This window comes from Erigeron canadensis, chromosome 2, assembly GCF_010389155.1.
Source record: "Erigeron canadensis isolate Cc75 chromosome 2, C_canadensis_v1, whole genome shotgun sequence".
In the NCBI taxonomy this organism is placed as follows: domain Eukaryota; kingdom Viridiplantae; phylum Streptophyta; class Magnoliopsida; order Asterales; family Asteraceae; genus Erigeron; species Erigeron canadensis.
The window spans coordinates 32,740,571-32,884,749 of NC_057762.1; the positions used below are offsets into that span (position 1 = coordinate 32,740,571).

Sequence of the window (144,179 nt, forward strand, 5' to 3'; positions counted from 1 at the left end):
ATATCCTTTAGTACCTTGCGGATATCCCATAAATATCCTGGTCTCCCCCTGAATTCGAACTTATCGCCTCCCGTTTCAATACTACTATAATAGACCAAACACCCCAACGTTCTCATATGATCATAGTTTGGTTTTTGTCCAAAGATTATTTCATAGGGAGTTTGATTTTTAATCACTTTGGATGGGAGGCGATTAATGATATAGGTGGCGGTTTCTATACATTCTCCCCAAAAACGTTTCGGAATATTTGCTTGAAACATTAGAGCCCGGGCGGTTTCAAGAAGGTGTCGGTGTTTTCGTTCCACAACCCCATTTTGTTGTGGGGTGTGGGGACAACTAGTTTCAAGCAAAATGCCTTGACTAGCATAAAAGTCTTTCATCCTATTCGAGGTGAATTCTCCCCCATTATCACTTCTAATTCGTTTTATGGATTTTGAAAATTGATTTTTGACCATATTATGAAAATTTATCAAACAACCGCTCGCATCACTTTTATGTTTAATAAGGAAAACCCAAAGAGCTCTACTATAATCATCAACAATGGTCAAGAAAAAATTGGCATTAGTGGTTGACGATTTACGATATTTACCCCAAATGTCACAATGAATTAACTCAAAACAATCATTAGTCTTAATAAAACTTTTAGGAAAGGGGGTTCGTGTGTGTTTAGCTTAACACAAGAATCACAAACATAATCTCCAAAATCAAAAGAAACATCTCTTAAAAAATCTATATGCGACAATTTAGAATGGGAAGCATGACCTAATCTTGAATGCCAAATCTTAGCGTCAACCTTGCTTGCCATGGCTCTCCTTGCTTGTGCTACCATTGCCATCCGATATAGACCATTCACGCATTTGCCCGTGCCAATCAACTTCTTCGATCGTAAGCCCTGCATTACAAAAAAATCGGGAAAGAAACTCACTACACATTGTAATTCTTTCGCTAATTTACTTACAGAAAGTAGATTGCAATTAAAATCTGGAACAAATAAAACATCATTGACTTTGTTTTCTCCATTCAACATGCAAGTTCCTTTAGCATGAACAGGAACATTAACACCATTAGGTATCATAATGGGTGTTTCTTGTGTAATGGAAGAATTACTTTCAAGGGATTCGAGCTCGTGAACCACATGGTCAGTTGAGCCCGAGTCCACGATCCAATCACGAGGTAGTTTATTGATCTTACCAGCCATGTTTGCCTTACGTATGTTATCTGCTTCTGCCCTTTTTTCATTCACATTGAAATGCTTCATAAGCGCTTGATATTGTGCATCAGTGAGTCCAGCCAGCCCAGGTTTGGCCTCTACGTCAGCTGCTTTCGATTTCATCTTCTCATTCTTCCCTTTTCCCGGCCACCAATCAGGATACCCAATAATTCTAAAACAACCTTCTCGTTTATGACCATCTTTCCCGCATTCGCTACAATTCTCAGTTTTCTCTTCCGTGTTTCGTTTGAAATCCCTAGAGTTTCCCTTATAATTACGTCCAAAATTAGAAGGTCCATCACGCCAACCTTGTGTTTTAAATGCGGCTGGCTCCACAGCAGTTCGTTGGTCGACACAATTATTTTTTGTTGTTCTTCTTCAGACGCGAGACGGTAGGCTTCTCCAAGGGTTGGTGATGTTTTCATAGACAGGACATGAGTTCTTATGGTAGAAAACTCAGTGTCCAGTCCCATCAAAAATTCATATAGACGCTCCTTTTCCTTAAAATCAACTAACCTTTTTCCAATCTCACACGTACAGTGACCACACGTGCATTGTGGAATCGGCAACACTGAACTTATTTCATCCCATATACCACGAAGCTTGGTATAGTAGGAAGAAACGGATGATCCATCTTGATGAGAACAAGAAAGCAACTGCTTTAATTCATAGGCTCGAGGTGCATTCTCTTTGCCGAATCTTTCTTTTAAATCTTTCCAAATCGCAGCGGATGTGTTAGCATATCGAATACTCGTCCTAATGTCTTTGTCCATTGCGGTTGTGAACCATCCAATGATCATAGCATCACAACGCATCCAAGGCATGTAGTCTTCAGATGCTTTTTCTGGTTTAGGGATCGTTTCGTCAACGAAGCCCATCTTGTTTTTTGCGAACAGGAAATTGGCCATCTCCTTAGACCAATCGTTGTAATTCGAGTCATTCAGAATTTCGTTTACGTGTAATTGTTTAGGGAGGTCGGATGGGTGTATATAATACGGCGAGCTTGCATCAATGGCGGGGGATTTGCCACTGTTGTTGCTGCTGGACTTTTCTCCAGCCATAAAAAAATTATGATATTCAAAAAGGGTTATGTTGTTTGATTTGTTTTTGACGGCTACAATCTAAAGCAGCCAATGGGATTAGTTTTGATAAAATAATCAACCATTCACTTTAATTAATGAAACAAACAGAATGAATTTTGAGTTGGATTGTGACGTCGTAATATAAGTTGTTTTTTTTTTTTTTTTTTTTTTTTTTTTGTTTACGATTGTGGCTCTGATGCCATGAAAATTGTGATTGGGTTTTAAGTTTTTGGTTCTTGTTATTTTATTCAAAAAAGTCACGATACAATATATAGCCACATATATCTTATGGCCCAAGCAAAAAACTAGAAATCAGGGGACAAACAAGGAAACAAATATTAATCCTATACTAGGAGATATACGATCCTTTACACCCACCTAGTAGTGGTGCACATAAAAACTGGTTTCTTTAAAACCTGGTTGGAAAAAACAAAATTGAACCCGGTCAAACTGAAAACCAGTTCGGATTTTGGAAAACCCGACAGTATGAAAACGGGTTTCAAAATTGGGTAGATACTGGGTTCAAATCGAGTCGGCTTCGGTTATGAGAAAAATATCCGGGAAAAAGCGGTAAAAAACCGGTTTCAAACCGGATCGGGTTTGATCAAACCCGGATTCTAGTATCGGTGACCAAACCCAGGTCGAGTTCGGGCTGGGTCGAGCAAAACCCGACTTTTGTGCACGGCTACCACCTGGTTATTCTAAAAACTTAACAATAAACTTTTAAAAAAAAACTTTGATAAGCTTATTACTAAGATTTTATTAGCTCAAACTTGAATTAGCAAATTTGACAATGCTCAAGGTACAGCTTTTGTACAGATTTGAAACATTTAGCAAGTTTGTTTCTTTATGGTTATTACGGGGGTCTCAGGGGGTTTTCCACAAAGTGGTTTCCTCCTGTGGGTTTCAGGTTCGAATCCTGTCACATGCCAATGTGGTGAGGGGGCCTTAGCAATGTTATACTCATCTAACACATGGGAGCAAATCCTTTAGGGCATTGCCAGGAGATGAACCGGCGTGGGCGCATCCGCGTGGGGGGTGTTAACCATTTATCCGTTACTGCCTTTCAAAAAAAAAAATTACGGGATTAAGAAGCGTGATTATGGTGATGATAGAACTATCAATTTTAACTACTTCACTTTTTGCATCGATGGATATGAGAATGGTAAACGGGTAAACTGGAAGTTTTTCTGTTAGACGTTATATGGGGATGAAGAGTTTTGCAACTTAAATGTATATTGCAACTTATATATATATATATATATATATATATATATATATATATACTTTGAAATGCTATTAGGATCACTTACGGCACCACTTTTTGCAATCAGTAGCAGCCACGCGATCATCCCTAAATACCTTTCAGGAGGAAACCCAAATAATTAGGAAAACCCTTTGTTTGCAAGACTCGAACCCGTAATGTATGCACATTCAGGGGCTCTATCCTACTTCCTGATGACCATTGAGCTAAAGCTCCGATCATTCATTTGGCAACCATCAATGTGTTTACCTAAAAGAAATTTCAAACCGACCCGAAAAATCTTACGATTAAAAAAAAAACGTTAAACTACTAGATCTCCTTGATGACGGTCACAAGTCATAACGCCCAAAAAAATCAATGTGAAGAATGGATTTGCCGATTTGCACATAACATTTGGTTCCATTTTATCCAATACGCTGATACGCAAACATAGATCATAAAAACCACATGATGTAAACCATACTCCAAAATCCAAATCAATAAATGAACTCTTCTGGTAACATTTTTGACATAGACAATGAAACGTATGTTACAACTCACTCTTTGATAAACTCCCTTTCAACCCCCTCTAATTATTTTCAACAACTTTTAAAGTCAAACTTTCATACCAATCAATAACACTTTCAAGTAAAGCCTCCAAACTACCTTAAAATCTCTAATTTTCTACCCAAATAAATGTCAAACGGCAATCTTTTGCCTCTGACCTCATGGCACATTTATAAATAAAGTTCAAAGTATTGGCTTTTCTTTAAGCCAAAATTTGACATTTGGTCAAGATTTGGGAAGTGGTTGGTCTTTTAAGAAGGACACTAATAGTTGCAATGCTGCCCTTGGCTTGAATAATGGTACCTCATGACCTGCTCCTCTCACTGTTGCGAATGTTAGCCCTTCATATACCTCTGTCCATCCTCCAACCTTCACATGAAAACCGATTTTTAGATGGTGTATCGATATACATTATCTGATTTCATTAAACTACACAATATACAAGTAATGAAAGCAGTATGCTTCCACAATTGCATTTTTGTGCCACATAACTAGCATATAGTTAAGCGTTACGCCTATATTTTAATTTATGCATCGTGCTTGTTTAGTCGCGGAGAAAATTAATTTAAAATGAATAACTTTTTGCTATGGGACACATTCAACAGACAAATGTCATATTGTATGTATCAAACTTTCAAATATTCCAGTTTTATGTCTTATAATACCAGTGACATGCATAAAAAGGATATATATGAGATACATACAACAAGAAGTTTAGAAAGTTCAATACATACAAAAAGAAGTTTGTAAGTATGATACATAAGACAATAAAATGAGTAAAGTTGCTACACTGTCAAATAATTTGGCCTTTAGTCATGTGACTTTAAAGTAAGAAAACTTTGGGGGTTGTGGTTCTCATGTTTGTGGGTCTGTAACAATGGCCCAAGGATGATACATAAGCACCATATATATATAAGCATCAATAAGTAGTACATTGATGTCGCCTAATCGGGGCATACATATCAGGTGAATCAGTGAATGCATCGTTTTATGAGCTGTATATGTGTACGTGTTAAATGGAGTCATACTAACCTGTTTCTTGACATACCAAGGGTACCACGCAACCTTTGTTTTCAACTTGAGTTGCGCTAATGCAAACCTAGTAGCCGTGACTGGAACCACTGAATCCACATCCCCACTGTGATGTTTACAAAACAGCAAAATGATCAACTAAACTAAACAGCATCTATTGTTTTGACTATGTGTTCATTTTTTTGTTTAATGACAAAACGACCCACAAAGATAAACAGAACATATATAGCTAGGATACCTGAATACCCAAATTCGCAGTCCAGCAGCCATCAGTTCACGATATATTGGAAGAATCGAGACATCAGTGTCATTCCAATTCCGGTTTAAAGTCTCACTGCAAAATTGATTATACTTTTGTTGAGTTTCAAAATGCTAAAACTTTAGAAAATATTGACCACTATAGAAATGTAAATGCATAAAAACCTGCAGGCTGTCCATTTGTATGGAATTCTTGTGGTATTTGCATGAAACGCCTTTTGGACATCTTCTCTATTGTAATAAACCTCTGCATACCTTTCAGTACACGGGTCATAACCGGTCTGCCTTACCATCTGCAAAAGCACAAATCTTAAAAAGTGACAAAATAAACTAAAAAAAGCCATATTATTCAAATAAAAACGAGAAACTGAAATAATACCCGATGGGGTCGATGGGGCAGCCGCATAGTTTGATGGGTGGCACTCGAATGGCTACCATCAGAGTTGTTACAAGGGGGTGCATAAATGTTGTATTGGTCGATATTACCAAATTCTTGATCCATGGCATAGCTATATAACGATTCGCATTCATTTGAATTCTTTTGGTGTCTAAAATCACATGTGTTGATTAGCTGATGGTACGTTTTATCGGATATCATAGCATGACTCCACCAATATGTTACCGTTCCAAGGTTGTCATAGTAATTATCCGTCACAGCATTTCCAACCTATGATAGAATATTTTTCATAAGCTTGATTTCCTATATGTATTTGGTGTATAGGTTAACACAATGAAACAAGTACCATTATTCCTTTCAAATTGATGGAATGAGAACGAGAAATGGAATTGTGTCTTATAATTTGTCGCGCCAATTGAGGAACATAGTGTCCGGCATAGCTTTCCCCTGCTATATAGACTTCACGATGCTTATAACGTGGGAACCTCTCCATCCACCGTATCACAAACTGAAGTGAATCTTCGGCTATAGTCCATAAATTATAAGGTTAAAAGTGTGCAAGTCATTTTTATTGATTATACAACCTACATTATAAAAATAATAAAACGAACGCGCACTATTTATATTTTGTTTTAGGTAGAGGGTGTGGGCGGGCTTGTACCAGTCCGCCGATCACCAGTGTCAAGTAGGTCCGATGAACGGTTGCTATAAGAGAAACCAACACCAGCCGGAGTTTCAAGGAACAAGATGTTAGCCACATTGTTCCAAGAAAATTTATTCAAGTGCAATCCCGTGGCCCCTTTGTTTATTCTAAAGGGGCCTATTTCTTCGGATGCACCATATGCCACAGAAGAGCATCCAGGACCTGTTAGATTGAACTTGTGAGCAACCTCGAGTATAACATATATTCATAAACATATATAAATGAGAAAATCATGTGATTAGCCAAATTTATTGCGATTATATCAAATTAGCCAAGTTTTTTTGGATTTTCACAAAATAGCCAACAAAATCTCAATAATTTGACAAAATCGCAATGAGATCTTCAAAATCGCAATGAGAACATCAAAATCGCAATCAGATTTTGTAGAAACGCTACGAGATTATCAGAATCGCATAGAGATTCTTAGAATCGCAATAGATTCTAAGAATCTCGTAGCGATTCTACAAAATCTGATTGTGATTTTGAAGTTCTCATTGCGATTTTGTAGATCTCGTTGCGCTTTTGTCAGCTTATTGCGATTTTGTTGGTTATTTTGTAAAAATTCAAAAAATTTTGGCTAATCACAATGAAATTTGGCTAATCATGTGATTATACATAAAAAAAAAATTACTTTATAATGCATTTGAAACTTTTATATATGACATAAGTACAAGATTAATTTATAAAAATACCAATAAATTAAAATGACACATTATATAATAACCATAACTGTCTTATACTTACTTTTACCAGATTGGTCATGTACACAAATAAGTGTATAAAAGATGAAAGGTTATAATGTGAACAAATGCATTTAATCATATGAAAAGATGTATCACGTTGTACAAGTGTGGCATGCATGAAATAGTAGAGAGTACAAGGAACTGTTGCTTATAATATGTAGATATGTAGACAAATAAGTATGCAGAATAGGAATCATTACAATAAATAAGGACTATTCAAGGTTGCTTTGTAGTTTTGCATCATTGATTTTGGTAACAGAACCAGAAAATGGAAGACTGTTAACTCTGGAATCATTTACAAAAATATATATCATTAAAATTGGACTTGTTGAATTTTTGTATTTTTTAGATATAAATAACGAATCAGTTCGATCATCACACTGATGGTGACGTGGGAACGACATTGAATTTAGTAAAATAAATCGATGGTGAAGTGAAAATTGCACTAAAACCCAATGTTACACATTTGATAACTTAATCAAAAAGCAGGTTGCCTAAAACTAAAATGTTTATTTTTAAAATTCAGCAAGTGTAAGTGTGTAACAACAAAGTAGTTACCTTATATTCCAACTTTCACCAAAAATGTGCAACAAATGTGCAACTTTTAGTTAACAAACATCCACATTACTACTTCAAATATTGTTTATTTCAACTCTACAAAATTAAAAAGTTAGTATAGCAATTTACATGCAAGTTCTAAACAACAATCATTGGTCAAAGAAATTAGGTATTATTATTCCATGTTTTCTTACATTACCAACATTATGCAAGTGTTTTAGTAGTTAAAATAGAAAAAGTTAGTATAGCAATTTACATGCAAGTTCTAACTGACAATCATTGGTCAAAGAAATTAGTTTGTTTTCAAACACTACCAACATTATGCAAGTGTTTTGTATCAATGGCCATCAATTGTGGCTAGAACAGTATTGTTTGTTTGAACGGTGGAGATCAAACTACTTAACAATGTTAAAAAATGCAAGTCTTACACATGAATTTATTACCAAAAAGAATATCCACTTATAGATATTGAATTTAAAACAATATTAATTAGTCAAAAAAATATTAGTACTTGCTTCTGATGTCATATATAACCTTGTTTAGAAGTAAAAACAGGGCTGAATTCTATTCTCAGATTTTACAGGCGACCAAACAGAGTAATGATTTTTAACCCTTTAAGGATATATACAAATATATTTTCAAGATTCCCCATCTTTTTTCAAGAAATTATATATATTTATTACATCTAACTACTCATTAAATACGGTAGATACAACTATATTTCACTCTTTTTTCTACATCATCAATTATAATTTATTAAAAAAATTAACTACCTCCAAAAAAATCCATCTAAAAGATGTACATACAAAACTCATTAATAGATAAACAAGCAAAAAAAAAAAAAAAACATTTCATAAAGTTTAATTAACATGTAAACAGTAGAGTTTTAAAATCCTGTAAACAAGCAATGTAACAGTACAGTACAACTTTTTTTTTTTAAAAAAGCATATATAATTATAATATATATAAATATATATACATGCATACATACAAAATATATAAATATTCATTTATGTTTGTTCGTATATATGCTAACCTCCATTAAGCCAAATGACAAGGGGTTTAGAAAGAGGGTGATTAGGGGTTTCAGTAAGCCAGTAAAAAAGGGCTCTGCCGGCGGCTTGGTTGACGGTGACATAGCCGGAAAACTGGTTGAAAGTGACGTTAGGTTGGCCAGGAAGTGATGTAATCCTGTCAGCTTCTTCTTCTTCTTCTTGAAGGTGGTGGGTTTTTTGGTCATTAAATGTTTGGTCACTTTTAGTGAGTTGAAAAAACAAGATGAAAATGATAAGAAATGAGTGAGAATTATGTAACTTTGCCATAGTTAGTATGGAACTAATTGGCTTTGAGGGGGTGGGAGTGCTAATTAGCTTTTGTGACGAAGATGGATTAAATAAGAGAGAAGGGGAGGAAGGGTTGGGGGTGATATAGATTTGAATAAGGAGAAAGAAAAAATATTAATTTTGTTGATAGATTATATATATAAGGAAAAAAAATTGATTGATTTATTAATAAATAATAATAATTTTTTATAGTACCTATTATTTATTAGATGATCTTATGTACAATTCAACTTACTTTAAATTTCAAATTTTATCAGCTTATCGAGTTATTAATTAATTTATTAAATGTTAATATAATATTCTTTTAAAGTTAGAACTTGATAAGTTATTGATTTTATCCAAATATTAATTTATAAATTAAGTATTAATTTATAGAGATTTTTCGTATATAAAAAGAGAAAGCGATCGACACACTACCAGTTTTTGACGATACATCACTAAATGTGTTTTACGAAATTGTACTCTACAACACAATAAGACATATTTGGTGGTATATTGAAAAAAAACATTAGTGTACAAATCACAACCTATATAAAAAAGTGTAAATATTCTTTACGAAGTTTATATCATGTAAATTTATATATACAAATTTATATGTATATATATATACAAATAAATTTGGTGCTGTTCCACATTCAAGTCGAATGAAAGCCTAAACTTTTAATATACCTTTTTTCATATGAATAAATAATTTTTGTTTTTTCAATAGAATCGACCTTAAAATGAAACCTTTGGGGGCAGAATCTAATGCCAACGCCAACGCCAATACCAATGCCAATTTATATTTTTTCAATCCCTACTAAATATGTCCACGTCAAAGTCGCAAAAAAGATATCAGATTTCTCTTGGTTGATCCTTAAGCCTTTCGTCTAAATCTTTTATTCACTTCTCTAATGTATTTGTCTTCAAACGATTATACAAAGAACAACAAATGAAACAAAGATAAACGATGAAAAATATATATGAAGAATCAAACGAAAAAAACGTCGCGGATCTGATCAGAAGGGATTAAAGTTGTCGCGGATCGAAAATATTGAAGTGGAAAATTGGATATTAATGGTGTATAACATTCCTTCCAGTCGAATAGAATCTATTAAAGCAAAGCCAAGAGGCGATAGTGAATCTGTTTGAGGGCATCAGGAATTGTCTGTTTCGGTATTCACTCTTGTAAACGGTCGCAAACGCCCATCAGTCCACGAATAAGGTTCCCTTCTTTTATTCAAGATAGCTTTTATTCAATTAGGGCGAATGGCTCCCCTCTTCTTATGCAATTAGCTCGACTCCAGGTATAGTTCTTAGCTTTCATCGTGAGTGAGGGAGGCTGATTCAACTCAAGCAGCTTGCACATTCTTGTCTTGTGTTGTGTGTTTTATCTTTTCGGAATGTGAAAGTGAAAGACTTATTTCATTGATCTCGAATATAAAATGGATACAAATAATATATCGATCTTAGATATAGGTTAACAACTAACTACAAACTAATTACAAAAATGGTCCCTAATATACACATATATCTATATATCTAAGTTTTTAAGTAAATCAATACAATTTTTAATAAGAAGGCATCAAAAACTAATATTTATACTATCTAATAAAATAAATCACTTTTTTTTCTTAAACTTTCTATCTTTGGAAAATCAAAAATACTCTTCTCTTTTATTCACTAATTTAAAGATCTCCATCTAATATACCTATAATACCTTTAATGTAATAATTTAAGGTATAGATCCCTCAACACTAAAAATAACTGTAATAGCACCTTTAACATCAATTACTTTTATATTCACCATTATCGTCGCCCCGTAACCGCCCCCACCACCACCTCCGCCATCACTACCCACACCGCCGTTGCATTGTACGAGCATTAGTCTATTTGTTCTAAAATCTTAAACATATGATAAAGATATCCAAAAACAAATTTAAACCTAATCTCCATGGCAAAACCATGAGTACGCAATCTAAATGATCGAAGACATGCCTTTCAGAAAAAAATGATCGAACACATGATTGATCATTAGGCAACTTTTAGTTATGTACTTCACACAACACATTACAAACTAAAAGATACCTGAAATGATGAGTCAAAATGAAGCTCGTATTTTGAAGCACTCGCAATGATATTGTCATCGTTTACTAAAGTTAGAAATTGATTTGTAATGTTTCGAAGATAAACAATGAAAAGGCAAATTGTTTGTTGGGCTTGGCAATGAAAAAAAAAGGTAATGGGGAATTAAGTCACGAGCAATTGGCCAACAGCAATATGTTTTTCTTTGTTTCTATTTTTAGATCTTGTGAACCCACATCCATCAAATTTCCCATTTCACTTTCACTTTCTCATATAAAATGCATCTTTTCAACCCACATATGCCTTCCAAAAATAGTACTATTCTTTTTCAATAAACACTAGAGTAAATTACAGTATTCGTTTATTAAGTGGTCAAATCGCAAGTATATACACTTCCATCTAGCTATATAGTATATACTGTTTATGTTTATATACTAATAATACATGTACTAAATTAATATTTAATATAATATAATATTTGTTTATTAAATAATTATACAATCACTAGTCTTTCAGACACTTTATAACATTTATATTCAAATACTCATTTTAAATGTTTATTACTTTTAATCACAACTATTCATTTTACCAACTGTTAATATTTTTATTTTTTTAACCTTCAAGTTCATTTCTTATGGTTGTGTAGTCGTTGTAGGCAATTTGAGCTTTCTTGGCCGCATGATTTGGCTTTTAATTACAGTATTCGTTTATTAAGTGGTCAAATCGCAAGTATATACACTTCCATCTAGCTATATAGTATATACTGTTTATGATTATAGCATTGTACCCGTGCGATGCGGCGGTGGTCGTGACGGCGATGGTGTGGTGGTGGAGGCGAGTGTTGGTGGTGGATGCGACGTCGAGTGCCGTAGATAATTCATATAAAAGTAATTGATTTAAAAGGTTAATGGAGATATTTTAGAAAAATAAAGGATTGATAGTGTAATTTAATTATTAATGTTAAGATAATAGTGTATATGAAAATATTTTAAAGGGTTGTAACCTTGTAGGTGAAAATATTACATAGGAAGAAATTTTAAACATTTTTCCCCATGTAACTTTCAACATAGGGGTATTTTTTTTAATATAGAGTATAGAAGTATAGATATATAATACATGTACTAAATTAATATTTAATATAACATAATATTTATTTATTAAATAATTATACAATCACTAGTCTTTCAGACACTTTATAACATTTAAATTCAAATACTCATTTTTTACATGTTTATTACTTTTAATCACAACTATTCATTTTACCAACTGTTAATATTTTTATTTTTTTAACCTTAAAGTTCATTTCTTATGGTTGTCTAGTCGTTGTAGGCAATTTGAGCTTTCTTGGCCGCATGATTTGGCTTTTTAGTCCTAGTCGCTTATCGTTTCTTTTTCTCCGATGTCTCGCAAGAAGTTCTAACAAGATCATGTTGTACAAATTAAAATAAAAATGTTATAAACTGCTATTTGTCTCGCGAACATATATACATATGTAGGATACACTGGTCGATCGGTTTTGAAAGAAAATTATTTGAGATTGTGATCTGTATCAATAAACCAACTATCTAGGACGCTTTATACAGAATTGAAAGAGTTCATATATATGGCTGTGTTCGTATTAATGAGGCAATAAAAATGTACATGAATTGGAACAGAAGAGTTGTTGCAAGTGTGCCATAATAATTTCAAAAGGGGCTAGATTGCAGTACCAACTGTACAACCACTTACTATATAGAATTGACAAATGAATGATTCAGTGTCTTTACTTCTTTTACGATGTTAATTTTCATTTTATTTACAAAACTTTTAAAAATATACTGTTTTTTCTTTAATAGGTATTCCGGACATATATAATGATATTCCTACAACACAATTTAACAATTTACAATAATATCTACATTATGAAGTTGTACTATGTGTAATAAATTTTGTATGTTTGTTATAGATGGCAAAGTTATGTAATTATGTTGTAACAACCAAAATGTCTTTAGTACAATGGTGTATATAAACATATGTATGAATGTATCACATCATTTCATTTAGGTGTATATATGGAGACTACATCCTATAAATGGTTTGATGCTCTTTACGGAAGGATAATTTTTGTTATGTGTTTTATATTTGGATAGTAAAACAAGAACATATATTCATTTCATTATGAGTTTTATATTTCATTATAGTAGACTGATTTACTAATAAATAATAATGTCTCTATTGAGGTATTAATCTAAAGCTTTTTAGTGACTACGAGCATAGTACCCGTGCGTTGCAGCGGCTAGAAGATGAGGACAATATAAAATGAAGGTGGTGGTGGTGATCGAAGAATGCAAAGGAGAAGGATGTTGTGTGTTTTGTGGGTTTAAATTTTTGATAAGGGTACTTTCGGTAGATACTTGAGGAGGTGTAAAAAACAATAGAAATAAGAAGGGTATTATGGGAATGAAAAAGTTGCTTAATTTCTTAAAACCAATACCTTTTATAAGGGTTTATAGATATTAAAAAGTCAAGAAAAGATACATATCACTATAGGTCAGAATATGTATTTCTATCTATTCATTTATATTTCTATATCTATAATTTTATACTTTATACTATATTATAAAAGAAATAATCTCATATTGAAAGTTACATGAGAAGAAATGTCTAAAATATCTTTAATAATTATATTACACTATCAGTCATTTATCCTTTAAAATAACTTCACTAATCATTTACATCAATTACTTTTACATCAATTATCTACATCACTCGTCGCCGCCTCTACAACCAACAGTCGTCCCACCACCATATTGTCACCGCCACGAACACCGTCGTATTGATCGGGTACCGTGCTATTACTTAAAAAAAAAAAAGTAACAGAGCCATCACTCTGACTTTAGTTATTGGTCACGATATATTCAAAAGATGTGTAAAGAGTATAGAGTGTCCAAAGCAATATTCTAGTAGTGGTGTATTAGTTCTAAATACATAAAAGCTTTAGAATAAAAAGTCTCTTTTTATTTTGAGGTAAAACCGAACCAAACGAGGATCTCATCGGAGTCATCAAGGGTGTGTGGAAATTTGTATTGCTGACCAAATCTCATAATGGAAGTCGGAAAGAATGCGTTGCGTCCAAGTTATATACAAAATTTACTGAACAGCTTTTGTTGACCCATTGTCCCATCACACCAATTACATCATCGTATTCATATCTTGATTAATTGTATTTACACTCCTCCACTTAATCAAGCATTTCTATTATTTAATTTTTAGTACTATTTAATAATGATAAATAAATATTGTTTCAAAGTTATGATATGATATGATTTTGAGATAATTATACGATTTTAGATGTCACAACAAAATAAAAAAGGACCAAAGAGGGAAAGACATGCATATGGGCTCCCATCTAGACAATCAGGCCATAATATTTTGATAGCCCAGCCTGAGTTTTCTATCCAACATCAACTTGTGTTTAAACTTATCTATATCTATACTATCTATACTATATCAATAAACAAACTACTATCTTCCTTCTCAACTCTCTACCTTTAAAATAACTAAAATACCTTTAATTTTCAACACATTCCTAACTCTCACACTAAATCTACCCAATGTATCCTAAAATATTTTACATCCATATCTATCCAAACTATCTATCTTCTTTATTAATAAATTTAAATATTTCCACATAATATCTCTATAATATTCTTAATAAAGTTATTTACAAAAGATACATCCTTTAACCATAAAATAACTACACTATCATTTACGTCAATTATTTTTAAATTAATAACCACATCGTTACCACCGTTGCCACTAGCACCACCCGTTGCCGTCACCGCCGCCGTCGCATTGCGTAGGTACCCATCTCGTGATATACTAATCCATGTTCGGCAATGAGCTTTTCGGACCTTTTCATGCTTTTACACTCAGACAAAGGCAGAAAAGCTCTTATTAGAAACCAAACTTGGGGCCCGTTTGTTTTTTTAACCATTTATTTAAGTGATTGAATTGGTAAAGTAGTTGAATGAATAAGTAATATCGGTACGGAATACGCATTAAGTCAATATAGTTGTTTTTGTTTATTAAGTAAAAAAAATACACTTTTGATGACTTAATGGATTATGTATTTCTTATTAAGTCACGACTTTTTAATTAAGAGACTAAACACTCTCATTTGTTTGGTTTCAAGAGTTTAATGTTTTTAGCTTAAAAATTGTTGACCTAAAAAGTAACATAAATAAGTGTCACTCTTGTCATTTTATAACTTAAAAAAAAAACTGTAGATTGATAGGAACTGTTTGGTCTCATGTACTGAATTGGTAGCCACAAAACCTCAACAGGGATAGTATAAGGTAATTAAACCACTTAAATTCAATTCTGCTTCTGACAAGATTCGAACCCAGGTTGCTTTTAGAAAGTGGCAACTGTGACATTTTATAACTTTTTATATTAATAGTTTTATTTATTATGTCAAACACCTAATTGTATTCGGAAAACACATTAATTATCAATTTTCAAGTACAACCACGAGTTCTTAGCATTGGCTAATTTTATCAAACATACTAAACTTTGTGTGGGGTTCTTTTCAGTATTAACCCACTTATTTTTTAGTTTATATGATCATAAAATTAGAGGAGGAGAAAAGGAATATTCTTTTTATCTTTCCACACAATGATATCTTTCAACGTCGGGATCACAAGTTACCAATGGGAACACGGTGGCATCGTGGCATCTCCATGTGCTCAGGGGAAGTGCTCGGATGGATATATCAAACCAAAAATACTGTCTTTTACTTTTATACGATCATTCGTCTATAGCTAATATCAGTAAATCAAACATGAGAAACATTGCAATTTTTATACTATAATTTTATCTAAATAAGATAAGCTAAAAAAATGTGACAAGTATCTGTTTAATGGAAGTGTCCAAGTACTAAAATGCAACCAATTATTAGGTGGTTGCTTATACTTTTTATTATTTTTAATTAATTTAATGTAATTATTATTCTTATTTAGAGCCTAAAGGGCTTTCATTAGCAAATCCCTTTATTTAATCATAGTATAAATTTATATATACATAACTTGCATATTTTTTTATTCATGATAAATCTTAATTCTTATTAGACCGTGTAACTTTCAAATGGCCAGATTGAGTTGATATCGTTTACGATTTAGTGGATTCATCCAATGATAAAATCCTTATCGTTAAATGGCCTATCTGTACATCGATATACATCTACATTGAGTTTATTCAACATAGTTTAAGCACTTCACAACAAACAACCAGTTTCTATTACACTTTCGGCGATCATAAATTGAAATTGCTCATCTACATAATAAGCACACTATTCATAATAACATATCTCACTTGTAAATGTATCAGGGAATTGTGATTTCATTTCCAAATAGATTTTGTTTTCCCATATAGGATATTTTAAAAATCATGTTCTGATCAGTTTTTAAAAAGTTTTTTATCTTTTTAACTTTAGAAAAATTTAGATAATCATTTTCTAAAAGTGGTGTATCAAACACCTTTTTGTTTCTCTACATTTTGCATTATACAAATTAAGACCCAAAACGCAATTTTTGAACGTATTTAATGTTGGGTTATATAACTATTTATCAAATCAAATCATAAAGCACGCAGCGGAATATAAATCTATGTAGTTAATTAATTAACCAAGAAAGAAAACGTGTACCTTAAATTAAAGAGAATAAAACAAGAAACTTTATAATAAAGTTTAAAATAAAACCTCTCTTCGATCGCACACACAACGTTAGAATGTATGTATGCTAATACCTTGATCACAAACTCACAAACCCGTTGTGTATCTCCCTTAATTCGAAACCCCAACACTTGAATCACCAAAACTCCTTGGTATTTGTTGAATACAAGTTGGAAACAAATAAATTTGTTTCGAAACCCCAACACTTGAATCACCAAAACTCCTTGGTATTTGTTGAATACAAGTTGGAAACAAATAAATTTGTTTCTGCCGAACTAAAGATTCCAAACCAATCACAATTAAAGTTAGCAATTGATTATCTAGTTCCATGTGAGAATTCGAAAGACACAAACCGAATACCCTTAAAGGGTTCGGTCGAATGGAAAAGGGAAAAGAGAAAAAGAAGGTTTTCTTAGGTGAAGGTATATCAAACCCTTAGATTATAATCCTCTATATATAGAGATATATTTAAGGTTTAATAACTTGGTGATCAAGTTTAATCAAAGCCCTAAAAGGCTTCTCAAAACCAGCATCCTTTAGGGAATTAGGGTCCAACACTAATTTTCTAATTTCCCATTTAATCCTCATTCTAATTAATTTAATTACAATTAATCCTTTAACTTATTTAAATTAATTATTTCGTGATCAAACTAATTAATAAATTACATTTAATATATTAATTAATTATAGTTACATTCGTGTTGAACGTGTGACCCCGTAGGCTTAAATACTTTTCGGACATACGTTCATTTTACGTGATCATATACCTACATTTAAGAGGGTGTTTGGGATAGCGTTTTAAAGTGATTATCTGATTATTACGTTTGTAAAACGTAAATTATCTTATTATTTACTATGAAAACACAGTTTTGGATAAACATATACATACATGCTTTTTCAAAACTCAGTTTTAAAAAGTATAATCTATTTTGAAAACACAAAGTTTATTTTTTATTCACAATATTAAAAAACTCTTAAGTAATTTTCCATCCCAGGTTTCCAATCGAAATATTTTAAGTAATTTTATAGATTAACCGTAGACTTATTTCTAGAAATTATATTTATTCACTGATATCAATCTAAGCATATAATAGTTTTTATTTATAGTTAATATTAATCTATCATGACATTAAACTAGTACAAATTTTACTTTTATCAGCCCATTGTAACATAAGATAAATTTTCAAAGTCCAAATGAATCGTCCAATCGAGAAACGATAAAATTGTTTACTTATCAAGTTATCATCTTTTGGTGCTCGTTTGTATTTTAACTTTGTATATTGGCGTTCTTGTATAGCCTCTGGCTTTCAATCTCATTTAATAAAATTTCAGCTGACCGTTAAATTTTTTTTTATCATCACATCATGCAAATAATGCTAGTGATTTTTATTGTGCCTCAAGGCCCTCAAACACCATTCAAGACAAACCAATATAGTCATCTTCAGCCACCGTGGCCCACATAATTGGATGGTTGCTTTCATCCCATAGCCAACCCACCTTCTTATTCAATTCTACTACCTCAATAAAAAGTCGCACATCATTTCTAGTCTATTTTGTTCTTCCAAAAAAAAAAAAAAAAAAACTCGTAAAAAATATAACACTATAAACAATGGATCAAACAACATCTCCGAAATCTTCAGTACCACCATCAACATCGATATCGAACGCCACGGTTTCAACCACCACATCCCCTACTCCTCTTATTGCCCTAAAGGCTTTCAAATACCCAGAAATGTAATCAACGTACTTGATCTTTATATTACTCCTTTTACAAATTTTTATCTATATATATATGAAATTAATTTTTGCAAGTATGTACATGTGTGTTTTTTATTTGTGGTTAATAATTTGTGTCATATGTAGATATACGAGTCCCACAGATTCGATCATGTCCCCAGTTTCCAAGGGTATACTACTTGCAAGAACCAAGTCTAAGAAAACATCATTTCATGTCACAAACTTTTCTACAAGTCAAGAACAGTCCAAGGTACAACCTACGGCATAACCATTATTGTTATTATAATTTATAAGTGTATAACTATATATAGGTTCAAACTTGGGTTTGATATGATTTTGATATGGTGCTGAAAAATAAAATAAAATATTTACTATTTTTCCACATTACTAAATAGTTGTACAAAAGTCGAAGGATATAATAATTAAAGTTTTTTGGTTATGAAGGGCTTAAGCTACAAACCGGCATATAATGTTAACTCTACACACCAAGACATAAATTTACATGTTTGATGATAACTTTATGTAGCTATCAACTGATGTTGCAGATTAGAGATACCAAGTTTGGAGACACGGGTGCTCTGGAAACTTGAAGAACTTTGATGGGTTGTTTACACTTTGATGAACTTTATTTTAAGAAATCCAACAAAGTTGATTAAACTCTTGATACTTACAACTTAATTGTGATTTTTCTTACTTAATTGAACATAAATACTTCCTTTGATCTATGTAATTAATAATAATATTAATAATCACAATTGGGCATATATATAACATAATAGGCTGTCGAAATGATAAATTTAGCAAAATTGATGAAGTAATTGTTGTATGTGTTGTAGTAAAAGGGTTTTGATAAATTGTTTAACTGTTACTTGATCATTCATTTATACCGTGTACAATTTGGCATCTCTCGTCGAAACTTACCAAACAAATATATCTTAGATTCAAATGGATTAAGATTTTTTTAAGCCGAACAACTTGAAAGGTCAGGTTAAAAAGATATTAAACTTTGGAATAATATATGTCATGACTCAAAGATAATTTTTAGATTTTAACCTTTAATTCATGAGCAGGCCCGTGCTATGAATTTTGGGTGTCCAGCTCGATAATATATTAATGGTGCCCATTAAACGTCAAAATTTATCATTAACGGATGAAGTATAGTAAGTATATATAAAAAGTTATCAAAACAAACATAACAATAATGTTGTTCGAAAATATAAAATAACTATAGCAAAGTTTCTAACTTATTTTTAAATGCATCAAAATTTAAGTTTTGATAATCTATATCTATACTATATTAATAAACAAACTATCCATCTCTATTTTTAACTCTCTAACCTTTAAAATACCCAAATTACCTTTAATTTTCAACACATTCCTAACCCACGGTCCCACACATTAAATCTACCAAATATATCTCTAAAATACTTTACACCTATATTTATCAAAACTATCTATCTCCTTATTAATTAATTTAAATATTTCTATCTAATATCTTTATAATATTTTTAATAACATTATATACAAAAAAAATATATTTTAACCATAAAATAACTACACTACCATTTGCGTCAATTACTTTTAGAGTGATAACCACATCGTTACCACCACCACTAGCACTACCCGTTGCCGCCACCGCCACCGCCGTCGCATTGCGCATGTACCCATCTCGTAATACCATAAGTTGTTTAAGTCTCACATAAAAAAGTTAATCAAAGTATGTAAATCAATATATATGTTTGAACAATGAACAATTCCAGTTTGCGTATTTACTCTTTGCGACTATCTGCATATATTAATTTCAAAAAATATAGGATGAGATTATTATGTATGGTATAATAATAAAACAATAATATAATTCATAAGATATTGATGGACTAGTGGACTTTAATATATAAGATAAGAACATCTTTTGCCTATTGATATATCTTTAGCAGCAAAGTTAATTTAATATATCAATATATAGAGTGACTAAGTGACGTATTGTATACAAAATTTGATGCCCTTTACTTTTTGGTGCCCTGCTCAATTGAGCCTTTCGCACTTGCCCAAGATCGGGCTTGTTCATGAGAGTTCAATTAACTAGTTTTTTTAAAAGTTGTAAATTACCTGCAAATATCGAGATGTCTAATATACGTTGTTTTAAGCAGACCCGCGCTAGAGAGTCTCTTGCTGAATAGATCTCCAATTTGAATTCCTCGATGAGAAATTTCTGTCACTTAGAGATATAGAGAGAAACCCACCTTACTTAAAGACAATAATGAATAATGTTTAAACTTTCCTTGATCATTTACAATAGTCTGAAAGTTGGAACTAAAATAATCATTATTGATATAAAAAGTGCCGATTGGTCGGGAGGACTTGGCCCGCGTCTTATCATGGTACCAACCATTGTTTATCGACTTCAAACGTCTCTTTTTTAACACAAGAGGATTGAACTCTTTTTGGGAAATCAACAAGAGTATGCTAGCCAATAATGTTTAGCCTAGCTGGTCAGAAGCATTATCGGTTTTACTAAAGATCTTGAGTTCGATTTTTAGGGTCGGCAAACCTTAGGATTTTTCCATCAGAATACTTGGAACTGTCCATGGTTAATATCTTGTTGTCCAGGTTACATACAACGCTTCGCTATTATACGGTGAGGTTTCCCTGATGTCGTATACCAACCAAATATTCGAAAAATAAGAGTATGATCCTTAACCTATCCCAAAGTAGACTTTTATTTCATGAGAAATAATGATAATAAATTTATATTATGAATAAGGTGTCTAATTTCCCCCTTAACAATTCCCTCACACCCCACCCCAATCAACTTAATTATGCTTCTAAATATGAATGGATACTTTTTTTTTTAAGAGAGAAATTTTTAATATGAAAAAAATACAATAATTTGATGCATGTTAATTACAACTCTTAGTATATAATATTTTTTTAAAAAAATAACACGGTAGACAACAAAAATGAGATGTAAAATATGGGTGAGCTTGGATCGATTTTGACCTAAAATCGAAACTCAAACCGAAAGTTTCGGTTTTGTGAAAATCAGAAACTGTTGGACTTGGTTTGTTTCGGTTCGGTTTCTCAGTATTTTCGTTCGGTTTGGGTCGGTTTTCAGGTTTTTTTACACGATATCATAATACATCTATTTACCTTTCAACTAATCGTGATGAAGTAATAACTGTTGTTACGTTTTTTTTAATGTTTCGGTGCTCTAATGGAAGCATGGAGCAGTTATAATTAGGAATGGGCATGGGATTGGTAGTCCTGTACCCGTATCGGTACCGATGGTACCAATCCCGAAATCGATCAAAAGTCGGCACCGATCCCCATCCTATATGAATCGGTACGGTACCGGTATCAAAAGTCGGCACCGATCCCGATACTACATGTGAACCTACCGATCTTTCAACAACATACCTTGGATATTTTACGTCAGAAACTGTAAGCCCATTGTTGTTTCCGAACAACGTTGGAGATCTTGCAATAACCCATAATTTTGGGGGCAACAATTTCACAGGCCAGTTAGCTTCTGTACCAATTGCAAGAACAAGGGCGAAGACTGCATATGCTTTCCTTGCTGGTGAAAACGAGCTTACTGGTGAGTTTCCTGGACCTCCAACCCTCTCCTCATGAAAAATTTCATTGAGATGAGAACCACAAGACTCGAACTTGAGACTTTAGGTAAATTCACCCCCGGGGCCCACATAGTGGATTTAGAAGATACACCTGACCACTAGGGTTTAAACCAGTGGTTTCTCATCCCAATTATAATAAAAAATTTAACACTTTTGCTCTCGTTATGAATCACTATTAGAGGGTGTTTGGGATTGAGTTATAAAGTGATTATCTGATTATCGCGTTTGTAAAACGCAAATAATATAGAAAAGTGTTTGTATGAAAAAGTGATTATCTGCTATGAAAACGCATAATTTATTTTGAAAACACAGATTTTGTTTTGTAATCGCAATACCAAACACCCCCTTACATAAGATGGTCATAAAGATTTTTAAACAATTATATTTGTTTGTAGGCTATTGAGTTATGTTAGATAATATATCATTATAATAATATAACTAATAACTAGAAAATAGATTTAAATAGATATGAATCACTTAAGGCCAATAAATATAAATGTAAAAAAATATAATTATAAAATAAATTAAATTATATATGGCTTTCTGTTCAATTCAATTTTACCTATCGGTTTTACATTTAAAATTGAAACCCCAACTAATCTGTTGAGTTTTGAAAAAATCAAAACCAAACTAATCGGTTTAATTCGATTTTCAGTTTATTCATTTCGATTTTCTACATCTTTTTGGTTTTACAGTAAAACCATTGTCGATAGCATTGTCATACTTTCCTTTTATGTTAACATCGAAATGCATTAACTTTTGTTTAGATATCATTATCCTTTTTTTCCACCTTTGGAAATAAGCTTTGCCATATCATAAAAACCAAAAATAAATTAATTTGAAAATGAAATAATATTGAATGCTAAAAACAAATTCACAAACGCGTTTTCTCAATGAACTCCCTTTCCTTCACTGTTTCTCTCTCTGTCTCTCTCTCTCTCACCCCATGTTCTCTCTACTCTCTCTGCCAAACACAAATTATTATTATTATTCTAGGGTTAGGGTTTTTAACAACAAAACCCCATTTTCAATATTCATAATTTAATCCACCAAGTTTTGATTTTTTAGATACCCGTTTAGATTTAATATAATGGGTCATTTTCAAAATCAATTATTTTTACTGTTTACTGTGTTTTTTGTCTTTCATTTTTACCATGTTTACAGTCAAGATTCTGATAAATCAGCCCTTTTGGAGTTCAAGGCTTCTTTTTTGGATCCTGATGGAGTTCTGACAAGCTGGAATTTGAGCAACCCAGATCATTGTTCATGGATCGGAGTCACTTGCGGGTCGGGTTCTCGGGTTGTGGCGGTTAATATTACCGGTGGAGGTAATTCTGGTGAGTTTACTTGTAATAAGTATGATATGTTTTCTTTGTATGGGTTTGGAATTAGGAAGAAATGTTTAGAAAATAAGTTTAAGTTAATTGGTAAGTTAACGGATTCAATCTCAAAGCTTTCTGAGCTTAGGATATTGTCTCTTCCATTTAATGATCTAGGTGGTGAAATTCCTGTTGGGATTTGGGGTATGGAGAAGTTAGAAGTTATTGATCTTGAAGGGAATTTGATTAGTGGGAATTTGCAGAGTCGGTTTAGTGGGTTAAGGCGTCTCCGGGTTCTTAATTTGGGGTTTAATCAGATGTCTGGAGAGATACCGGCTTCCTTGGTGGAAGTTAAGACTTTGCAGGTGTTGAATCTTGCTGGGAATCGGATTAATGGGTCGGTTCCAGCGTTTGTTAATGTTTTTGGAGATTTGAGAGGGTTGTATTTGTCGTTTAATCAGTTATCTGGGAATATACCTAGTGAGATTGGGTATAATTGTAGGAATCTTGAACATTTGGAGCTTTCGGGTAATCTTTTGGTTGGTGGGATTCCGACTAGTTTAGGAAATTGTACTAAGTTACAATCACTCTTGTTGTATTCAAATTTGCTTCAAGAAGAAATCCCTGTTGAACTAGGTAGGCTTGAAGCGCTGCAAGTGTTGGATGTATCCAGAAATAGTCTTAGTGGTGCATTACCACGGGAGCTTGGAACCTGTTTTAATTTATCGATCCTAGTGTTATCCAACTTGTTGAATCCTATTCCTATGGTTTTTAATTCTGATGACGATTTGTCAGCATTGGCTCCTGAAGATGAGTTTAATTACTTTGAGGGGACGATACCTTCAGAAATCACTACTCTTCCAAGTCTGAAGTTGTTATGGGCACCAAGAACGACTTTAGAGGGAGTATTTCCAGACGATTGGGGAGCTTGTTCTAGCTTAGAAATGGTGAACCTCGCCCAGAACCTTTTTGTTGGTAAAATCTCCAAAGGGTTTGATAGTTGCAACAAGTTGCATTTTCTGGATTTGAGTTCAAACAAGTTGACTGGTGAGATCAGTGATAAACTTCGTGTTCCTTGTATGACGGTTTTTGATGTCAGTGGTAATCATCTTTCTGGGCCAATTCCGACTTTTCATTACACTACATGTGAACCTACCGATCTTTCAACAACATACCTTGGATATTTTACGTCAGAAACTGTAAGCCCGTTGTTGTTTCCGAACAACGTTGGAGATCTTGCAATAACCCATAATTTTGGGGGCAACAATTTCACAGGCCAGTTAGCTTCTGTACCGATTGCAAGAACAGGGGCGAAGACTGCATATGCTTTCCTTGCTGGTGAAAACGAGCTTACTGGTGAGTTTCCTGGAACTCTATTTGAAAGTTGTGCAAAACTGAAATCGATGGTTGTTAATGTGAGCTCCAACATGTTATCTGGTGAAATCCCGATGAATATTGGTCAAATGTGCCCAAGCTTAACCTTTTTGGATGTATCCACGAATCGTATCTCTGGGACTATTCCTACTAGCTTTGGTGATTTGGGTTCTCTTGTTGCGGTGAATTTGAGTTGGAATATGTTAACAGGAAATATACCTATTGGCTTTAACAAGATTAAGAATCTCAAAAACATTTCACTGTCAGGTAACAATCTTACGGGTCGAATTCCCTCCGGCTTGGGAAAGGTGAGCTCTTTAGAAGTTCTTGAACTTTTTTCAAACTCCTTGTCCGGGGAGATCCCAGACGATCTTGTAGAGCTTAAAAATTTAACGACTCTCTTGCTCAACAACAACAAGCTTTCTGGGCCGATCCCATCTGGTTTGGCAAACGTGAAGACGATGTTGAAATTTAACGTCTCTTTTAATAACCTGTCAGGGCCGTTGCCATCAAATGATAATTTGATGAAATGCAGTAGTGTTCTTGGAAATCCATATTTACAGTCGTGTAAGATCTCCCCAAATTCTTCTCCTGATCAGCCCCCTGGTAGTGGTTTTGCAAATCTGTCTGGTTCGCCAGTGTCTGCACCAGAGGGTCGAGGTGGCTTAAATTCGATTGCAATTGCTTCCATAACATCTGCGTCTGCTATATTTTCGGTTATGCTAGCTCTCATGGTTCTGTTCTTCTGCACGAAATGGCGGCCCAAACCTGGTGCTCAAAATCGTGGGTCTGTTCGTAAGGAAGTTACGGTTTTTACGGACATTGGAGTCCCCTTAACGTTTGAGAATGTTGTTCGGTCCACTGGTAGTTTCAATGCCAGCAACTGTATTGGAAATGGAGGGTTTGGAGCTACTTACAAGGCCGAAATATCTCCAGGTTTTTTGGTTGCTATAAAACGTCTGTCGGTTGGGCGGTTTCAGGGTGTACAACAGTTTGATGCAGAGATTAAAACATTGGGTCGGCTTCGGCACCCAAATCTAGTGACCTTAATTGGGTATCATGCAAGTGAAACCGAAATGTTTTTAATTTACAATTATTTACCCGGTGGCAACTTGGAAAGATTCATCCAAGAAAGATCTGTTCGGGCTGTAGATTGGAGAGTCCTTCACAAGATCGCGCTCGATATTGCTCGTGCACTGGCTTACCTCCATGACCAATGTGTTCCTCGTGTCCTTCATCGTGATGTGAAACCGAGTAATATCTTGCTTGACGATGATTTCAATGCTTATCTGTCTGATTTTGGTTTGGCCCGGCTTTTGGGTACCTCTGAGACTCATGCAACCACCGGGGTTGCTGGAACTTTCGGCTACGTTGCTCCAGAATACGCAATGACATGTCGGGTTTCCGATAAGGCAGATGTTTACAGCTATGGGGTGGTGCTGTTGGAGTTGATATCTGACAAGAAAGCATTGGACCCATCTTTTTCATCTTATGGTAACGGGTTCAACATTGTGGCTTGGGCTTGTATGCTTCTACGACAGGGTCATGCTAAGGAGTTCTTCACAGCAGGGCTATGGGATGCAGGCCCACATGACGACTTAGTGGAGGTGCTTCATTTGGCAGTGGTTTGCACTGTCGATTCTTTGTCAACACGACCGACGATGAAACAAGTTGTACGGAGATTAAAGCAACTGCAACCTCCGTCTTGTTAGGTATAGGAGCAGCCATTTTTGTTTTGTATATTTAGGTTATTAAAGGTTGTAAGGTTGTAAATTGTAGCATAGTTTTTCTTCTTGTTGTATACGTGTAACAGTTCTCGTATCATCTCTATCATTTGTTCAATAAAAGCAAAAAATAGAGAATTTTTCGGGATCTACCATCATTCCATTTTGTTTAGAAATACAAAAAAGGTTTGAAATCTGAATTACAGTTGACCTGACTTGAAAAGACAGGCATCGTTGTTATATAGTTACAAATGTGATACTGCAACCAGTTTAAGGAAGATTGCCTTGACTGGAGTTGCAGGTTCTAACCGACGACGATCTACCATCATTCCATCAAAGACAATCCAATATGATAGTTTTTTAAATTCAAAATTTGCAGGTGGGGAAATAAGTAATAACACAGTTAAGGAGTCCAACAAAGATGGGTTTTTTTTTATGCTTAATGAAGTGGTTTGTGCTCCAGAAAGGTAACTCTAAAGTATGCAGAGAAATGGAGGATCATGATTCATGAACATGAAGTAGGCAGGTAACATAAACCTGAAAAATACAGTTTATACTAAATAGCTGTAATGAGAGGACTTGATATAAGAACAAAAATGAAAGCTATGTTGTTGTTCAGTTTTTTCATTTTGGGATCATTCGTGTGGATAGTAAATTAGTTATTACCCTTGTTGGGCATGTGTATTCATTCTTTCAAGTACATTATTTTGAATACTTTTCTTTTGGTCTCTATTTTATTTTGCGTTGCTAGTTATGAACTAGATACAGATTTGTTTCAATATGATTTCAGAACAAGATCTATTCAAAATTGAATGCAGATTTTCGAGCAAGATTTGTCCATATTTTTTGTTCACCTCTTAATTTTTGTTATAAAAGTAGATGAAGATAGTAGATGGTTATCAAGCAACTTAATTGTGACTGGAAAAAAAATAATGCTCTCTTGTTTTAGTTTAGTTTTAACTTATGCATCAGTTTGTTAAAATCTGTATATAATTATATCATCCATATTCTATAATGGGAAAATTATCTGTCCTGCATTTTACCTAAGTTTGGGTACGAGTATTTTAAAAAAAGTTACAAATTAAACCTTTGAATTTGATAAAAATACATAGTCCCCTGAACTTTACATAACCTCCTCTGAATTTTACAAAATCCTCCTGCTTTACTTAAATTAGGTACTGCATGTTTTACCTAACATTTTTCCTTTTATAATATCTTAATCTTAATCTTATTTTAATATTAATTTATCTATACCATTATGACCACCTTTACCACCGCTATTCACCGTCATCACCAAACCGCTACTGCATCGTGCGAGTGCAATGTTATACTAGATGGAGAGTTGTTAATCTATGAAAAGTTTTGATTTCATTAATCTGCTATACCACACTTCTACTGTTTGTACAAGCCAACTTCCAAATTCCAAAAGCTACCCCTACAGATTCACTTTTTTACACACTTTACACCCCATAACTTTTAAACCCCCTTTTAAATCATTTCCACCTTACCCAAAAAATCCCTGCATCTATCTGCAATGGCATCAACAGCAAAATCCATAGCTCAAACCCTAAGGCGATACATAAAAAAGCCATGGGAAATCACCGGTCCATGCGCCGATCCAGAATACAAATCCGCTCTCCCTCTCGCCGCCGATTACCGGCCGTTCTGTCCGGCGACGGAGCCGGCGAAGGCGATCGTTCCGACTTCCGATCCGGAAACAGTGTTTGATATCAAGTATTTCTCACGCGATCAACGCCGTAACCGTCCGCCAATCAAACGTACGGTATTGAAGAAAAACGACGTCGTTAAGATGATGAAGGAGAAAACATTTGATGTTAGTGATTTTCCGCCTGTTTATTTGACAAAAGCTGTTGAAGAAGATTACAATGCTTGTGGTGGTGGTTATGTTAAGTAATCATTTTTATCTTTTCATCAGGTCAGCTTTAACTTTTTATATTTTATATTGTCAATAAATATATATATATATAGTTTTTGATATAGATGTTTGTATATATAGTTGAGCTTTTGTGAAATGTAGGTATTGTATTTGTGAAATGTTAACATAGATATTTGTTAGGTGTGATAGAGTAAGGTATGTGGTATGAGCAGGATGTATTTATGGTATAGAGGTGGGGATTCGGGGGTCGGTAGTTTTGGGTTTGTTATTGTTGTAGTCTTCGATTAATAGAAGTACAAGTTTATAATGGATTAAGCTATTGTGTTTATGTTGGTACCGGTGAATGATCATTGTCAAATCAGAAAAGATGAAAAATTGGTAATTGTTGTCTTAGCTTTGGTTTTTGTAGTGGGTGGTGTATGTACATGATTTGAGTGATGGGTAAAGTAAAACACTTGTTCCCTGCGTCTGAAAAAAGAATTACTTTTAGACTGGTAAACTGGTCTGTGAAAAAATGCGAAATTTTTTTTAGGGGCAAGATTGGATTCTAAGTTTAATTATTACTTTATGATCAACCTTTAGAAGATTTTTAGTGATACTGAATTTTGGTCACAAGTGTTATTAATAATTTTGGTCAGGACTAAGGGGCGTTTTACTTTGGTATTTTGTTGTTAGTTGGATAGCATTCTTTAAACTTTGTGCCATGTCATGTTATGGGATTATGAAACATTGTTATGCAATGTATAAGAATAGATAAGGAGTGTGCTTTCGGCAACAATTTTGGTGTATTAAATAGAGGCATGACCTACGTGATGGAGCATGGTAACATCAAGTTTTTTGCAAACACAATCTTATGTAGGTGGAACATGATATTTAGTCTTGTGTATGTTTATATATTAAATCTACATATCTTTCGCATCTAAGAGTGATCTGGATATTCCATCAAGTCATTGCCTTTTTTTTTTGTCTATGTTCTTCTATTACTGTATCTTGAAAACTCGTCTATGAACTTTTTTTGCTTTCATTGTTTCTTGTCCGGCGTTCAATTTATGTCGCTGTCACTAGTTGAAGTTCGTTATGACATAGTTGAACACATGATGTAATGAGTTGAAAATGACTGACGACTTTGATTAGATGTAACTGATAGTGGTATGCTATATGGGTATTTCAAGTTCTTTTTGTATAGAAATAGAGATCATCAACATTATAACTTAGAAGCTTGACATAGAATCCTTTGGTAAATTCTGGCTACAAGTGTAGAAAATAGAAAAAAATGTCTTGACATCTGGGTTGGAGCCTCATAAGTTAAAACCATCTCGGCAGAAAAAGACATTGAATTAAAGAAAAGAAAGAAACAAACTGCTCAGTGCCGCCTTCCGCGGGTTTTGAGCCCTAATACCTCGACGGTGTATGGGGGAGGTTAAGATGTAGGCAGACCTTACCTCTACCTAAGTAAAGAGGCTGCTTCCATTGTCTGCCTAAATGGTAGAAAAGGCCCTCTAACCTTTGCATGGGATGAGGATCGAACTCATGACCTCTGTCTCCAAAGGCCAAGATGTTTACCACTGATCCAACCATGCTGCTTAGAAAAAGACATTGAGTTGTTTACCTAATTTACAAGATTGAACTTGATTTTCTCAAGATATTGATCTATCTTTGACATTCTAGTGTTTGTTGCCCCTCACCTTTAGATGAACAATCGGGACCTTTTTTGTCAGCCTGCTGCATCTTGTTATTACTTCTTTTATAGAAGTAAGAAAGAGTATAATTGTAATTTTGATTGATTTATGTTCTAAGTGATTATGAACCCATACAAACTTAAGCACTACTTGAGGTATATACAAGAAGCCTTAACTCTGGTACTAAGCTTCTTTGAATTGTTCCTAGCAGGCCTGAACGACCTTAACTTTCTAGATTTGACAATCATTACCAGAGCCTTGGACCTATCAAGTTTCGGTGTAACTCAGCTTGCATATTTCTTGTACTTCGATTTATATTTGCTGCTTCATAGCTTCATGTTATCACCTTTCAGTTTTCGATATTTTGTGTGTGAGGGTGGTGTTATATATGGTCCATATATCTGAAGCTAATTATATTCTTTGTACCAGGTTATCTGGTGGGACTCTGGGATGACTTGCCTGCCACCAATAAATCCAATGAAGTTGTCTCTTATATTCATCAGTTACAATCCAAGCTGTTGTATTGGGTAGTTTTTGTTGTAATGGTGTGCACAATTATATTCATGTTTCCTTTGTTACTCTATTTGTGTCTGATTTCATATATTCCTATGACTAATGAACTTGGTCTTTTGATGCTGGTTATCAAGGCTTTGTTGAAAAGTTAATAATCATCCCCTGATTTGAAATAACATCCATAATCACATAGGTAGCTCACAACCACCTCCATTATAACATTTAATCCACCTGCAACTCTGCAAGTCAAAAAGCATTATGGGCCAACAAAGTAAAATTTAAATTTGTAGATGTCGTAAAGACATTAGTTCACATATTTACTTGTTTATCATACTTTTATTTAATGCATAAGTTTTGATAACAAAGTTATTTCAATCAAGCTTTTATCTTTCACTTTTGTATGTCAAACTTTGCAGACAAAGAGACATGGTGTTAGAGTGTTACAGATCTATTATGTATGTAACAGGTACTATATGTGTCAATATTGCGCATGTAGATCTCCAGTCGAACACACCATGTTATCTGTATTCGTTTTACTGTTCAACTTTCACTTTCCTTTTCTACTTTTATGAACACGTACTTCTCTTTTTTCTACTAAATGTTGACACACATATATGAGGTGTATATATACATACTCACAAATATAAATATCCCTTCGACAAAAAAAATCAACTTATAATACCCAACGATGTTTGCGTTTACGGCCGTATGGGGTCGCCTTTTGCCGTGTTACCCCGGTAGTAAGGCTTTATTCGTTGGCCGTACAAAAAGTAGACGTTTTGCCGTTACTATGTAATGTTATTATTTCTCCAACTGCTTGCTGCAGAGTTTGTTTCGGTTCCTCGGTTTGAGCCGAATTTCTTTCTCTGTCTCTTTCTTTTCCTTAACTGAGAACGTACAGTTGCTTCTGTTCCTTGGTTGGACTTTTCTCGGTTAAACACATTGGGGCTTAAATACATTTTCTCGGTGAGTCGGTTCATTTTATTTTTTCTTATTGGGCAATATTTTTTGTGTTTAGTTGCTGCTCCGTAATGTTTACTTATTGTACCAACGTCATTCTTGGATTTATGATATCATTATTCATTAAGTTGCATGATGGAGTATATAATTTTGGTAATGGTTGAATAATGGTGGTGTCAATATACAATTGTCGTAGGTTATATAAGAATGTAGGTACCTAAACTTATTAGATTTGTAACACTTACATATTAATTATGAAATTAATCACTGGAAGACCAATGTACTTTTGCTTTGTACATGGTTGCCCAATAAACTTGAATATTGATATGTATCACTCACAAACTTGTAAATTTTGTACATGGTTGACCAAAATGACTTGCTATAGCAGGTTACACTTTATTGAGCTGATATCGCAACTTAGTTGGTCATGACGTGGCAACTTACATGTTAAACGTACTTTTTTTTGTACATGGTTGACCAATTTACTCTTCATATTAATATTATTACCCACAAACTTATAAATTTTGTACATGTTTGACCAAACGCACATGTTATAGCCCTTAAATTAATAATATGGATACTAGGTGTGCATTATACATGATTGACCCAAACTTTTTATTATTATTTAAATTAATAATATGGATATTAGATGCATATTATACTGATGAAATGGATCATAATAAACTAACATGCTTTACTAAATACAGACGTGGTCTCGTGTTTTTTTAAATAAAAAAACTAATAGATGATACAGACATGGCTGGATGTTTTATCACGGCGATGAAACAAACTGGCGGGATGAAACAGCCAACAACGTCTGTTGCACCCTGTGTTTGTTGAATTAATAAAGATGAGACCATCTATGTATTTGTTGAAAATTTTTGGATTTGTTAGAATCTATATCATCAATATAATATAGACTAAATATCCATATTGTTAATGTTAATAATAAAAAAAACATTTTCATCATTTCTATCGACTATAACATGTGTTTTTGGTCAATCATGTACAAAATTTACAAGTTTATGGGTGATATACATCAATGAAAAAAATATATTGAGCAACCACGTACAAAAGAATAATTACATTTAACAGCTAAGCTGTCACGTCATGACCAACTAAGCTGTCATGTCAGCTCAATAGAGTGTGACCTGCTCAGGTCGTTTTGGCCAACTTTGTACAAAACTTACAAGTTTGTGAATGATACACATCAAAATTCTAGTTTATTGGACAACCATGTACAAAAAGAAAAGTACCTTGATCTTCCAGTGATTAATCTCATTAATGATATAACCCATAAATTTCATGAAGCCCAAGCATCTATTTATTTACTAAACAAAAAAATTAAAAATTAGTATGTAATAAGTTTTACACCTAAACTTAGGTATCAGACGATCTTATATTCACTTTTCACTATATACATTGGTTTCACTATATAAAGCATAAGGGGGAAGGGAATATGTGGCTATCTTGTACCTAAGCTTGGGTATAGAACCCTCACATGTCAATTTTTTAAACCATAAAAATCATGGAGGCCATGTGATTTATTTATTTTGCAACAAATATTAAAAAATTAATATGTGAGGAAATTTATACCCAAACTTAGATACATGCATGATAGTCATATATTTACTTTTACAAAAGCATAATCATGATGAATTGTAACAATATCTTATCTGGCACCCAAAAGTTAAATGATAAGACAATTATCGTGAACAAAATGAGCTGCTAACACAAAAGTTCAATTCTGTCAAGTTTTCTAATCGAAAATGTATTTTAAATTAATTTCCAAAGGGGAGCAACATTACCATTAATTAATTAATATTCGAGGCTTTATTTTTGTCAGCTCCCACTGGCAGAAGATCCAAGTTTTTCTCTACAAATTGTTAAGTTTGGGGTTATAGCATTGACATGTGTACTAAATTAGTAAATCTGGCTAATAGCTAGAGAAAGGAAGTAATATGCACTATATATGTTCCATCTGAACTGTTAATCGATCATTGAGTACTTTTAGATTTACTCAACATATATTAATTAATCACTTATATTGATTGCGTTGCTTTCTCGATCAATACCCTTTGACTCAAACTAGTACTTGCACTGATGGCTAGTAAAAGATTTTGTTTCATATCTACCTGCATGCGTTCGATTTCAATGGGTTATTGATAGCGGAGCCACTGATCATATTAGAGATGTTTTTCATGAACAACATGTTCTTTTTCATTACCTACCTAGCTAGCTACTCTTCCCGATCGATCATTCTATTATCTTTCAATATTTAAATTTTCCTCTTGATAATTCTTGTCCCAAGTTTGTTACTGTACGTGAATCACTACTCCATCTGTTTCTTCTGATTCAATCTCTTTTAGCTACTGTTCAAATTGATTCTCAGTTCGTTACAAGGTAAATCTTATGATCGATTCATCCTTCTCATCATTCTTTCGATCAGACCGGCCTAGTTCTTGAGAACCTATTTCTTCTTCTTCTGAATCCTCTGCTACTTCTGTACGTAGTTAATACTTCTAATAAATTTCATTGGTCTCTAATCTACAAATCCCAAAATGTTCAAGGAATCGACACCCTTTATTGCTTCAACCGTTGTTTTTTATAGACATACTGGTCCCGATCTTTGAGATCGAGGAGGTTGACATTCTTTTAGTTGTCAAGTTCAATTGGTGAAGTAATGTGGACATTAGTGGCTTCAATTTTAACTAATCGATCAACTTATTTTATAGCCATTTTGGTGAAAGATAAAAATATATACAAAATCTTACATATATTGTCCATTTCTAAAATGGACATTGCCATGTCACAAGTTGACTTGTCTTTTTGTGTCAGTCAAGTCAACTGACACTTTTGTGTTGGCGATTTTCTCTTTTTTTTTTCCCCCGAGATATCCTTTTGACTAACAAAAATGAATGTCTTTTGTCAAACTTAAATATTTTCACATGTTGGAGAACTATGGTCGATCGTTGATGGCATGTTGAACAACTATGGTCGATCACTGATGGTTGTTGAGTTAACATACTTAATGTTGATTGTGATGGATGATGAAAAAGGATTATTGAAGATGTACTTGATTGCTAATGACTGAAATTAGCACTCAAGTCCTTTCAACTAATCCCTAATCCAATCGTTGGACTAATTGATAGCAATAAAGACTTGCTAATGATTGTGTTATAAGTACTAGGGTTTGTGGGTGATGTTGCATAAGAAGTATAATGAGAGTAAAGATTCAATATAAAATATTAAAAGTTACAGTACAAATATCATTACCCATATTTTTATATTTTATGCTACACATATAGCAAAGACGACTAATTTGCATATATCATTAATTTTGAACCTCCCATATTGTTGTTATAATTTAATTATACCGAAATGATAACTAATTGATATTAAAACCGACCCATGAAGTAAAACCAAAAACAGTTTGGATGGGATCTCGAGTAGTCTGTCTGATCAAAGTGTAAACTAAATCTTGAATTCCTTCCAGTACGTAGTATATTAAAGGTACTGTGTACTATATATATAGCATCTAGCTTTAGTCTTTGCTGCTCCTTCTGTTTCTACTTTTGCAGCTAATTAAGCTAGCTAGCTAGACCAGCTACATGCATGTATTGGATCTGATACCTACCTAATATTATAATACTAGACATGCAGTAGCACTTGTCTCTCTCATTAAACTACTTTTTGGATATCATATTTTATATACAAACACAAATTAACATATTTAGTTGGTCGTCTCTTGACTCTTCCTGTCATATATTACAGTCAAACAATAAGTACCAACTCTTGTTTATTGTATAAAGTTCTTACACTTAATTTTGATCGAGCACTAAAAAGTACTGTTGCAAAATATGGCAATTAAATTGCATATATTAAATACTAAAAAAGTTTTAAAAGTATTTAAATGTATATCAATGTGCTCTAGAAGACAAAACTAGTTACTTTTAGGGTTAAAGGTTTGTAATTGTAATTGTAATTAACCACGCTATTATATGTATAGGTTTATTATGTGTAATAAGCTAAAAGTCGATCTAATTATTATAAGTATCAAGCTTTCAAATTTTTGTTATAAAATGTATGTAACGAATAAAAACTTACATGTTGTCAACAATACACTAGACGTGGTACGTAACTTACATATAATTGTCATATATATCTAAATACATCCACTATCCAATAAACAAAAGCTTGCAATAACTTGAAATTTGGATATATACATACAATAAATTAACATTCGGTAGAGTTGATTACCATTTGAAATATTTAACCGGCCTTATGTTTAAGCATGAAAATTAATGCTAATTCTAAACGCGCGCAATAAACACCTCAAATAAGTAAAAACCACATACCCTCTAACTATATATGGTTCAAGAGTCGAGGGAGATGGCCAATAAATACTACTCCGTACGTGTATGAAATAAGAGATTATATATACGTACGTAAGCACTTGAACAAAAACCATATTACTTCAAAAATTAGCCAAAAAATCAATAATCCTTACAATCAAAAGTACAAGCTAGCTGCAGCCTTTTACATTATCGCAGCTAGCTACAGTTATTCATTTAAATATATCAATGAATATATATATATAGAAACAAAACAAACTGTAAACATACCTGGACCGGTCGTCTTATTTAATTAGCCAAGTACACACATGTTTTATGCAAAACTATAATAAAAGAGTGTTTGAATGATGCACTTTAATCTTCTTCATTTTCTTCAGAAGGAAAATTAGGCACCTTGGGGTTCATATGTAAGTGAAAAGGCCTGATCATCATCCCTTGGTTTATTGAATATAGAGGTGAAGAAGATAACGGGTTATGTGAGCTTGAAGTCGACGAAGTAGAGCTCAACATCTCAAAGTTTAGTTGCTTCGGATCAAATTGGTGTCTCGAGTTATGGTCATCATGAGACGGTGGTGGGTACACGAGAAATTGAGATGACCCCGGCAAGTTAATGTTGAAGTTATGATGACTTGTGTTGTCAAGTGCCATTGATTCATAGCTACCGAATTGTGATAAAGACAAATTTGAAGGGTTCAATTTGAGGAACGAACCATTTGGCTGATCAAAATTGTTGAGCATTTTTGATTGAGCCAAGGAATGTTGTTCTTTCTCTTTCAATTTAATGGCATTCCAATAATTATCCCAATTGATCCCATTCGCGACTGATTTCTCGGCCCCTTCAATATTTTGAGATTGAGAAGCAGCAGTGATCATTGATTGGAAACTTTGAGCAAAATTTCCAGGTGGCATTTGAAGAGGGGGAAGTTCATCAATTTCATTCTTGGCAACATCAAGCAACCAATCAACAACTTTACTAGGTTGGTTAAGTCCTAGCCGGTCTTGAAGATCATATAATTGAATAGCGGTTGGGACAGATAGCCTTACTCGTCTGTCTCTTAATCCTCTCACCGTACAAACTTTACTATGCCGGTCTTTCCCACCAAAAGATCTTGATACTCGCACGATTCTAGGGTCTTTCAGCTTTGTCCAGGATGATGATGTAGTGGAATAATTCAGTTTATTCTTGTTACTACAACTTGTGCCTTCTTCCTTTGGTGCAAGATCGGATGAGTGTCTTATATTTGAATTATTCATCTTAGCTCATCAGTACTCATAGTTGTCGAAAATTTGCAGCTACACTTCTTAAAAGAAGAGATCATCAGATCCAAAATATAAAAAGATCAATATTTATCCGTTCAATCCATCACATATACACTACAAGCGGTACACATAAATAAGAAATATCAGTTTTTTGTATTCTTTCGCCTCTAGCATCTTACTAAACTGTATATAGTTAACATAATTTCTGTCGTTCAAAAAAAAAAAAAAAAAACATCTGCTAGAAAATTCCTCAAAATTCTTATCAAATTAAAAACATAAATCACACAAGTTTTCACTATATGTATACGTAGCTAGATCTGCTAATATGAAGTTATGTAGTAGTCGAAGACAATAACACAAAAATAAGATATATCTAAAAAGCATTGGAATGAAAATTAACAAAAATCAATCGCGTGAACTTACTCGACTATAGATATCTCGTGCTTGAAGCAAGATCGATCAAGTGGAAATTAAAGCAAGAAACTCTTAAATATCACTTGTCATTGCTGGAGAGTAAACCCTAGCTTGCTAGCTGGATATGTAGTTTAATTGATAAAATTGGTCAATGGAGAAAATGAGAAGAGATGGATAAACTTTTGCCTGGCGACATGAAAAGAACATGGCAAATGGAATTAAGTAAAAAAGTAAAGAGATAAAGCAAAGGCTGATAAGGTGCCACGGTGAGTAACATATCAATGGATTTTTTACAATTACTCGTATTAATACGATGGTGTTATGAATAAGTTATTAGGGTTAAGGATTTGGATTTACTTAATTGGCCATGATGAAGAGCATGTAGTATTAATCTAGCTAGGGTTTGGTAAAATGTTGGAATAGAAGTAAAATTAAAAAGGTTAATGATATTTGGGGGACCATTCTGCACTTATTGAAAAGTTGTGGGTCGTGCTTTATCGGAAGTTACAAAAGAATAATGGCCTTTGTGATATTTTGGCATTTAAAGATTTTACGGAGTGTATGTTTAAAGGTGTGGCTCCTTTTGATTATGGATTATCTTTTAACATTTATTTTTTCTCCATGTGACCATGTGCTTTGTTAGAATATATATGATGCTTTGGATTACTCTCGAGTCTCGACCGTGACATTATTTTCAAAGGTTTGGTTAGGGATGTGAACAAATACGAATAGTGTTTGCTTATAAGTAAAAAGGTGTTTTCATTTTCATTTGTATGAATATTTCTTCGGTCCCAATTTAAATTTTTTTCTTTTATAATTTTGAACGTCAATTGTTTCGTGTGTTATATAATATTGATATATTATACAATTTAAATGTATTTTTCGCTAATATAACTTTCATTAGGTATTATATTATACAAAGAAAAATACTTATGTTAAATTTAAAGAAAAAAAAATACTTAATTAGTTAAACTTGGATATTTAAATTGGTATAAAGAGATTTTTTTTTTCCGTAAAGAATATAACATATACGAGTAAACTAAGGAATTATTTGAAGATAGCTAAAAGACAACTTTATACACACGTTTATCTATTTTTGAAGTTTGGCAAAGAAGATGTTAAGAAAAATTAAACAAAATCATACGAATATCTATATATTGAAAAAGTGAAGGTGGTGTTGTTATGTACCCAAATTGGGTGAAATCCCTCTCACAAATTAAATTTTTAATATTTAATGTATAATAAATTAATAATTGTCCCCTATGTTTTTTATGGATTAAAAAAAATCAACAAGTAAGGAATTTCATCCAACTTGGGTTTATAACAACACCACCTTTACTTCCCCTACTTTGTTGGTTGGGAATGGATTCTACGTGTCGCTCAATATGTGTAATTGTACTTAAGTATTCATTGCTTCCATCGTAACTTTCACAAAAACAGACCGTCATGTATAAGGTCCGAAACAACTATTGTTCATGCTACTTTTGTTGTCTTTCATGATGTCATTCATGTAGTATCTTGTAAAAGCCTTTCTCTCACCCGCATTTTACTTCAACCTTTACCGCCCAATATTGTAAGAGGTTGCAAGGGGTCACCGAGTGATTTGTCAACACATGTTGGTCAATCTTGGTTATCTTGTACCAATTCGATCAGTAACATGTTTTCAAGAGCTTTATTTGAACCTCGCTCAACTATTTTATTAATCGATCAATATATAGATAGACATATATATATGCTCGTTGAACTACAGTCTACATACAATGAGTACAATTATAATTACATATCTTAATGAGATTTTTATCACATCTACAATGTCCTTTTAGTTAAATTGGTACCATATATGTACGTTTTGAGTGAAATCAGGTTCTTTTAACACACTAATTAAAAAACATTAATATTGGAAGAACAAGTCATTCCAATCCAATCCATTCCATATATGTTTAAAAGTTACATGAGATATCGAATGAAAGATCGACTTAAAATATTCACTTCTTCTAGCTAGCTAGTTGGATAATAATAGAAAATGTATTGGAAAAAAATTAAGAAATTCATTAGATTGGGTATGAAAGCAACTTTAGGGAAGGATTGGCCCCGGTACTTACTTTTTGTATTGTAGTTGAGAGAGAGAGAGAGAGGGGACCGGTTTACGGACAGATGCTTCTCGATCTCTTCTTTAAAAAGTAACAGACCAACACTTTGCTCTCCTCCTGCAGAATTTGCATGGAAGAATGGATCGACCAGCTGATCGACTCTACCTTTGGTACAACAAGGATTTGAAGTTTACAATTTACACCTCAAACTTCTAAATGCTTAAGTTCTTTTTAGACTTTTTCTGGATTGTAAATTGAGATTACTTTTTTCTATACTAGGCTTAATGTTTTTTTTAGACTTCTTCTAGATGGTAATTAATTACACCCTCAAACTTTCGAATACATAATTAATTAGGCCATCCAATCATCTCCACTATCTAAAACCATATAGATCGATGAGACAAAACCTCGGCCCTTTAATTTGACGTGATCATGCATCTCACACTCAACTGCCCATAGGATGAAACACAAAATAGGCAGTGGCGCATCAAAGTTTTTAGTGGCTTTAAACGAGATCAGAATTTGAGACCTATTTCATTATTAAATCTTTTTAAAAAAGGTATTCTAACTTATATTGTTGAACTACTAGTAAAAAATGTGTAGAGGTTGATGCATAAACCAATAAGAATGTAACATTAAGCCTTGTATAAAAAAAATTAAAGTCTTAGATCTTTGGGGACCTAAAGCGATTGCTTAATTGGTTCCTAATTATAACTATATATAGTAGAGCCTGCTATGAAAATAGGTAAAAGAAAACCTCCTGACTCGGTATGTTCTCATATGAGCTGGACTTTATAAACTCGTAACCTTTTCATTATTGAAGTCATTACTTGGAGTACGTGAGGGTCATTAAACGGCTTATAAACTTAAAGTCTTTTATCAACAAAATTTTTTTTTTTAAAATGACATCACCATTTCTTATCATGTTCGTCAGAAATACGTACATACAAAATTAATATCGTCATAAAAGAGATGGCATGGATAAGTGATATTTACAAAAGAAATAAGTTACTGTTGTAATGGAAGGATGAGCTAGGAATGAATGACACAAAGATAGAATTGGAAAAAAAAAAGAAAAAAAAAAGGCATAATTGCTTTTTGTGAGACAATTCAATGACCACGCTTTGCCCATGGATGTGGAAACATCGCACCAAAGTACTACTTGGCATGCTCAAGTATCAGTTCTGTCTAATAGTTTGGACATTGGAGGAATATGAGCACTATTTAACTAATTAAAAACACACAAACGCACTTTACACACGTACACTCATCCAAATCTTATATTGTTATGCCTAATTCAAGCTTAATAAATAATAATCATATATAATTTTGGAGAGGGACAGAGTTACTAGTATGATCACTTTCATTTATACTTTACCTTTATGTTGGATGGGGTTTGTAAATTAAATGACTGTCACTATTATTATCGAACCACGTACGTACCTTGAAGATTAAATGGACTTTTTCCAACTCTTACTTACTTCTCCACGTACGTACTACAATAAAAGAGCTAGAAAGAGACACAACAAATTAAACACTCAGACTGCATATGCAGTTTGCAGTACTACTCCTCATATATATATGCCAGAAAGATTTCATACACAATTACTTTAATAATTATATATTGATCAAAATTTTGACACTCATATGTGACTTTAGTTAAGTAGAGTGCTTCCAAGATTAAAATTCACAATGCCATAACCTTTTTCCACAACAGAAATTCATAAATCTTCTCAAGGCTAGGGTACGTACAACTCTAGTTAATGTACTTCATTATGTAAAAATAGCTTTCTACTATATATTGCTTGAGTAATTATATATAGGCTAGCTTACAAACTTTTTATAAACAAATCTTTACGAACATAACTTTCATCAATCAAATCATCTCTATATTCTTTTTCTTCTTTTCTATCTCTTGCTTGATTAGACCACGTACCTCACACATTATCTATGTTTGTAAAATGTTTGTCATTCTAGCATATATAGTTATGCTTGCTTCTACTTCTTTATTCTCTAATTCTCTTACTATTATTGTATTTTTTTCAACAACAAATATTGTTTACTCGGTATCCCTGGATTAATTTCTCCGAAGAAACGAAAACTCGTAAGCTAATCTCATATTATTAGGCTATTACCGAAAACTGTTAGCGTTATTTTTTTACTTATTTATTACGTACGTACCCTTCTCTTAATCATCTTCATTAGTCTGTTAGAGCACCATTTAGTGGGCAATAAATGTCATAGCTTATATGTAATATATATATATATATATATATGGGGATGGTAATATAAGGCTGTCGGGTATCTAAGTTTAGGTGTGGAACACTCACATATTGTTTTTTTAATCCATAAAAATCATGGGGGCCCATGCATTTATTCATTAAACAATAAATAGTAAAATATTAGTATGTGAGGAGTTCCACACCTAAGCTTAGGTGTCGGACAACCTTATATTCCCTTTTCCATATATATATATATATATATATTAGAAAGGCATCCGCACAATGCGTCGGCGGTGACAAAGACGTGTGACAGTGACAGCGTTGGCAGTAACATAGTTATTAATATAAAAGTAATTGACGTAATTAAAGGGGATATTGTAGTTATTTTAAGGATTGAGAGTTGTATGTTATAAATAATTTTATTAATGATATTTATAAATATATTATGTGAAAATATTTAATTTATATCTAAAGGAAAGTAAGGTAATATATTTAATGAAAGGCAAATTATCAACCCAGCATTTGTTGGTGAAGTGATAAGGTGGATGCTTTAAAAGCCATATATAGGTCTCATGTTCAAGACTTTTCTCATACAATTATTTTTCAAGCTTTGATTAAACTTGAGGGTATTTTAGAATTTTCAAAAGATGAAAAGTTAAAAGAAAAGTGATTGTTGTTTGCTTTATATAGATATATATAAGTTTTGTTAAACGAACTCATAAAGGCTTTCATTAAGTTACATTAAATAGTTGTACACTTATCATAAAATTCAGAGTGCTTTCGATATGAAAAGATACAACTTTTTTATGTACGTTAAATGAAACCCTAAAATCTTTATTTAACATTTTTCATATTATATTATGCTTAGAATTTGTGGGCAAATTATGGTAATTCAAGGATAAATTACCATTTTTCTACATGCTACATGGTCCTCTTAAATATCAGAAGTATACTAGCATATACATATACTTCCATTCTACTTCGAATAACCATATGGTGTTGTGTGTCTTTATCATTGTGAATTGAAAATGTGAAAAGTCTTTCCTTTGATGGACCGGTCCAAATATTTCTTTATATGACCTATGTGAAGATGGAACTGGATCCGTGCTATCATACATTCATAATCTTTAAGTAGCCGAATTGGAATGGGCCTGCTAGTATGGGCTTGATTTTTGTTTGGCCAGTCAGTAAAACAAATTCGCCTAGTATAGTGTTTAAGAATAAGTTACTCTTAAATTAATGGGGGTTTAATCTTGCGTGTGAAAACAGTGAAGGGCGTTTTGAATGATGATTATGGTGTATTTTGGTACTTGTTGGCGGTTCCCTAATGGTGTGAGTATTAATTAGTAGTCTCACGCCACCAAGTATTAAAAGGATAGTGTTTTTATCTCTGGATTGCATTAGGGGTTTTTGTGGGTTTCATGAGGAGGTATTTATAGGCCTCCCACGAAGGATCCAAAAAATGGCCTAACGGCGATCGTGGGGAGTAGCCGTTATCGTTTGACAGTTGTCGTAACAAACTCTGATCCGAAGGTACAAGTACGGGCTTGATCGTGCTGGTGCACGTTCTTGATTGTACCTTTTGTCTTTTGCTCTAGCGCAACTGTCGGAGCCTATCAAGTGATAGGTTCCGCCATCCGTCTTGGTGAACTCAACACGGGGACAATCTTAACAGTTAATATGCTTAATCCGGAGGATTCGGAGGGTTAGTGATGGTACGTCATCAAGCCCCCCAGCCTATCATTATATTCTTGTTATAATGATGGGGTTAGGCAAAGGAAAAAACTTGAAAATTTTATATTCGTCTTTTGGGTGTGGCTGGGGGACTGTCCGGAGCCCGTGCATATATGCAGTGGCCTATACTCTTCCCCCTTAAAAAATTAAAATAACACTAAGGTGGTATTTTAAATTTCGAATTTTGAAAAATGATTTGGGGTTATCGAAGCAAATTATTGCATCTGGCTTGTCAGAAGGTGTGTTAGTGGTAACCGCGTGCCGTTTTCAGAATCTCCGTAATAAATGTTTTTGTTTTTGACGTTCAGTGGAGCACACGTGGGGGTTTCTGAAGTTGTGTCGCTTCATGCCACCTCATCCCTTAGCACTGTAGCGTTTCGTTCTGCCTATAAATACCTTCAAAATCCCTTCATTTTTTACTTTTCTCCAGACGTTGAATACTCTTGCCTTCTTCTTTCTTTTGCTCATATCTTCCATAGCGGTCGTAGCTCTTATCATCTATTTTTCTTTCTTCGCTCCGCAGGTGATTATCTTAGCCTCCGCCTTGTATATTGCAATGGTTAATAGAAAAGATTTATGCGTTAATTTTTGTACCGTACAAAAAGACGAATTAGTGAAATTTTTGTCCGACTATAGATTCCCTTTAGGCTATCACTACACTCTCCCGCGCCCCTCCGATAATGCGAGGATGGTTTCGGCTGGTAAAGTGGCTTTTATATATGTCCATGTTTGAGATATCCAACGTACGCTTGCCTTTTACTACTTTTTTTCTTGAAGTGTTAAAGCATTTTAAATGTCACATTTCCCAACTTACCCCCTTCGGAGCCCAACGTATAACTATGTTCGAAGCCATTTGCCGCGCCCATGGGGCGGAGCCTACAGTTGGTAACTTCCGTAAGTTCTATTGTATGGGGGCTGATGGTGACTGGTTTACCATCCAAAAAAGACCTGGGTCGAAGTTGCCGGAATGCATATTTGGCGTAACTGCCACCATAAAAGGATGGAAGAAAAGATTTTTTTATGCGGACGCCTCTATCATTCCTCCTGGATATCCTTCTTTGCTAGTTGAGAAAAATAATGTCCGCGGATGTCTTGCTGACAATACAGTCGAAATTGAGTTTGATAAAGAGCTGATAGGCTAGTTGTGTAAACCAACGTTGAGTCTAACACTTCCGAAACCTTTTTTATATTTAGCAAGGTTGAGTTCAGTTTGGTCGTATCATCCGGCAGCTCCCAGGCTTATAAATGAAAAAGGGGAGGGTACGGAGCCTCCGACCAATCCTAGCAGTTATTTATTATTATATGCCTTTATTTAGCTTTGTTGCGTCGCTTCGCCATTTTATTATTCATTTATTTTATTTGTGTTATTATTGTTTTATGTTGACATAGCTTCTTGTTGTTTAAGTTATGGACTTCTTATCTTATATGGGTAGCGATATAGAAGACGTGGATGCTGTTCCGGACCTTCCGGAAGGTCAAACTGTTCCAGAGGTTGCTCATATTTCTCATGAGCAAGAAATTACTATTTTGAAAGATAAGCCGGAGGCTATTGCTCGTCGGGAGGATATTGAGAGGGACTTTGCTAAGCAAACATCTTTGGGCAAGAAAAAGAATGACAAAGAGGGGGTTGCAACGAGCGAAGCCTCCGGAAAGAATACCAAGCGGAAAAGAAAGTCGGAGAAGAAGTCTGTTCCCAAATCTCACAAGAAAATGAAGGCTCGAGATTATATGATTTTGGAAGATGACGATGACGGTGGCATGGAACAAGGTGGGGAATTTGTCGCGGAGCCTCCTAAGCATGGGATGGGAAAAAGTCCTATGGCTGTAAGGAAATTTAGGCAGGATATGGCCAAAGACACTGTTGAAGGTGAAGATTCTGATGATGGGGCTTCCGGGACTGGTGATCATGGGACGGAGCCTTCCCTAAGTGATAGTCCTTTATCTCAACGCATTCCGGAGGTCCCAAAGTCCAAAGCTCCGTATAAGGTTGTGTTTCCTCGCATCCCTGCCGACAGTTATCTGGACGAAAAACATGAGAAGGAAGATTTTGTTACCCGTATAGTGCCTCCGGCCCGTCTTCAAAAGGTTGCCCTTCTTTCTATTGAAGAGTTTCGAAATTCTACAAACGAGACTTCCATACGCCAAATGTCGGAGCAGGTAAACTTTTACTTTTCCTTCTTTTTCCTTTGCTTGTTTTTATTAATTCGGCTCTTGATTCTTTTTCTCTTATATATTTTGAAGGCTGATTTTTGGCGTCGTTACGATTTGCTGGAAGCGGAGTTTGATGCTTTAAAGGTTAAAAACCAGGAGTTGCGGCGGAGGGCACGTACAGTTGAGTTGGAGAGTGCGGAACTTCAAACCCAGAAGGCTGCGGATCTGGAAAAAGATAATGCGGAGATGGCGGAGCAAGAGGTATCTGCTGTTCGGAAGAGACTTGAGGAGGTTTTGGAGGAGAAGAATAGGTTAACCAATGACCTAAGTGAGGAGAAAAATAAGGTTGCACAACTAGTGCTGGATCTAAGCGAGTGTAAGGTTGTTGAGAAAGAACTTCAGGATAAGCTTCAATTCATGGATGATGGTATTGAAAGGTTGACTGCGGATAGGGCGGAGCTTATAAGGGGAATTCCTTCTATATTTGATAAGTTCCGCTCTAGTGTGGAATTCGCGCAGGAGATGGGCTCCGTTCAGGGTTGTGCACTTAGTGTAGGTTTTAACAAGGCTTTAACAAAGGTTAAAGCACAACTCCCTGATTTTGATATAACGCAGGTTCCGGGATATCAGAGAGGAAGTGGCGCAGCTTTGAAAGAGGCGGCTCAAAAGTTTGCCATGAAGCGTTTCGAGTATTTAAATGTACTTGTTTCTGATGCTAGCCTAACCGCTGCTGAAATCCTTACTATTCCTGTTGTTACGTCCGGAGCTTCCGCATCTCAACCTGCCACTGCATCCTCCGCTGCTCCCTCCGGCTCTGTTGTTCAGAACCCTTAATTCTTGTGTTTGTCTGGGATAATGCTTGTGAACAATTTGTGTTTCGTATTCGTCATGTAAAGCCTTTGTTGGCTGCTACAATTATTTCTTTCTGCTATTAATTGCTTGCTTCATGTGGTATTCCTTTATGTCATATGCATTTTGTGTAGCTGTAGCCTTTTTGTGAGTGCTTAGGAAAATTAAAAGGTTTTTCTTCACAATACTGAATATTGTGGATGGGGCGTAGGCTCTGCATAGCTGTAGCCTCTTATATGGATACTTAGAAATTTTTTTTTAAGGTTTTCTTCACAATACTGGATAATGTGGATGGGGTGTAGGCTCTGCATAGCCGTAGCCTCTTATATGGATACTTAGAAATTTTTTTTTTTAAGGTTTTCTTCACAATACTGAATATTGTGGATGGGGCGTAGGCTCTGCATAGCCGTAGCCTCTTATATGGATACTTAGAAAATTTTTTTTAAGGTTTTCTTCACAATACTGAATATTGTGGATGGGGCGTAGGCTCTGCATAGCCATAGCCTCTTATATGGATACTTAGAAAATTTTTTTTTTAAGGTTTTCTTCACAGTACTGAATATTGTGGATGGGGCGTAGGTTCTGCATAGCCGTAGCCTCTTGTATGTATACTTAGAAAAAATTTCTAAGGTTTTCTTCACAATACTGAATATTGTGGATAGGGCGTAGGCTCTGCATAGCCGTAGCCTCTTATATGGATACTTAGAAAAAATTTCTAAGGTTTTTCTTCACAATACTAAATATTGTGGATAGGCTTTGTGTAGCCATAGCCTTTCTTCTTTCTTTTATTTAATCTGGCCGTAGCCTGTTTACATAGTGGGGAGCCGTAGCTTCGTTTCATGGAAAAGAAAGGATTGTTTACAAATAGCATTTTTTTAATTGGGAGCCATTCCGTGTTCGTGGTAGATCCTCTCCTTGAAGTGTAGCAAGCTTGTAAGATCCATTTCCGCAGGCTTCCGTTACTTGATACGGGCCTTCCCATTGGGGGCCCAGCTTTCCAAGTTTTTCAGTCTTGCCTGCGTCATTATTTCTGAACACATATTCTCCTGGGATGTAGACTTCCTTCTTGACTTTTTGGTCATAATACTTTTTGATTTGTATTTTGTAGGCTGCCTCTCTGATGGAGGCTACTTCCCTTCTTTCTTCCAATAAATCTAGACTTTGTCGGAGCTGTGTTTCGTTTTCTTCTTCAATGTTAAATCTGCGGATGGTTGGCACGCATGCCTCCGCTGGGATCATGGCCTCAGAACCATATACAAGGCTGAAGGGGGTTTCTCCATTACTTGTTTTTGGACTTGTGCGCAAGGCCCATAGTACTTGGTGCAACTCATCTATCCACCCACTTTGAGATCTTCCCAGCCTGGTTTTGATTCCGTGCACAATTTGCTTGTTCATTGCCTCGACTTGTCCATTTGCCTGCGGGTGAGCTACCGACGTGAATCTTTGTTCGATCTTCAAGTTGTTGCAAAACTGAGGAAAAACTCCTTGGCTGAACTGCTTTCCATTGTCACTAATTATCACTTGTGGAATTCCAAACCTTGTGACTACTTGCTCCCATATGAATTTTTCCATTTGCTTTCCCGAAATAGTTGCCAATGGCTTGGCCTCAATCCATTTTGTGAAATAGTCAACGGCTACGACTAGAAATTTAATTTTGCCAGGAGCCTCCGGAAATGGTCCAACAATGTCGACACCCCATTTGGAAAAGGCCATGCTGCTGTTACTGGGATTAGTTCACTTTTTGGAGCCTTCGGAACCGTGGCATGAATCTGGCACGACTCGCAAGTTTGGATCGCTTTCAAAGTGTCATTATGCATGGAAGGCCAGTAGTATCCCACTTTGGTGATTTTGGCCACTACCATTCTTGGTCCGGCATGGGCTCCGCAGCACCCTTGATGTATTTCTTTAATAACTGCCTTTGCTTGATTAGGGCCGACACATTTTAGCAATGGGCCCAAATATGACTTTCTATACAGGCCTTCATCTCGAAGGGTGTATTGTGGAGCCTTGATCCGGATTTTCCATGCTTCTTCTTTGTTTGCTAGTAGTAGACCACTTGTCAAGTACTCAACAATTGGAGTCATCCAGGTTTGTCCTTCTTCTTCTACAGGTGCTATGACGATTTCTTCTTCGATAGAACTTTTTTTCAATTTCTCCACAAGGACCTCCTTGGTTAAATGGGCGAAGGAAGTGGAGGCCAGTTTGCTCAGAGCGTCCGCAATTTTATTTCGGCCCCGGCTAACGTTTTGTATCCTAAAGCTCTTGAAACTCTGCCTTATTTGTCTTACCTTTTCCAAATATTTCTTCATTATTGGCTCTTTGGCTTCATACGTTCCATCTACTTGGAAGGCTACTATTTGAGAATCCACACAAGCATGGATATGCTCTACCTTCATTTGCTTGGCTATTCGTAAGCCTGCTAACAGGGCTTCGTATTCTGCGGCATTGTTGGATGCTTTGAATTCAAACCGAAGGGCGTAAGTGAATTCCTGACCATCTGGGTTTGTTAGGATTAAGCCTGCTCCGGAGCCATCAGCGCTGGAGGCTCCGTCTGTGAAGAGTTTCCACGTCTCCTTATGATCCGACTCTTCCATTTCATCTTTTTTTATCACGCTCTCCGCTTTCCGCTTGTTTGTCGTATATGTGATTGGAACCTCCGCAAGAAAATCAGCTAAAACTTGTCCTTTGATTGACATTCTTGGTTTGAATTCTATCTCATGCTCTCCCAACTCCACTGCCCATTTTGCTAGCCTTCCCGAGACCTCCGGCTTGGTTAAAATCTGTTTAATTGGTTTGTCTGTTAGGACTTGAATAGGGTGCGCTTGAAAATACCGGCGGAGTCTCCTGGCCGCGTGAACCAAGGCGAGAGTTAACTTCTCGATTTGTGGGTATCTTGTTTCCGGAGGTTGTAAAACTCTGCTAACATAATATATTGGTTGCTGGACCCCTCTTCTGTTAGCTATTAAAACTGCGCTTATGGTTTCGCTGGAAGCTGCTAGATACATTTGGAGAGTTTCTCCAGGTGTTGGGGCCGTCATTGTTGGTAACTTACATAAATAACTTTTTAGCTCCGCGAAAGCTCTTTGAGCTTCCTCCGTCCATTTGAAGTGTTGCTTTTCCAGACATCCTTTTAAGGTCTTAAAGAATGGTAGTGATCTGTCTGCAGATTTGGATAAAAAACGGTGAAGAGCTGCTAGTTTGCCGTTAAGGCTTTGCACTTCTTTGAGTGTCTGCGGAGCCTTCATGCTTTATATGCTTTTAATTTTCTCCGGGTCTGCTTTGAATCCCTCTTTTGTTATGACATGCCCCAAGAACTGTCCTTCTTCTACTCCGAATGAGCATTTCTTTGGGTTTAGCTTCATGTTAATATCTCGGAGGGTCCGGAAGGTTTTCTCAATGTCTAAAAGCATGTCTTCTTCATTTCTGCTTTTTATGACCATGTCATCGACATATGCTTCTAAGTTTCTCCCAATCTGCCTTCCGAAAGCTTTATCCACCAATCTTTGATACGTTGCTCCGGCATTTTTTAAGCCAAAAGGAATCTTTTTGTAACAATAGATTCCTTCGGATGTGAAAAATGTCGTTTTGTCTTCGTCATCTGGATGCATTTGTATTTGGTGATAGCCCTTATATGCGTCCAAGAAACACTTTAGGCGGAAACTCACGAGTGACTCGATTTTCCAATCAATTTCTGGAAGAGGGTAGCAATCTTTAGGGCACACTTTGTTAATGTCTGTGAAGTCGACGCACATTCTCCATCCTCCATCGTGCTTTTTTACCATTACTGGGTTTGCTACCCAACTTTGGTACTTAACTTCTCTGAGTATGCCGGCCTTTACCAAATCTTCAACTTGTTCTTTTGCGGCCTTACTTCGATCTGGTGCTAAGCTCCGGCGCTTTTGCTTGATGGGCTCCACATGTGGCCTTGCATTTAGACGATGTTGGGTGTCAAATACTTCGCCATTTATCTTCAATTCCCTTGGTACGCCCGTCATGTCCGCAGGTGTCCAAGCGAAAACATCTTTGTTTTTACCTAGAACCTCTTTTAGTCTCTTCTTGTATTCGGTTGGTAATTGCCTTCCGATCATGATATGTTGGTCTGGGAAGTTGTCATTGATGAATACTTTTTCTGTCTCCGCCTCAATGTTCTCATCCTTCATCGAACATTCTCCGACTTCTGGGGTAGATATCTGGGAACATTGGATCTCTGGGCATGGTTCCGTCTTTACAAAACCTATTCCTCTTGGAGTTGGGAATTTTACAACTGAGTGGACTGGGGACGGTACCATGCCCAATTTTCTCATTGCCGGTCTGCCGAGTATGATGTTATATGGTGATTCCGCTCGTACTATGACGAAGGTCAGTGTTTAGGACCTTGTCCGTGGAGCTTCTCCGACAGTGACATTAAGAGTAACTTCCCCCAGTGACCACGTTCTTTCATTTGAAAATCCTACCAGCGGGCTTATGTTGTCTTTTCTTCTCTTTCGTAGCTCAGCTTTTAATTTCAGGAAACAATGTTCGTACATTATCTCGCATCGGCTTCCGGTATCTAGATGAATTCTTTTTACAGGATGATTTCCGACTATGGCTCCAATTATTATTGGTGCCTCCGACGCCTCCTCGTCTTCTATCTAGGGGAAGCTTATGGGAATTTTCTTCCATTCTTCAGTTCTTGTCCTTTGCTTTTCTGGTGGTGAATGATCTGTATGAATGGCAGCTATAATTTCCTCCAAAGGTTCCGCTTTCGTCTCCGGAGCTTCGATTATTGGGTTCTTTCCATGATTACTTCTTGACCCTGGCTCCTTGATACCCTTTAGTAACGTTGAATATTTTCCTGACTTCATCGCCTCTTCGACCTTGTGTTTGAAAACTTTGCAATCATTTGTTTCATGGCCATAACGGTTGTGAAACTTACAAAATTTGGACATGTCTTTGTTTCAGAGGCCACCTTTGAAAGGTGCTTTTTCTGTTGCCAGGATATCACGACTATTTTTTTGGGGAAACTGGGAAAAGTGGCTTCCGGAAGCTCCTGCTTGCGGTCTGCTGAATGTTTCTGTTCGGAACTTTTCATGCCGGAAGTTCCGGCTCTTTTTGTTTCTGTCGAAGTCTTTTCCGTAGCCTGGGTTTGTAACTCCTCCTGCAGTTTCTTTACCCACCAGGAAGGTGTAGGTTTTATCCATCAACACTGTATATTCTTGTGGTAAGTCCGTGGAGAGGAACTCTACCAGAGGTTGGAAGCGTAGCCCATGCACAAATCCTGAGATCTTCTGGTTTTCACTAAGGCCCTTCATTAACGCCGTCTCGTCTGTGTATCGGGTTATGAATTGCCGGATACTTTCGTTGTCTCTTCTTTTGATGTTGTGAGCTTCCAAATGCATCTTTTTGTACTTTCTTTGCTGGCTGAAATGTGAGCGGAATTTGGTTTTTAAGTCTTCAAAATTGGTAATGCTTCCTTCTGGCTGAGCATCTAACCAGACACGTGCCAAGTCTTTTAGGGTAAGCGTGAACATGTGACATGCTACTGGCACGTTCCATCTTTGCATTCGAATCATTCCGTTGAAGTGTTTCAGATGATTATCCGGATCTTCCTTCCCATCGTACATTTCTATTCCCTTCGGAAGGCCCCCCTCCGGTAGTGGGTAGTCTTCGATCCATTGCACGAAGGGTCCTGGCTCCGTATGAACTACCATGTCTTCTTCGCTCGGGAACCATCCCGGAGGATGCGGAGCGTATGTTGTGGTGTTTGGAGTATGTGATTGGTAATAACTTGTGTTTTGTCTTCTGCTAGGCTGCGGGGTGGAATAGTGTATGTGGCTCTTCCTCGACCCCTTGGTGGGTTGCGGGGTAAAGAATTGTTGGGAGTTTGGGTTTGGATAGGTATTATAATGCGGAGGTGAATTATTGTAGGCATGGTAATCGTAGTTATACGTTTGTCCTGCAAAACGAACATACTCTTCTGCCAACGGCGGAAGGTCCGGGGCCCTTCTCCGTTCTTGGTATTGATAGCTAGGATTTCTCCTAGGGATTTCATCAAAGTGAACTCTTGGCCTTGGTCTACCTCCAGGAACTCCATAGGGTGGTGTTTCTATATCATGATCTTCTTTCGTCGCCTCCGTGTCATCGGAGTATGTAAGTCTTGTTCGTACGCCTTGCATATCGATTTGTCTGAGATATTCTCTCAGGAGTGGTGTAAGCTCTTCTAGCTGTCTAGCTGTTGAAGGCGCATTTGGCGTTGTTCTTGAGGTTTCGAAACCCGGCGGTGACCGCGGGTTGCCGTCTTCTGCCATTTTCGTACAAGATTAATTTTTTTTTTATTATTATTATATATATATATATTTTGGAGTGCGGATGGCGCCACTTGTTTAAGAATAAGTTACTCTTGAATTAATGGGGGTTTAATCTTGCGTGTGAAAACAATGAAGGGCGTTTTGAATGATGATTATGGTGTATTTTGGTACTTGTTGGCGGTTCCCTAATGGTGTGAGTATTAATTAGTAGTCTCACGCCACCAAGTATTAAAAGGAAAGTGTTTTTATCTCTGGATTGCATTAGGGGTTTTTGTGGGTTTCATGAGGAGGTATTTATAGGCCTCCCACGAAGGATCCAGAAAATGGGCCTAACGGCGATCGTTGGGGAGTAGCCGTTATCGTTTGACAGTTGTCGTAACAAACTCTGATCCGAAGGTACAAGTACGGGCTTGATCGTGCTGGTGCACGTTCTTGATTGTACCTTTTGTCTTTTGCTCTAGCGCAACTGTCGGAGCCTATCAAGTGATAGGTTCCGCCATCCGTCTTGGTGAACTCAACACGGGGACAATCTTAACGGTTAATATGCTTAATCTGGAGGATTCGGAGGGTTAGTGATGGTACGTCATCATATAGAGTGTATTTAATTTTCTCAGAATCTAAAATCATTACATCCATAAAATCACAGTAACTCATATGTTTTCAGTATTAGGCTAGACGTTAAATAGTTCTAACGGGATGCTTAATGCCCAGATTTGATTCTCACAACCTTCAAAAATTTAAACATTTGTCAAACAATTAGAGCGGTTTCAAAGAAATCATTAAACCTATCAGTTCTTATTCCAACTAATTCAGCCGGCTGGACCAGTGAGGTTTAAAAAAATAGTGAGTCATATGTCAATGAGATGCTTGAGGTACAACAACTAAAAGCATATACAATATCTAATTTAAATGATCGTCGACTACATGGTTTGTGAAAATGAATAATAACGACTAGATAAAGTGATATGAGTAATCACTGATACATATATGGAAGAAAGCTTTTTTCCTACCACAATATCAAATCAGCACGTCACTTCTTCATCTCAAAATTACCTAGAATATATTTCATACCAAATTTCGTCATTCTTGCTAAGTCTTCAAATAATTATTATATAAACACAATTCGTACATCTACACACTACACCTACCGGACACTTTTCTATCACTCTCTTTTTCTCTCCCTGGCACCCTCTCTCACGTTTTCTAGAGAATATGTTATCCAAAATTTATAAAGAAAATATATGTTGATTATCTTACTACATTATCAAAATATATTTTTCAGTAAAGTTACCAAAATATTACATGTTCACTATTTTTGAGTCATAAACTTACACTTTTACTCCAAATTCGTACTAAAAGAATCATATATATATATATATAGCATACAAAATAATGTAACGATAAATATTATATGAAATATATAACCATAATACCATATTATCAAACTACAACAATCATAACTTTGCGACTCGTATTGATTCGTTTCAAATTCACAACGCGACTCGTAAGAGTCAGAAGAAAAAAGAATCAACCAACGAGTCATCTCATTTTTGGTGTAAATCGACTCGACTCGTGACTCGTAAGAAGATAAAAAGTACGACTTTAGAGGGGGATTGATATGATTTTTGTGGACATGGGCTAGAAAGAACTATATAGTTGCACTTTGGCTCATTGTGGTGGTTGAGCACCCCTTGGGCCATATATTAAACAGTTTTGACAAGATGTTTGATGTACAAATTTGATTCTCACACCCTTCGAAAGTTTTGAACATTTTGTCAAACAGTTAGATCGATTTCAAATAAGCCGTTGAACCTTTCAGTTCCTAGTCCAACTAGTTCAGATGGCTGGTGCTGTCAAGTTTTAAAACACTAGTGAGTTATACACCAATGAGATGCTTGACATACAACAATTAAAAGCATAGACGATATATAATTTAAAAGATCACTAACTACATACATGGTTAGTGAGATTGAGTAATTACAACGAGACAATGATATGAGTAATCACTGATGATACATATATGGAAAAAAGTTTTTCACTACCACACAATATCGAATCAACACATCACTTATTCCTTCCCAAACTTACCTAGAGCATAATTTATTTATTTAATTTTTTTATCAAATTCTGTCATTTTTATTCTTTTGTTTTCTTACGTTTATTAGAGAATATGACGTTTATAATTTGACCATGCAAATGATGCTGTCAAGAATGACTAAAATTTGGGTGACAATTACACCCTTCAACAGGCCCAAAAGTTAGCTCAAAAACTCAGAGTTCGAGTGAGGCAGCAACCATAAATTGCGGAATTTTCGAGATGCTTCTTTACGAAAGCCAACATAAATAAGAAAAAAAAAAGACGTGCAAAAACCATATAGTTAAGCTACTACAGGGACTATTTATGTAACATACTCTTTCTTTTTACACTTCCCACCACCCAAATGCACTTCCTATAAATCCAAACACAAACCCTCTCTCCTCGCTCATCAAGGCTTTATTTTTCTCTCTCTAAAACTCGGGTCATCTTTTTCGGATCCGGGCTTTTTCTTATTCAAATTCTAAACCCCCCTTTTGTGATTCACATAAATCAAATCAATTCAATTCCCCCCAAATCTTTAAATTCAAACTGCAGGTGCTCATAAATTGCTTCATTTTTTTTTTCAAAAGAAATTTGAATTTCTGAGGCTAATGTGCTTTACCACTTGTAAGTGTTCATTTTTTGTTTTATTTGATTTGAATTTAATGATAATTAGGTGTAATTACATCATTTCTGCTCAAGATATTAGTGGGTATCAATGAATTGGGTTTATTAAGGGTTTTAGGAATTAGGGTTTTGTCTTTTAGGTTTAAAGATTAAATCTTTATAGATTTTTAGGCTTAAAGATTTGATTTACTGATTTGTTTTTTGGATTTTAGGGCCAAAGATTTAAGCTTTTGATGTGGGTTTTGATTTATAGGTTATGATTTGAAGATTTGAAGTCGGTTTTGGTTTTTTCAATAGAAGATTTGAGCTTTTGATTTGGGTTTTTTTGTTATATGTTGAAGAGGCTGTAATGAAGTGATATGAAGTTGCTAATATGAGCGATGGAGAGAGTTCCAGAGAAGTGGATACAAGTTTAAATAAAAGGAGGAGAAAAAACGATGAATTCGCACAGGCAATTGCGAGGATTGCGGTGGCTCAAGTGTGTGAAAGTGTAGGGTTTCACGGGTTTCAGCAGTCTGCACTCGATACATTTTCTGATACTGTTTGCAAGTATATTCGTGAGATAGGGAAGACGTCGAGTTTCTATGCTAATTTAGCTGGTAGGACAGAATGTAATGTGTTTGATGTAATTCAAGGGTTGGAAGATTTGAGTATTGCACAAGGGTTTGTTGGAGCATCTGACCGAGATCATTGTTTGTTGGAGTCAGGGATTGTTAAAGAGGTTTCGCAGTATGTTAGTTTGTCGGAAGAAATTGGGTTTGCTTATTCAGTTCCTTCTTTTCCGGTAGTTAAAGAACGGGAGGTTACGTCAAGTTTTTTGCAATCTGGTGAAACGCCACCAACTGATGATATTCCCCCCTGGTTACCTAAATTTCCTGATTCGAATACATATACTAGCATGTCTTTGGCTGTTACGGAAGAAGCTGAAACAAGGCCTGATAAAGTTGAGCAAGAACAGAAGGTTCTAGAACCACCACCATGGAAATTGTACCAGTTCTGGGCACATAATGAGTCTGAATTTCCTGTGTCTTTTGAACATGGAGAAAACACTGAAAGGGAGCGACCGGGTAATCCTTTTCTTGCTGTGCCTCTGCAGCCTGGAGAAAAGGAGGTTTCTATGATTTCACTTCCTGCTAAGCTTAACGAAGAAGATGTGGTGCAAAATCATAGCAATCATGTTTCCGAATTGGATACGTTTGTTCCAGTAAATCAGGGTGTTAAAAGAAGTGGTCGTGATACCGAGGAAATTAGTGCAAATGCTGTCTTGAACAACAGACCTACAGTGCAAATGAAATTTCACAATGCCAAAAAGTCATTGGATATTGAAGTTAGACATAATGACAAAGGGAAAGAAAAGGTTGCGTCTTGGTTCCGGAATAATGAGGCATGGGACGAGAAAGAAAAGAGATCAGAGAAACTTCCAAGGGAGGTAATGGATGTTGAAGAACATACTGGAAACGATTCAGTTGTACATTAGGAAGACTAGAGTAGTTTGTATACTATTTTGATATCCTAGCAGCACATGCTAGTCCCGGAGTAGTCTAAGTCAGAGGGATATATCTTTCATAGGGGGGAATGTCCCACATTAACACGTTTTCTGAGGTATGTTTGTAGTTTCCATCATGACCTTGTTAGTGAATGATAATTCTTTTCAATTGAAATTCTTTACTTTGCAACTTGTGATATACATGCCACACAAACGTCGTCAATTTTTTTTTTCTGGATTTTTTAAAAATTATATTATGTGTGAATAATATAATGCCATGCATGCTTGTGTAACTTATGTGCTATACAAGGATGTTAATGTTCATAAGCACGGAACTTTTTTGGTATTTGTTACATTTTAACCTCATTTACCCAAATAATTGGCATAAAGTTACAAGACCGATACTTTTCTGATTAAAACAAGCGAAAATAATAAACAAATGGTTTAATCAGCATCCAAGAGGTCAGTCAGTTTTCCCAGCAATCCTTAATCAGCAATTAATTGTCAATATTAAACCTCCTTCACAATAAGTTTAAAGCCCTACTTAATCCAAAATATCCCGAGACTGATACTTCATACCTGTAGGACAAGAAATCTTTTTTTTTTGAACGACAACAGACATATATATTGTAGGACAAGAAATCTGTACCCCAGGTTTATCCATTCCTAGTCAAACTTGCCTAATATAAACCATATATAAGTAAAGACATCATAATAACAGAAATTCATAAATGCTTATTAATATCTATATCGTAAAGAATAAAAAGTCGTATCAGAAAGTTGTGAGTGAGAGTGACTATTGTCACATGGTTCCGAAAAAAAATAAATAATCTAATTAGATGACTAGCTGAAGGATATGTAAGTTCAATTGGAGATAAGGTAACGATATAAAAAATTACCCATGTTAGATGCAAAGGAAAAATTTGTTTGCATTCATAGCTCAAATAAGATACTCTTTATATAGCAAGACATGAAATCATTATGCAGTCTGTTGTCTTATGATCTCATGCAAACAAAATAGAGTAGAGATGTGCTACCTCACTGAGTTGTTATATATGGAATCCTTGAAGATGTACTTTTAGGAAGCATCGACTATACAGTTATTTTGACTTGCAAAATTTATCAACTTTATTTGTTTTGGTGGCCATGATTGTCATTTAAAAATTTATGGTAATGTACTTTTTTATATCAAATGGGTACCCTATATTTATTATTTATAGTCTTGCTAGCTTAGGATGAGATATACAAACAGGATGATATCTTCTCCTGGAACCATTTTAAGGGTAATTGTTCCATAGAAGAAAGAATATGCTATTTGTTTTCATTTCGTTGACGGGATTCTGTGACTTTTCCATAGGGATCATAGCTCCTGGAATAACTTTTAGACTAATTGATTGGACTATGATTAATATGTACCAGTAAGAGGGAACTTTTGGTAGGAAATCCTGACAGACTTGTGAAAGGTGACATCAGCAGGCATAGATTTACCTTTGGAGAAGGGGTATAATTGACTGACTCTACTCAGTACAATCCTGAAGTAGAGGAAAATTCTGGGCTTTGTGTTTTCAGTACTATCAAACAGGGATGTTCTTACGGACCTTACCACTAATTAACATTATTGAGGTAATGAGGTCCACGTACCAGACAGGCTAACTACTAAGGATATAGCCTCTTTTTTCAAAAGTGAGTTCATGCCTAACTCCTGAAAATTTCAACAATTGGGCATAGACTCATGACAGATTTATAATTAGCAAGAGTAGAATACATTTAAATAGGGTGTATAACTCAGAAAATTGACTAACAGTTGGAATTTTTCAGTGAAGGAAAATTTTGGTATTTGTGTTTTTGATGCAATTTAACAGAGATGGCCCCAACATCAAAAATATCATGTGTTCCTGCATATCAGATACTCTAGCTGCTAGCATCTGTAAGCATTAAAGTGTATAGCCTCTTTGCCAATTTGTGAGTTTTTTGCGGAACGCCTGAAAAGTCCAAAATGTTAATAGTAAACGAACTTCGTCTCTGGTTATAAAATTTCATAAGTCTTGCAAAATAACCTAACTGTTGTGGGTGCCGGTTCAGAGTAATGTTCTATTCTATTTAAACTATTATACTACAATCGAAAGATGATCTAATAGAGTTTATTGATGATCTAATGGAGGCCTAGTTCTTTTCTATCATCATATCCCTTGGTTTTTTCTTCTTCGTTATCCAAATTTAAGGTAATTTTTTATACCGGTGCTCAAGCTCAGGCATGGTAAGTTATTAGGTAGCTTATTAATTTCATTCATGGACCTCTTGGTCCCTACTTACCTTTTTTTGACGAATTTTCAAACTCAGCTTTAGCTTGACCCAAACAGCAATTCATAATGCTTGTAGGTGTTGAAATCCGTTGTATTTGTCATTATATAGACTTGATTGTTACATGCATATGATTTCTTATACAAATATTGCCCCCTTTGCTATTAGTAAAATGACACCAGCTACTAACTATGACAAGCTATTCATTTGACCATCTTTTATTCCTAAGGGCTAAGACACACTATTTGGTGAAAATCTACAATGAGGACAAAACTATTTTATATATATATATATATATATATTGAAAGAGAAACCATAAGAACTACTCTTATTAATGGTATCTCTAGATATCTGGATCTCTTTAACAAGTACCTCCCTTGGGGTCGGGTAGCTACAGTCACACACAGTTCCTGTACACAGTAAGACAATAGCAGCAGTAGCTACTGTAGTGTAAGACAGTCACTCTTACAAGTATGGTTTAAACAATGCATAGATTCTGTCTACGACGATTAAACAAGCAATACCAATTATAGTCTGTATTGAAGCGAGTTTGAATTAAAATATATATATATATATATATATATATAATAATATGCTAGAAAGGACTGGTGGATAAAAAGGGGATGGACATGAGATATCATGGTTATATGAATACGACTACTCTTCTAGTAAGTTAGGTTTATTGACGTAATTTCCGAATGTTAATTTACCAAACATTGCATTCTCCACATTTACTGTACTTTCAATTTCCTGTCGCTAACGTCAGTAGTAATTCACATAGACACAAATGAAAATTGTAGTAAATGATTGTATGTTGTGGGTAAAAATCAAAACTTTTCAAACTCTCGAAAGCCTGTATGTTTCCATGATAGAAATAATATTTAACTTAAAATCATACATGATGCTCTCTGTAGCATTTTAAGACATGAGCATTTGGTGTTTGCTTTTGAACTCTTTACATTGATCCTTATAATGTTCCCCCCTTTCAAGTATCAATCAGTTATCTATAATAATTTAGATGGAGTTAACCTGTTCTGGTTCCATGTAGAGTGTTGGCCGAGAAGGTATTAGGCAAAAAATATAGCTGAAAATATGCAATTTCAACTGGCACCTGTGGCACTAGCTTAATTTTTATTACTGTGTATACAACCTTAGTTGACATAATCTCCGTATTCACCGGCACTACTGTTTTCTTCTTGACTATGGAATTTTTTGAAATTTATATATATATATATACCTATGCAGCTATGCTTATATATATAGATGATCATACAAAGAAGCACCAGAACAACAACATAAGATTATTTACGATTTTCCAGTCAGCTTTTGTGAATGACATCCTGAACATGGCTGCTTGTGTGAAACTACTTGGCAAAAAAAAAAAAAAAAAAAAAAGATACAGTGACGAAGGAGTTTTACCCAAATGTAGTTAAATTAATATTACAGTCTATATGCATTAAATGTTACAACTTTTATTAGCATTTAGTAGTTGATAGGTGGATACATGCTTTCACTATTCAATGTTCTACATGGAAAACAATCGCCTACGATGTCTCCTTGGCCGATATTGTGGACTTGTAACCTCAGCATTCACAACTTCATCAATCAAATCTTTGAAAATTAGACGCTCAATGTCTAAAACTAGACCTGGAACCTCATAATGGAACTTGTCCCAATCATCTGAATTTTTATTCACGTCTGCACTTACAAGGTCTTTGACTTCATCGTCCTCATCATATAGGCATCTCTCCAAGTTACTTTGGAGGTCATCAATTTCTGACCATAGCTCTTTCAGTAGCTTTTCTCCATTCGCAAGTTGCCCACATCTTCTTCCAGTCCACAGCCCATGGGTACCTGATGCTACTAATTTATGAACGAGGATATCATTCACACAATCAAATATCAGTTTTCTTTCCATTATGTCACTGATTCTGGATCTTGGGCTACTATTATGGCGTTCGTCATTTGGTTTCTCCAGAATATGGAACAACTCAGGTTTTATCAAACTGTTTGTTGGATTAAGCTGGACTATTCTGATGGCAGATTCGGGATCTTTTAGAATACCAGAGGTTAATAGTATCTCGCTGATGTATCTGTGGTCACTGTTTGTGCTTTTGCATGGAGATGCTATAGTTTCATTGATGGGATTCAATAATTCAATCTTATGAATGAGATGATTTCTGTTTTCTTGTAATTTATGATTGAACTCAGAGTACTGATCTGTATCTGTACTTTTCAACAACATATCGATTCCCACATGATTTCCTTTCCTTTCATCATTGTGTAAAATCTCATAATCTGAAAAGAGGATCACACAAAGTGAACATGGTCAGCTTTGTTCAGTTACATATGAATCATGATAAATTCACTTTTTGCTAGTTTTGTAGTGTGTCAGCTATTGTGAAAGATAAATGATTTTGCGGTAATAAGGCATGTAAACCTGACGATGAAAGATCTTACCATTGAAAGCACTGGATTTCTTCTTTATTGGAGATGGTGCGTCTTCTATGTAAAATGCATCAAGAACTGAGACAGGACTTGGTTGTTCCACAGTAAGTTTGGTGAGTTCAACCTTTGGCTTGTCTTCTATCAATTCTCCAGCAAAGATAATCTAGAAACAGAAAATGTACACATGTTAGCGACACGTGTATGTATAAATATATACTGTGTTAAATTACTGAACCAATCTCACTCACCTTATGATTTTCCTTTGGTTGATCAGTTCTTGTGACTTCCAGTTTTATTTGAGAAGTCAATTTAATATTGCTCTCTAATTTGTAGGGAACTGGATCACCGTCATTAATATACCTAGAGTATTGTTGATTGTTTTGCATTTGTTTTATGGGCTTGATTTTGGGGTTTCTGGTCTTCAAGGCTGGTAAAGCGGGCCGCACATTTGATTGCTCTTTTGTTTTGCTCGAATCAGATGACGGCTCATGCTTGTCGACGCCATTCTTTAATCTTTGCAGCCTTGGGCTTGAGACAGGTCTCTCTTCAGTTGCATACTCCGGTGAGTTTGAAGGTGAAAGACATCTTGGTGCTCTACCAGTTGCCTTTTTATTTTTTGGCGTTGACTCTTTGACGTGGTTTCTAGTGACATGGTTAATGCTACGAACACCTGTGATCACCATAAGTTCTGTTTCCACCTTCCCTGGTTTCATGAACGTGCTCCTTGGAGAGCTAGTCAGGTTGATCACGGGTAAACGTGGTTGGTCGGTTTTCTGGTTTTCCAGACACTGCTCTTTGTTCTCTAAAACACTTTTTTTCACTTGCATTGCTTCAAGTATCTGCTTAAGTGCCCTGAGATCCTTTCCTGATGTTTTGAACTCTAGTGCACTCAACCTGTTCTCCATCTGACCATAAACAGACACAGGGGAATTTTTGGTGTTTTTTAGTGCTGGTTTATTGGAGCTTTGGTCACAGCCTTCTTGCTGCTGCAAAGCTTGTTTAATCTCCAAGGGCATCCTTGGAGATACTGAAACATGAGCATGCTTACATTCACTTTTTCTTGACCATCTTGGATTTGGAACTAATTGGTCATCGAACATTGGTTTAATCTTCAAGGTCTCAACCTCATGGGTGGAGTCTGTTAAACTCTCCAGTCCCATCAACTGAGCCACAACACCCAATGATGGCCTCTTATTACTTCCTGGCTCGCTTTTTGACTCATTCATGAAATTCCTGTTGGTATTTTGCTTACTATCTAATGATAGACGTGGTAGCTCTTTGACTCTGAAGGTTGACTTCAAAGAATATTGTGATTTCCTTTCATCACAAGAGAGCCGTGATTTATCCTTGACTTCCTTTACTTCTAATGATGCTTTTTGAACCTTTCCAAGGTTTCGGTCCTTTCTATCAGAATTTACGGATTTTTGTGGCATGAAAGGCCTTGGAGAATCAACGTGTTTCATGACGAGGCTGGGTCGTTCATCTTTTGTTACACGGATCTCTTTAGTCATCGAGTCCTTGACCACATTCCTAATATCAGCTGACTGAATGGGCCAATCTGCTGGCTTTTTGTGAAAGTTTGGAGAAGTGGGTTCCGAGGGAAGCTGCCATTCGGTTTGAACTCTTCTACTACAGTCTAACGATGAGAAGGTGGTAGATGAGCAAGATGAAGTAAAGGAGTTTCTTGATGATTCAACGGACACCCGGTTCTTTTCTATCATCTCCTTCGGCTTTTTCTCCTGTTATAAATAAAGTACCGGTATCAATATCTCTTTGTCAGATTCAAAGATGTTAAGCTATCAATTTAATTCTTAGTCTTTACCTTTGCTTTCTCTGATGAAATCTTGAACTCCTTTACAACGTTTTCACCTTCACCTACGCAACAATTGATAACTCTTTTAGGCTAAATTGCTAATTAAATTCATATGATTTTCTATGCAAGCATTTAGCCTCTTTGCTATAGATGTAAATAAATGTTGCCCGCTATAGTACTATGCCCTATATAATTTATTTTATTTTGACCAAGATACTTCATGTTCTTATGCTAGCTTTTTACACCCAAGGCTGGTTGTGATAAATGTATTAAAGTTGGATACTGATATCAAAGTCGAATATACATGACTGTTTGTGAAGGCCTCAGGAATTAGTAAGTCTCTTATCCATTCTCATTCAATCACAGTGGGTAGCAAATCAAAATGAATATATATTTTGACATATCTTCTCTTTATAAGCACTAACAATACATCATATTTATATTCGTTCATTTTATCACACATAATGCTAGTTGTAAACCATATACAAAAGACTCGAAACCGAAAGAAATTTCATGAGTTTTGGCATGAAGATAAAGTGAAAATTGTAGCTTTAGAATCTTGGAGCCCATAATCCAAAGTAAAAACTGATACTTAACTTGAAATTCTGTATTGTATATTGTATCATTATTATAGCATCTACAGAAATATACTTTTGCTATTTTTTTGGGGTGCATATGTCAAGTGAAACTTATAATCTTTTATCTGACCATAAGATTTTGCACATAGTTAGAACATTTTATTAAGTGAATATGTTTGATGTGTACCTGCATTTAACCTATTCTGGTTCCGCCCATGGCGATGTAACCCGAGAAGATAACGCCGGTCAAAGAGCTGAAAAATCCCATTTATGCATCCTAACTGCTTACGTAATCCTTGTTTATCTTCTCTTAGTGTGCATACAACCTGAGTAGCCATTTGCACCACCACCCTTACTTGAAAGCTTTTTTCTTCACAATGGAACTTCTTTTCTTTTTCTATTACAAGAAAAAAAATGAAAAACAGTAAATGCTTTTCCTGTTCAAGTATACAGAGACTTATCAGTTACAATGATCTTCTATTATGCTCTTTTACTGTAAAGCTGCAGAGAGAATGTGCAGAATCAAATAACTACCTCTCTCTTTATTCCCCTTTTTATAGGAAATATTTTATTTGATGTTACTCTTCTTATTACAGAAAGATTACGGTATAAGTCATGTTGTTATGAAAAGCGTTTTGTTTTACTGAACTCGGTTTGTAGGAGTCATTAGAAGAAAGAAAGGAAAAAAGAAGTAAATTCTGTTAGTTTTGGCTCCTAAGAAAAGGCTGCTAGAGGTTTAGTTGGAAGGGAATTTATATGCAAGTATTATTGGATTAGTTTATGTGGGAAAAGCAATGGTGTCAAATTTCAAGATTAAGAGGGAAACTTTATGGCATTTTATATGTAAATGTATATAATATTATATGTATATTCTTTTTGGTAGTTTGGGTGTGGATGTGGTCAGATCTTCACCTCCATGTGGACAAAGTAATGTGGATGGGGTCTATAGTTTGGCCCCTCTCATGTGTAGTTTGTCAGTTGAGAGGGCTAAACTATACACTTTTACACTTTTACTAGCAAAGTGCATGTATATTAAGTACTGTCTATTTTCGGTTTCTAAATCCCTTTTGCAGACCATTCTCTTCTCCAGTTTTACCAACTTACCCTCGTTTACCCAAAGTTCATTCTGTAAGAAAGTTATTAATTTATGGGGTTAACTTACCTGCTGTTAACATCATTTATGTCGTCCTGCCCCCACATTCAGGGGGGCTTTTTATTTAAGCAATCACGTTCTAAAATTGAAGAAGAAGAATATGAGGTTAACAACATATTATATTTTCCCTTAATTTATTATAGATGAATTAGTAAGTTAACAATTATTTATCAGAGTATAAAGATGATAACTTTATACTCTATTTTAAAGCAGTAGTATCTCTTGGTTCTTGATATGCAAGTGCAGGTTATCCATTTGTACTTCATAAAATTCATATGGCAGTTAATTCAAATGTTGCATTGATTAGTTGGACCATGTGTAGAGATGTTGAGTACTTTGTTGAAAACTTGTCTCTTTTTCCTTTGGCATTTTCATTTCTTAGCTTCACAGAATTGCTTGAAAATAAAATATACCCACATGGTGCAACACTGCTATGTTCGAGCTTATGTAAGTCGTACTTTATGCTTACCGTCCTTCACGGATATTACGATTACACGTATGTAGGGTCTAGGCACTCAGAAAACTGGACCATTCTCTTGGTGGATGATTACTACTTTGCACAAATGAACGGGTCGAGAAATAGGTTGAAACCTACCACTTTTTGTCAACTTCGAAAACTTCTTCAGAAATAGTTGATGCATCAAAAATGATTTCAGAACCATATTATTGTAACAAGAACTAGAGATTCTTAATAAAGCGATTTAACTTGTTCCTCTTTTGAGCATCTCCTACGTCTTCAGTGAATCGTCACTAGAGATGCTCTTAGCTACTATGTACATTATTTATTTGTAACCAGTTTGAGATGAAATAATACGAAAACAGACTTATCCATACACAATCTACCACTTGTATCTTTTCTGCTTCATAAGTTGCATCTTATTATGCCATTAGTTTGTGGGCTCATGAGAAAAATGATCCAAATTAAGGACTGCGATACGTTCATCATGGCATCTATGTATATGCTCAGTACAATGATTGTATACATACATAATTATCTAAGTACAAGTGATGTAAAGCATGTATGCTTTATATGTAAGTACTAATGTACTTTGTATATATCCATCTATCCAAGAAAAGCCATTTTTGTGGAGGTAATGTGGGTCAGTTGACTCTGATAGTTGGTCTTGGGTGCATGATCACATGCTTAAAGTCCTCACATGAGCTTTGCTTGCCTTTGTTTTACTAAGCATTCACCAACTATTAGCCCCATCTCTTGGCATCAATCAAAATTAAACCTTACTATATGTTCCAATAAAGATTAAGCCCCCATTATATTTATATATGTGTGTATATATAGATGTATATCAATAACAATCTTGTGAATGACTTGTTAAAACTTAAATGACTTTGGAGATGATATGGTGCATGATTCTTAACAGGAGTGTCAAGAAAAGATTGATTGTGTGCTTGATATAGATATTTCTTATATGTATATTTAATGGAATGTAACTTTTTTGCACATTATTCTAAGGTTCTAAAAAGGGGTTTGAAGATTGTGTGACCATTAAACAAGGGGTTACAAGTTGTTAAGTGAATGTTATTTACAAGTCAAGATTCCCTCTTATCCCTTTTTCATCACATGAAAAGAAGTGAAAGAGCATAAAAGTTTTTGTGCATCTAATCTTGGGACCAATTTCTTTAGGAAAAAGAAACACTTTTCATCTCATTATATGATAGTCCTGTATCTAAAACACGTGAAAGAAATTTGTTAGTATATAGATTAAGTAGATTTATTTAATTATTTGGATGTGAAGCAATCATAAATATGGAAAAAGAATAGAAAGTAAGATGTAGTGTTGAAGTTACTTGGTGATTTAGGGACCAAGACACGATGTGAAAAGACTGTTTAACCAAGAAACATCCCAACTTCTTGTTTCTCAATTTGCCTACATTAATAAATTCAGTGTTATTAATTTTCTATTATCCTTTCTGAAGTATTAGTAAAAGAATCATTAAGTTATATATTTTGCAAAAAATATATATAATAACGGCATTACCTACGCAAACATCCTAAGAGTGTCTATGGAAATGATCAGAACGGTCACGGGGATATCTCAGCTAGGCCGCGTACATCTAACTCATAAAGGCCCGTCATTTCCGTATAGCCTCAACAGAGAAATCGTCCTCCTTTTACCCGTTTTGTCATATAATATAAACTGGTATAGGTAGATAAGCTAACTTAAATAAAGCATGTTTCACAATATATTATTTTTATTACCTGAAGAGGATTATGTAAAGTTTAGTAGTAGGTTTGATTTTGCTTATCTTGGGAAATATATTGTTTAGGTTAGATGAATTGGTCAGTGTCAAAGTCAGTATCAAGTAAAATCAGATTACAAAAATGGCCAGGTAATGAAATCAAAAGTCACCTAATTGCACATGCTTTGTTTCCAAACCACCAAATTCAGTTCTCATTACTATTAGTCCCCTTATTATTATTTTTGTATAAACATTTATACACAATCCCAGCTCATGCCTTTCTATGGTTCGAGTTAACAACTCTACTAACTATCGGATTTGCTATATATTAGCTATTGTACTTATTTAACTAATGCACGGCGTGGTACGTGTTGAATGCTTTGTAATGACTTTTCGGCGGTAGTGGTCATGACTGGTAATAAAAAGCGACGGGGATTGATGGTGGTGTAAAAGAGGAGAAATGATAATGTGTTTAGTAGAAAAAATAAGGTGAAGCAAACTGTTGTTATCGAGTAAGGAGAAATAATTATGCGTTATTTTGATTGATACTTTGATAGTATTCAAGTTTAAAATGCAAAATAAAAATTTACTTTATAGAAGAGAAAATCATTTGTGCTTCAAACTTTAACCCGAAGCCGTATTGTAAATAGAAGATTTGTAAAAATGGTAATTGCTTATATATTCAAACCTTTAACTTTATAAATACCCATGATTTACTCCACGATTTTCTATCTTGTTGCACCTAAGTTATGTGCAACTTGTTACTCGGTATTTTATATATCATTCTTTACATTATTTAATCGGAAAAACCAATATGCTTCTAGAAGCATGCCTCTGCCTCACAAACTCTCTTCTATGAAAATCACATGTTTAAATATAAAATCTCTCTGCCCTTAAAAATCATGGTGGAAGCATTCTGTTAGAAGCATACTAGTTAACCCCTTATTTAATATAGTATTTTGTTTTTGCTTTTACTTTTAACTTTTTATTTAGTTTAATGAGATTTGATTATTGTTTACAGGAGGAAAAAAAAAAAACAAAAAAAAGTCATGACTACAAAAAGTGCCAGAGCAATCAGCTTCACTACTATCTAACCCTCGACACACCTTCGCTTTTAAAAAAGCTCAACACTAACCAGTTAAACGCGGTTAAGTCTATTTTTTTGGAGCTACAATGCCTCACGAAGCCCAAAGTGGAACAAATTTGGGTTCCGCCAGGAACAGAGAAGACATCCACTTTGGCCTCGATGATTGTACTGCTGATCAGAATGAACCGTAGGGCGGTGGTGTGTAAGCCCACAAATGTGGCGTTTCTAGAAATTGCAAGGAGGGTACTTGAGTTAGTACTAGATCAGTAGATCCTACGGAATTAATTCTCTTTGGCAACAACAAAAAACTAAAGGCAGGACATAATACTATTCATAAGATCTTTTGGGATTAAAAGAAAGAATTATTGATAGAAATTTTAAGTTTAGAAAATAGTTTCCTTCAAACCATTCAGGAAATGGGTCATATTTGATCAGACTTTAATAATGATTCGGTTATCCGACAAAGGTATAAAAGTCTCTCATCGAGAATTCGATATTTATTGGTATCGTAAGGACTCACTTTCCAAAAACCGTACTCAACGAAGAAAACATCTCATCTGTCATTAAAAATGTTGGATCACTTTGATAAGATTCTCGAAACTAGCACGTCGATTTGGTATCACCAAAGTACAGTATCTCGTGTAATATTTGATGCAATGCTGTAAGATATTTATCACCAATAAGGTTTATTTTACATAAAATTATTCTTGATTAGCAAGATTCTTTTTCATCACAGGTTGTTGGGATTTCTAGTAGAAATTTTCACTAAAAAATTAAGAATTTGCAAATAGATATAGAGATTACTTCCTATTTATTACTTATAAAAAAGATTGTGCATCATGGGCTAGGTGAAGACAATATGTTATGCTGTGTAACAGTATAAGTGTGTAGGTCACCTAGTGGCCCAAGGTAGAGAATGGGCATTTGGCAATGATTCACTTTTGTTTCTACCTTTTGTCATGCAGACCAACTCTTATGTAACTACTTTTATATTCCAAATTGTTTCATATCCAACCTATCAAAGGCATTATTATTCTTCTTTCAAGATTATGTACATGATTATAACATTCCTGATTCCTATTATGCGATATATATATATTTTTTTTTATATTTTTTTTTATCTTATACTACTGCTTAGATAATAGCATAAATGTCAAACAGCACAAAGTTTGCCATATTAAAAATTTTGGTTTCAAGCTCAAAATTAAAAACATGATGGAACCAAATAATTTACTTTTAGACACAAATACACAATCACCACCCCATCCTATCCCCTAAAACATGTCCTCGTATAAGGCCAATTTCCAGTTCAACTTTGGCCCCCAGCAACAACAAAGAAAAAAGAACTTTATTTGAAAAAATAATAAAAGATAAAAGGTCAGAATTGATACCACATTGCTATATTTCATAAAGGATTTGAACGCATATTGTCAAAAATGTGAAATATAAGTACTCTTTACAACACCATTCGAGTGGAATTGTAAAATCTGATTGTACATCCTACATACTTCACATATCTATGGGATCAGGTATAGTTGTATTATATATAAGATCTGCAAACAGTAAAATGCAAGTGAAATGTGCCTCATTTGATTAAACATAAATTGGTAAAAGAAACAATGCATGATGAAGACATAGACATGCTTCATGCAGCAATACAATCTGATGGTTTTAAGGAGTTTCTGAACGTTTTATAGCAGAAACCACGTGTAGATCATTTCACATGGTTTTAAGGAGTTTCAGATTGAAAAGGCTAGAACTAGAAAGCCTACAGTCGATCTTCAAATAATCAAATATGGATTTTTCTAGAACAGCAAAAACTTCGTAAAATTTCTTCTCGTTATCAATTAATTTCCTGCTAATGTCTGTGCCACTCTATTGTATAAGAATCGTTTAGTCCTGGGTTTGCACTTGTACAATAAGCTGCTCAATGTGTTAAGAAGGATCACCACCTATTTTGACCCTGGTAACGGCGTATAGCATGTGAGTAATAGGACCAATGTGGGCTCTCTTCATCTATGGCACCTTGACCAAATGGGTGTTGCTCTACGTAGGACTTCACGTCATCAGCAGTCGCTAAACCTTCGAGATAGGTTCTGAGTTCCCCTTTAGGACCTGCAGGAAGGATAACACATTACACTATTTATAATAGCAGCATAGAAAGTTTTCTAACATTTCTACTTAGAGATGCAACACAACCAAGTGAACAGTGCTGGACATCGGGTCAAAACAGGTTAGACGGTTGGTCCGACCCACCAAGGCACCAAACTTAATTCGTCCACTATTACAAATTTGTATGCACAAGATTTACAAAAAAAAATTACAACTAAAAAGGTCTTTTTCACTTTTAACATTTTTACTCATTTGATGTGTATTTGAACAAATATAATGTAAATAGGTTGAAACTTACAAGGCACATCTACATCCACTTGCAAAGACGAAGAAAATAAATAGTCACACCAATGTAGTGTAAAATGGAAATACTTGATCGTAGCTCACCTAAGAAGTCATCATCCTTATTCTTGTAGCTGTAAGAAGCTGGATAGATTCCCGAGTACTTCTGCAAGAAAAAAACAATATACTCCACGAGAAAATGAGTAACTTGTTATAGTGACTAGATCAGTATCAGTAATCGGTTCATGAATCCAAGACTTATTTATAGTGTACGTGATATGAATCGGATGAGAAATTAGAGGGGTGTCAAGTGTGATATTTAATAGTTAATTTATTAACTTTAGTAATATCTTGTTCACCAAGTTTAGGGTTAGACAACTTGGTTAAATAAGGCCATTAGGCCACGGTTTTTAGGTGTGGAATATTATTGAGAATTTTATTGTTCCTGTTTAGTTAATATTGGAGTTTACTGGTTCTCGAATACCAGCCTATCCATTTAATTGTTCTTATCATTTGATACAAGACATTGGTTCATATCAGTACGACTTTAAGTTCTAAAGGATGGTGAGAGTCTTACAGGATTGAGCAATGCTTTGTATGGAGAATCATCCAGTAACAATGTATTCGATTCATTGAAAGTTCCTTTCATCCAACGATTTTTAGGATCCTTTTCCTCCCAGATCTTTCTCAAAGCCTTGAAGACTACGGGCTTATGTCTATTTTCAAGAGTTCTCAACCATGAATTCGTGCATTGGGAAGCTTCCTATAAATCACTCCCATATATGTACACATCAGATTTCACATAAATTACAACAGAAACAACTGAGTCAATAAAAAGAATGACTAACCCAAAGAAAAAGCAATTTATTCTTCATATCTCCCAATAGAAAGTCAACCACAGGGTCCAACATTGCCCTGCAAAACGGATCAAGATTTATATATACTGAAAACTATGATGAAAGAAAAGAAGAAACTAAAAAAGTGAGAAATATATAAACAGAATGGTACTTGGTTCTTGAGGACCAAATGCCAACGTTGAATCTCTCAAAGCAAAAGGTTAGAAAATCATCTAAGAAGGGTCTCTTAAATACTGCATCCAGACTAAGCTAGTTAAAAAAGAATTCACAGTTATATATAACATAAGAAGCATTGAAATTATCATCCAATTCATACTTGCTCGTCTTAGAATAAGCTTATCTGCTTTAACATCCTTTGGTGGGGAAAAAACAACATCCGTGAGCAACCCATTCACATCAAAAATAACAAGCTTTTTGCCCAACGTTGTAACTTGAGTTATTTGCTTGACTTCCGTGTAATTAGGAGCATCCAAACCAACAGATGTTTGACTCTTTCTCCGCCAAGGGGTCTTTTTTGGCAATGGCGAGTTCTGAGCAGCGGTTGTGGTTCCAGTTGACCCACTCTCACTATTGCCTACTTTTGTACACCCGATAGTTTTTAACATTGTACTCTCTGCATCACCAGTAATTGTTTTTTGGCCCTTCTCACCACCAAGAAATTCAGGGAAGTCTTCTTTTTTTGACTCGGTACTGAATACTTCAAGAGGTTTGTTTGTACCCGAGAATTTATTCGCAATAGCCATATCCTGTGTGCTCTCACTGTTACTCAAAATGCCCTCTGGGGCTAGGCCCTTTTTCTTTAACTTCTGTATCTCTCTCTTTTTCAATGCTATGGTATCTGTTGCAGCTGTTCCTGGGCCCCTCTTACCACTGGAAACTTCTGTGTGCTCTTTTACTTTTGACACCATCAACGCATCAGAAATTGCCTTTTTACTTGTGACCATCCCACTGCTTGTTGCTTCAGTGGACTTATTTATATCTGGGCCTTTTTCTGAAATAACCATCTCCTGTATGTTGTCACAAGTTATCATAATGTCAACCAAGCGTTGATTCTTGTTCTTTCTTAGCCTTCTACTTTTGTTTTTTGATGCTGGATTATCTGTTGCTATTTTGCCATTGGCAACTTCTGTGTGCTCTTCTACTTTTGACACCATCGACGTGTTTTTACCTGTGACCATCTCTCTGCTTATTGCTTCAAAGGATTTAGTCATACTCAAGTCTTTTTCTTCAATTGCCTTCTCAAAAGTTTTCATAACATCACCCAAGGCAGAATCCATGTTCTTATTTTTCTTCCTCTTTTTCTTTTTTGATGATGAATTATCTGTTGCAGTATTACCGTTGCCAACTTTTGTGTTCTGTACTCCATTTGGAACTATCATCACATCAGAAACTGCACTTTTAGTTGCGACCATTTCACTTGTTGCTTCAAAAACTTTATCCGCACCCGAGCCTTTCTCTTCAATCACCTTATCATGTGTATCCCCGCAACCCAAAGCTGGATTCTTGTTCACATTTTTCTGTGTGCTGCTCTTTCTTGATGCTGGCTTATCTGTTGCGGTTGTACCTGAACCCTCACCAATAGCAGTTTCCAGTTTTTGCAAGTATATGGGATCCAAAATCTCACCCGTGGTTCGCCTCCTGTTCACTTTTTTATTTTTAGTTTGACCTCCTGTCATGGAATTGGACTCTTTCTCGACCAATTTTCTCATTTTCCTTCTTTGTGATTTCGTAAGCTTAGCAGCACCATTTCCTTTATCATTTTCTGTCCCTGACTTAAAACTCTTTACATCTCCAGTAGCGGCTACAGTTGACACTGTCGTCTTCTGCTCAACAATTGCAGTCCTACTGAGGCCACTATTTGATTTATCCGGAAGGGATAAAACTGAGATGCTACTGAAATGAACTTCAATGTGTTGTTCTCCTTTTGGAATTATCGTCACATCAGGAACTGCACTTTTAGTTGAGACCATTTCACCAATTGTTGCTTCAAAAACATTACTTGCACCCGAGCCTTTCTCTGTGATCACCTTATCATTTATATCCCTAAGAGCTGGATTCTTGTTCACATTTTTCTGTGGCTTGCTCTTTTTTGAGGCTGTCTTATCTGTTGCAGTTGAACCTGGGCCCCCACCATTAGCAGCTTCCAGTTTTTGCAAGTATTGGGGATCCAAAATTTCACCCGTGGTTGGCCTCCTGTTCACTTTTTTATGTTTAGTTTGACCTCCTGTCATTGCATTCGAATCTTTCTTAGCCAGATTTCTCATTCTCCTTTGTAATTCGTAAGCTTAGCAGCACAATTTCCTTTTTATCATTTTCCATCCCCGAGTTTGAACTCTTTCAATCACAGTGGCGGCTACAGTTGACACTGCTGTCTTCTGATCAGCAATTGCAATTGTACCGAGGCCTCTATTTGATTTATCCAGATGGGATGACACTGAAATGTTACTGAAATGAACTTCCGGTTTCTTACTAATGTGATGACATGGCATTAATACTACACTTAACATGTTCAGTATCTTCCTGTATGTCTAACAATTCTAGATGTTTATTAACTTTTTTCTTGAGCGTCATTTTCCTATTGTTTACATATTGATCTATTGAGCTTAGCGCCACCTACATGACCTCCATCATTTTCCATCTTTGAAATATCTGGGACGAGACAACATGTTTACTTCCATTCTAGCTGAAGTTCTAAAAACTGACCAATAATCTGATAGGAAGACCGTAAAACTCATCTTTCACTAACACATACAACAAACAAGGCATGCACGCATTCATTCGTTTAATATAAACAAACCTTACCTAACAAAACATGGAACGTTAATGAACATAAATGAAGTAACAAAAGATTTGTTTGTGTTTGTTCATTTAGATAAATAAGTGAATTTCGAGAATAGTTCCATAATGGTTTGCCGAATGTTAGGTTAGGATAGTGACATCTGTATATTTCGATATCTTGAGCCATAATTTAGTCTGGCAACGTCAACTTAACATTCAATACTCAAAATTTTAAATTAAATTAAAATAAACAAGTGCATTAGGCTTTAAATTAAAACCAATACAATCCAGTTTAATATTAATTTATAATATATATTTATTGCTATATCAATAGATATGATAGTAACTAACAGAAGGAGCTGCAAAACAAAATAATTGTTAATTATAAAATGATAAAAACTAATATAAGGATTTAAAAATGAGTGAACATACCTAAAGTCAATTTATTTGATTTCCAGCGAGCAGTATCAGCGGCGGGGTCAGTGAGCGATTTTGGGTCTCTAATCTGGTTGCATATGTCAAATATCTGATGGCAAAGCCTCAACCACCACCACCTTAAGGGGTTGTTGATTTTCTGGTAGTTATTGATTTTCAGGTGAGATTGAAGCTGGACAGGGGATTTGGAATTTGAGGGTGTTGGTTTTTCATTTTTTTTTTATAATTAATCAATTTGATGAATTGGGTGGACACATAGTCAATATTGATGGCCACATCATGAGAAAGGTGAAGACAGTGTAAGTGTGTACGTCACCTGGTGGTCCAAGCCAAAGACTTTGCATTTGGCAATAATTCACCTTATGACAGAGTAAGCGTTTCTACCTTTTGATTTTTGTCATGCAGACCAACTCTTACACTATATAACTACTTTTGCATTCCAAATTGTTTCATATCCAACCTATCAAATGCATTTTATTCTTCTTTCAAGATGTACATTATTATAACATCCCTATTAAGCAATATTTTTTTGTTATCTTATACTGCTTAGATATTTTACGTTTAGACACAGGTACACAACGACCACCCCATCCTATCCCCTACAACAAGTCCTCATGTAATGCCAATTTCCAGCTAACCAACCTTTGGCCCCAGCAACAAAGAAGACTACTTTATTTGTAAAAATCAATATAAAAGGTTAAAAATAGATACCACGTGCTAGTATTCATAAAGGATTTGAACACAACACCATTTGAGTGAGTGGACTTGTAAAATATGATTGTACATCCCACACAACCTTACTTATCTATGGGATTGGGTAATTACTGTTTTATATAAAATCTGCAAATAGTAAATGAAAGGAAAATGTGCCCAATTTGATTAACATGAATTGGTAAAAGAAACAATGCATGATGAAGACACAGATATGCTACATGCGGCAAGACGATCTGACTAAGCAATTTTTCAAGTTGCAAAAAAGCCAACGACTATCTTTTACTACAACAAAGGTGTAAATTTCCTTAGCAGAAACCACATGTGGATCATTTCACATGGTTTTGCGGAAATTCCAGATTCCAAAAGCTAGAACTAGAAAGCTTACAGTCAATCTTCAAATATGCATATTTTTAGAGCGGCAAAAACTTTGCAGAACTTCTTGTCAATTTGCTTCCTACTAATGTATGTGCTACTCTGTTGCATTGAAACCGTTTAATCCTGGGTTTGGACTTGTACAATAAGCTGCTCAATGTGTAACAAGGATCATCTATTTTGACCCTTGAGAGCACGTGCATAATAAAACCAGTGTGGGCTCTTTTCATCTATGTCATCTTGACCAAACGGGTGTTGCTCCACATAGGACTTTACGCTATCAGCAGCCACTAAACCTTCGAGATAGATTCGTAGTTCCCCTTTGGGACCTGCAGGAACGATAACGCAATTTACAATAGCAAGATAGAAAGTTCTCTAAAATTACTTCCACTTAGAGATGCAATACAGCCAGGTGGACAGCGCTGGACATGGGGTCAAAACAGGTAATACGGTTGGTCCAACCCACCAAATTTGTCCACTTTTTCAAATACATACAAAATTCATTAAAAACTTATAACTAAAATGCTTTTTCTCACTTTTAACAGTTTACTCATTTGATGTGTATTTGAACCAATACAGTATATATAGGTTGCCACTTACAATTGGCACATCTACTTCCACTTGAAACAAAGAAGAAAATAAATTAAAGTGACATGATATGGTGAAAAATAGAAATACTTAATTGTAGCTCACCTAAGAAGTCATCATCCTTATTCTTGTAGGTGTAAGAAGCAGGATAGATTCCTGAGTGCTTCTGCAAGAAAAAAACAACATACTCCACGAGAAAATGAGTAACTTTTAACAGTAACTAAATCAGTATCAGTAATTGGTACATGAATTCAACATTTACTAGGAATGTACAATTTTGAGTTCTAAAGGATGATGAGAGTCTTACAGGATTGAGCAATGCTTTATATGGGGAATCATCCAGCAACAATGTATTCGATTCATTAAAAGTTCCTTTCACCCAACGATTTTCAGTATCCTTTTTATCCCAAATCTTTCTCAGATCCTTGAAAACTATGGGCTTATGTCTGTCTTCAGGAGTTCTCAACCCTGAATTCGTGCATTTTGAAGCATCCTATAAATAAATTTCCATACATATACACTTCAGATTATGCACAGGATCACTAGATGCAACTGAGTCAATAAAAAGTATGACTCACCCACAGAAAAAGCAATTTGTTCTTCAAATCTCCCAATAGAAAGTCAACCACAGGGTCCAAAACTGGCCTGCAAAACGATGCAAGAATTATATCTACTGCTCACTATGATGAAAGAAAAGAAGAAACTAAGAAAGCGTCAAATATATAAACAGAACGGTACTTGGTTCTTGAGGACCAAATGCCAACGTTGAATCTCTCAAAGCAAAAGCTTAGAAAATCATCTAAGAAGGGTCTCTTGAATACTGCATGCAAACTAAGCTAGTTAAAAAAGTATACACACTTATAAATAACAAGTATAGCATCAAAATTATCTTCCAATTCATACTTGCTCGTCTTTTAATAACTACATCTGCTTTAACATCCTTTGGTCCGGAAAGAACAACATCTGCGAGCAACCCATTCACATCAAAAATAACAAGCTTCTTCCCCAATGTAGCAACTTGAGTTATTTGCTTGACTTCTTTGTTATTAATAGTATTCAAAGCAACGGATTTTTGCTTCTTTCTCTGCCGAGGGGTCTTTTTTGGCAATGGCAAGTCCTGAGCAGTAGTTGTGGTTCCAGTTGACCCAATCTCACTATTGCTGACTTTTGTGCAGCCAACGGTTTTTAACATTGTACTCTCTGCATCACCAGTAATGGTCTTCGGGCCCTTCTCATCACCAAAAAGTTCAGGGAGGTCTTCTCTTTTTGACTCACTACTCAATGCTTCAAGAGGTTTGTTTGTACCCGAGACTTTATTCACAATAACTGTATCTTGTGCGCTCTCACCAATACTCAAAATGCCATCTGAGGTTAGGCCCTTTTTCTTTAATTTCCGTCTCTTCCTCTTCTTCGATGCTGTAGTATCTGTTGCAGCTGTTCCTGGGCCAGTCTTACCACTGGCAACTTCTATATGCTCTTCTACTTTAGACACCATTGACGCATCAGGAATTGCAGTTTTACCTGTGACCATCTCACTGCTTATTGCTTCAACGGATTTAGTTATATCAGGCCCGTTTTCTGCCATGACCTTCTCCTGTGTGTTGTCACAAGTTATCATAATTTCAACCAACGGTTGATTCGTGTTCTCACTTATCTTTTTTGATGCTGGATAATCTGTTGCGGTTTTGCCATTAGCAATTTCTGTGTGCTCTTGTACTTTTGACATCATCGATAAATCAGGAATTGCATTTTTACCTGTGACCATCTCACTGCTTGTTGCTTCAATGGATTTAGTTATACCCAAGCCGTTTTCTGCAATTACATTCTCCAGCCTGTTGTCACAAATCATCGTAACTTCACCCAAAACTGGATTCTTGCTCATTTTTCCCCGCTTCCTTTTCTTTTTTGATGCTGGATTACCTGTTGCAGCTTTGCCATTGGCAACTTCTGCGTGCTCTTCTACATTTGACACCATCAACGCATCAGGAATTGTGTTTTTACCTGTGACTATCTCACTGCTTATTGCTTCAACGGATTTACTTGTGCCCAAGCCTTTTTCTTCAATTACCTTATCACAAGTTTTCATAATGTCACCCGAGGCTGAAAACACGTTCTCATTTTTCTGCCTCTTTCTCTTTTTTGATGCTGAATTAACTGTTGCAGTATTACCGTTACCAACTTCTGTGTGCAGTTCTCCTTTTGGTACCATCGTTACAACAGGTGGGACCATTTCACCACCAGTTGCTTCAAAAACTTTACCCGTACCCGAGCCTTCTGCTGCAATCAACTTATCATGTGTCTCCACGCAACCCAAGGCTGGAATCTTAGTTTGCCCTCCTGTCATTGCCTTCAACTTTTTCTCTGCCAATTTTCTCCTTTTCTTTAATTGTCCTTTAGTAAGATTAGCTGCACCATTTTCTTTATCATTTTCCGTCTCTGAGTTTGAACACTTTCCATCTCCGGTAGCAGTAACAGTTGACACTGTCATCTTATGATCGACAATTGCAGTTGTACCAAGACTACTATCTGATTTCTTCGGAAGGGATGACACTGAAATGTTATTAAAATGAACTATACCCGTACCCGAGCCTTTTTCTGCAATCATCTTAGCATGTGCCTCCACACAACCTAAGGCTAGATTCTTAGTTTGCCCTCCTGTCAATGCCTTCAACTTTTTCTTCGCCAATTTTCTCCTTTTCTTTAACTGTCCTTTAGTAAGATTAGCAGCACCAGTTTCTTTATCATTTTCCGTCCCTGAGTTTGAACACTTTCCATCTCCGGTAGCAGCAACAGCTGACACTGTCGTCTTCTGATCAACAATTGCAGTTGTACCGAGACTATTATTTGATGACAAGGCTGTAACACTACTCTTAGCATTTTCAGTATCTTCTGGTTTGTCTAACGATTCTAAATTCTTCTTCATTTTTTTATTTAACGCCTTTCTCCTATTTTTTTTCTGTGATTTAGTGAGCTTGACGGCACCGTCATGACCTCCATTATCTTCCATCTTAGAAATCTACGGGACAGGAGACGACATGTTTACTTCATTCTAGCTAACGTCCTAATCTGATCAATAATCCGACAGCAAAACATTAAAACTCATGTCTTACTAACACAAACAAGGATTGTACGTATTCATTCGTAAACGAATCTTAACTAACATATAACCAAACTTTAATGAACACAAATGAAGGAACAAAAAATTGGTTCATGTTTGTACATTTAATATATAACTGAATTTCAAGCATAGTTCCGGAACGATTTGCCGAACATTCGGTTAAGTTAGTTAAATCGATATTTTTCAATATCTTGAGCCACAACCTAGTAGTAACAATATTTTGCTAACAATGCCAGCTTAACATTCAATATTCAAAATTTTATATTAAAATAATTAAACAACAAAAAAAAGTTATACAATTGCGCAATAGGTTTTATATCGAAATCAATCAATAGAAAGCAGTTTAATATTACTAAAAATATTATTATTATATCAATAGAAATGATGGTAATAATTAGAGGGCGCTATAAAATAAAATAAAATAATTATAAAGTAATATAAGCGATATAAGGATTAAAAAATGGGTGAACATACCTGCAGTTGATTAATTTAATTTCCGGCGAGCAGTTACGGCGGTGGCTCAGTGGGCGATTGTAGAGCGGCAGCTGGTCTTTGTTTTAGGGTTGACACACCAGTTAAATAGGGTTGTAATTAATTTTTTTTTTACATAATTATAATTAATTTTCATAAAAAGATTTCACTTGTTTTCCTTATTTAAAACTAGGAGGTTCGTAAGCCCCTTGTTGCGGGTCCGGAATTATCGCTTGTCCGTGTTTTCCTCTTTAAAGACGGTACCGCCAACACCATATCGTAAATATGTTTACTTCGGCCGTCCATAGAGTTGCGAAGAAGTGTTAATGGTTATGCTAGTTTTGTATTTGATCTTCATAGTGTTCATTGTAGAACTCATGACAACTGTTAGTTACAAAAAAAAAAGTGACGATGAATCGATGACGTAGTTTACGTAAAGATTTAATTGTTTTTTATTGAAAAAATAGACTATGGTTGCTTGTTGTAGCATACCATGAAGTTTTGTTGTTGTGCAAATTCAAAAGGTAAGCAAATTGATTTTGAAAAAAAGACATAGATGGAACATTTAATAGAATGAAACTTAGCTGTATTGCCTTTTTTTTTCGTTCATGGGCTCATGGCTAAAGAAAAACACTGTAGTACTCTTTTTTCTTCATTCGTGGCAAAAGAAAAGCACTTTAAAAATATAAAAAAAAAGGTTTGAACATACAACCCATTAATTCAAAGGAGCAACCAACGCTTTATATCCAACCAAAAAATTTAATCCCACTCGGACCAGAAATATGAAAAATAAGGTAATCACCACCTCGACCAAAGCCACATTTGTCTACATTTTACTATACGCAATATATATATACGAAGCTTATTTTGTTACTTTTTACTGTTCACGTCCCATTCCTATATTAAAGAAAGTAATTCAATATCTATATCTATCTATAATCTCTTATAAAGCATATTGATCTATCTTATTTTAAGAAATTGAACACTTTTTTATACCCAAAATACCTTTATTTCTTAATGAGAAATTATTACAAATTGTCCATGTGGTTTGCTTGATTCGCATTTTCGTCCCATAATTTTTTTATCACTAAGTGTCCCTGGGCTTTTCCATTTTATTGTCAGACGTCCCTTTTACAAACGGCCGTCCATTCTATATCTATAATCCCTTATAGAGAGGATTGGGATTAAGATTTTCAACATTTTTTTACCAAATTCCTAAACTACCCTTAAGCCTTAATTCAGACCTCTCCTACGTTTCTCCAATCCAAACCCCTTCCCCCCTCTCTTGCTCCATCAAACCTTCTCCCTCCTCAGTATCGAAAAACACCCTACAAGCACTCGACCCCTGCCGCATCACTACCACTCGACTGTTTCTTCAAATCATGCTTTATCGATCTCTTCAATTGGTTTCTTTCAAATCCTCTTTCAATTTTCGATCCCAAGGTAACCTATTTATTCTAATCAAGTATCATAACTTTCCAATTAAATTATTATTTTAATTATTATTGTTTCATTTGTGTTTGGGTGATCATTATAGATGGTGTCAGATCCGAGTAAAAAGGTAAGCAACAATAGCCGCCGCTACTAACTTGCCAAACTGATTGAGGAATCTGATCGGATTTGAAAAAGGGCTCTTTGTTCTCATCCATACTTTAATAACATTGCAATCAATTAGAAATGCTTACATCTAATTTACGGTTTTACTTTACCTCCTGTAATATGAAACAGAAGAGTATTCCATTCCGTCAATTGTGTTGGCAATTTGATTGGTACGACAAACATGTTTTTTTTTAACTCTCTCGGTTTTTTCCCCCTATTGAATCTATAATTTACTTTGAATTCATCATTGAATGCGCAGGAAAATGCAGGGCTTTTGAAGCTAATTGCTGAAAAACGTAAGTCTTTTCCCTATATGTGCTATATGTCTATTGACATTACAAACATGTCTTTAGTTCTTTACCCTAGCACTCTCTGTGGTGATCCATCAATTAGTTAAAAGGTTGTGGTTTGATTTCACTTGAGATATAGGTAAAATAGGTGCATGATTTTTTGCCATTCAAAGATAACATCGAATTTAATCTAATAATTGTGTTTTATGGATTGAAATTCATCTCCACCGCCATCGTCCATAACAACCGCCGTCCATCTTCTGCAGATTTAAAGAAATCAAATCACCACCGCCACTATTGACACCATCGAGGCCGTCCAACACCACCGCTGCCTTAAAAAGTTCAGATCTTTTGTAGATTTTCCATATTTGCAAATCGGTTCGTTCCTCCATTATTATTTTTCATATTTGTAAAAACAATGAGAACTAATGTTTTAATCTGCTCTGTGAAATGTTATTCTGTGAAATATGGTAAGGTTCAAATGGCCCTCTCTCTGTTTTTAAATTTGATTGTTTATCGGTTTTTTAATAACACTACTAAATCTTATGTATATGAACAACCAAAGATTTTCTTAACTTTCGAATAAGCAATTCTTCCCCTTTTGTGTTTTTGCAGGGTTCCACAGCTTCAGCCGTTATGAACAATATCATGGTATGATGTTTACATTGCCTCTTAAATTACCCTATGGGTGCTCATTTTACTCATTGCATTTTTTGTTTTCTTTCGTGAGAACTTGTATGTTTCTCATTTTTTACAAGTGGATTATTCCATGAAGATCTTATTTACACTTTCATTATGGTTTTTAAGGTAAATCTGATTTTTTTTTTTTGAATGTTCTTCAGACTAATATATTGATGGCAACTAGCTTGATCTGTGTGTTTTTAGGATAGATATATGGTTTAATTATGTTTGTTGCCATTGGTTAAATGAGTCAGATTTTGTTACACAACATATACAGGTGGTATATGGTTTGTCAAGATGATTTGGGGAAGTGATAAGCCTCAAATTGTACATGTTTCCCTACACCGAATTGGACGTTTTGTACTAGTTTTATAGCCGTTTATACTTGTTTTGTGGTGCGTTATGGTATTTGCTAGTGGTTTCAGGCCTACAGCAGGTATATTGCTCCCAAATGGTAGAAAATAGCTCAGAAGTGGTCCATATGCACTAACGGAAGAAGAACGAAGCTGAAACGGAAACTCCAGGAAATACTAGCGGCGCTAGCTTTCTGGATAGCGGCGCGAGCCAGGGTATTCAACCCAGTAGCGGCGTGAGGAGAAGGTATAGCGGCACGAGCCAGTGCATTCAACCCAGTAGCGGCGCGAGTTTGTTGTTTTTCGGTCAGAAATGCTCAAGAACACTTCTAGCGGCGCGACCCGAGTTCCTAGCGGCGCGAGATCTAGCTGGCATCACCATTTTCTCTCTCCTGGGGTATAAATACCATCCACCATTCCACCCAAACCCTAGTCTTGGACACTTTAGCTCACTCACTTATACTCCAGCCGTTTTTCAAGGTTTTTTTAAGGGTTTTCATCACTCCAACATAATTTGAAGATTTGAAGATTAAATTTGGCTCTTGTTTAGTGATTGTGGCTATATTGTAACCTCGATTTGGATTATTACTTCATATTTGGTACATTATGTCTTCCTTTTTATTTCAATCTTTAGCTCTTAACATTATGAGTAGCTAAATCTTTATACATCTATGAAGATGAAGTGAAACAATTAGTTATGGTTGCATAGTATTTTGAATTCAAGTTGGTTTTACTTAACATTTTGTCAAGATCTTAATGAAGTAATTTCTTCTACTTAAATTTGTGTTCTTGGTAGTATTTGTGTTCTTCGATAGTGGTACTAGTTGAATGCAAGTATTATTTTAGTTGTTTTTCTATGAATAACTTTTACTAGGTCATGGTATGATAGTAAAGAATACAAGTTCAATAGAAATAATTTTGTTAAGTGGATTTAACGGTTGGTGGTACCACGTTTCTTTCACAAAGATAAAATTGTTATTTAAATAATCAAACGAATTAGTTAGTTCACGGAATTGTAATAGGGTTGGTGGTACCACTTGTTGCAAGAAATTGAGTTGATTAGGTGATTGAGTAGATTTTACAAACGTAGTACCCGTTTGTGTTTTTGGCTTGTCACGATTATTATCACCAACATTATTGGATTTTGAGCTTAAACCATATGCAACCTAAACTTCCTTGTGTAGCGGATTCGACATAGATGACTTTTTAATTATCTGTTACAACTCAAACTATTTTCGCATACTCTCGATTGACACCGGTTGAGTATTTCATTTATTTTACTTGTTGATTAATTAGCTTTCTGCAACGCAAAGTGACAACTCGGTCACAAACCAAACTTTATTTGTTTCACATTTTCATAACCTTTAGTACTATAGTCAGTCCTTGTGTTCGATCCTGGTCTTGCCGGTTATCTATATTACATACGAACGGGTACACTGCCCGTAAGTGTGTTGTAGTCAGTTAATGGTAGATCTTGTTATAAATTTTTAAACTAGATTTCACACATCAAGTTTTTGGCGCCGCTGCCGGGGACTGATTTTACGTACTTGTGGTTGAGATTCTGTGAATCAATCCTTTTTCGTGCTTAGCACGAGAAAGTTACTTGCTTTGTTTTATTTTTAGTTTGCTTCATTGTACCTGAGGTGCTATTAAGGTTTTCGTTTGTTGTGTTGTGATCGCAGATTTTTTTCAGGTAGTGGATGAGCACTCGAGCTTCTGGGAAACCGTTAGTGAAGGCCACATCTAACCCTGACAAACTCAAAAAGCGCTCCAAGCCACAAACATCACAACCGTCATCATCCGCACCCATTTACATAGACACCACTCCTAGACCCAAACCCGACCATATACTTCACGAGACTTATTACGAGTCAGGAAGTACCGAGTGGGGTTACTATTCCGAAAAAGAAGAACCGACTTCCGATAAAACACCTACTCCACCCGAATCACCGAAGCCGAACATCAACATGGCCGGACAACAAAATAATCCACCCGATCTTTTTAACACCAAAATCGAGGACCTACCTCGAACCATACCAACCTCTCGCCAATCCGCCATTGTTAGCCCCGCAATTGACACTTTCACTGTGAAAGGTAACCACTTGCAAATGGTTAAGGATTTGTGTTTTGATGGGAGAAACAAAAGGGATCCTCATGAGCATCTCGACAAGTTTGAGATGATTTGCAACTTGTTCAACTATGGGGAGAATCAAGCTAACAATGTCAAGATGAAGCTTTTTCCTATGTCTCTAGCGGGGGAAGCTCATAAATGGTTAAAGGGGTTAGCGCCAAATAGTTTGACCACATGAGAGGCGGTTAGAGAAGCTTTGATTGAAAGGTTCTTTCCGGCAAATCGGGAAAGAGAACTTAGGCTTATAATCCGTTCTTTTAGGCAAGATGAGGATGAGTCCATTGTTGAAGCTTGGTTGAGAATGAAAGATCTTTTGTGGGAATGCCCCGGGCACGGGGTGAGTAATACCAAGATTGTTGGTATATTTTTGGACGGAATGAACATGGAAAGTTATGAGAAGATGGTCATGACTTGTGGGGGTAGTATCACTTCTAGTGAGATTTGGAAGATGTTTGAGGATATGGCTAAGGCTCAAGTTTCTAGGTCTCCTAGTAGGGATCGTAGGGATAGAAGGACACGTAGAGTAGTAGCCCGGGTTGATGTGGGAGAGACATCCGAGGTGGTTAGTGAGATTAGAGCGCTCCCGAAGCACATGGATGAAAGGTTTTCCATGGTGGAAAACAATTTTGGAGGATTAGAGCGTGATGTTAAGATTATGGCCTGTTCATTGTGGTGGACCACATGATGCCGATGAATGTGATCAAATGGTTAGAGAAGACGTGAATTATGTGCACAACCAAAGATCCGGTCAATATCAACCGCTTTTCCAACGTGGTGGCAACTACCAAGGCCGTCACCAAGGTAACTCTTCAAACTCTTCTAATTCTTTTTCTAACAATTGTGGTGGCAACTTTCAGTGTAGGTGGCAAAAGGATGACAATCAAGGTCCACCTCAACAACAACAACCACCATCACCCCCAAAGCCAGATGACAATGGGGAGGAAGGATCACTTCTCATGGCCATGATGGCCAAGTTCTTGGATAAGCAAGAAAAGAGGGAGGAGGCTCAAGAGAAGCGGAATGCTTCAATGGAGAACTATTCAAAGCTTTTGAATGATAAGATTGGGGGTTTTCATATAAAGATCGATGAGAGCAACCGGAACAACCATGCTTTGATATCTAACTTGGAAAAGAGGTTAGATAGGATGGGGAACTCTCAAAGGCAGTCGGGTAAACTTCCAAGTGACACCTAACAAAACCTGAATCAAGGCCAAGGAGGGTCGTGGAGACATGGGGATGACAAGTACAAAGGATCCCAACACCGGAATGAGACCGTAAATGCAATAACTACACGGTCCGGTAAGGTAATCACTCCTCCTAAGGATAACTCTTTTGTTTCTAATGTTTCTCCTAGTGCAGAAAATTTTGATGAAGAGTTCGATGATGAAGTTGAAATGGAGTCACCGCCGGTGGTGACTACTTCGGTTCCCAAAGCCACACCAATCAAGGAACCCGAAGTCAAGCCATACAAGCCAAAGGTTCCTTTTCCTCAACGCTTGAGGAAGGAAAAGCTTCAAGAGCAATACAACAAGTTCTTTGACATGATCAAGACGGTGACGATCAATGTCCCACTAGTTGACCTCATTTCGGGCATGCCTAATCATGCAAAATTCATCAAGGAGCTAGTGACGGACAAGAAGAAGCTAGATGAAGCGAAGGCAACCTTTTTGAACGAAGAATGCTCGGCGGTAGTCAAAAATAAGCTTCCACCAAAGCTTGCCGATCCAGGGAGTTTTCTCATTACTTGTTCATTTGGTACTACATTGTCTTGTAAAGCTTTAGCCGATCTTGGGGCTAGCATCAATTTGATGCCATATTCAGTTTTTACCAAGCTTTCATTGGGGAAATTAAGGGCCACTAATATGAGCATCCGCCTTGCGGATCATTCCTTTCAATACCCAATGGGGGTGGCCGAAAACTTGCAAGTGCAAGTAGGCAAATTTGTTTTTCTTGTTGATTTCGTGATTTTAGAAATGGAGGAGGACACCAAGGTGCCTCTCATTTTGGGCCAACCATTTTTATACACTGCGGATGCTATCATTCAGGTAAAGGACAAGGAAATTTCCTTGGGTGTCGGGGAAGACCGTATTGTGTTTAAAATTGAAAAAGCTTTGAAACATTCTTATTCTTTCGATGACACTTGTTTTAGAATTGATGTTATAGATGATGCGGTCGAGCTGGAAAAATTGGAGCTTGTAGGTGTTGAAGATGACACAAGCGATGATAGATGGGCTAACATTAGTGAAAGGAATGTTGCTAGTGACCAAGTTGAAGAGATTGAGGAGATCTTGGCTCTTAGCATGGATGAAACTCCATTGGATAATGAGGAGTTTGAAGAAATTGAGGTAATCCCAAGTGGTAAGCTACCTACTTCGCTTGATAATCCTCCAACGGATTTGGAACTCAAGCCATTGCCCGATCATTTAGAATATGCTTACTTGGAAGGTACGTCTCTACTTCCCGTTGTTATTTCCTCATCGCTTTCAAGTGAGGAAAAGACCAAACTCATGACCATTCTAAAGGCCCATAAAAAGACCTTTGCTTGGAAGACTTCCGATATACCTGGAATTAGTCCCGATTTTTGCAAACACAAGATAAATTTGATTGAAAATGTAAAACCGGTGATTCAAAGGCAAAGAAGGGTTAACCCAAGCATGAAGGATGTTGTAAAAAAGGAAATTGTTAAACTTCTTGATGCGGGTATCATTTTTCCTATATCGGATAGTCCATGGGTTAGCCCGGTACATTGTGTACCAAAGAAGGGAGGTATGACCGTGGTTACTAATGAGAAAAATGAGTTGGTTCCAACTAGAACGGTCACTGGTTGGAGAGTTTGCATTGACTATCGTAGGTTGAATGAGGCCACCAAAAAGGACCATTTTCCTTTACCCTTTATGGACCAAATGCTTGAAAGGTTGGCGGGTAATGAGTACTTTTGTTTTCTAGATGGTTTTTCCGGTTATTTTCAAATCCCAATCGATCCGAATGATCAAGAGAAAACCACTTTTACTTGTCCTTTTGGAACCTATGCCTATAGTTGCATGCCTTTTGGTTTATGCAATGTACCGAGTACTTTTCAAAGATGCATGTTGGCTATTTTTCAAGATGTGATAGAAACTTCCATGGAGGTCTTCATGAATGATTTTTCGGTATTTGGTGATTCCTTTGATAGTTGTTTGGCTAATTTGGATAAAATGCTTGATAGGTGTGAAAAAGCACACTTAGTGCTAAATTGGGAAAAATGCCATTTTATAGTCAAAGAGGGTATAGTTTTGGGTCACAAGGTGTCAAGGGCGGGGCTTGAGGTTGACAAAGCCAAAATTGATGTCATGACTAAATTGCCTCCACCCACCAATGTGAAGTCGGTAAGAAGTTTTCTAGGTCATGCCGGGTTTTACCGGCGGTTTATCAAAGATTTTTCAAAAATCACAAGGCCTATGACTAGATTGTTGGAAAAAGACGTTGATTTTGAGTTTAATGATGAATGTCTAAATGCTTTTTCTCTTTTGAAGACAAATTGACAAACGCTCCAATAATGACTTCACCGAATTGGTCTTTACCCTTTGAACTTATGTGTGATGCTAGTGATTATGCTTTGGGGTCCGTTCTTGGCCAAAGGAATGAGAAGCACTTTCGTCCAATCTACTTTGCTAGCAAGACCCTAAATCCCGCCCAACAAAACTACACCGTAACCGAGAAGGAATTGTTGGCGGTGGTTTATGCCTTTGATAAGTTTAGACCTTACTTGGTTTTGAATAAGACCATTGTGTTCACCGATCATTCGGCCTTGAAGTATTTGTTCAACAAGCAAGATGCTAAACCCCGTTTGCTTCGTTGGGTCTTGCTTTTGCAAGAATTTGATATCGAAATCAAAGACAAAAGTGGGGCTAAGAATGTTGCCGCTGACCACTTGAGTAGGCTCGAAAACCCTCACCTCGAGGAGTTGAAGGAGCATGAGATTAAGGATTCTTTTCCCGATGAGTTTTTGATGCAGGTTGAGGACGAAGAGGCACCTTGGTATGCCGATATTGCTAATTATTTATCTGCAGGAATTTTGCCCAAGGGATGGAGTTCTCAACAAAGGAAGAAGTTCTTTTCGGAAATTAAGCATTACTTTTGGGAGGAACCGTATTTGTTCAAGGTGTGTGCGGATGGTATGATAAGGAGATGTGCTTGGGGTGGTGAGACTGGGAAGATTTTGGATGAGTGTCACTATGGTCCTACCGGTGGACATTTTGGAGCATTGGTAACGGGAAAGAAGGTGTTTGATGCGGGTTTCTATTGGCCCACCATTTTCAAAGAAGCTCAAACACTCGTGGATACTTGTGATGCTTTTCAAAGGCAAGGAACAATCACCAAAAGAGACGAAATGCCACAACAATCGATTCAAGTTTGTGAAGTCTTTGATGTGTGGGGAATCGACTTAATGGGTCCATTTCCACCATCAAACAAGTGTCTTTATATATTGGTTGCGGTTGATTATGTCTCCAAGTGGGCGGAAGCGAAAGCATTACCAACTAATGATGGCAAAGTGGTGATTGACTTTTTGAAGGCTTTGCTTAGCCGGTTTGGTATGCCAAGAGCGTTGATTTGTGACCGGGGCACACATTTTGCCAACCATCAATTGGAAAAGGTCTTGAAAAGATATGGGGTCACTCATCGTTTCTCAACTTCTTATCACCCACAAACTAGTGGGCAAGTTGAGAACACGAACCGGGATTTGAAGAGAATCTTAGAGAAAACGGTTGATGGAAATCCAAAGTCTTGGTCGAAGAAGCTCGATGATGTCGTATGGGCATTTAGAACCGCTTTCAAGACTCCCATTGGCACCACCCCATATAGGCTACTCTATGGGAAGACTTGTCATCTATCGGTAGAGATTCAGCACAAAGCATTTTGGGCATTGAAGAAATGCAATATGGATTTAGTAGAGGCCGGTGAGTTAAGGTTATTACAACTTCATGAACTAGATGAGCTTAGGCATAGTGCGTATGACAACTCGTTGTTGTACAAGGAGAGGACTAAAGTTTGGCACGATAAGAAGCTTAAGAGGAAGGATTTCAAAGCGGGAGATAAGGTGTTGTTGTTTCTCTCCAAGTTCAAAATCCACCAACCAAAGCTCACATCTAGGTGGAATGGCCCATTTGTTATCAAGCATGTGTATCCATCCGGGTATGTTGAGTTGTACCGAGAGAATGGAAGCTCGTTCATTGTGAACGAGCATCGTTTGAAGTTGTATAATGAAGAAGAAGTTGGGGAGGGAGCTTTGATCGAGAAGCTCCCACTTTTCATTTAAGGAACAAGGTTTGATCGAGTCAAGCTAATGACTCGTTAATAAATATAGCGCTTCTCGGGAGGCAACTCGTGAGTTTTTAAATTTTTGTTCTTTTCAGTAGTTTAGGTCTGTTTTTATGTTTTCCGTTGAGATTTACAGGTGACAAATGATTTTGGATGAACCGGTGTATGATGTGCTAAGAGGTCAAAAGTCTGACAACAGAAGCTCGTGGCGCGAGGTAGGGTTCTCGTGGCGCTAGTTTTGAGTTTTTCGGACAGAAATCTTTGTTTGACGATCTAGCGGCGCGAGGCAAGTTTGTCGCGGCGCTACTGGGCCAAAACAAGGAACTCGTGGCACGAGGATGGGAGGTCGCGGCGCGAGTTAAGGGGGTTCGAAGTCAGAACTTTGGCTTGAAGGAAGTAGCGGCGCGATTGGGACAATTTAGGCCACCTCGCGGCGCGAGATTTGGAGTTCTGGGTCAGGAAGTTTCACTCAGAGAGATAGCGGCCCGAGTCGACTCCCTAGCGGCGTGAGTCGTCCAGGTAAGTTTCCTTTTCCTTATAAAAAAAAAAGAAAAAAAAGAAAAGGAAGATAAAAATAAATTACCACAGGGGCCGATCCATTTTCTTTCTTACCCTCATTCTTTTTCCCTCTCAAACTCTTTTCTTTTCCAAAATCACACACACATACATGGCTCACACATACACACGAAAATTGTGATTTCTTCTTCTACTCTTCAAGATCTTCATTCCATCATCTCCATTCCATCATCATCATCATGTCAAGAGTAAGTTTTCTCATCTTTTTCTTTTTAATTTTTATTTCAATTAATTAGGGTTCTATCTATTTCTTTGATTTTCTTTTAATTGTTGTTGGTATATGGTATAATATTGTTTACATTGTTGTCTAATCCACCTAGAATTAACTAATTTTGTGATAATCTTTGAAAACCTAATTAGGGTTCTTAATAATTCAAATTGGGGGTTTTTAAGATTTAGTTAGTTTTAAGTCTTGTAATTCAAATTTGTGATTATAGTATTGTTTATGAGTTAATTTCCACCAGAAAATCCAAAAAAAAAAAGAAAAAGATTCGAACAGACTAGCGGCTCTAGCTAGGGCACTAGCGGCGCGAGGTCTATTCTGTTTGACCCATTTTCGTCGTTTCTTCTGCATAGCTTTTCGTTATCGACTCCAAGTTGTTTCCTTTTACTTATTTAGTATGTTTTTGGCTGTTTTTACAAAGACAACAGGGTGTTGAGAGGTATGAGGGCAACATTTGGCCCCGCGATTATCAGTTCGATTATGTGGATGAACGCTACAATGCCCCTTCTGAGAAACCAAGCAGTGTATTCAGGACATTGAGAACACCAACCCATCGTTGGCTTAAGTTCCCGAATACTTCAAAAGGGGAGCGACAAACCTACTTGAATAAGTTGTGTGAGATTCAAAACTTCGATTTGGTCTCTCCTAGGACCATAGATTGGAATATGATTAGGGAAACTGGTCTCATGGAGTACTTTGAACAACGAATGTTAACTGAGTTTTGGTCTGAACCAAGGGAGGAGATGGTGCAGATACCGATGTGGAAGAGAATCTTCGAATTGAGGAAAACAGTTGTTAAAGAGTGGTGCCAGGAGTTTTACTCTACACTCCAAGTACAAGACCTACCTATTGATGAGTTCTTAGAGCATCGGGTGATCCACTTTCGGTTGGGGGGTAGGCAGCGCCACTGTACCGTTGTTGAGTTTGGATATCTATGTGGAATGTTCAAGGTTCCGGAAATTGAGGATGGCGCGGTGTATCCGTTTGTAGACAAGAGTTCATTTCATACTTCTTCCTTTGATGATAACATGCCATTTGACACTTATTGGTTTAGTATTTCGGGGAACGAAAAGTTTTATTCTGGGGTGAGTAAGGTGTCGGACATTCGGTCCAAGAGATTGAAGATTCTTCATAAGATGATCACTTACTCATTCCTCCATAGGGGAAATGCCACTGATAAGGTCACTGTTGATGATTTATGGTTGCTCAGACAGTTTGAGGAGCTCCCCACTTCTGGTTGGTTTTGTTGTGCTCCATATATTTTGGCTAGACACATGTATAGGTGTAAGGAGCATAGGTATTTATGTGGTCATTTTGTAACCAAGATGGTGGAAAGGCTCGGTTGTGATACCCCCGAGGGTCGGTCGGAGGTTACGCTTAGAATAGAGACCACCCTTTTGGACATCAAGGAGATGAAAAAGGCAAAAATAATAAGGACCACTAACCCGAGTGATTTACACTCAAATGGGGAGCAGGAGCCGCCTGCACAGAGACCGAGGATGGACTCACCACCTAGGGAGCAGCAGCCACCTCCTAACATTTATCCTTCTTATGATTTTGCAGATTGGGGAAATAAGCTTGATCAGATATTGATGGAGCAGAGGCAGGTGCGAGATACTCAAGATATGCTAGTGGATGGTACACGGACGATGTGGAGCCAGGTGACCCGCTTGGGTTACCAGAACGAGTATTGGAAACCTTATATTGACCATATGATTCGACCAGAGACTCCATCTCCACCACCGCCTACTCGGGACTTTAGTCCTCCTCCCATCTTCATGCCTGCCAGCACTACTTTTGGGTTTTTCTGTCCACACCCTGGTCAACCCACTCCGCAACAACAACCCGGTTGGGTGGGTCCGAGTTCGAGTACGGCCGGAACTAGTGGGACAGCAGGGGACGCTCCGGATATTCCCCAGTTTGGCACATATAGGCATACGAGTGGGGAGCGCTACTCGGGGCATGCTTTTGACTTTTACAGGGGTATCTTTGGTGAGCCAGCCGATCCTGATGCTGGTGATGGTGTCCCTTCTTCTCATGACATGGAGGAGAATTGATTCACTCTCTCTTCTTTCTATTTTCTGAAACTTATTAGACATTTGAATTTTAATTTGTTTCAATTTGGTTGTAATTCCGCCTTATAGGCGATGAGACATTGTGGATTGTTTGTTGTATTTCTTTTTATCATGAAGTATCTAGTATTTCGGTATTTTGTTTATTTTGTTGTCAGGTGATTATATGGTTGCAAGTTGCATTTTTGGAATCGCTTTTGGAATTTTTAGAACAAACAAGCGGGTTTATGCTGACAGTCAGTTCAGCACCCACTTAAATTTTTGTTTCACCTTTGCTTTGGCGATACCATACTTTCACTCGGAGGTTTTTCATTGTTCCTTTCTACATTTTGCATTTTTCATCTTTTCCAATTTTGTTCACCTTAGTTATTCGTCCATTGAGGACAATGTACAACTTAAGTGTGGGGAGGGGGAATGGTAAATCGGAAAAAATGAAAATTTCTTTTGAAGTTTCCTTCCTTTATTAGCATTTTGGTTATGTTTTTAAATTTTTGAGGCTATAGGTTTTGTGCAAAGACGAAAAATGAAGTTAATATAAGATTTTGCTAATCTAGATAGAACTTGAGATTGTTTACCTTTAGCTTTCCTTTTCTAGTGCTTGTGGCATTTCATCATTCCAAGGGCAATAGGCTTGTTCTGAACTTCAATATAATCTAGGTTGCTTGCTAATTGTACCTTAATGATAAATCAAATGTGAATAATAGTTTCACTAGATGATGTATTGGTAGGCACCGCTTGAAGTTTTCCATTTGAATTTTGCAACTTGTGTGCACAAAGTGCTTGAAATGTATTAAATATGCTTGTGGTAATTTGACTTAACATATGGTCTGCGCCCGACTGTTGTCAAAAGCAGAATCCGGCCCTTAATTTTTATGTTATAGGTTGTGGCTCTAGTCACTATGTTGGGTCTTTATATCGGGGTGCCTGGGGTGCTTCAGCATCAAAACGGGTGGCACATGCGGGAACACGCGCAACACAATTTTTCAATGGTTTAATGCTAATGTGGGCTTTGAGATTCGAATAAGTAGGTCCTTGGGGTAACTCGCTTACCTAGCTCACCTAAAGCCTTCAACTTGGGTCGAGTTGTCCGAAAGTTCGCTACACGGGTCTCATAGAAACTCACGGGTATTAAATTATAAAAACATTTTGTTCTCGTATGTGTTAGTGTTTAGAGCATGGTCTCTGGATATGCAACCCAACCTTGAGTTCTGGTGTATGTCTCTTAACGATACTCACATATCCGTAGCGAACCGCTGGCCGGACGCTTAAAGTGCACTTTCGTATGATCACCTAATATGTGGATAGAGTTGCAATTCTAGACCGTAGGAGTATGTTTTGTCAAGGGACTCACAAGTATACCGTAATGAAAACCTTATGGAAAACCAAGGGCGTGGGTGTTTAAGTGGACAAATATACCGATAATCATTGTGTATGTTGCCAATAATAATTTTGAAGCTTGCTAGTGGATTATAAGCTTAGTAAGAACGAGCTTAAGGTCAATTGGAACGATAGAAATGTTAAAGAGGTAAACACAAGCATAGGAAGGATTCTAATTGTAACCGAAAGATGGTTTTGCTTTAGATTAGCAGAATTTTCTGATTTCGTCTAAAACTTTGCTCATTAGTTTTTAAATGCATTTGCTTTTGGTATTCAACACCGCTTGGTAGGTAACTTCTCTCTTAACTATATTTTGTTTTGACAATTTGAATCTTTTATTATTTAAGTGCATACTTGCTTGAGGACAAGCAAGGTTTAAGTGTGGGGAGGTTTGATAAGCCTCAAATTGTACATGTTTCCCTACACCGAATTGGACGTTTTGTACTAGTTTTATAGCCGTTTATACTTGTTTTTGTGGTGCGTTATGGTATTTGCTAGTGGTTTCAGGCCTACAGCAGGTATATTGCTCCCAAATGGTAGAAAATAGCTCAGAAGTGGTCCATATGCACTAACGGAAGAAGAACGAAGCTGAAACGGAAACTCCAGGAAATACTAGCGGCGCTAGCTTTCTGGATAGCGGCGCGAGCCAGGGTATTCAACCCAGTAGCGGCGTGAGGAGAAGGTATAGCGGCGCGAGCCAGTGCATTCAACCCAGTAGCGGCGCGAGGAAAGCTACTAGCGGCGCGAGTTTGTTTTTTTTCGGTCAGACATGCTCAAGAACACCTCTAGCGGCGCGACCCGAGTTTCCTAGCGGCGCGAGATCTAGCTGGCATCACCATTTTCTCTCTCCTGGGGTGTCACGATTATTATCACGATCTAGCCGGCGCGACCCGTTTGTGTTTTTAGCTTGTCACGATTATTATCACCAACATTATTGGATTTTGAGCTTAAACCATATGCAACCTAAACTTCTTGTGTAGCGGATTCGACATAAATGACTTTTTAATTATTTGTTACAACTCAAACTATTTTCGCATACTCTCGATTGACACCGGTTGAGTATTTCATTTATTTTACTTGTTGATTAATTAGCTTTCTGAAACGCAAAGTGACAACTCGGTCACAAACCAAACTTTACTTGTTTCACATTTTCATAACCTTTAGTACTACAGTCAGCCTTGTGTTCGATCCTGGTCTTGCCGGTTATCTATATTACATACGAACGGGTACACTGCCCGTAAGTGTGTTGTAGTCAGTTAACGGTAGATCTTGTTATAAATTTTTAAACTAGATTTCACACATCAGGAAACTTGGTTAAATAATGTTGGTGCAGTCTATACAAGTAACCGGGTGGGGTAGGGGTACAATAAAACGATGATATGGATGGTGAGGTATTTGATTATATATGTTACATGTTGGAAGTTTAGTAATGATTTTTTGTATAGCTATCAAAGAGTATTCATGGGATAAAGTCAGTTGAAAGAATTAAAATTACAATACTCCCACTTCATCGCTCTCTTTGCTCATTTTTCTACTTGGATTTTTTTACAGGCTGTGAACGAAACCTACATATTCGAGTGCCACATTGTTAATCCTCATATGAGACAACCAGGCAGCGGCAAAGCAAAAACAACGGCTAAACTAGGACCCCACGACTTGGATTTTGTATTATCCGAAACAAAAAAGAGGTAAAGTTTTATCCACGTGATGTATAGTTGTATAAAGTTCTCAACAAGGTCATCTAAGCATTCTTGATATTTTGTTTCTTATTTAGGGAGGAGGGTTGCTGGCGGGTCAAAATATAGGTAATGTTAGAATATGTAAGTGTGATGCTCTATCTTATAACATTTACTTTACAATCTCATGGTGGTTTATAGAGAATTGGTGAAGTATACATCTGTATAAAATTATTGCTACACAACCCACGAATGATGTGATGATCAATACACTTTCATGGTGTATATTTTAAGCTCACAATTTAGCATTCGCATTATAAAAGCAAATTCGGGCTATTGGGCTTTCATGATTGTTGTTCGGCGGCTCGGCGCACTTTTTTGGCCGATAGTTTGCTCCTGTTCAGACTGCTGGCAGCACAAGTCACTTCTCCGCTACTAGGTCAAGAAGTATTTGCTTTGTTTAGTTTCATGGTATGCTTTGCTATTGTTGTTGGTCATCGAGTAGTTGGAGTAATGTTATATGGATATGATATCAAGAGTTATATTGTGTTGGTCATCACACATAGTATAGTTGTAATACTAGATTTTAGACCCGTGTCCAACACTGTACACGAGACTTACGATATATCGATATTAGATCTTCATACATTTAAGTCAGAAAAGATGAGGAGATCTTACGATTTTTACTATATTAGATATTCATACATTTAATTTATAAAAACTGAACATTAATATATAAAATTAATACATAAAGAGAGAAAATTGTACCTTTTTTTTATTGAGAGATAACATTAATCTTCAAAATTAATCTTCAATGGAGTTCATATTGGTTTAAACTTAGAATTGACTAAATAATCGTAAATCGACTTTTTGTTGTATATGGTGTTGGATAGAATATAATAATAATAATAATAATAATAATAATAATAATAATAATAATAATAATAATGGACTCAGATAGTATCACTGCTCCCCACTAATTTTTTGTAAAATTTTGAAATTTCAATAATAGTTAATAATAATAATAATAATAATAATAATAATAATAATAATAATAATAATAATAATAATAATAATAATAATAATAATTCATGTGCAATTTTCATTTACTAATATTTATACATATCTATAATTATTTAGGTAATAGATTTTTTATTACCATAATAATATTAGAATATATCTTTTCAATCATTAGATTTAGGTAGTCGATTATATAATAGTATGTTAGTTTTCCATATGTAAAATAAAATTTATATTTATTTAATTTATCTAATCTAATATATAGATATAGATATAGGTAGTCGACATGTTTTCCATAATATATAATTCTTTAATGTTTATTTATATAATTAATTGAAGTAAAAAAAAAAAGTCAAAACTAAAATGTAAAGAAATCGAGAGTTCTGATTGGTTAATAAGTTATTAGAGCAACTATGCTTTAGTATAATTAAAGATTTGGTTAATTGTAGTGTTGTATTTTCATGTATTGTAAGATGTAAGATCAAGATCATGTTGTTTCGGTAGGTCGGATGGTTGATCCTTTATTTTTTTTGAACAACAGAAGGTTGATCTTTTATTTACCTCTCTTATTGTGGATTAGCATATTGCTATTGTAATGTACTTTGGGTAATTACTGTGACATTCCTTATCTCTTAAAAAAAAATATACAATAACATGTCTGCACTTTTCCATAGTCAAGCAACACTTTCCAAATCTATTTGCATTTGTTATTGGTAAGTACTTCTAGGTTTCTAACTATATGTCTATATTCATTTGTTATTCGTAAATTCTATTTGCATTTCTATTTGCTATGATCGAGTTTCTTCCAATATGGTTATTTTGATCTATTAATTTATAGTTTCTGATGTGATTTAATATCACAATTTTTACGTATCTGTATGTTGTGATCATCCTTTAAGTTTCCGCAACGCGCGAGCACCAGGCTAGTTATTTAATAAATAAAACAATCATCTCCTTAAAAATTATGAATGATTTATCTAAAATACCATTAATGATTAAATTACAATATCAATCATTTATCCAAAATATCTCCATTAACCTTTTTCATCAATTACCTTTACATCATTTATATACACCACTCGACGCCGCCTCCACCACCACCAACAGTCGCTCCCACCACCACACCATTGCCGCCACAACCACCGTCGCATTGCGCGAATACCGTGCTAGTTTTAATTTAATTTAATTAGTTTTAAGGTTAATGCCTGGACCCCTAATTAAAATTTTCCATCCAACAACCTTATATTACCCTATAATACTGACTAGCACTGAACCCCATAAACCATAAACCTTATTTGGGAACGAACCACTTATTTCAACAAGTCAAATTTTAAAGAGTAGGTAACCACTTAGCTATAACTCAAATGGTTTGTTTAATTAGTTAGTTTTAATTTAACCGTGTTTGTGAATTAAAATTACTAGTAATAATAATTATGTTAAACTAACATTAATCATTTATAGGAATTTTAAAACAATATTACAGTATTTTGTTAATATTTTAAGTAAGCATTTTGTGACTAGAGTCCTAAGTTTGATCTTCCCTTGATACAAAATAAAACTTTTTTTAAAATACTCGTTACTATTGAAGCCTAGGCCACATATGAATTAAGTTTTAAAAGACGTGGATTTAATTTGTCAGGATCTCATATGGCTCATGTTATGTCGATGAATGATTTTGCTGGTGAAAAGAAACTACACCCTTGAAGCCATGTTAGACAAAATAATATCCAGATTTTGGATTACCACATATAAACACAAGTTACAGTATATTGCTAAGTTATTCAAAGAAAATAAAATCCTAAGACCTAAACCCTTATATTAACTACTTGAAGTAGTCGATAGTTCGATTATTAGGGACTCTTCAGATTCACCATTGTTGATTGTCACTTTGGATAATGCAACATTTTCCTCATCTTCTTTCCCATCTTGCTTTTCTTGCATAATTTCCTTGCCAACACTTCCAATGACCATTTCCTCGGCAGCTACTTGTAGCTGCAACACACACTCTAGTCCGCGAACGACCTCCTCCATAGTTGGTCGCTCACTCCCTTCCTTATGCAAGCAACTATTTGCGACTTCTGCAAAATTCTTCAAACACTCCACTGCAACCTCACCACTTATGTTCGGATCACGTATTTCACTAAGTGTTCCCCTTTGAGAGCTGTTTGTACAGCCAATCCGTTAGCCTAGAAAGGAGGAATGAGGGTGTCTGTGGTTGTTCGTTGGCGATTCCCTTCCGGTAAGGTGTGAGAACCTTTTGTACGCCAAGAAAGTATGTGTGTGTGAGATTATATCTCGACCTAGCCATCCTTCCCCCTATTTATAGGGGGTTCATGACTTATTCCCCAAGTAGGGTTTGAATAGATTTAATCGGGTCGTGCATATCTTTTCTAAGAATAAGGGATTTGATTTGATCTTCTTTCCTAGAATATAGGATTCTTGATAAATGCAGATCCTTTCCTTGTTTACCGAGAGTGATACGTACCCGTCGATCGTACCCTGCGTGATTGCATCTGGGTGGGATGTCAGCTTTTAGGGGGGAGAATTGTATCGTGGCAGTGCAAAAAGCAGACATCTATTGCACAGTCATCCTGTGAAGCAGAGTACATTGCTGCTGGATATTGCTGTTCTCAGGTGCTTTGGATACAGCAACAACTGCGCGATTATGGTATGAATATCTCTAATACTCCTATTTGTATTGATAATAAGTCTGCCATAGATATTACCAAGAATCCGAAAAACTTTAAAGTCACCAAGCACATAGATATAAAGTATCATTTCATACGTGACTGTTTTGAGAAAAGCTTATTCATTTAGAAAAGGTTATTACTGATGATAATCTTGCTGATTTATACACTAAAGCTTTTGATGGACCTCGTCTTGAGTTGTTATTTCAACTCAATGGTATGAAGAATGCCGAGTAGTTTCTCTCAAAGAACTTAAATGTATTTTTCGTGTCTTTGTAGTATAAGTTGTACATAGATAGTGTCATAAAAATACAAAAGAGTTGTCTTAGTATAAGTTTGTATATATCTAGTGTCAAGAAAATTCAAAACATTAAAAAAATAAATAAAAAAAAATATGAATAAAGTAAGGTTACTGCGCTAAATGAGTAGAAGTGACGATACTTTAGCTTTTAAGCCTGCTTAATCGTAATATAACTGCTTAGTTCAGTGATTACAATTTGGGATATATCGGTAGACACAAGATACCAAGGTTTCCTTCAATCTGAACTTAAATTATATAATGTTCTTGTGGGAAACATATTCAGATATATGGCTGGGATTGCTTGCTTTTCAGTAATGAATTGATCTAGTCCTTAAATTTTGTGAACGATCTAGCATTACTATAAGATTTGTTCAATGAATAGGCACGGACCTCTACCAATCATGAACATAAAAGTAAATGTGATATTGTTATGCAAATCATTATATGCAATTAAGGGGCTAATGTGGTCTTTGAGATTCGGACAAGTATGTCCTCGGGTATCTTTGTATACCTAGTCTACCTAAAGCTTCCAACTTGGGATAGGTTGTCAGAAAGTTCGCTACATGGATCTCATAGAAAATCACGGGTTCCTTATAAATCATGAAATGCAGAAGCATATATGTGAAATCACAAAGTAATTCAATTCAGTTATCCACAAAGTGTCTCATGATTGGTTAAGGATGTTCTTGAATATATTGAATATTTTTATCTTAGTGCTTGTATCGATTACGAAAGTATATCTGAATGTGGGTTACATAAGTTCGCAAACTGTTCAAATGACATATTAGACTACTCGGGTTACATGGTGACTGTCCTTGGCCAGGGTATGTCGAAAGTGTCATAATTCAATGGAAACTGGATGTACCGAGTGTTTAAGAGGACAAACATACCGGTAATCGCTGTTGGGTCACGGTTCAGAACTTATAATAAGAGAATTATTTCTCACTCGCAGGCTTATGTAACATGCTATACTGATCTAATCAGCAGTAATCATGCTTAATGTGAATAATGTATAAAGTCTAGTTAATTAGAATTTAGATTAGTTTATTATTCTGCAATTTTTATTCTGTGTTATTTTTCTTTTTAATTGAGTCAAAATAGTATTTTTATAAGTTCTTATTGCACGAGAGATCCTATTCAAATTCTGAGTATATTTTTGCTGAATTCCTTCATGTGAATTTTTTATGAGGTTGTGTAGATTGTTCACAAAGAAGATTTTCTAATATGGACATTAATTTGTTTAAAGTTTAGAAAAAGATCTTTTCAAGTGTAATGTGAAATGTCAAAGTCATTTGAAATCTCATGCTTTTCACTTGTCACCAAATTATTAATCGGTTTGTTTAAATTTGTGTGGTGACATTTTAGGGTTTGACAAGAAATGACTTCCCTTGATCTTTTGTTAGATTTTTTAGTTATTTCATATTTGTTAACCCTGATTGAGTATGATTGTAACTTGAATTTTCTGCATTATACTGTTTTGTTCTCAATGCGTTGATGAGTTCTGTGGTAAGTGTGCAGTGTTCAGGTTAAGAAGATAACGTTGGAATGCTGACTTCTGTTACTGCATTGTTATTTACATGGATGATATCATTACCATAAGATCCTTGGTGTGTAGTGATAATATTTGTGATGCAGATTAGAGCATGTGAAGGATGACTACATGAACTGGTTTTTGAAATGGTTATTTATTTATGATTCATGTATTTAATGAAAATAATCAAATTTGATATTAGTTTCCTTTGAATTTCATGCTGTGATTTATGACATACTTTTGGAAACTTTACTAAGTTCTTCAGTGAATTTTTGTTGGATAGTTCATTGTTTGTTAAGTTTTGTCGACGACATTTAGTATGGGACTTAAGTGTTTCAAGATGGTTTGCTGTCATGCATATCTATGATCCAAGGAAGTTCTCGGTGTCATAATCATATTGGTAATGAGGTTCATATTTAAATTGATTATTTTCAGGATAGCGTTTAAACCATGGGTTTTCATTCAAGATTATAATGTTCGGTTATCTACTTACATTATGATTATGAATTTGGGTGCTAAGCCAGTTTTTAGTACAAGGCATGAACAGGTTGCTATCTAACGAGTTTTTGCTATGTACAGATTGTAATAAAGGGTTGTGTTTTGGAAGATTGCTTGGATGAAACTCTGAAATTTTTGCTGAACTACGGAAGATTTTCAAATTTGTTCTTACGAAGATAACTGCTATCTTCGTTCGACACAACTTTGTTCAAACGAAGTTTATCTTCGTTTGGCTAACTTCGTTTGTGAAGTTATGCCCGACCCATAGTTGGCCCATTGTTAGTTCCATATATAAAGGGGTTTTTCTTCGTTATTTCTTTATCAAACGAAAAATACTCTCATTTTCGAGCAAAACCCTAAAACACAAACTTTTTTCTTTTCTATCACTTTAATTCGTTTTCTTGATTCATTGTCCAAACTGAGATCAAAGTAAGTTTTTAATGTTCTTTTCATTCACGAATATGCTTTAGGTTTCCATGTATCTTCGATTTGATTTGTGTTGATTATGTTTATAAAATTCTTGTAATCATTCACCTGGTTTGATCAAACGAATTTAGATTTGGGTGAACGAATTTAGACTTTAGTTCAAAACGAATTTAGATGTGTGCACATGGACTTAGATTTTGAATTGAACGAATTTAACTTGGGTAGAAACGCAGTTACTTTTATGCCTTACGAACTTACACCCAAGTTGATGAGGAACGAATTTAGCTTAACACTCTTAGGTTTATTCAAACGAACTTAGACTTCGTTTATAGGTTACGAACTTAGAAGATAAGTTTTATAACTTACGAACTTGCATGTACAGTTTAGTCTTAACGAACTTAAACTTCGTTAGGTGTTAATTTAGGTTTAATTCTTACGAACTTAAGACCTATTTTCGTTTAGTTATTACTTACGAATTTAGCTTCTATCTTCGTTCTGTATACTTAACGAATTTATTGGTTATCTTCGTTCAGACTTGTTTTGCGAAATTAAGGATTAGGGTTTTTCACATTAGGGTTTTTCACATTAGGGTTTTTTCAAATTAGAGTTTTTCAATTCTGCAATCCATTTATCCTGATTATTTATATTTGTTTCGATATTGTGATTGGTTTTGCAGAAATGGCTCTCGCTCCTCGTCAATTTGTGAAAAAGCACAATCTTGCCCTGAACCTAGATCCAGATCAGCATAATTGCGAACATTTTCATGAAATGTTCAACTACATTGCTCGCTCGCGATTATCTTTTGCTTTTTGTGATTCGCCGAGACTGATTAAGCTGTATATTGATTCTTTCTAGTCCACTGCTCATGAAGTCATGGTTGATGGCCAAAGTTTTGTAAGAGCAACTGTTGAAGGCACAACATTTGATTTCAATGCTGAGTCGCTCCGCACTATTTTGCATCTAGGAGCAGAACCAGACGTAGAAGAAGAGGAAGATGTTGAAATGACTTACGAGTTCGATCTCCTTCTTCGCTGCTTTCAGAGAATGGGATTTGTTGGCCAGGTCAAACTTCCTTTTGACAAGAGTGGTTTTCAGGGAAGATGGAGGTATCTGGCGTATGCATTGCTCGTCTGTTTGAGCAATCGCAAGGCTGGCTTTGATCAACTATCTGCACAGATTGCGTCGCAGATGGTTGCTTTGGTATATAATCGCCCTTATCCTTTCTCCCGATATTTTTATCAAGAGTTTGTTGATCAGATTAATGCTAGGGGGAGAAAGCGATTTCTTCTGTATCCTCGATTTGTGATGGCTATAGTTAGACATTTTTGTCCAGACTTAGAATATGACCAAGGTCCTCGCTACGTTCTTCATGCTTGGCCTTCGCGTCTTTTTGCTGATCTAGAGGCAAATACGAGTAATGTGGCTGGTCTCCATGATCCACCACTTTTTGGTCACCTGATTAATCCAAACTATCAATCTCGTCTTGAGAATGATATGTTTGTGGATGCTGCTGATGACGATTCTGATTCTGGTTCTTCAGCGAGTTCTGTTGATGGTGTTGAGAGTTCTGGGATGAGTCTACTGGTTCGGATGTTGGAAATGATGATGATGATGTTGCTAGTTCCGACGGTTCTGCTGCTACAACTGCGACAGACACAGATGATTCTGCTGCTGCTGAACGTCGAACTAAGATGATTCATGATATTGCGGCTGCTTCTGAAAGCGATCATTCGCATCAGTCGTTTGATCAAGCGGGTGTTTTGTTTCATAGAGAACGCAGAAGCAAAGCTTGTCACGCTGTTCCAGCAATTTCAGATTCCGCTAACTCAATTCCTGCTGCTGAGATTGATCCTGATGTTGCAGCTCAGCATGATTCTGAATTGAGAGAAATCTTTGAAGATATGGACGACCCTATGAACAGAGCAAGTTCGGTTACTCCAGTGAAGAGGCAAGGGAGTATTGATCTTCAATATACCAGAATTAAGCGTTGACGTGTTGTTGAAGCTTCTTCTGTAGCAATGCCTGATCCTCCAAGACCGACTGCTGCTGTTGCTCCTGTTCTTGGTCATCGAGTTGATCTTTTGGAGACCAGAGTTCGCACTTTGGAGTCAGATCTCACTGCTACTCGTGCTGCCTTAACCTTTTTGATCAACTGGGTCAAGAATCAAGGGGGAGAAGTTCCTGAAGAAGTTTGCAGATTTTCAGCGGTTCAACCACGACGTCAGAATGATGATGATGATGCTAATAATGCTGCTGAAAGGAATGTTTCTCGCCCAGTTGAAGATAGAGGAAAGGGTGCAGCGATCGAGGGGGAGACAGGAGGTGATACTTCTCAGCAAGGTGCTTCTGGTTCTGGTGCTGGTCCTTCTGGTGCTCCTCGTGATTCAGGTTTCTAATTTTGTCTATGATAAAGATTGTTAGATATAATGTATAATTGATTGTGTGTTATAAGTTATGACATTTTATGTAATGAAAATGTAATTTATCTTATTTTAATACAAGTACATTTCATCTTTATTATAATTATCATGATTATTCTTTTATTCTGGTGTTCATTTTGTGTAAATTTAAATAGATGATCCAGATTATACAGATTTACTCTTTGATGGTGATGAGCTCGAGGAAGGCGAATTTGTCCCTGAACCAAATCTAGATATATTCAAGAAGCCTTATGGGTTTGACGAAGTATGGGACTCAATTCCTGAAGATTCGTTGATTGATGAGAATAGAGTGCTGGATCAGCAGAGATCAGATGTTAGAGAAAGAATGCTTCAAGTCCCATTCAGCAGCCTAACTCAAGTTCTACATTTTGTTGTGTATGCTAAGAATGGTGATGTGTCGATTCCATCTGAATATGAGATTAATGTGACAAAACCATTCAATTCAAATGATTTTCCAGTTTCTCTCAGAGATGATGATTCATTACATATTGTTGATCGACGTGTTCCCGAGAAAAGAGTAAATGATTGGATAGTACATAGGGAAACGTAGAAACCGAATTTGTATTGGACTCATATCTCAGATAAAGATGCTGCAAAGTACAAGACAATCATCTGGAGTTGGTTTTATGATGATGAATTGAAGTTGTTTGTGCTTAAAAGACCAGAGGGTTGTCAGTACTTAGCATGGTGTGAGAGACATTTCAGAAGTTTGTGTGAAGAAGATTTACATGAGCTTGGAAATAACTGGATTATCAATCCAAGCGATGATGGCTTAGCTGATGTGGTTGGTAAGAATCTCAGAAAAGATTTCTGGTTAAGGAAGAATATGAAAGATTCTGATAAACCACAGTTTAAGATCGAGCCAAGATCGAAGAAAAGAGTGGTCAAACCAGATAAAACAGTTGAGTTTGTTCAACATGATATTAAATGCATGATCAAGGTCCCTGCCAAGAAATGCACAAGATGTCTTGGACAAGACGGATAATTGGGAAATTGATCGAAATTCTGGTAAAGCCAAGATGTATGCAGATTCAAAGAAGCAGATTTTGTTGAGAAGAGTTTATGATCCGATGCAGCTTGTGAACTTCTCGAGAAATGATCTGAGAAAGCTGTACGATACAGAGTGTTCGTTTTTGCCATTTTGGAAGCATGAAGAAAGTAGATATCGTAAGATACTTCAGCTATGCTTACATGAAGATATTCATGCAAATAGCAAAAGATTGTTGTTTGATGAATGATCAGATTTTGAAGACTAAGAAATCGAAGGTGCTGCTGTCAAGGGGGAGTTTGTTGATGTACGTTGATGTGACAACAGCAACTTAGATTTGATATGTCGTTTAGATTGAGAAATTATGTTAATTTATGTCGTATCTATATATGTAATTGATAGATTATGGACTTTATGTTATGGTAATGATCGATTACATGTTTTGGTGTTATATATATGTGTGTTATGTATGATGTTTGTTGTGTAATATACAAGTACAAACATAATATGTGTTAGGATTCCTTAAGATGAAATACTTAGGAATATAACTAAGTCTTGTATCTAACGAAGATAAGGTATATCTTCGTTAGAGGCAAACGAAGATAAACTTCGTTTGGTACAAACGAAGATTAACTTCGTTACATGGGCTGGGCAGCTAAGTTCGTAAGAACAAAGCCCAGCAAGCCCAATTCGACTCAAAACATATATATACGAATGAATACTCTAAAATAATGATTACGTTCGACATACAAGTACACCAGACACCTAAGTTCGTTCTATATCTTATAGAAACGAAGATAGCATAATACGGCTGATTATTTACTTGATAATTAGCGATATACCAGTTTACTAATCAAACTAGTTATCTCGTGAGGATTCCGCACTCACGACATAATCATAGACGATCTCGAGAGCGATCTATAGCTATCGAGGGACTCACAATCCTTTTGTCAGACTACCCAGCCATTCTCTTACGTCACTTGTTAACCCCATTCTGAATGCTTTACACGCCACTGGTTTGACCCAGTTTTTCATTTCTGCTGTCCCTTCAAATTTTTGTAGGAAATCATCTGGATCGTCTTTGCCATTGTATGTCCCTAGGTGTGTTGGGTATTTCATGATTGCTGGCAGTGGGTGATTTTTTATACATTCTGTAAATGGTGATTTTGCTGGGATCCTGCTAAGAGTAAATGGTCTGGGTGTGTTTTGTTGATATGACTGTGGAGTTTGGTATGTGTTTGTATCCCAGGCATTTGTGCCGTAGGTGTGGAAGTTTGGTCCCCCAGACTGATAGTATTGCCCATACCCTTGGTTATATGCCCCCGAATTATAATGATAATTGTAATCCTGACCTGGTTGTGGTCCTGTATGATGATAGTGCGCTCCTGGGGCTTGTCCCGCCATTTGAAGTCCTTGTAGGTTTTGGGGATTCCCTGTCTGCACCTGCGGAGTGGTCTGAATCGCTTGGGGTCCGTAGGCTTGAGCATAACCCTAGGCGTAATTTTGCACCCTAGGAATGTTGAGTGCCTGTGTATTAGTCAGGAAACTTTGGTTGAATTGGTTTTGTGAATTCTGCTAGTACCCTGATGTGTTCATCCCCTGACCTGTGTTTGGGGGGGTGTTGGGAAAATCCCCCCTGATTGGAGTAACCCTGATTACCGATTCCTTGTGCCTGATATTGTGGGAGTGAATTTGTCGAGTACTGGGGGATATTGGTACACTACGTATGGTGTACGTATCCTGGTGCATTATGTTGTTGTCCTGAGTTCGATACTCCTTGTGCAAAACTTTGATTGTTATGGTTGTTTGAACCTGGGTTGATCTGCCCCTGGGTGCTTGGGCCCAGGTTGATATGACTATGGGTGTTTGACCCCGAGTTTGTTTGACCCTGGGTGTTAGGCCACAGGTTGATATGACTCTGGGTGTTTGACCCCGAGTTTGTTTGACCCTGGGTGTTAGGCCCCAGGTTGATATGACTCTGGGTGTTTGACCCCGAGTTTGTTTGACCCTGGGTGTTAGGCCCCAGTTTGTTTGGATTTTGAGTATTGTTCTGCAATCCTGCTGCATTGTTTGGCCTTTGGACTCTCGATCGAGGATCGTGCAGTTGCCTTCACCTACCGCTTGGCGGTGTGTCGCCGTCATACTCATCGTATTCTTCATCGAAGTTGATTGCCCTTCCTGCCAATTCTCCTGTGTCTTGAAGACGTCTCAGAGTGCTCAAGATGCTGGTATAGTTTTGCCTTATATATGCATCGTTGAGCGGGGGTTGGGCTGATGTGGAGGCATAGGTTGCCCCTGTTGTTGAAGGTGTTATGGGTGTGCCATCTTGATTTCGATTTAGATCTATTCTTTCTCCACCGAAACCAGGTGGCGGCCTATTTTCCTCGCTCATGATTCTAGGTTTTTAGGGTTTGGGAAAACAAAAATTTTGTAGATTTTCTTGTTCGGACAATGTTCCGCGGATGGCGCCAATTGTTTGTACAGCCAATCCGTTAGTCTAGACAGGAGGAATGAGGGTGTTTGTGGTTGTTCGTTGGCGATTCCCTTCCGGTAAGGTTTGAGAACCTTTTGTACGCCAAGAAAGTATGTGTGTGTGAGATTATATCTCGACCTAGCCATCCTTCCCCCTATTTATAGGGGGTTCGTGACTTATTCCCCAAGTAGGGTTTGAATAGATTTAATCGGGCCGTGCATATCTCTTCTAAGAATAAGGGATTTGATTTGATCTTCTTTCCTAGAATATAGGAATCTTGATAAATGCAGATCCTTTCCTTGTTTACCGAGAGCGATACGTACCCTTCGATCGTACCCTGCGTGATTGCATTTGGGTGGGTACGTCATCAATAGCAAATCTTGCCCCATTCTGCCAAACTCACTTGTTCAGCACTCGATCACCCATGGATCGATAACAGGTCTTGCACACAACACTTCAAACAAAACCACCCCAAACGAGTACACATCCAACTTTTGCCTCAGGTGTTGGCTTTTGAGATATTCTGGATCTATATACCCGATACTACCTTTTACCACGGTGGTTACATGTGTATTAGACGGATCATTTGAGCTTTTCTTTGACAAACCGAAATCAGACACTTTAGCAACCATATTCTCATCGAGTAAGATGTTTGTGGACTTGACATCTCGATGAATTATTGTATGTTTTTCGGCTGGGTGGAGATAATGCAACCCTTTAGCGGCTCCAATGCAAATACTGAGACGTGTTTTCCATCGAGGAAGAATGTATGATTGTTTGAATAAGGGATTGTATCGACAGAAGGATCTTGAGATGAAGCTGTAAGTGAAAAGGAAGTGGTGGTGAAGTCGGAAGGTACAAATTTGGAAATTTCATCACCCTCCCATGCCTGGTTGGAACTGGAAGTGGAATTCGTGGATGAACCACAGTCGAGAAAGATACGATCTGTCGGTTTGTATGCTGGTTGTGCAACTGTGGCGGTAAGACTACTAGGAGTAGCCCATTGTGGGAATGCCTCTCTTCCATTCAAAACAAGACACATGACACTCTCCAATCATTTGGGGCATTCCCCCCATTCCCTTGGGTGGAGGAATGCCTCAAAGGACATTCCCTAATTTTATTTTATTTTTTTTGATTTAAAACAAAATTATATAAAACATACTAAATTTTATTAAAAAAAACATTACAGTAAAAAACATTACATAAAAAATATATAAAACTAATCAGAGTCGTCATCGTCAGTGCTAACATAATCTCAAAGATCGGCGAAGGGATCGGCTGGAGGCTCGAAGTCATGTGGTGTGTTCGCCCAAATATGGTCAACCAAATCTGCCGTTAGCATGTTGTGGGTTTCTCGGTTTCTAACGGTACGCAGATTTTGGTTCCGAACTTCCATTGGAGTTTGTTGATTCCAATATGCGGGATTTAGGCTCGTTTCTTGAGCGTTGTAGTCTTGGCACACGGCTTTCCCTTCGTCTTCCAGAATCATATTATGTAATATGATACAAGCATAACAAACATCCTGAATTGATTTTTTCTCCCAATATAGCGCCGGATGTTTTAGAACCTTCCATCGTTTTTTAAGCACACCGAAAGCCCGTTCAATACCCTTTCGTGCCGACTCTTGTTTTTTCTTAAAAAGTCTTCTTTTTTCATCAATCGGGTCGGAAAACGTCTTCACAAACGTAGCATATTCAGGATAGATGTCGTTGCCCAAATAGTAGCCCTTCTCGTAATGGTTTCTGTTTGCCGAAAACGGAACTGCAAATACTATTAAAACATACAAAAATTGACTCAATAATAAATTAATATTTACAATTACACATTTTAATTAAACTTTTATCATTAAACTTTTACCACTAGGTGCCAAGCCATTAATAATCTCCACAAGAATCGGCGATGCTTCAAACACATTGATATCATTGTGCAAACCTTGTTGTCCAAAATAAGCATTCCAAATCCATAGATCGTTGGATGCTACAGCCTGCAATATCAATGACGGTCTACCCACATGACCGCTAGTGTAAGTACCTTGCCAAGCCGCCGGACACAACTCCCATGGCCAATCCATACAATCAATACTACCAATCATACCGGAAAAACCAAGAAGTTGTTCATAGACATTGTACATACGATGCAGATCGGTCGGAGTTGGTCTCCGTAGGTATGTTGGCCCATAAATTTCCCGTATACCTTTGAATGATATATATAAAAGTATAAAATACTCTGTAAATAATATATATATAATATAAATAATTATATATATATACTGTAAAAAATATTACCGATACAAAATTTTAGACATGCTTCCCTTGAAGTTCGCTTAGACATCTGCAAATACTCGTCAAGGAAATCACTATTCACGCCGTATGCCAATTGGCGAATTGCAGATGTACACTTCTGTACCCCGGCGAACCCTTTTCTCCCAGCCCGGTCATATCTCGTCTGAAAATATGGGTACCTAGCCTCCAAATCACCGACTACCACATAAATAAAGGTTTTGTCATACGAAACCTTTTTCTGAAAAGTCTCGTGTTGTATCGCGGTTGATCATTGAAGTAGTCATGCATCAAACACGCATGTGCTTCAATACGATTACGGTCAACTGGAACCGTTCGGTGAATGACTACGTCAGGTTGGTCAGCAAGACGCCTTTGAACTACTTGGGCAGCTCGTTGTAGTATAGCCTGGAAACGATCTGCGTAATTGTCGTGACCGTTAGAAGATCCAGATGAAGATCCAGATGAATCATCGGAATCCATATGGTGATTTTATAAGAGAATATGTGTATGTATTTTTTTTAAAGAAAATTTGAAGAAAGAATGAAGATAGATAGGTAGATGGTTGTTTAGTTATGTAAGAATATGTGTATGTATATATATATAAGGTGAAATGTTATAAAAAAAATACTAATAATAATATTTTTTTTATTCCAAGGGAGAAACGGCTATATGCCCACTAGCAAACACCATTTCGGACACGTTACAAAACCAAAGGGGCACGCTTTTTCAGTAAGTGGAACACCCCCGGGGCCAAGAGGAGGCGTTCCGGGGGAGTTCCCGGGCGTTCCGAACGGTTTCCAAGAGAGGGAACGGGCTATTCCGGACAGTCTAAAATGGAGGAGGAGCAAGGTACATAATGTAATAGATAGGGTGAACATGATGGTTAAGGAGCTAGTAGCAATGAAGTATGATAACTTTGAGTCCTTAAAAAGGAGTATTATTCTTAATATTTAGTGTTCCATGAATAATACTGTACTTGAATATTAATGGTAGTAATTAACTTGTCACAAATGCTCAGTAGATTTGGAAAGTCTTCTTGGGTGGTCCTTATGTGGATTTGTGACTTGTGTAATATTAGTGCATGCATGAGTTGTGACATCAAAAATGACATTCTTATAACTTGATATTTGGTGTGGAAAAAGTAGATTCTTTTATACAATTATACATGCACTGAAATCCATTTGAACAACTCAAAAGTCCAATTTGGATAAATATCAATTGAATGGTTACGGAGTGGAACGACCCCCGCCTTTCATAATATGAGATAATATACATCTAGGTGATATCGTTATAAAGTTTCTTCCCTGTGATTGATAAATAAGGTCTAAACTAGCTAGCTAGTAGGATATTGAACTTGTATATAAACATTATTCAAAACTCAGTAAGATCATCAATTCCATGAACTTGTATATAAATAAGGTCTAAACTAGCTAGCTAGTAGTAGGATATTGAACTTGTATATAAACGTTATTCAAAACTTAGTAAGATCGATTCCATGAACTGGTAGGTATATAGCTTGCATTTGGAATTAACCATTGATATATTCATATACTTAATTTGTCAATGCAGGACCAGGATTATGATTATCTTGAGTATATATATCGACCCATTAATCTACCTATATATAATATATATTCATAGCTCATATATATGAAATCTTGCTATTGTTTTGTGAAAGCCCACCCGACACACGTACTAGTACTCCCATTCATTACACCATTGTCGTCTACGACAAAAGCGTTTTCTTAACGCGTTGCTCTAAAGTTGACTAAACAAGAAAATTTAAGGGAAGGAAGAAGAACCAATCTTGTGCTTTATTTAATTTGAGTAGTTTCATTAATTAATGGGGAGAAAGGAATGGAGAGGTTGATATAGTTAACTTTACCTTCTAACCTATGCTTCGATTTGTAAGAATATGATAAATAAGACGAAGTATACAAAAACATATGAGTAATAAAGTAGGGCAAACTTCACAAAAAATTACATTTGAGCAAGATGATAAAAGTTTTGTATTTCTTAGCCACGTAGCTAGATAATGTATAGTAATTTTAGACCATCCTTAACGTGCACGTCGACACCTTTGTAAAGTCCTTAAACTCGCTAAGTAAACTACATTAAAAGTTAATTAGATAAACTTTGTGTTTTTGTCATTTCTTGCATTGCATTATTCGCCTCTACAAGTATTACATAGTTATAAAAACATATTATCTCTGATCCAACTAACAAAGAAAAAATAATGAGAGAATATAATAAAGAAAAATACATATAACAAATAAAATAGATAAAAAAGTTGAGACTTGGTATAATTAGTTTTTTTCTAAAACATCAACCCCACCATCCAAAAATGAAGATGTAACTCAGGTCAGAAAAGTCCCAGAATCTCGTTAAATTTTTTATAACTAACTTGCAACTTTATATATATAATTAGGGTTTAGTATCTGGGGGTGTAAGTAACTTTTACACTTTTTCTATTGTGTGAATGTAACTTTCATTTGATTCATTGAATGTAACCAACCCGCTAAATTGAACGATTAATGTAAAAGTGTATACATGCATGGCACACCATATGAGCTGCCACGTTGAAGGTTTTTATTGGTCAACGTAAAAATTTTACATTAATCGTTCAAATTTAACGGGTTAGTTACATACAATGAACCAAATGAAAGTTACATTCACACAATAGAAAAAATGTAAAATTTACTTCCATATGCTTAACCCACATAATACTCATATTGTTTACCATAAATAAAAATGTATGGATCATCACACAATTATATTGTTATAGTTGAAAGCAACGATAACATTCTTGAAGCCATGTAAATATAATAAACTAAATATATATATATACAACTTTTAGATTATCATTGTATTTTGATTTTGATATATGAAATTCACAAGTTACAGTATATTACCAAGTTATTTAAAGAAAATAAAATCCTAATTAGACCTAAACCCTTATATTAACTACTTAAAGTTGTCGATAATTCGATTACTAGGACTCCTCATATTCACCATTGTTGATTGACACTTTGAATAATGCAACATTTCCATCATCTTCTTTCCCATTATGTTTTTCTTGCATAATTTCCTTGCCAACACTTCCAATGACCATTTCCTCGGTAGCTACTTGTAGCTCGAACGCACACTCTAGTCCATGAACAACCTCCTCCATAGTTGGTCGCGCACTCCCTTCCTCATGCAAGCAACTATATACAACCTCTCCGAACTTCCTTAAACACTCTGCTGCAACCTTACCACTTATGTTTGGATCACTTATTTCAATAAGTGTTCTCTTTTGATAGCAAATCTTGTCCCATTCTGCCAAACTCACTTGTTCAGCACTCGATCACCCATGGATCGATAACAGGTCTTGCATACAACACTTCAAACAAAACCACCCCAAACGAGTATACATCCAACTTTTGCCTCAGGTGTTGGCTTTTGAGATATTCTGGATCTATATACCCGATACTACCTTTTACCACGGTGGTTACATGTGTATTAGACGGATCATTTGAGCTTGTCTTTGACAAACCGAAATCAGACACTTTAGCAACCATATTCTCATCTAGTAAGATGTTTGTGGACTTGACATCTCGATGAATTATTGTATGTTTTTCGGTTGAGTGGAGATGATGCACCCTTTAGCCGCTCCAATGCAAATATTGAGACGTGTTTTCCATGATAAAGGAGGGTTGTTTGTATTGTAGAGATGTTCTCGTAGAGTTCCATTCACCATGTAATCGTACACAAGGATCATCTCTTTATTTTCATCACAATATCCAATCAGGGACACTAGATGGACATGGCGTATTTTAGACAACAATTCTATTTCTGTTTCGAGGGGTAAACCTAATCAGGGTTTGGAGCACCAAGATTACCATCCATGCTTATCTTAAAGACTTCCAAACCATTCAAATAAGCATCTAAATATCTTTCAGATTTGGTGCTAGGATGCAATGCAAGCCACAAATCTTGCTTGCTTGGGCGGCCATCCATTTGGTTGACAAACACAACATAATCCTTGAAAAAAGGATACCCGGTACCCTTGGGTCCATTCGAACAGATCAACTTGCTCTTCAGCTGTTTGATTATTAATAAAAATTATAAAAATCACCTGTCCTGGTTTTGTGTATTGTTGTATGATGTTGCAAAAATGGAGCCTGAGCATGTAATAAAACCCAGAATCAACTGGAAGTCTCCAAGTCAGGTTGTACTGGTCAGCCAGTTTGCCCGTACTCCGTTGGGTTTCGTAAACTTGCTCAGGTGCTGTGTAACTTGGTATCTCGGGGGTGTGTGTGATCGGAGTCGTGTTAAGAGGTGTCTCCCCATACCATGCACCGTATATGTAGTTATCATCTTGATCCCAAAACCGGTACATACCCGTATCATACTTAACGGATATACGTTGCCCACCCATGTTTAGCCTCTAAGTATTTTCAAGAGCTGTTTGGTTATCAGTAATTGGTCCTGTAATCATACCAACGGGTTTCGGTTTTATAGCAGTATTAAAATACAGATTGTCAGGCATTGAAATGATTTCAATACCATTGATGAAGGCATATGAGTTGGGCGATGGTGTAAAGACAACGTTTAGCGTTTGTGCATTGTTTACATGGATAAGGAATTCCTTGACAATTGTTGCATCCGAGCGAGTCTTTTCTTGAAATGAGACATGTAGGAAAGCACTGAAGTTGGTTAAAAGAGAGTAGCCATTGGACGATACAGAGAAGAAAGATTGGTTTGCATTAAAGGTTGAGTAGGTGGCAGGACAGAAATAGAGGCGGAGAAATTTGGGACCTCGAGACAGTGGAAAAGTGTAGGTGAACGAAGAAGTGTTAAAGATTCGGGCAGTGGAATAAGGAACTGTAGCGACCGAAGGATCTTGAGATGAAGCATTAAATGATAAGGAAGTGTCGACAGAAGGTAAAAAGCGGAGACATTTATCACCGACCCACATCTGGTTGGAACTGGAAGTGGAAAGGGAGGATGAACCACAGTCAAGAAAGATGCGGTCTGGCGCATCATATGATTCTGCAGCAATTGTGACCGTGAAATAGAGAAGGAGCAAGATACATATTGGTATAGTGAGGGTGGACATGATGGTTTGTTTTAGGTAGTACTCCGTAGTCCGTAGCACATAAGAATGTATGATTGCTTGATAAATTCTTAGAGAGGAGTAACTCTTACTAATTATTCATTTACATAAAATAATAGTGGTACGTACTAATTAAGTTGTCACAAATTTATCTTTGTCTGCTTGCTTCAAAAGTAAACTTGGAAAGTCTTCTTGGGTGGTCCTTTTTTGGATTTGTCTATTGGTAAGTTATGACATGCATAACTTACACGCCGCTGTGGAAAAGGGAGATGTGTATATTTGCACAAAAATCCATTTGAATGAGTCAATAGTCCGATTTGGATAATATCAATCGAATGGTTATGGAATGCAACGACCTCCACCTTTCATATTTCATTATATGAGATTATATATATCTAGGTGGTATCGTTATAAACTTATTTCCTGTGGTTGATAAATAAGGTCTAATTATAAACTCGAAGGATATTAAACTAGCTTGTACATAAGCAGTAATATTTAAAACTTTCTCAGATCAAGTAGATATATAGTTTGCATTTTTAACCATTGATATACTCATATACTTTGTCTCTACCAGAATTACCATGATCATCTCGAGTATATATATCGACCTATAATTAATCTATCTATATATATAATATATATTCATAGCTCATTTAGTCATATATATGAAATTATGCTATTGTTTTGTGAAATCCCGACACTAGTACTCCCATTCTGCGCTATGTGTATGACAAAAGTACATTCTTGACGCGTTGCTCTAAAATTGACGAAACAAGAAAAATTAAGGGAAGGAAGAGGAACCAATCTTGACCTTTATTTGACTTTCATTAATTAATGGGGAGAAATGAAATGGAATGCAAAGGATGATATAGTTAAATTACCTTCTAACCTATGCTTCAATTTATGGGAATATGATAAATAAGACGAACTATACAAAAATATACGAGTAATAAGGTAGGGCAAATTTCACAAAAAATTACATTTGAGCAAGCTAAAAGTTTTGTATCTCTTAGCCACGTACATAGATAATGTATAGTAATTTTAGACCATCCTTAACGAGCACGTCGACACCTTTGTAAAGTCCTCAAACTCGTTATAACTACATTGAAAGTTAATTAGATAAACTTTGTGTTTTTGTCATTTGTTGCATTGCATTATTCGTCTCTACAAAGTAACAGATAGTTATAAAAACATATAATTTCTGATCCAACTAATATAATAAAGAAAAAATAATGAGAGAATATAACGAAAAAAAATGTTTAACATATAACAAATATAATAGATAAAAAAGAGAGACTTTGTATAATTAGTTTTTTTCTAAAACATCAACCCCACCATCCAAAAATGAAGATGTAAGTCTGTAAGTCAGATCAAAATAGTCATTTGTTTTAGCAGAATCTCGTTACATTTTTTATAACTAAGTTGCAACTTTTATATATAATTATACAGGGAGGTCTACATAATATTGTTTACCATAAATAAAAATGTATGGATCATCACACAATTATCTTATTATTATTCAAAGCAACGATAACATTCTTGAAGCCATTTAAATATAATAAAATAATATATATCCAAATTTTGGATTACTGTAATGACACCATTGTAATTTTGATATATAAATTCACAAGTTACAGTATATTACTAAGTTATCCAATGAAAATAGAATCCTAAGGCCTAAATCCTTATATTAACTACTTAAAGTTGTCGATAATTCGATCACTAGGGACTCCTTAGATTCACCATCGTTGAGTGACACTTTGCTAATTAATGCAACATTTCCCTCATCTTCTTTCCCATTTTGCTTTTCTGACATAATTTTCTTGCCAACATTTCCAATGACCATTTCCTCGGCAACTACTTGTAGCTGCAACACACACTCTAGTCCACGAACGACCTCCTCCATAGCTGGTCGTGCACTCCCTCCCTCATGCAAGCAACTATATGCAACCTCTCCGAACTTCCTTAAACACTCTGCTGCAACCTCACCACTTATGTTCGGATCACTTATTTCAATAAGTGTTCCCCTTTGATAGCAAATCTTGCCCCATTCTGCCAAACTCACTTGTTCAGCGCTCACCCATGGATCGATAACAGGTCTTGCACACAACACTTCAAACAGAACCACCCCAAACGAGTACACATCTGACTTTTGCCTCAGGTGTTGGCTTTTGCGATATTCTGGATCAATATACCCGATACTACCTTTTACCATTGTGGTTACATGTGTATCTGACGGATCATTTGAGCTTATCTTTGACAAACCGAAATCAGACACTTTAGCAACCATATTCTCATCAAGTAAGATGTTTGTGGACTTGACATCTCGATGAATTATTGTATGCTTTTCAGTTGAATGGAGATGATGCAACCCTTTAGCCGCTCCAATGCAAATATTGAGACGTGTTTTCCATGGCAAAGGAGGGTTGTTTGTGTTGTAGAGATGTTCTCGTAGAGTTCCATTCACCATGTAATCGTACACAAGGATCATCTCTTTATTTTCATCGCAATATCCAATCAGGGACACTAGGTGGACATGGCGTATTTTAGACAACAATTCTATTTCTGTTATGAATTCCTGAAAACCTTGGTTTGATGATGGACTAAGCCTTTTGATTGCTACAATTTTTGTAGAGTTGTCTATATGTCCTCTATACACCTTGCCAAATCCTCCATTGCCAATGATACAATTGTCGTTAAACTTATTGGTAGCAGCTTTCACTTCTTTGAGTGTAAAATGACGGCAACCCTCTAACGTAAGTAATGGGTTATGGTTGCTACGGGTACGCTTATGCTTCCATAAAAGAATAAGTAAAACAATAAGCAAAACTAATCCTCCCCCTACACCTCCAATTATTGTGGCATACCCTGGAGTCTTCTTCTTCTCCTTCAGTTTTAAGGGTTGATAAACATAATCAGGGTTTGGAGCAGACAGACTCTCCAGCAAGCTTAGCTTGAAGACTTCCAAACCATTCAAAAAAGCATCTAAAGATGCTCCAGAAAAATCTATGTAAGGATACAATGCAAGCCACAAATCTTGCTTGCTTGGGTAGCCATCTGTCCTCTTGACTGACACAACATAATCCTTGAAAAACGGATATCCGCTACCTTGGGTCCATTCAAACAGATCAGCTTGCTCTTCAGCAGTTTGATTATTAATAAAAATCGTGAAAACCACTCGATGACTTTTTGTATACTGTGGTATGATGTTGCAAAAATGGAGCCTGAGCATGTAATAAAACCCAGAATCAACTGGAAGTGTCCAAGTCAGATTGTATAGATAAGAAAAATTGCCCATACTCCTTTGGGTTTGGTAAACTTTCTCAGGTGCTGTATAAGCCGGTGTCTCAGGAGTGTACGTGATCGGAGTCTTGTTAAAAGGCGTCAACCAAAGCCCTGGACCGTATACGTCGTTGTTCGCACCGTATAGGTAGCTATCATCTTGATCCCAAAACCGGTACATACCTGTATCATCTTTACCGGATATTTGTCCCTCGCCCATGTTTAACCGGTATATATTTTCAAGAGCCGTATTGTTATCAATAACGGGTCCTGTAGTCATACCTACGGGTTTGGGGTTAGTAGCATTATTAAAATACAGATCGTCGGGCATTGAGACGATTTCAATACCATTGATGAAGGCATATGAGTTGGGCGAAGGTGTAAAGACAACGTTTAGTGTTTGTGTATTGTTTACATGGATGAGGAATTCCTTGACAAGTTTTGCATCCCAGAGAGTCTCTTTTTGAAACAACACGTGTAGCAAGGCACTGAAGTTGGTTAAAAGAGAGTAGCCATTGGATGATACAGAGAAGAAAGATGTTTTCGTATCAAGGTTGGAGTAGTTGGTTGGATAGAAATGGAGGCGGAGAAATTTGGGCCCTGGAGACACTGGAAAAGTGTAGGTGAATGATGAAGTGTTAAAGATTCGGGCAGTCAAATAAGGGATTTTATCGTAAGAAGAATCTTGATATGAAGCGTTGAATGAAAAGGAAGTTGTGGTGAAGTCGGAAGGTACAAATTTGGATTTTTCATCACCCTCCCATGTCTGGTTGGAACTGGAAGTGGAATTGGTGGATGAACCACAGTCGACAAAGATGCGATCTGTTGGTTTGTAAGCTGGTTGTGCAACCCCAGCGGTGAAATAGACAAGGAGCAAGGTACATAGTGGTATAGAGAGGGTGAACATGGTGGTTTTAAGGAGTAGGAAGAATGTATAAATAAAATAAAATGGGAGAGTACTTAGTAACTTTTAATAATTGGTCTTTCATTTTATAAATAAAATAAAATGGGAATCACTGGGTCACAAATGCTTGTCTGCTTGCTTCAAGACTCAAGAGTAGACTTAATTGGATGGTCCTAATTATGTCGATTTGTGTATTAATTAGTAATTTGTGAAATATGAGTTGTGACATTAGAAAGTAACATGTTTACTTGAAATTTGGTGTGGAAAAAGGAGATCGATGCGTATACATGCACAAAAAATCTATTTGAATGAGTTAAAACTCCAATTTGGATAATATCATTTGAATGGCTAATAGGCTGCGGAGTGCAATTACCTCCCCTTTTCATATGGGTCTGTTTGGCAAGGAGCTTTTAAGGGTTTAAAAGTCTTTAGCTTTTAAAAATAAGCTCCTTTGAAAATTATAGCCATGTTTGATAAAACATAAAAAATCAAAAGCCCCAGCTTCGAAAAACTCCTAAAAGCCCCAAAAGGTCTTTAAAATAAAAGCTCGTATGAAGAGAGTTAAAAAAAAAGTCCCAGCCCCTAGCCCCAACCTCAAGCTCCAGCCCCAAGCCCTTAACTACAGCCCCAACTCCAAACTTTTGTGCCAAACATACCCAATATGAGATTATATTTAGATGGTACTGCCATAATTTTATTTCCTGTGGTTGTTACTAAAACTTCACAAAACTAGTAGGACATTAAACTTTTACATAAACAGTATTCAAAACTATATCACATCATTTTTATGAACTGGTAGATAGCTTGCATATTGAACTCTGCCTTTAGGACCGGGATTACAATGATCTCGAGTATTGATCCTGCAGCTGTTTATGCGGGAATACACCTATAATTGTTTTATGCCCGTATGAAATCTTGCTCTTGTTCCTTAAAAGTCGGACATTTCTTAAGGCGTACACCCATTCAATACCATTATCTATGAAGAAAGCAATTATTGACGTGTTGCTCTAGAGTTGTCGAGTTGACGAAACACGTACGAGAAAGGAAAAGAAGAAGAACTAATCTTGTGCTCTTGAGTTTCGTTCCCGATCATTAATCCGATAGCAAAACATTAAAACTCAAGTCTTACTAAAACAAACAAAGGCTTGCAAGTGTTCATTGGAAACCAAACCTTAACTAATAAATATCCAACCTTTAATGAAAATAAATGAAGGGACAAAAAATCTGTTCATGTTTGTACATTTCAAATAACTGAATTTCAAGCATAGTTCCGTAACGATTTTCCGAACATTCGGTTAAGTTAGTTAAATCGATATACGAGTAATAAAATATCTTGAGCCACAATCTAGTAGTAACAATATTTTGCTAACAATGCCAGCTTAACATTCAATATTCAAAATATTATATTAAAATAAATAAACAACAAAAAAAAAAAAGTTATACCATTGCATTAGGTTTTATATCGAAATCAATTGAACCCAGTTTTTTTTTAAAGGTGTAGATTATTTGCTCGCAACAGAGGATCTAGCTTACGTTGTCTTAACCGGGTCCACGCTAGAGAGCCTAGAGAGCCTCCTCACCCTCAATACCTAATAGGAGGAGAAACTCCCAACTAAACTGCCCAAAGGTACGACGTTTAATTGGAATAAAACCATGCCCCTCTACTTCACTGTAGGACTTTAAGTGAAATTTCCTTTAAATGTCCTTCTCATGTCTCGAACTCGAGACCTCCAGCATATAAATCTGGTGCTCAACTACTGAGCTATGATGGGAAGTACAATTGAACATAGTTATTAATTACTAAATAATACGAGTAATAAAATTATTATTATTATATCAATAGATATGATGGTAATAATCAAAGTGCGTTGTAAAATAAAATAATTATTAATTATAATATAATAAAAAGAGATATAAGGATTTAAAGATGAGTGAACATCCCTAAAGTTGATTAATTTAATTTTCGGCGAGCAGTTATGGCAGTGGCTTAGTGCGCGATTGTAGAGTGGCAACTGGTTTTTGCTTAAGGTTGACACACCAGTTCAATAGGTCAGATGTTTGTAAAGACTTTTATTTCTTAGAGGCGTTTGGAATGATAACTGTAGTTGTGACTTAAATGTATAAAATGACAAAAAAGTGTAAGAAATAAAAATGACACCATATATATATATATATATATGTTATATATATGTATATGTATATGTCCACGTTCTTGTTCACATGTTAAAAAATGAGTATTTATAAGGTTTTGAAACAAACTTTCTTCTACCTATGGTATCAGAAGTCATGGGTTCGATCCTCAATCCCAGCAAGGCTGGAGGTCCTTTTCTACCTATGGTAGAACTTGGAAGCAACCTCTCTACCTTTGGTAGAGGTAAGGCTGTCTACATATCAACCTCCCCCAGACACCGTCAAAGACGGTATTGGGACTCAAAAACCCGTGAAAGACGGCATTGGGAGTTACTTTTTAAACCAATTGGGTTGCATCAGTGGTTGGAGCTCATGCCTTTGGAAACAAAGGTCATGGGTTCGATCCTCATGCCCAGTAAGGCTGGAGGTCCTTTTCTACCTATGGTAGAACCTGGAAGCAGCCTCTCTACCTTTGGTAGGGGTAAGGCTGTCTACATATCAACCTCCCCATACACCGTCGAAGACGGTATTGGGACCCAAAACCTGTGGAAGACGGCATTGGGAGTTACTTTACTTTACTTTTTTGAAAAAAACTTTCTTCTGCAACATATATTTTTATAACGTTTAACATGTGAATGAACAAAAAAAACATGTGATCCAATACATAACTTAAGAGTTCTCAAGGTTCTTACAAAAAAATGGGTTCTCAAAATAAAGGTCTCATATATATATGTAAGGGGGGGCTATTTATGGTACATGCAATCCAAAAAATACGTACAAGGTTCTTCCTCCTTCGTCCTTCTTCTCCGGTGAGAGAAAAGATAAATATAATACATAGGAGAACAAAGTACAAAAGTACAAGTAACAGCCGTCTGATCACAGATCTTTACGGCTCAGATCAATCTTTTTCCTCCTTTTCCGGCCAGCAGCCGCCACCTGCTTCTTCACCGGCGAGACTGTCGTCGCCAACCACCACCTCCTTCTTCTCCAGCGAGACAACCACCGCCAACAACATCATCTCTGACCACCCCAACCACGACGCAGGCAGCAAGGGCTTCGCCTGTACCGTATCAAACCGTCACCATCTCTTGGATCGCCGCCTATCAAATCCATACGATTACCATATGCGACCCTTAACAACCAATTTAGAACGGATGAGGGCAACGCCCGTACCGTATCCACCCGAAAATGAAACTGAATTTTGCCAGAAAAGTCGCCGGAGATGTCGTCGGAGGTGGTGGCAATGGCTTCGCCTATACCATATCAAACCGTCACCATCTCTTGGATCGCCGCCCATCAAATCCATACGATTCCCATATGTGTCCCGTGAGAACCAGTTTAGAATAGATGGGGGCACCGCCCGTACCTTATCCACCCGAAAACGAACCTGGTTCTCCCCGGAAAAGTCGTTGGAGATGTCGCCGGAGGTGGTGGCGGTAGTTATCTCGACGGGGAAGAAGGAGGAGGTTAGCGGTCGCCGGAGAAGAAGGTGGTGGTTGGCGGCAACAGTCTCGTCGGAGAAGAAGGACAAAGGAGGAAGAACCTTGTACGTATTTTTTGGATTGCATGTACTATAAATAACCCAACCATATATATATATATATATACACACCCATATATAGGGTAACACTCCGGTGAGAACAATCTTAAAATAAAAATGGTGAGAACACTTAAAAACATCATTTTGATGCATTAAAAGTCCATAAAACCAACATAGTGCAGAACTAATTATCATCATTTAAGTGTTTAACAACACATTGATCCGTCAAAATCAAAAAAATCACGTTTTTTTGGTAGATGCATCATTTTGAAGAATATGCATCCAAGATGGATACACAAAAAAAACATGATTTTCTTAATTTTGACAGGCCAATGTGTTGCTATGCACTTAAATAATGATAATTAGTTATGCACTATGTTAGTTTTATGAACTTTTAATGCATCAAAATGATGTTTTTTAAGTGTTCTCATCGTTCTTATTTTAAGACTAATCTTATTTGATTGTATATATATATATATGTATATGTATATAGAGGATCCTTATTTTGAGAACCCATTTTTTTGTAAGAACCTTGAGAAATCTTAAATTATGTATTGGATCACATGTTTTTTTTGTTCATTCACATGTGAAACGTTATAAAAATATATGTTACAGATTTTTTTATTTTTCAAAACCTTATAAATACTCATTTGTTAACATGTGAACAAAAACGTGAACACACATACACACACACACACACACACACATATATATATATATGTCATTTTATACATTTAAGTCACAGCTACAGTTATCATTCCAAACGCCTCTAGAAATAAAAGTCTTTAAAAACAGCTTAGATAAAAAGGTACAGTTTACAACTCCAATTAAAACCTACAGCTACAAGTTACTACTAGAGCTACAGCTATTTTTGACAAACATACCCTTATATATTTATTGTTTTACAACCGAGTAATCATCTAGTTTAGATGATAGGTTTTTCCTTATGTGCCACTTCTTTTTACATGCCAACTAGGCTTTTTGCTTAGGTAACATCTTCTGATAATTGTAATGTTTTTTAGATATATTGACATTTATATTTATATTTTTATTAGTGCTTAATTGACGTTTCATTTGTCATGTCATTATTTGCCTACATGGACATTTGTTTTTTGTTTTTTTTTTATCAATTTTAAATAACAAATAAAAAAAGGCAAATACAAGATTATGATGACCTTGAACATTTAATATTATGCGCAAACCACTTGATCTGAATTAATAGATGTTTATTTTCTGCTAACTATGGTAGATATTTTTTAATTTTTTATTGCAAAATAAAAGGCATTGATAATATATTGTCGATCTTTATAACCTATCTTTTTCTATTTTTTTATTTAGTTATATTTGTATGTGGAATATAATTACTTTAACATAATATAAAACTAGATTATATTGATAATTACATCTAATATTTTACTAACCGATTATATTATCAATGCTAAATTAGATATTTACTTTATCAATTTCACACACATATTTTTGATATTTAAATCTATATTTATAACTTATCTCTATATAACTAAGATTCCATATTTTGATAATATATGAGCACAAAGATGTTTATATGATTTAGACCGCGTCTTTTTATTAATTTAATGATAATTATCATTGTTGTCACCGAGATTGTTTATTATACTATATTTAAAAGTATAGATCATAAAAAAATAAAAAATTATGATTTATTTACGTTTCATTAGTCATGTTTTAACATATTTGATATATATTATTTATAAATTATATTTTATTATTTGCATCAGTTGTAAATTGGCTATTTTTTATTTTATTATAAAATATGTACTATTCTCTGATCGGTGGATACAAGGAATATAAAATATGTTGTATTTTTTCCTTTTGATTTTGTTTTTACCTCTTTTTTATTTCATTCTCGTGGTGTTTGGATAAAATTCAGCCGCACAGCAAATGAATTCTACCAAATATAGTTTACCTAAACATTTCATCGAACGTTTAGTAAGACATATCTGTATTTGTAACTCAATTTTGCCATAATTGGGAGAAGTCAGTTTTTAATATTTAAGAAGCTATGAAGATCTCGATTATAAGGTTATTCAATCTGCACACCATATTGAAGTCACTTTTTAACATTTAGTAAGAATACTAAACATAATATGTATATAGCATATTTGATGATTCCGATAAAGTATTTAAAGAAAATTATGGATTATAGTTTATCTTAAACTGAGTTTTCTTCGGTTCCAGAAAGGTATATTGATACGAGTTGGATAACCAATGTTGAAAATCAATTTTCAACATCTGGTTGGGTATTTTGCTTGGGGAGGTGATACCTCCTGGATTCCAATTAGCAAAATTGTATTACTAACTCAATAATGGGATCTGAGTTTGTTGCGTTAGCTGCTACTAGTAAGGAAGCAGAATGACTAATAAACTTGATTTATGAGATTCCATTGTCGCATTGTGGTTTAAACCTATAGCACCCATTTCTATCAATTATGATAGTGCCGCTACATTGGCAAAGGCTTATAGCCAGATGTACAATGGGAAGTCTAGACACTTAGGTGTTAGACATAGCATGATTCGTGAACTTATCACGAATGGGGTGATTTCTTTAGAGTTTGTAAGGTCACAACAAAATTTAGCTGATCACTTAACGAAGGGGTTGGCTAGAGACTTGGTTAATAAGTCTGTTGAAGGGATGGGTTAAAAGTCCACTTAAATTTCTGATTGTGAGATACCCAATTCCCTTCTGATATTAATCAGAAGCTGAATTCAATGTGTAAAGCTTACACTTAGAAATTGGAGCACATGATATTACATATCATCCCAAGGTATGTGCTCGGACCTGCAGATGATTAGGTTGAAGTATAGCTTCTTAATAGTTCATTTGAAAAAGTGAAATAGCAGGTGCATGAATAAAGTAGAACTACCTATATGAATGTGAAGTTTTGCCGCTTCAAGAAAGCTTTGGACCTTTAGCTTTGGATACATTCATGAATAGATATGGACGTATGGCTTGTATAGCGTCAGGATAACTTTAGTGGATATTTGAAAGCTTATGTGTATATTATTTTCAGGTATTCAAATGGGTTGAAGGGTTCAATTCTTAGAACACCCTAATTCTCGAATATTTGGAATGTGTAATATACTAAAGTGAAAATTCAATCCCCGGGACATTTTCATTTACGCATAAGTTTTGTTTTGATTATTTTCTCACGTAACGGAATTGCACTAAATTGGGGAGGATTGTTATTAATTTAGTGTAATTGAGGGATTTGGTTATGACACTTGGATATGGGTTTGGAGGTACGGAGTGTACGCCTATTAAATGAATGACATCCCGGACCCAAAAGCATTATGATAATTGATGGCTAGTAATGATTTTGTAATAATTAATTGACAATCTTTGATAACATAATAAAAATGTTTTTCTACATGAAATTTACAAGCATGAAAACTTTGAAAATGAATGTGAATTTGAAAATGAAATGGCAATAGTGTCAGACAAATTTGACATGATGGAAAAATAACCTTTGCTTGTTTTGAAAATAAAGTCATCATGTACAATACTAGAATGGAAAAATCAATAGTGATTTGAAAAGTCTGCACAAATTTCATTTCTAGAATTCACACGTCAGCTTTGCCGAACATTCGATTAAGTTAGTTAAACCCATATATATCAAAATCTATATATCAAAATCTTGAGCCACAATTTAGTAGTAACAATATTTTGCTAACAATGTCAGATTAACATTCAATATTCAAAATTTTATAATTATAAAATAAACAACAAAAAAAGTTATACGATTGCATTAGGTTTTAAATCAAAATCAATAAAATACAGTTTAATATTACTAAACAATATAGTAATAAAAAAATTATTATTATATCAAATAGAAATGATGGTAATAATTAGAGGGCGTTGTAAACTAATAATTATAAACTGATAAAAAGCAATATAAGGATTAAATAAGCGATATAAGGATTAAATAATGAGTGAGCATACCTAAAGTTGATTAATTTAATTTCCGGCGAGCAGTTACGGCGGTGGGTTCAGTGGGCGATTGTAGAGCGGCAGCTGGTGTTTGCTTTAATTAGGGTTGACACACCAATTCAATAGATTTTTTTTTTAAAACCTTTTTTAGTTTTTTTTTAAATAATTAATTTTCTTTCACTTGTCTTCTTATTTAAAATTTAATATTTTAATTAGGCTAATCATTCTAACTCAACTAAGCCTAAAAAACACCCTAACCATAAGATTTGTGCTAAAATCAAAAATTAAAGATTAAGAAAAAGATTTAGTGAAATACATATGTCATAATTTTAAGATTTTTTAGGAGAATATTTAGAAAAATTCCCATTTTCTTTTTAATTATTAGTTTTAACTTTTAAGGTCAATGTCCGAGGACTTCTTACGTGAAAATAATTTTTTCCTTTCAATCTAACGATCATGTAACACTGACTAACGGTCAAATCCAATAAACTTTAATTGAGGAACGAAGATTCAAGCGCCCGCCTATTTCAACATCTAGACGTTTTTTAGGGGATAGGTGACCACCGGCTATAAGCCAATGGTTAATTTAATTAGTTTTGATTCAATTGTGTTTGTGAAAAAAATTGTTGTATTTTGTTAATATTTTAGGTAAGCATTTGGTGATCTCAGAATACCAAATTGGATCTTTGTATGGTACAAAACAAAAAAAAAAAATTAAAGTACTTGATACCATTGAAGTGGGGCACATACGAAGTTTTAAAGACTACCTAATACCATTAAAGTTTGGGTCACATATGAAGTTTTAAAAAAGTGGGTTCAATTCGTATGATTGCTCAAATCATATGGGGATTTGAGATGAAAGTATTGTATCTACCTCATATTGGTTATACATCTTAAGTCAATGAGTGATTCTCCTGGTGAAAAGCAACGATGACATTCTTGAAGCCATATAAATATAATAAAATAATACATATCCAAATTTTGGGTTACCGCAAATGACACCATTGTATTTTGATTTTGATATATAAAATTCACAAGTTAGAGTATATTACTAAGTTGTTCAATGAAAATAGAATACTAAGATCTAAACCCATATATTAACTTGTAATTAAAGTTGTCGATAATTCGATTACTAGGGACTCCTCATATTCACCATTGTTGAGTGACACTTTGGCTAATGCAACATTTCCCTGATCTTCTTTCTCATTTTGCTTTTCTTGCATAATTTCTTTGCCAACAAATTCATCGGCAGCTACTTGTAGCTGTAACGCAAACTCTAGTCTGTAAACGACCTCTTCCATAGTTGGTCGCACATTCCCTTCCTCATGCAAGCAACTATTTGCGACCTCTCCAAACTTCTCCAAACACTCCACTGCAACCTCACCACTTATGTTCGGATCACTTATTTCAATGAGTGTTCCCCTTTGATAGCAAATCTTGCCCCATTCTGCCAAACTCACTTGTTCAGCACTCACCCATGGATCGATTACAGGTCTGGCACACAGCACTTCAAACAGAACCACCCCAAATGAATACACATCTGACTTTTGCCTCAGGTGCTGGCTTTTGCGATACTCTGGATCAATATACCCGATACTACCTTTTACCATTGTGGTTACATGTGTATTTGACGGATCATTGGAGCTTATCTTTGACAAACCGAAATCGGACACTTTAGCAACCATATTTTCATCAAGTAAGATGTTTGTGGACTTGACATCTCGATGAATTATTATATGCTTTTCAGTTGAATGGAGATAATGCAACCCTTTGGCTGCTCCAATGCAGATATTGAGACGTGTTTTCCATGGCAAAGGAGGGTTGTTTGTGTTGTAGAGATGTTCGCGTAGAGTTCCATTCACCATGTAATCGTACACAAGGATCATCTCTTCATTTTCATCACAGTATCCAATCAGGGACACTAGATGGACATGGCGTAATTTAGACAACAATTGTATTTCTGTTTTGAATTCCTGAAAACCTTGGTTCGATGATGGACTAAGCCTTTTGATTGCTACAACTTTTGTAGAGTTGTCTATATGTCCTCTATACACCTTGCCAAATCCTCCATTGCCAACGATACAATTGTCGTTAAACTTATTGGTAGCAGCTTTCACTTCTTTGAGTGTAAAATGACGGCAACCCTCTAACGTAAGTAATGGGTTATGGTTGCTACGGGTACGCTTATGCTTCCATAAAAGAATAAGAAGTAAAACAATAAGCAAAACTAATCCTCCTCCTACACCTCCAATTATTGTGGCATACCCTGGAGTCTTCTTCTCCTCCTTCTTGTCGTTCTGTTTCGAGGGGTAAACGTAATCAGGGTTTGGAGCACCAAGATTACCTATCATGCTTATCTTAAAGACTTCCAAACCATTCAAATAAGCATCATAATATGCTCCCAAACCATTGGGATGCAATGCAAGCCACAAATCTTGCTTGCTGGGGCGGCCATCCATTTGGTTGACAAACACAACATAATCCTTGAAAAATGGATACCCGCTCCCTTGTGTCCAGCTAAACAGATCAGCCTCCTCCTCAGCAGTATGATTATTAATGAAAATCGTAAAAATCACCTGTCCTGGTTTTGTGTATTGTGGTATGATGTTGCAAAAATGGAGCCTCAGCATGTAATAAAACCCAGAATCAACTGGAAGTATCCAAGTCAGATTGTAACCTTCAGCCAGTTTGCCCATACTCCTTTGGGTTTGGTACACTGTCTCGGGTGCTGTATAATTTGGTGTCTCCGGAGTGTACGTGATCGGAGGTGTGTTAAGAGGTGTCTCCCCATACCATGCACCGTATATGTAGTTATCATCTTGATCCCAAAACCGGTACATACCTGTATCATACTTAACGGATATACGTCGCCCACCCATGTTTAGCCTGTAAGTATTTTCGAGAGCTGTTTGGTTATCAGTAATTGGTCCTGTAATCATACCAACGGGTTTCGGTTTTATAGCAGTATTAAAATACAGATTGTCGGGCATTGAAATGATTTCAATACCATTGATGAAGGCATATGAGTTGGGCGATGGTGTAAAGACAACGTTTAGCGTTTGTGCATTGTTTACATGGATAAGGAATTCCTTGACAATTGTTGCATCCGAGCGAGTCTTTTCTTGAAATGAGACATGTTGGAAAGCACTGAAGTTGGTTAAAAGAGAGTAGCCATTGGACGATACAGAGAAGAAAGATTGGTTTGCATTAAAGGTTGAGTAGGTGGCAGGATAGAAATAGAGGCGGAGAAATTTGGGACCTCGAGACAGTGGAAAAGTGTAGGTGAACGAAGAAGTGTTAAAGATTCGGGCAGTGGAATAAGGAACTGTAGCGACCGAAGGATCTTGAGATGAAGCATTAAATGATAAGGAAGTGTCGGCAGAAGGTAAAAAGCGGAGACCTTTATCACCGACCCACATCTGGTTGGAACTAGAAGTGGAAAGGGAGGATGAACCACAGTCAAGAAAGATGTTGCCTGGCGCAACATATGATTCTGCAGCAATTGTGACCGTGAAATAGAGAAGGAGCAAGATACATATTGGTATAGTGAGGGTGGACATGATGGTTTGTTTTAGGTAGTACTCCGTAGTCCGTAGCACGTAAGAATGTATGATTGCTTGATAAATCCTTCGAGAGGAGTAACTCTTACTAATTATTCATTTACATAAAATAATAGTGGTACATACTAATTAAGTTGTCACAAATGCATCTTTGTCTGCTTGCTTCAAAAGTAAACTTGGAAAGTCTTTTTGGGTGTTCCTTTTTTGGATTTGTATATTGGTAAGTTGTGACATGCATAACTTACACACCGCTGTGGAAAAGGAAGATGTGTATATATGCACAAAAATCCATTTGAATGAGTCAATAGTCCGATTTGGATAATATCAATTGAATGGTTATGGTATGCAACGACCTCCACCTTTCATATTTCATTATATGAGATTATATATATCTAGGTGGTATCATTATAAACTTATTTCCTGTGGTTGATAAATATTAAGTTTTTTTGGCATATGAAAACGTAAGAAGTTAAATTACAATCAAAACTACATTATATACGTTAAGATGTTTATCTCATTTACAAAACATTATCTCGTTTTAACACATATAGGGCCTTCTTAAAAGCAAATTCTAGTTGCAACAAATAATAAATATATGATGAATCACCTATTGTAAAGCTACCGTCAAATTATATAAACACTCAACTATGTTAGAATGTTTGAAGTGATTAATTAGTTACCAATTTAAAAGCCTTGATCGTTTATTACTCATTGATCTTATTACTCTTTAGTCACAATTTTTATATACAAAGTTGAACCAAAATCGAAAATCCATATAAAAAGAATGGAAGTCGCAAGTGAGTAAAAAAAAAGGTCTATGTCTCATCTCATATGGCTTTCTTTGATAATTACCATGAAATTGATTTTATAAAATTAATATGTAGTATTTATAAGTATGCCTTCATGTGAAACTCATAAAATGTACAATTAGAAAAAAAAAGGTATAAAATTTGAATCTCATGACAAGTAACCAACATAGTGAAGGTACTTAAATAATAAAAACTAAACAAAGGTTAAATGTAAAATAAATTATAGATAACACAATCATCCTTGAAAATAACATATTCTAAATCCGAAACATTAAATTTGTGTTTGTTTTTTACTGTTAAAATGACAACTTACAACTGACTATAATTAAAGATGGGATTTATCAAGTAAAAATCAATTTTGGCAAACTCTGTCTTCGACTTTTGTCGATAGTCCTCAAGTAAAAATCAACATGGGTAAACTTTGTCCTTGACTTTCGTCGATAGTCATTGCAAAACATACAAATATCTGATGAAATAAGTTTAATGCTAGATTATCTCCATCTTTTTGACAGAATAATATTAGATACTAATAAATGAAAATTTAGTGCTACTGTTAATGCTTGTGAGTTAAGAATATGATGAACTTAATATTAAAATTAAAATTAGAAACATCAATAAAGTATGTATATATCTCATTATATGTACAACCTTGTAACATAAAAAATTATGGATAAGTTCATCAAAAAAAAATTGAAATGATAAACCAAAACAATGAATGGTATATCAAGCATTTAAGGTTTAAATGTTTTTCAAACTAACAATCTTTAAGTTAATAGTAGTTATGATACGTAAATCACAGTTCTATCAATTTTACTTTTTATTTGTATTAATGAAAAAATCTTTCCAACTATCAATTTTAATAAAACTTAACTAATTTGAAATAAATAAGAAACCTTGTGAGTTGTCATTTCGTAAAATAAGAGTGGAATTATATACGTGTGGCTCCAAACACTATTTATTTATTACACATGGCATTACAGAAGTCAAGGTTGTTTATTAATTATGAATCTAAAAAAATAAACAAAACATCATGTAGTTCAATTGGCAAATAAACATACACTTTAACATGGAGGTTGTGGGTTCTAATCCCATCTCTAACATTGTTAAATAAATTTTAATAAAATATGACACTAACTTTAAAATGCTTATGGGGTGGCCGACTAAGCAAAATAGGTGCCTAAGTGGATGCTGACATATCTTTGGGATTGATGTGGTGCCGCCACATAAGAAAATGCTGACGTGGCTAGCTCAGAGAAAAAGAATATCAAAATATGTTTGAGAAAATGCCACGTGAGCACTTTCTGATAGCCTTAGGTCTTTTAATGTTTGAGAAAATGTCACGTGAGCACTTTCTGATAGCCTTAGGTCTTTTACCCCGCGCAACGCGCGAATTATTATAAGTTATTGTTTATTAGTTTTGATTTAATTTTTTTATAACAAATATTTTGTTTGATTAGTTCAATGTGATTGTTTCTTACTTATTTCGTAAACATATGAATATAAACAAAACAATGTTAAATATGACAATAATATATCATTATCAAAATATTTTTAAAGATAAATATGGGAAAAAGAATATCAAAATATGTTTGAGATTTGATTTCATTATGTATAATATTATGTTTTTATATGTATATTTAAGATTTCATTTGATTAATATGAGATATTTTTATTAAAATTTCTTAGGGTATATATATTGTTAAAAAAATATAGAGTGCCACATACGATATATATATATATATATATAGGGTAACATTCCGGTGAGAACAATCTTAAAATAAGAACGGTGAGAACACTTAAAATAATCATTTTGATTCATTAAAAGTCCATAAGACTAAAATAGTGCATAACTAATTATCATTATTTAAGTATTTAACAACACATTGATCCGTCAAAATCGAAAAAATCACGTTTTTTGTTTTGTGCATCCATCTTGGATGCATATTCATCAATATGATGCATCCAACAAAAAACTTAATTTTTTCGATTTTAATGGATCAATGTGTTGTTAAATACTTAAATAATAATAATTAGTTATGCACTATGTCAGTTTTATGGACTTTTAAACCATCAAAATGTAGTTTTTAAGTGTTTTCACCGTGTTTTTATTTTAAGATTGTTCTCATTTGATATATATATATATATATGTCTTTTATCCGTACGATGCGCAGTTGTTAAATGAAAGAGATTCACTTTGTTTTAAAGAGTTCTTCGGTAAGATTTCTTTAAATACTACCATTAGCAGTCATCGTAATATCTACCAAAAGTTGTATCATTAAGGTGAACTTTGACAGTTCTTCATATTTACGCAAAATGGGAAACTTCTTATCCACAAAATTTTTACATTAATGTAAAAGTAGTCATGAAAAAGTTTTAGGTCATTAAGAAAAAAAAGTAACATTAAGTTATATCTATGAAGTTTATTATACTAAAACTAGTTAAACAATCAACCCAGGTTCAACATGAGTATATTAATAAAATTTTTAAAATAAAAGATATATATTAAAAAATATATGTAATGTTTGTTATTAACCTAATGAATTAACTAACACAATAATAATTTATAAAATAAAAGTAATTATTACATTAGGTAATTAAAAAAAGGCATTTTATTTATAATATTATATAGGTTTCTAATTCTTTATTAAACGTTTAAAGGACTATTTTTAATGAAAATAATACAAAGTATATATGACATCATAATTAGAAAGAAAGTATTCTAAAATAAATTATGGGTTTGTCACATCAAAAATTTTCCAAAAATACTTATATACAACAATTTTGTTTTATTTATAATAGAGATATCGGCCTAAGAAGAAGATTATAGAGGTCCTTCTTGCCAAAAAATCATTCTCCATATACTTTCTCAAGCATTATGACGATTAAATATTAGCATAACATGTATAAAACATAAATTGAAAATAACTTCTTATTACAATAATATCATTCACTTGATTTCTACAGGGACAAACAATCTGAATGAGGTCTCAATTGATTCTTTATAATCACATTAATCACACACAATCATTTTTGCTTTGAATAGTTCCTAATATATGAAGAAAAATTGCCACCTCTTTTCCAGTTGTATTCGCATTAGCATTACTCATATTTGGTCAGAGTCCCTAAAAAAAAGAAACGCCTAATCTAATTTGACACCACCAGTGCGATTGTGCGCCGACTTACTTGTGCACCAACTTACTTGCTTTGCAGTATAAATTGAAATAAAACATAAATGTTAATCTTTAAATTGGCTGAAAAGCTAATTTCTTCAAAATGAATTGAGAATTGACCCATTTACTTGGTAATAGATCAGTTTTAGGTGAGGTTTGGGTCAAAAGGGTTAAAAGCCAACCAAAGTGTATAATTCTAGTATAGTAAATCCTTAATCCTTTATATATAGTCATAGAAATCTTTCAAAACCGACTAATTTTTTCTACAATCAGTTAGTTTTTGTTCACACTATCATATTCTTCTAATAACTTCTTTCATTATTGTTATAATATATTAGTTTCCGTAATCAAAACACTAACTAATTCTAGAAAAGAATAGTGTTTCGACTTTAGAGAGTCGACACAACCTGATACAACCTATTTCTACCGGCACTAAAAAGTAGAATTAAGACTTAGTATCCAACCCACCCAATTTACCACTTTTACTTTTATTTCGTTATTTAAAGAATTGATGTGCATAAATAGAATATCTTAGCCACTGGCTGTTGTGGCCAATAGGAATCCAGTCCCCAAGGAGTTGTGTTAATGTTTGCTCCCCTCCTAAAAGAGAAAATTGACCAAGATGCTTGTTTCTACAGAAACCAATAGCATAAGAATAGTCATTGTCACAACATTGGATCATGTGCCTCCAACGCTACTTAATCACGCATCTTATTGGATTAACAAAGTACACTTGACAAAGGAAACAACTTTTTGTGGGTTTCTGCTTGAAATATTGAGTTGTACCTACAAGGACGAAACATATGTTGTCCAAGTTCTTTGATGTATTTAGGACCTTTTGGTTTTTTCTCACAATCCTCCATTCGGTAAAAGCAAACAGCTAGGTAAGAACCCTGCTGGGCTGCAACCTGCAGAGAGAATAGCATAAGAAACATTGGAAGACAAAAAATATGTTATACACTATTTATGATCATAACATAATTGCAATTAACACAGATAAGATATGTTATACAAAAAGTACATTATATACTATATAAAATCCTATATATTATACTAAATAGCTTAAACCTTCCTTCGTCACTTTATCAACCTAATTATAACATTGTTAGCGGTACACTCGCTCAAACCATTTGGACAATATGTTTTCATAAGAACATGATACACAAAGTTATAGTATGAATGTTGTGATTATCAAACCACTTAACATCTTGAAAACTTAAATTAAATTCTAATAAACAAAATCATCCAATAAATATAAACCAAGTTAGAATAAAAGAATAATAATATATTTGACTCACAATAGAAATCTTCAAACCGTATTAACTTTTCAGAAGGGAGATGAGAAGAAACTCAATTTTGAATAATAGATGCTTTTGAGAAGAGAAAGACATTAGGATAAGGGATATTGTAAAAATTGGAACTTAGGGTTAATAAGCTCCCGGGTGGTTACGAATAAGTGGGTGGGTTAAGGTCCACGCGTTATAAGTTTTGTGTTATCTCTACCCCATAAATTCTTAAAAGAAATGTGAAGATGCCATGTAAGCTACAAACCTATGTGGCGATGTTATAATAAAGTAGTTTTTAGTTGAAGAGGCTCTAAGATCGTTCGGATAACTACTGGTTTAATAATTATATAGATATAGATTTTTATCAGATAATGAAAAAGAGAAAAAGTCAAAGAGGTTAGAAAGATGGAGTATGTTCCAGCGAAAGTAAGAAAAGAAGCAAAAGAAACCATAAAGCATTACTACATCAAAATCTAACTATTCTATACAAATACTCCAGCCGAGTTAATTATTAGAACAAAAAGGAAAACCAAAATAGATGTCACAAAGAAAAAGAGAGAGATCGCAGAGAAGAAGAAACAGGCAGGAGACGCTTGAAGAAAATACAAAGAAAGAGAAGCAAAGGCTTTTTCGGGTCTAACCAATCATACCTGCAGTTACTTTTAGTATTGTTGAGATTATGACTATCAATTAATTAGGTAATCTCTTTATGATATATATGAACTTTCATTCAAGTTTAATATTTTGATTTAAAAACTGATTGTCAAGGAAGTGATATTAAGTATTAATTATATAGTGTACAGTTAGCTTTAGAAAGCTTATGTCATAAAAAAAAAGGGATTTTTGATTAGCTTTTAGATATTTGCAGTCAATGATTAAATACCTCAAAGAAAGTTCATGTTAAGATTAATTATAGTAGTTATCAGATAATTTGAGATAATTATCAATAGATTATATTGTCACTTGATAAAGTTTAGACTACAGATTCATACGAAGCGGAATTGGCACAAATTAGTGTAATCGATTTAGTTGGTTGGAAAGTAAATAAGTTGGAATCATTTTGTTAATCAAGAACAACTACCATCTAGCTAAAGTCGTGAAGATATGTATCATATTGATAGCCTGCCTTGTTTTTATGTAAATTGTATGTATTAGGTGATAAAAGGAGTTCAAGGTTTCCTATGATTGGCAACAGGCTTCTTTTCAGCTTCTTTTTAGTTGAGTAACGGATAGAATAGAATGATGGGTAATATCTGGAATGCATTTAGATATGTATAAGAGTATGTACCTATCACATTATTAGAAGGTTATTTTATACGGGATTGATCTAGATATCTCTCATATGGGTATGCCATATGTTATATATATTTGAATGCATAGAATTACTAGAAATTATAGAATATAAATAATGGGTAGTACTTGGAATGCATATAGACATGTATGAGAGTACATACCTATTATATTTTAGAAGGTAACTCCATATGAGATCGATCTAGATATCTCTCCTATGGAGAAGACCACATATTATATGTATGTTAGAGTACATTTATAGAATTATCATAAAAGGAATTCCTTATATATTAGAATATGTGTCTGAACATATTTCAGACTATGTTCAGAATACATATCTGAATGTGTTTCAGATTATGTGCTAGAAAAGATACTAGAATATGCATTCATTTTATGATATAGATTCTCGTTTACTCACTAAGTAGTTGTACTTACCGTTTTATATTTTATCTTTTTTTTTAGGTATATAAAGTGGCTCTAATAAGGAGCATGGAAAGAATATCTCATATGGCTATCGGTGTAGCTTGATGGATGGGTAATGGACATTCTTGAACCCTTATTTGATATCCATATTCGCCCCTTTTGCGCAATGTATAATGTTTCAAAATAAATATTACGTATGTATGGTCATTTGTGAAACTAGAAACAAACCGAGTTTTGTAAAGTTTGATTGAATCAAGTTTGTTAGTTGTGAAATTTGAGTTACATTATGTTGCAGTAATGTGACATGGTTTTTTTTATATAGTTTGAACGTTCTAAAAAGTGTTAAAAACTTAAAATTTTTGTCAAATTCAGAAATAATTAAGAGAAATATTTACGGGCGTTTCACGTTTATCATTCGTGATATGATAATTGACGATAACTGAAATCCCTATGTCTAGTAACTATACGATGGGTGTATTTACTCTTAAAGACATACTATAGGGTTTCCCATTAGATGATTGAAACTACGGGGACTTATATTGCACATACTAAACACCAAGGGGATAAAGTTGTAAATGTTATCTCTATAAATAGAGAACCATGTACAAGAATTCTAAGGAAAATCTTCCACCTTTTTGTGTGTGCATTTTCTCTCCTAAAACTCATATCCCATCTAAATACAATCATCTCGTTTTGGGAACCTAAAAATCAATGACAAACATTTTTGCTCTTACAAGGTCTTCTGGATCAGGTATTATTATTATTATCATTATATTTTTATTATATTTACAATATGAATCATATTAATTCCAACATCTTCTTCCTCTTCTTTCTAATCGAAATAAAAAAGCTCAGGTTAGGTTTTTGGTTGAAGTTAAAGCAGGAAGGAAGGAGTATTATGATCAGCTTCTAAGTTCTAATGGTTGTGGCAGTTGTTGCATTGTTAAGGAAGTTGATTTCCTGTAAATGTATCCCACTTCTCTTATTTGATTTCCTAAATCAACTCAGCCGCCCTATTGTCATGACAAAGTTTTAGAAAGACGGACATGGGACGAAATGATTCTTTTCCTTTTTTTAGTTATAGAAATATGATAATTATTTGAGTTGGAAGTAGGGATGGCAAAAAAAAAACCGGTACCCGATGGGGAAACTCGAAATCCGACAATTTTGGTGTCGGGTCCAGGCCCGGGTAAATGGGTTTAGGGCCGGGTATGAGAATGGTTTTACACCCGACCCGTAATATAAAAACGTTGTAGTATAAGAGATACAATCTGGTCATTTCTATGATAGTATATTGAGCATATGAGACATGATTGACATGAATACAATAATATTTGGAAGTTTGTAGTTGATTAATTTTGTACAATTCATGAAATGTACAAAGGGCAACGATTCATGTAATTAACTTATTAGAGGTTTTGTGCTAACATAGGTCACTATTCCTATAAACATTACAAAATGGATGTAAACATCATGAAATTATCTGTGACTCATAAACAACATCACAAAATAGAATTTTAAAATATAATTAATGGATCCATTATTACCCGCGAGGAAACCCATTACCCGACAGTTAGTATGTAAACGAGGACCCGTAGGGTTTGGGGTCGGGTTTGGGACACGTAATTTTATTCGGGTCCGGGTCCGGAATTATCTAAACCCGGACCATACCCGGCCCGTTGCCATTCCTAGTTGGAAGTGTATGTATAGAATATTTTGATTGATTTATTTGATGCAAAACAAAGAGTTGAGAAAATTTCATTACATCACCCTGTGGTTTGTCATTTTATAAAATTTCGCCCCCATATTTTTTTTATTATTATTACATCACCCTGTAATGACTTATTGCTTCATTAGACACCCCTCTTTCTGATGTCCGTTTATTGTCATCCATTAACCCCTCATCCCTCATTTGCACTGCACATGAGGGTATTTTGGTCCTTTTCACCTTTAAAACACACTCTCATCATTTCTCATTCTCTTTTTCAGATCAAAACTTATCTTCTTTTCTAAATCTAAACACACAATAAAAATAGGAATAACAACAAAATCTAAAAAATTTAATAAACAAAACCAAATTAACAACTCAAATACAAACATCTTCTCACAACCTTAAATCTAATCACAAAAATTCTTTTTCTTCACTTACAGAATATATATACATATATATCTAAATCCACTCACTGGAACCATATAATTTTTTGTATACACAATTGATATACCGGAACCATATTTTTTTTCATTAAAACTTCATCAGCTTTTCGAAAAGCCAATAGATCGATCACCTCCGTAAGTGAACACAATTGATTTACCGGGCCACCTGAAACCGCCGCCGTCGCTTCAAAGGCCACCATCGCATCAAGATCCGGCCATTACAACCACCTCTAAACGTGGTTCTTTTTTCCGATATCTATACCAATCGTATATTTTGTCGTTTTCAGATCTATGCCACCACCATCTGTCGTCTTCTCCGATGTCGTTCTGACGATGATGGTGTCGGAGACGGTGTTTTATTTACCAGAGGAAACGGAGAAGAAGAAGGAAGGAACAACTGCCGCAGATCTGGAAATCTCGCCGGAGTTCTTGCAAGGAATTAAATTTGGGATGCTTGAAAATGTACTTTTACCTTATGAAATGTCAGAGATTGACTAATTTATTGTGTATTTGTTGCTTAATGACAATATTGTTGATCACGGTGTCGTATTGTTCTATTGTACTTTCTGTTTGTAATTAGACAAATTAGAATGTTGTGAGTTTATGATGATTTGGTTTTATTCGGAGGTGGAATTTAGGTTGTATTATAGGAGAATGGGAGAACAAAAGCAACATCGGGTGCTATGTAGGAGATTAGCTAGTCTAACACTGCATTCTCGGGAATTTTTTATAAGAAAAAATTAGATAAGAATGAATTGGATAAGAAAAGAAAAAAAAATTTATTTCAAAAAAGACATTCTTGAGTTTAAATAAAAATGAAGAAAAAAAAAAAGTGTTGAGAGTTGTCTTGAGTTAGTAGAGAAAGAAAAAAAAAAGTGTTAGAGAGTTGAATGTATTCTTGAGTTAGTAGAGAATAAAAAGAAAGAATAAAAAGATGTAAATTACATTTATAACCTTATGCTCATTAAAACTCATATATAAGTTTGAGGGGTAAATTGGTAATTCTAAATAACAATGAAAACTTTTCATCCATTGCTGGTCATTTTGGGCATAAAATATTAGAACAAAAAACCCTTGTTTTTTCTTATCATTTGCTTTCTTTTCTAATCTAAAAAAAACTTAAGAATGGAGAAACTTAAACTTTTTCAATCCTTTCTTATCTTATCCCACCAAAAATAAACTCAAGAATGGAGTGTAAATGAGGAGTTCATTTCACAAAAATTCATTGTATACGTAAGTGAAGACAGAATTTTTGTGATTAGATTTAAGATTGTGAGAAGATGTTGTTGGTGTTTGGGTTGTTAATTTGGGTTTTGTTTATGAAATTTGTATATATTTTGTTGTTATTGTTATGGTGATTGTGTGTTTAGATTTAGAGAAAAAGATGACTTTTGATCTGAAAAAAAGAATGAGAAAGGATGAAAGAGTGTTTTAGAGGTGAAAAGGACCAAAATACCCTCATGTGCGCTGCACTTGAGGGGGTTAACGGATGATAATAAACTGACGCTAGAGGGAGGGGTGTCTAATGAAGCAAAAAGTCATCACAAGGTGATGTAATAATAATAAAAAGTACAGGGGCGAAAATTGATAAAATGGTAAAGATGTAATGAAATTTTCTTAAAAGAGTTTGATCTTATAGAGAAGATGATGGAGGACATAGTGTTTTAGATGTAAAAGTATGAAAATGCCCATATGTGCAATGCACATGAGGGCTTTAACGGAGAGAGACTAACTTTCGTTAATCAAAAGGGCAGGTGGCGTAATTAACATTAACCATAGGAACACCTAGCAATGAAAAAAAAGCATAAGACGGAAAGAGATAATTTCGACAACTACAATGACACCTAATGAAATTAATTCTCTACATAATATTGTTTACCATAAATAAAAATGTATGGATCATCACACAATTATCTTATTATAGTTCAAAGCAACGATGACATTCTTGAAGCCTATAATAAAATAATATATATCCAAATTTTGGATTACTATAATGACACCATTATATTTTGATTTTGATATATAAATATAAATTTTACAAGTTACAGTATATTACCTAGTTATTCAATGAAAATAGAATCCTAGCTAAGTCCTAAACCCTTATATTAACTACTTAAAGTTATCGATAATTCGATCACTAGGGACTCCTCAGATTCACCATTGTTGAGTGACACTTTGGCTAATGCAACATTTCCCTCATCTTCTTTCCCATTATGCTTTTCTTGCATAATTTCCTTGCCAACATTTCCAATGACCATTTCCTCGGCAGCTACTTGTAGCTGCAACGCACACTCTAGTCCATGAACGACCTCCTCCATAGTTGGTCGCACACTCCTTTCCTCATGCAAGCAACTATATGCAACCTCTCCGAACTTCCTTAAACACTCTGCTGCAACCTTACCACTTATGTTTAGATCACTTATTTCACTAAGTGTTCTCCTTTGATAGCAAATCTTGCCCCATTCTGCCAAACTCACTTGTTCAGCGCTCACCCATGGATCGATAACAGGTCTTGCACACAACACTTCAAACAGAACCACCCCAAACGAGTACACATCCGACTTTTGCCTCAGGTGTTGGCTTTTGCGATATTCTGGATCAATATACCCGATACTACCTTTTACCATTGTGGTTACATGTGTATCTGACGGATCATTTGAGCTTATCTTTGACAAACCGAAATCAGACACTTTAGCAACCATATTCTCATAAAGTAAGATGTTTGTGGACTTGACATCTTGATGAATTATTGTATGCTTTTCAGTTGAATGGAGATGATGCAACCCTTTAGCCGCTCCAATGCAAATATTGAGACGTGTTTTCCATGGCAAAGGAGGGTTGTTTGTGTTGTAGAGATGTTCTCGTAGAGTTCCATTCACCATGTAATCGTACACAAGGATCATCTCTTCATTTTCATCGCAATATCCAATCAGGGACACTAGGTGGACATGGCGTAATTTAGACAACAATTCTATTTCTGTTTTGAATTCCTGAAAACCTTGGTTTGATGATGGACTAAGCCTTTTGATTGCTACAA

The 144,179-nt window shown here is 35.5% G+C and overlaps 13 protein-coding genes, 1 long non-coding RNA gene and 2 pseudogenes across 18 annotated transcripts; 5 read left to right on the forward strand and 11 right to left on the reverse strand.

Moving 5' to 3' along the window:
• Window positions 1-4,018: 4,018 nt before the first annotated feature.
• Window positions 4,019-9,214, reverse strand: LOC122588531 (serine carboxypeptidase-like 25). The gene is made up of 8 exons (XM_043760666.1): window positions 8,830-9,214; window positions 6,451-6,654; window positions 6,136-6,314; window positions 5,772-6,059; window positions 5,558-5,685; window positions 5,373-5,468; window positions 5,135-5,240; window positions 4,019-4,471 (listed from the first exon to the last, which is right to left on the reverse strand). The coding sequence occupies exons 1-8, from the start codon at window positions 9,113-9,115 to the stop codon at window positions 4,328-4,330; spliced, it is 1,431 nt and encodes a 476-aa protein (XP_043616601.1). The 5' UTR covers window positions 9,116-9,214; the 3' UTR covers window positions 4,019-4,327.
• Window positions 9,215-18,446: 9,232 nt separating this feature from the next.
• Window positions 18,447-19,411, forward strand: LOC122590021. The gene is made up of 3 exons (XM_043762358.1): window positions 18,447-18,644; window positions 18,774-18,897; window positions 19,193-19,411. The coding sequence occupies exons 1-3, from the start codon at window positions 18,520-18,522 to the stop codon at window positions 19,235-19,237; spliced, it is 294 nt and encodes a 97-aa protein (XP_043618293.1). The 5' UTR covers window positions 18,447-18,519; the 3' UTR covers window positions 19,238-19,411.
• A 3,742-nt stretch (window positions 19,412-23,153) lies between these two features.
• Window positions 23,154-26,849, forward strand: LOC122586450 (LRR receptor-like serine/threonine-protein kinase RPK2). Its single transcript, XM_043758439.1, has 2 exons — window positions 23,154-23,619; window positions 23,779-26,849. Exons 1-2 carry the CDS (start codon window positions 23,373-23,375, stop codon window positions 26,685-26,687), a joined length of 3,156 nt encoding a protein of 1,051 aa, XP_043614374.1. The 5' UTR covers window positions 23,154-23,372; the 3' UTR covers window positions 26,688-26,849.
• A 1,356-nt stretch (window positions 26,850-28,205) lies between these two features.
• On the forward strand, window positions 28,206-30,940 carry LOC122586452. The gene is made up of 2 exons (XM_043758440.1): window positions 28,206-28,635; window positions 30,705-30,940. The coding sequence occupies exon 1, from the start codon at window positions 28,234-28,236 to the stop codon at window positions 28,612-28,614; it is 381 nt and encodes a 126-aa protein (XP_043614375.1). The 5' UTR covers window positions 28,206-28,233; the 3' UTR covers window positions 28,615-28,635; window positions 30,705-30,940.
• Window positions 30,941-36,204: 5,264 nt separating this feature from the next.
• Window positions 36,205-37,973, reverse strand: LOC122588590 (transcription factor TCP17-like). 4 transcript variants are annotated; one of them, XM_043760733.1, is made up of 2 exons: window positions 37,787-37,973; window positions 36,205-37,396 (listed from the first exon to the last, which is right to left on the reverse strand). In XM_043760733.1, the coding sequence occupies exon 2, from the start codon at window positions 37,355-37,357 to the stop codon at window positions 36,458-36,460; it is 900 nt and encodes a 299-aa protein (XP_043616668.1). In that variant the 5' UTR covers window positions 37,358-37,396; window positions 37,787-37,973; the 3' UTR covers window positions 36,205-36,457. The 4 variants fall into 4 exon arrangements, with proteins under 4 accessions (XP_043616668.1, XP_043616667.1, XP_043616669.1 ...); XM_043760732.1 differs by having other exon boundaries at window positions 36,205-37,401; XM_043760734.1 differs by having other exon boundaries at window positions 36,205-37,404.
• A 10,490-nt stretch (window positions 37,974-48,463) lies between these two features.
• LOC122588107 lies at window positions 48,464-50,068 on the reverse strand. The gene has a single exon (XM_043760246.1). It carries the CDS (start codon window positions 50,066-50,068, stop codon window positions 48,464-48,466), a length of 1,605 nt encoding a protein of 534 aa, XP_043616181.1.
• A 5,651-nt stretch (window positions 50,069-55,719) lies between these two features.
• On the forward strand, window positions 55,720-57,501 carry LOC122588870 (transcription initiation factor TFIID subunit 8-like). Of its 2 annotated transcripts, none has more exons than XM_043761086.1 (2): window positions 55,720-55,814; window positions 56,068-57,501. In XM_043761086.1, exon 2 carries the CDS (start codon window positions 56,188-56,190, stop codon window positions 57,289-57,291), a length of 1,104 nt encoding a protein of 367 aa, XP_043617021.1. In that variant the 5' UTR covers window positions 55,720-55,814; window positions 56,068-56,187; the 3' UTR covers window positions 57,292-57,501. The 2 variants fall into 2 exon arrangements, with proteins under 2 accessions (XP_043617021.1, XP_043617022.1); XM_043761087.1 differs by having other exon boundaries at window positions 55,735-55,814; window positions 56,156-57,501.
• Window positions 57,502-61,053: 3,552 nt separating this feature from the next.
• LOC122589862 (protein LONGIFOLIA 1-like) lies at window positions 61,054-65,073 on the reverse strand. The gene is made up of 5 exons (XM_043762184.1): window positions 64,628-65,073; window positions 63,872-63,924; window positions 62,298-63,788; window positions 62,062-62,212; window positions 61,054-61,899 (listed from the first exon to the last, which is right to left on the reverse strand). Exons 1-5 carry the CDS (start codon window positions 64,776-64,778, stop codon window positions 61,127-61,129), a joined length of 2,619 nt encoding a protein of 872 aa, XP_043618119.1. The 5' UTR covers window positions 64,779-65,073; the 3' UTR covers window positions 61,054-61,126.
• A 5,374-nt stretch (window positions 65,074-70,447) lies between these two features.
• Window positions 70,448-75,693, reverse strand: LOC122586959. Its single transcript, XM_043759004.1, has 7 exons — window positions 75,341-75,693; window positions 72,447-74,564; window positions 72,282-72,363; window positions 72,122-72,188; window positions 71,851-72,036; window positions 71,379-71,439; window positions 70,448-70,994 (listed from the first exon to the last, which is right to left on the reverse strand). Exons 2-7 carry the CDS (start codon window positions 74,392-74,394, stop codon window positions 70,825-70,827), a joined length of 2,514 nt encoding a protein of 837 aa, XP_043614939.1. The 5' UTR covers window positions 74,395-74,564; window positions 75,341-75,693; the 3' UTR covers window positions 70,448-70,824.
• Window positions 75,694-76,197: 504 nt separating this feature from the next.
• On the reverse strand, window positions 76,198-80,024 carry LOC122588108. Its single transcript, XM_043760247.1, has 6 exons — window positions 77,921-80,024; window positions 77,756-77,837; window positions 77,596-77,662; window positions 77,325-77,510; window positions 77,123-77,183; window positions 76,198-76,758 (listed from the first exon to the last, which is right to left on the reverse strand). Exons 1-6 carry the CDS (start codon window positions 80,022-80,024, stop codon window positions 76,601-76,603), a joined length of 2,658 nt encoding a protein of 885 aa, XP_043616182.1. The 3' UTR covers window positions 76,198-76,600.
• Window positions 80,025-110,502: 30,478 nt separating this feature from the next.
• Window positions 110,503-112,009, reverse strand: LOC122588109 (protein ALP1-like). The gene is made up of 4 exons (XM_043760248.1): window positions 111,823-112,009; window positions 111,533-111,727; window positions 111,105-111,440; window positions 110,503-111,017 (listed from the first exon to the last, which is right to left on the reverse strand). The coding sequence occupies exons 1-4, from the start codon at window positions 112,007-112,009 to the stop codon at window positions 110,503-110,505; spliced, it is 1,233 nt and encodes a 410-aa protein (XP_043616183.1).
• A 2,512-nt stretch (window positions 112,010-114,521) lies between these two features.
• On the reverse strand, window positions 114,522-116,656 carry LOC122588110 (annotated as a pseudogene).
• A 1,546-nt stretch (window positions 116,657-118,202) lies between these two features.
• Window positions 118,203-120,839, reverse strand: LOC122589418 (receptor-like protein kinase FERONIA). The gene has a single exon (XM_043761711.1). It carries the CDS (start codon window positions 120,814-120,816, stop codon window positions 118,318-118,320), a length of 2,499 nt encoding a protein of 832 aa, XP_043617646.1. The 5' UTR covers window positions 120,817-120,839; the 3' UTR covers window positions 118,203-118,317.
• An 8,694-nt stretch (window positions 120,840-129,533) lies between these two features.
• On the reverse strand, window positions 129,534-132,066 carry LOC122589028 (receptor-like protein kinase FERONIA). Its single transcript, XM_043761263.1, has one exon. The coding sequence runs from the start codon at window positions 132,008-132,010 to the stop codon at window positions 129,548-129,550; it is 2,463 nt and encodes an 820-aa protein (XP_043617198.1). The 5' UTR covers window positions 132,011-132,066; the 3' UTR covers window positions 129,534-129,547.
• A 7,554-nt stretch (window positions 132,067-139,620) lies between these two features.
• On the forward strand, window positions 139,621-140,321 carry LOC122586385. Its single transcript, XR_006321971.1, has 2 exons — window positions 139,621-139,739; window positions 139,844-140,321. It is a non-coding gene; the product is annotated as an uncharacterized LOC122586385 (long non-coding RNA).
• Window positions 140,322-143,170: 2,849 nt separating this feature from the next.
• The window catches only part of LOC122586970, a 17,139-nt pseudogene continuing 16,130 nt past the window's right edge, over window positions 143,171-144,179 (reverse strand).

Excerpts from the sequence above, each read along its gene's own strand:
- LOC122588109 (XM_043760248.1), bottom strand. The coding sequence starts at position 112,009 with ATGGATTCCGATGATTCATCTGGATCTTCATCTGGATCTTCTAACGGT. Across the intron at positions 111,441-111,532 it reads ATGTCTAAAATTTTGTATCG|GTATACGGGAAATTTATGGG; the intron begins GTAATATTTTTT and ends TATCATTCAAAG. Across the intron at positions 111,018-111,104 it reads TAATGGCTTGGCACCTAGTG|TATTTGCAGTTCCGTTTTCG; the intron begins GTAAAAGTTTAA and ends ATGTTTTAATAG.
- LOC122588531 (XM_043760666.1), bottom strand. The coding sequence starts at position 9,115 with ATGGCAAAGTTACATAATTCTCACTCATTTCTTATCATTTTCATCTTG. Across the intron at positions 5,469-5,557 it reads TACAAATGGACAGCCTGCAG|TGAGACTTTAAACCGGAATT; the intron begins GTTTTTATGCAT and ends TCAATTTTGCAG. Across the intron at positions 4,472-5,134 it reads CTTGGTATGTCAAGAAACAG|GTTGGAGGATGGACAGAGGT; the intron begins GTTAGTATGACT and ends TTTCATGTGAAG.
- LOC122588107 (XM_043760246.1), bottom strand. The coding sequence starts at position 50,068 with ATGAAGGCTCCGCAGACACTCAAAGAAGTGCAAAGCCTTAACGGCAAA.
- LOC122586450 (XM_043758439.1), top strand. The coding sequence starts at position 23,373 with ATGGGTCATTTTCAAAATCAATTATTTTTACTGTTTACTGTGTTTTTT. Across the intron at positions 23,620-23,778 it reads TACCGGTGGAGGTAATTCTG|GTGGTGAAATTCCTGTTGGG; the intron begins GTGAGTTTACTT and ends TTAATGATCTAG.
- LOC122589028 (XM_043761263.1), bottom strand. The coding sequence starts at position 132,010 with ATGTCCACCCTCACTATACCAATATGTATCTTGCTCCTTCTCTATTTC.
- LOC122588108 (XM_043760247.1), bottom strand. The coding sequence starts at position 80,024 with ATGGAAGATAATGGAGGTCATGACGGTGCCGTCAAGCTCACTAAATCA. Across the intron at positions 77,511-77,595 it reads ACAAATTGCTTTTTCTGTGG|GATGCTTCAAAATGCACGAA; the intron begins GTGAGTCATACT and ends ATTTATTTATAG. Across the intron at positions 76,759-77,122 it reads TAAGGATGATGACTTCTTAG|GTCCCAAAGGGGAACTACGA; the intron begins GTGAGCTACAAT and ends TCGTTCCTGCAG.
- LOC122588870 (XM_043761086.1), top strand. The coding sequence starts at position 56,188 with ATGAGCGATGGAGAGAGTTCCAGAGAAGTGGATACAAGTTTAAATAAA.
- LOC122590021 (XM_043762358.1), top strand. The coding sequence starts at position 18,520 with ATGGATCAAACAACATCTCCGAAATCTTCAGTACCACCATCAACATCG. Across the intron at positions 18,645-18,773 it reads GCTTTCAAATACCCAGAAAT|ATATACGAGTCCCACAGATT; the intron begins GTAATCAACGTA and ends TGTCATATGTAG. Across the intron at positions 18,898-19,192 it reads CAAGTCAAGAACAGTCCAAG|ATTAGAGATACCAAGTTTGG; the intron begins GTACAACCTACG and ends CTGATGTTGCAG.
- LOC122589862 (XM_043762184.1), bottom strand. The coding sequence starts at position 64,778 with ATGGCTACTCAGGTTGTATGCACACTAAGAGAAGATAAACAAGGATTA. Across the intron at positions 63,925-64,627 it reads CCAGAATAGGTTAAATGCAG|GTGAAGGTGAAAACGTTGTA; the intron begins GTACACATCAAA and ends ATTGTTGCGTAG. Across the intron at positions 63,789-63,871 it reads TTTCATCAGAGAAAGCAAAG|GAGAAAAAGCCGAAGGAGAT; the intron begins GTAAAGACTAAG and ends TATTTATAACAG.
- LOC122589418 (XM_043761711.1), bottom strand. The coding sequence starts at position 120,816 with ATGTTCACCCTCTCTATACCACTATGTACCTTGCTCCTTGTCTATTTC.
- LOC122588590 (XM_043760733.1), bottom strand. The coding sequence starts at position 37,357 with ATGAATAATTCAAATATAAGACACTCATCCGATCTTGCACCAAAGGAA.
- LOC122586452 (XM_043758440.1), top strand. The coding sequence starts at position 28,234 with ATGGCATCAACAGCAAAATCCATAGCTCAAACCCTAAGGCGATACATA.
- LOC122586959 (XM_043759004.1), bottom strand. The coding sequence starts at position 74,394 with ATGAGAAATCTGGCTAAGAAAGATTCGAATGCAATGACAGGAGGTCAA. Across the intron at positions 72,364-72,446 it reads GCTTATTCTAAGACGAGCAA|TATTTAAGAGACCCTTCTTA; the intron begins GTATGAATTGGA and ends GTCTGGATGCAG. Across the intron at positions 71,440-71,850 it reads ACAAAGCATTGCTCAATCCT|AAGTACTCGGGAATCTATCC; the intron begins GTAAGACTCTCA and ends TTTTTCTTGCAG.